At 37.7% G+C, this 144,179-nt stretch overlaps 1 protein-coding gene across 2 annotated transcripts; it reads right to left on the bottom strand.

The window, feature by feature from the left end:
- Positions 1 to 39,572: 39,572 nt before the first annotated feature.
- Positions 39,573 to 121,325, bottom strand: ACSL4 (acyl-CoA synthetase long chain family member 4). 2 transcript variants are annotated; one of them, XM_081043681.1, is made up of 16 exons: positions 121,138 to 121,325; positions 87,820 to 87,872; positions 70,755 to 71,285; positions 70,340 to 70,517; positions 68,880 to 68,989; positions 68,621 to 68,759; positions 65,005 to 65,155; positions 64,727 to 64,850; positions 60,947 to 61,018; positions 55,486 to 55,625; positions 54,050 to 54,222; positions 52,000 to 52,074; positions 49,177 to 49,368; positions 48,404 to 48,518; positions 45,817 to 45,974; positions 39,573 to 40,302 (listed from the first exon to the last, which is right to left on the bottom strand). In XM_081043681.1, the coding sequence occupies exons 3-16, from the start codon at positions 71,103 to 71,105 to the stop codon at positions 40,145 to 40,147; spliced, it is 2,136 nt and encodes a 711-aa protein (XP_080899807.1). In that variant the 5' UTR covers positions 71,106 to 71,285; positions 87,820 to 87,872; positions 121,138 to 121,325; the 3' UTR covers positions 39,573 to 40,144. The 2 variants fall into 2 exon arrangements, with proteins under 2 accessions (XP_080899807.1, XP_080899808.1); XM_081043682.1 differs by having other exon boundaries at positions 70,755 to 70,994.
- Positions 121,326 to 144,179: the final 22,854 nt, after the last annotated feature.

The raw sequence follows: 144,179 nt of genomic DNA, 5'->3' as shown, positions 1-144,179 counted from the left end.
CAGACACTTCTGATTATGGCAAACTACTGCTTGAGCAACATTGACCAAAGTGTCCACTTGTTGACAACAGACACCACAGAAATACAAAAACAAAATTTAAGAAATTACTATGAGCAACTATACATCAACAAATTAGACAATCTGGAAGCAACAGATAATTTCCTAGAAGCATACAACTTTCCAAGGCTAACTCAAGAGAAAATGGAAAACCTGAATACACTGATTACTACCAAGGAAATTGAATCAGTAATCAACAAGTTCCCAACAAACAAAAGCCCTGGACCAGATGGCATTACAGGTGAATTTTACAAAACATTCAAAAAAGAATTATCACCTATTCTCCTCAAACTATTCCAAAAAATCCAGAAGGACGGAAGGCTCCCAAACACTTTTTACAAGGCCACCATCACCCTGATCCCAAAATCAGACAGACATTACAAAAAAAGAAAACTACAGACCAATATCCTTAATGAACATAGATGCAAAAATCCTCAACAAAATATTAGCCAACAGAATTCAGCAATACATTAAAAAGATCATACACCATAATCAAATGGGATTCATTCCTGATATGCAAGATTGGTACAACATTCGCAAATCAATTAATGTGACACACCACATTAACAAAATGAAAAATAAAAATCATAAGATCATATCAATAGATGCAGAAAAAGCATTTGACAAAATCCAGCAGCCGTTTATGATAAAAGCTGGTAAGAAAATGGGAATAGAGGGACCATATCTCAACATAATAAAGGCCATATATGATAAACCCACAGCTAACATCATACTCAATGGGGAAAAGCTAAAATCATTCCCCTTAAGATCAGGAACAAGGCAAGGTTGCCCACTTTCTCCACTTCTACTCAACATAGTTCTGGAAGTTCTAGCCACAGCAATCAGACAAGAAAAAGAAATAAAAGGCATCCAAATTGGTAAGGAGTAAATAAAATTGTCATTATATACAGATGACATGATACTATATATAGAGAACTCTAAAGACTCCACTAAGAAACTATTAGAGCTGATAAATGAATTTGGTAAAGTAGCAAGATGCAAAATTAACATTCAGAAATCAGTTGCATTTGTATATACCAATAATAAACTATCAGAACGAAAAATTAAGAAAACAGTCCCATTTATAATTGCTTCAAAGACTATAAAATACCTAGGAATAAATTTAATGAAAGAAGTAAAAGACCTGTACTCAGAAAATTATAAGACACTGAAGAGAGAAATTAAAAATAGAAATAGGTGGAAACATATACCATTCTGATGGATAGGAAGAATTAATATACTTAAAATGTCCATACTGCCTAAAGATACATACAGATTCAAAGCAATTCCTATCAAACCACCAAAGACATTTTTCACAGAAATAGAACATATAATCCTAAAATTTATATGGAACCATAAAAGACTCCGGATAGCCTCAGCAATCTTGAGAAATAAGAACAAACTGGGAGGTATCATGATACCTGACATCAAATTATATTACAAGGCTATAATAATCAAAACAGCTTGGTACTGGCATAAAAACAGACACATAGATCAATGGAACAGAACAGAGAGTCCAGAAGTAAATGCATGCCTATATGGTCATTTAACCTACGACAATGGAAGAAAGCATTTATGGTGGGGTAAAGAGTCTATTCAATAAATGGTGCTGGGAAACCTGGACAGACACATGCAAAACAGTGAAGCTGGACCGCCTCCTTACACCATATACAGGAATAAATTCAAAATGAATTAAAGACTTAAATGTAAGATCTGAAACCATAAAACTCCTAGAAGAAAATATAGGGAGAAAGTTTACAGACATTACCCTGAGTAATAATTTTACTGATATATCCCCCTTGGGCAAGAGAACTAAGAGAAAAAACTAAACATATGGGACTACATCAAACTGAAAAGGTTTTTCACAGAAAAGGAAACCATCAATAAAACAAAAAAGCATCTTACTGAATGGGAGAAGATATTTGTCAATGATATATCTGATAATGGGTTAACATCCCAAATTTATATATAAAAAAAAACTCATTCAGCTCAACACCAAAAAAATAAATAACCCAATTAAAAAATAGGCAGAGGATACGAAGAGACATTTTTCTAAAGAGGACACACAGATGGCAAACAGACACATGAAGAAATGCTCAACCTCACTAGCCATCAGAGAAATGCAAATAAAAAACACAATGAGATACCACCTCACTCCAGTCAGAATGGCTATCATCAATAAATCAACAAACAACAAGTGCTGGCGCGGATGTGGAGAAAAGGGATCCCTCATGCACTGTTGGTGGGATTGCTGATTGGTGAGTCCATTGTGGAAATCAATATGGAGTTATCTCAAAAAACTGGATATAGAACTACCTTATGACCCATCAATTCCACACTTAGGTATCTATCCAGAGAAATCCAAAACACTAATTCAAAAAAATGTATACACCTGTGTGTTTATTGCAGAGCTATTCACAATAGCCAAGACATAGAAACAACTGAAATGCCCATTGGTAGATGACTGGATTAAGAAACTGTGATACATTTCTACAATGGAATATTATGCAGCCATAAAGAAGAATGAAATCTTACCATTTGCAATGATATGGATGGACCTAGAGAACATTATGCTAAGTGAAAGAAGTCAGACGGAGAAAGACAAATACCATATGATCTCACTTCTATGTGGAATCTAAACAATAGAATAAATGAGCAAACTAATCCGAAGCAGTCTCAGAGATATAGAGGAAAAACTGAGGGTTGGTAGATGGGGGGGGGTGGGAAAAAAGGTGAGAGGATTAGAAAGCACTATCGGTAACCACAAGATTGCCACGGGGATGCAAAAGTCAATTTGGGGAATACAGTCAATAATGTTGTGAAGATTTTGTAGGGTATCCAATGGACACTTGTCTCATTAGCAGATTACTTCATGGACAATGTAGATGCCTGACCACTGCACTGTACACCTGAAGCTGAAGCTGAACAATAATGAATGTCAACTATAATTACATATATATGTATCTATATATATGTGTATATATATATATATATATTCACAAGAAGTGAAGTACAGTAAAAGGAATAGAGACAGTGGAAATGTAACGGCTGTCAGAGGTGTAGTAGATTGGGGGAGAGGGGTTATCACTTTGTGAGCGGTATAATGTCTATTACATTGTTTTGTACATCTGAAACTAATAATAATAAATATTTTTAAAAAAACAAAAAAGTGTCCACTTGTATACATTTTTTTCGCACCCCCATATATTGCAGTATGGTTATCACCATAGCATTAGCTAACACCTCTATCATTTCACATAATTATCATTTCTTTTTTTGTGGTGAGAACAATTAAGACATTTTCAACTAGATGAAATTTCACTCTTCTTAGCAACCCCACAGCATAGGATAACAGTGATATGTGGGCTTGTCAGATGGTTCCTACAATCCCTTTGAGGGCAAGTGCTGTGTTCTTCATCTTTGTATCCCTCACTTAGCTTGGCACAGTGCCTGGTATACAGTAAGCGCTCAGGAAATATTTACCTAGGTCTGAGGTCTGCCTTCCTCCGATAAAGAGTTTCAAGTTTGAAAAAGTATTTGTTCTGTGCAAGATGTTGAGCTTTGTGGTTACTTTTTTTTCAAAAGAGTTTATTATGCAAAATGTCAAGCATAAGGCAAAGTTGGAAGAATTTTACAGTGGACACTTATTACCCACTAGCTAGATTCTACCACTAATGTTTTCCTGTACTGGCTTTATCCATCCCTCACCTATCCATCTCTCCATCTGTCTACCAATTGTCTTTTTTCTCTTCTTTTTGAAGCTGCAGACATCAGTTCATTTCACTCCTAAGCACCTTCCACACACCTATCCTTAATTAGACCTCAATATTTGATTATTAATCTTTTTTTTCCCTTTTGAGGAAAAATATGTGTACAATGAAAACCACAAAGATAAATTGTACATTTGCTGAGTTTTGACAAATGTAACTGTGTAACTTAAACCCCTACTAAGATACAAAACATTAATCACAATAAAAGAAAGTTTCCTCTTGTCTCTTCCGGGTAATCCCCTCCCTTCACCCCCAGAGAAAACCACTGTTCCTGAATTGTTTTTCCAAAATTGATTGGTATTGCCAGTTATAAAACTTCATATAAATGGAATCATATAGTATGAACTCTTTTATATAAGATTTCTTTTCCTCAGTCTGATGTTTTTGAGAATCATCCATGTCATTGCAAGTATTAGTACTTTGTTCCTCTTTATTTCTGAGTAATACCCCATTGTATCACCATACCACAGTTTGTTCATCCCTTATCCATTTACCCATTATCCATTCTCCTACCAATAGACATTCAGTGTCTGGTTATTAAGAATAAAGTTGCTATGAATATTCTCATATAGATCCTTTTGTGGATATATGTTTTCCTCTTTCTTGGGTAAATATCTAGGAGTGGGAATGTTGAATCATAGTTTTGTTTTATAAGAAGCTGCCTTTTTCCCAAAGTGGTTGTATCTTTTTATACTCCCACCAGCTATGTCTGAGAATTGCAACTGTTTGTGGTTACTTTTGCAACTTTCTGCTTCAATTGCATACTTAGCCTTGTCTTGTACCCATGAAATATTTACCCTTATACTTACAAAAGGACCAAGACTGTTTGTGGATTATTACTTCAAACCTGCCCCCTATTTTGCTGACTACTAAATGTACATCCAAAATCTAGATAAAGTTGCTAAAATATGAGTCAGCTCTATGTGATAATAGCTTTAACTGAAAACTTATGTGTACCAAGCACTGTGTTAAGTACTTTGTAAGCGTTATCTCACTTAATCCTTGCAAGAACCCTGTGAAGTAATAGGTACAATATCATTCCCATTATACAATTGAGGAAACTGAGGCCCATAGAGGTTAAGTAATTTGTCCAAAGTGAAGTAGCTTGTAGGTGGCCCAGCTGAGACTTGAACCAGACTCCATAATCTTTATTACCACCATGCTATAATGCTGTAGTATGATGTCCTTTGTACATATGCTAGCAGAAAAACAAACAAACAGCCTCTGTGTTGCAAGATTCATCTGACCCCATTATTTTCCAGCTGAGGATTCAGAGGTCCAGAAAAGAGAAGGGACTTGCCTGAAGTCCCCCATTAGTCAATAGCAGAGCTATCAGAATCCAAGTTCCCTGCTTCCCAGTCTGGAAATCTTTCCACTCCACTACACAGCCTCCTTCAATGCTTTGGGCAATTCAGATTTTATTTCCAGCTTTTTAATGTGACAAGAGTCTGAAAACCACTCTGAGATCTTTGAAAGAAATACATGAATCTAAAAGGATTTCGGGCCAGAACATTAGGTCATAAATTGTCCAACTTGTGTCAATTCATGCTTAAACATTATCTTGAAAGTGTTTCTCCCATCCACTCAGCCTTCTCTGGAAAGGGAAAGAAAACAATGTGGATACTTGGGGTATTCTGTGGGAAAGGAATGGGAAATAGTCCCAAGGGCACTTTTCTGTTGGACTCCCACAGCGCCATCTGGTGGAAGTTTTCTTTTCTCCTCGTTTCAGAATGTTTTTCTAGGTTCCATGGATGCGAATGAAACTTGCTTCCTACCCGGATAGGGAAAAACACAAGATCATTATAACACCTTGTGGTAAAGGCTCTATTAGAGGCACACTGTACAGCATGGTGCTTAAGAGGCTCAGCTCCAGCCTTAGATAAAAACGCGTTTTAGTTCTGCCTTGGCCACCTACCAGCTGACGTTGAGCAGTCACTCAACTTCTCTGTGCTCCAGTTCCCTCTTCTGTAAAACGGAGATGATAATAAAAGTGCTTACTATAGGATTTCTGTGGCAAGGATTGAATAAGATAATGCCTGTAATGCGCTTAGCATATTGCCTTGAACATATTAAATGCTCTATAATGTCAGCAGTGGTTGTTTCATCATTAATAAGAGACGGTGCTATGGGACCCAGAAGAGGGGCATTTAACTCAACCTTAGAGATCTCAGAGCAGACGCCTCTGAGGATGTGACATTTGAGATCCTTTGAGTAGAAAATAGCCACTTGGACCATTTTTCTATGTGAAAAGCAATATCTGAAACATATAGGTAAAGAAAACAAGACGGTTCACCTCCCCTAGATCACCAGGGATGGCCCAGCCTCCTTTGTCTCAGAGGTGCCAGGAGTTTCAGTGAGGGTCTGTGATCCAGAAGATGATCTCGAAACATTAAGGAATTATTGGAATTAGTACCCAGACCAAGTGAGAAATTGGTTCCCACAGTAGGTAGGCAGAGCTTGACTTGAAAGTAGATGTTAAGAGAAAAATCAAGACCAGTTGCATCAACTACTATGTGTTTGTTTTAATCTTTACTTTGTTTGGGGACAATAATGCTTCGGTAGCTCTTGGTTCATCCAGCATTATATTTAAAAGGCAATATGGGACCTGCTGATTTCCCATTGTTTCAAAACATGAAGAGTTCTGGACCACTCAGCTAGCTGTTCTCCAAATTGTGCCTGGCACACACCATGACAATATCTGACTCTATTCATATTGTTCTTCCTGGAAAACTCTTAACCCTTCCACATTATCCAAATTTTACTCATCCTACCATGTCTAAACTTTCTCCTTATTCCCTTCCTTCCTTCCTCCCTCCCTCCCTCCCTTCCTTCCTTCCTTCTTTCTTTCCTTCCTGAAATATTTTCTTTTTTTAATTAAGATATAATTGACATATATTAGTTTCAGGTGTGCAACATTATGATTCAATAATTGTATATATTGTTAAATGATCATCATAGTAAGTCTCGTTAATATCTGTCATTTTATATGGTTATAATTTTTTTCTTGTGATGAGAACTTTAAAGATCTCTCATTGGAACTTTCAAATATGCAATAGAGTATTCTTAGCTATAGTCATCATGCTGTACATTACATCCCCAGGACTTATCTATTTTATAACGGGAAGTTTGTACCTTTTGATCCCCTTTACCTATAGTACCCTCCACCCCCATAACCAATTTGTTCTCTGTATCTATGAGCTCATTTTAAAAAACAATTTTTAGATTCCAAATATAAGTGAGATCATATATTTGTCTTTCTGTCTGACTTATTTCACTTAGCATAATACACTCAAGTTCCGTCCATGTTGTTACAAATGGCTAGATTTCTTTTTTATTGCTGAGTAATAGTCCACTGTGTGTATCACACTTTTTAATGAAATTTACCACAGTGATATTGGTTAGTAAAATTATATAGGTTTTAAGTATACAGTTTTGATATACATCATCTATATATTGCATTGTGTGTTTACCACCTGGAGTCAGTTCTCCTTCCATCACTATAAATTTGACCCCCTTTACCCTCATTTACCACGTCCCTCCCCTTACCCTCTGGTGACCAACCACTAAACTATTGTCTGGGTCTATGAGATTTTTTGTTTGTTGCTTTCAGTATTATACCCCACATATGAGTGAAATCATATGATTCTTGACTTTTTCTATCAGACTTATTTCGCTTGGCATGATAATCCATCCATGCTGTCACAAATGGTATTATTTCATCTTTTCTTATAGCCAAGTAATATTCCATTGTATACATGCACCACATCTACTTTATCCAATCAACTATCGAGGACACTTCAGTTGTTTTCAAGTCTTGGCCACCGTGAATAATGAATGCTGTAATGAACATAGGGGTACATATATCTTTTTATTTTTTAAAGATTTTATTGGGGAATATTGGGGAACATGTGCTTTTTCCAGGGCCTATCAGCTCCAAGTCAAGTCGTTGTCCTTCAATCTAGTTGTGGAAGGTGCAGCTCACTGGCCCATGTGAGAATCGAACCAGCAACCTCGTTGTTAAGAGCTCACGCTCTAACCAACTGAACCATATGGCCGCCGGAAGATGGTTTATATTATAGATATATTTATCTATATATCTTTACAAATAAATGTTTTCAGAATTGGGGGTGGATGCCCAGAAAAGGGATTGCTGGATCGTATGGTAATTCTATTCTTAATTTTTTGAGGAACCTCCATACTGTTTTCCATACTGGCTGTACCAATTTACATTCCCACCAGCAGTATATGAGGGTTCTGTTTTCTCCACAGCCTCTCCATCACTTGTTATTACTCGTCTTGTTGAGAATAGCCATTCTAACATTGGTGTAATATGGTTTTGAATTGCATTTCCTTAATAGCTAGTGTAGTTGAGAATTTTTCATATATCTGTTGGCCATTTGTACGTCTTCTTAGGAGAAGTGTCTATTCAGGTCCCCTGCCCATTTTTCAATTGGATTGTTTGTTTTTTGTTGTTGAGTTGTATGAGTTCTTTATGTATTTTGTATATTAGCCCTTTATCAGAGGTGCTCTTCACGAATCTCATGGTTGGTTGCCTCTTCATTTCGTTGATGGTTTCCTTTGCTGTGCAGAAGCCGTTTAGTTTGAAATAGTCTCATTCATTTATTTTTGCTTTTACTTTTCCTGCCTTTGAGGTCAAATTCATAAAACACTCTGAACCCAAGGCCCATATGTTCAGCACCTATGCTTTCTTCTACGCAATTTGTTTCAGGTCTTATGCTTAGGTCTTTGATCCATAATTTTGGTATATGGTAACAGATAGCAGTCTAGTTTCATTCTTTTGCACACGGCTTTTCAATTTTCCCAGCACCATTTATTGAAGACGCTCTCTTTACTCCATTGTATGTCTTTGGCACCTTTGTCACAAATTATCTGCCCAAATCTATATGGGATTATTTCTGGGCTCTCAATTCCATTCCGTTGGTCTGTGTGTTTGTTTTCCTGCCAATGCCATGCTATGTTAATTATAATCCCTTTGTAGTATAAATTGAACTCAGGGAATGTGATTACGTCTGCCTTGTTCTTTTTTTCTCAGGATGGTTTTGGCACTTCAGGGTATTTTGGGATTCCATAGAAATCTGCCATTTTTTGTTCTATTTCTTTTTTTAAAATGCCATTAGGGGCCAGCCCAGTGGCTCAGGAGGTTGGAGCTCCGGGCTCTTAATGGCGAAGGATGCTGGTTCGATTCCCACATGGGCCAGTGGGCTCCCAACCACAAGGTTGCCAGTTCGATTCCTCGACTCCTGCAAGGGATGGTGGGCTCCACCACCTGCAACTAAGATTGAACACGGCAACTTGAGCTGAGCTGCCGCTGAGCACCTCGATGTCTCAGTTGGTTGGAGCACAGGCTCTCAACCACAAGGTTACTGGTACAACTCCTGCATGGACCTGGAGCTGAACTGCGCCCTCCACAACTAACATTGAAATGACAACAACTTGACTGGGAAAAAATCCTGGAAGTACACAATGTTCACCAAGAAAGTCCAGTTCCCCTTCCCCAATAATATCTTTTAAAAAAATGCCAATTCTGGAACAAAATGGTGGCGTGAGGTGAGCCTCTGTAAAGCTCTCCTGGAATTTACAACTAATCGGACAACAATAACTCCACAAAGGACTCCCTGCACAACAGACAAGCAAGACGAAGAGGTCCACTACTGAATTCACCTCCAGGTAGGTGAATTGCTCAAGCAGAAGAGGAGGGAAGGGAGAAGTGCGGGGACGGAGCCGCGCGGGCACAGGACGCAGACCTACCTCAGTGCTCCGAGCTCGCTGCATCCCGGAACGACCGCAGCTGCGGGAGAGGGAAGGACTTGGACTGCTAGGGCTCCGCTTATGGCCCACAGCGGTGAGGGGGCAGCATATAACACGGCTAAACCCAACGCTCACGGCAGACACCTCAGAGCAAAGACTGAGGGAAGAAGGCTGAAAACTGTGGTTTAAGCCCTCACTGCCGAGCGGAGAACGGAAGCCTTAGGCACTGAGAATAGCCGCCCCTCCCTCCCCTCCCAGAGCTCGCCCACCCCCACCTGCCCGGTGCTAGAAGCCATAAAGTAGCAGTCAGATCAAAAGGACAGGAGTTTTGCTATTCTGAGAACTGTGGACCGCAGAAACAAATTCGCAGCCCAACTAGTTCCGGCAAAGGGGAGGGAGCTGTGGAAGCAGGACCAGCCTTGGTGGCGGTCGCCGCCATTGCTCTGGGCCACCTCTCACAACTCACCCCGCCCCTGGCCCCACCTATCTGGGCAGATCCCTGCAGGAGTAAACAGAACTGCTGAAACATACGGGCTCTGAATCAGGTGCAGAAAGAGCTTTGGAACTTCAAAAGATCTCCGCACCACTACAGGGACGTGGTGCCCTATGACCCAGGTGAACTGTTAACAGAGGAGAGACCTGTCTCCCAGGTAATCCCCCCATTGTGTGACAGGCTGGAAAAGTGCAGAGAAAATATAGCACTACTGTGTCAGAGAGAAAAAAAAGGCTGCAGTCAGAGAGAAAATAAAACATTCTTCCAACAAGTATTAGAAAACAAAAGAAAGACCTCTTCCTATCAACCTATTGCAGAAGCCACTCCTGTAGATGTCTAGGAAGAGAAATAATAAATCAGTAATTGCCATTAATAACCAAGGCAACAAGACAGCTCAGAAAGAAAGTGAAAAGTCTCCAGAAAAGGAACTTAAAGATATGGAAATATGTGATTTAAATGATAGAGAATTCAAGATTGCAGTTCTGAAAAACCTCAAAGAGATGCAAGAAAACACAGAAAGGCAATTTAATGAACTCAGAAACGCAATCAAAGAACAACCTGAGCATTTTACGAAAGAGATTGAAATTTTAAAAAAGAACCAAATGGAATTTCTAGAGATTAAGAACTCAATAGAAGAAATTAAGAATGAAATAACCAGCTTAGGTAGTAGAGTTGACCAGATGGAGGAAAGAATCAGTGACATCGAAGATAGAAACCTGGAAATTACACAGATGGAAGAAGAAAGAGACTTGAGACTTAAAAGAAAAGAAAGAACTCTACAAGAACTTTCTGACTCCATCAGAAAGAGCAATATAACAATAATGGGCATACCAGAAGGAGAAGAAAGAGAGAAGGAAACAAAGAATATACTCAAAGAAATTGTTAATGAGAACTTCCCAAATTTGTGGACAGAACTGGATCCTCGAATCCAAGAAGCAAATAGAACACCTAATTACCTCAATCCCAACAGGCCTTCTCCAAGGCACATTGTATTGAAGCTGTCTAAAATTAACACCAAAGAAAGAATCCTCAAGGCAGCCAGGGAAAAGAAGATGGTAACCTACAAAGCAAAGCCCATTAGATTATCATCAGACTTTTCAGCAGAAACTCTACAAGCCAGGAGGGAGTGGAACCAAATATGCAAACTATTGAAAGAGAGAAATCATGAGCCAAGAATAATATATCCATCAAAGATATTCTTCAGATATGAAGGAGGAATAAAGACCTTTTCAGACATACAGAAGCTGAGGGAATTTTCTAATACAAGACCTGCACTACAAGAAATACTAAAGGAGGCTATTCGACCACCATCAACAGGGACAATTTGTGGCAACCGAAACATAAAAAGGGGGAGCGTAAAGGCCTGAACCCGAATATGGGAATGGAGAAAGTAAGCGTGCTGAAGAAAATGGAATACTCTAAATATCAAACTTTCTTTTACATAATCTTAAGGGTAACCACTCAAAAAAAATCCAGAAATGAAATATATACAGTAATAAAAAAAGAAATAGAGGGAAACACCATAGAATACCACCATACAGAAATAATAGACAACAACAAAAAAGCAAAGAAACAATGGAGTCACAGCCTTACCAGAAAACTAAAGATAGAATGACAGGAAATCCTCACATATCAATAATCACCCTAAATGTAAATGGACTGAACTCACCAATAAAAAGGCACAGAGTAGCAGATTGGATTAAAAAACTAAATCCAACCATATGCTGTCTCCAAGAGACACATCTCAGCTACAAGGACAAGCATAGACTCAAAGTGAATGGGTGGAAATTGGCACTCCAAGCAAATGATACCCAGAGAAAACCGGTGTAGCCATAATGATATCAGATGAAACAGACTTCAGGGTGAAAAAGATAACAAGAGACAAAGATGGACATTTCATAATGCTAAAGGGGACTATACAACAAGAAGACATAACAGTCATCAATATTTATGCCCCCAATCAGGGAGCACCAAAATATACCAAGCAACTAGTAACAGAACTAAAGGGAGAAATTGACCAAAACACAATTATACTAGGGGACATAAATACATCATTGACAGCTATGGATAGATCATCCAAACAGAAAATAAATAAGGAAATAGCAACCCTAAATGACACATTACATGAAATGGACATCATTCACATATATAGAGCACTTCATCCTAAAACATCAGACTATACATTCTTTTCGAGTGTACATGGAACACTCTCAAGGATAGACCATATATTGGGGCATAAAAGCAGCCTCAGCAAATTTAAGAACATTGAAATCATACCAAGCATATTCTCTGATCACAAGGCTTTGAAATTGGATATCAACTGCGAAAAGAAAGCAGGAAAAAAGACAAATAAATGGAGATTAAACAACATACTTTTAAAGAACGAGTGGGTCAAAGAAGAAATTAAAGGAGAGATCAAAAGATACATAGAAACAAATGACAATGAAAATACATCCGACCAAAATTTTTGGGATGTAGCGAAATCAGTTTTAAGAGGGAACTTTATATCATTACAGGCCTATCTCAAGAAACAAGAAAAATCACAAATAAATAACCTCATGTTACACCTCAAAGAACAAGAAAAAGAAGAACAAGTGAAACCCAAGGTCAGCAGAAGAAAGGAAATAACAAAAATCAGAGCAGAGCTTAATGAAATAGAGAACAAAAAGACAATAGAAAAAATTAATGTGACAAAAAGCTGGTTCTTTGAAAAGATTAAGAAAATTGACAAACCCTTGGCTAGACTCACTAAGATAAAAAGAGAGAAGACACTAATTAACAAAATCAGAAATGAGAAAGGGGAAGTTATCATGGACACCACACAAATACAAAGGATCATTCAAGAATACTATGAAGGACTATATGCCACCAAATTCAATAACCTAGAAGAAATGGACAAGTTCTTAGAAACATATAGCCTTCCAAGGCTGAGCCATGAAGAACTGGAAAATCTAAACAGACCAATCACCAGTAAAGAAATTGAATCAATCATCCAAAACCTTCCCAAAAGCAAAAGTCCAGGACCAGATGGCTTCACTAGTGAATTCTACCAAACCTTCAAACAGGATCTAATACCAATCCTGCTCAAACTCTTCCAAAAAATCGGTTACCCTACAAAATCCTTACAACATTATTGATTACATTCCCCAAATTAATTTTCAAAACCCCATGGCCATCTTGTGGTTACTGACTGTTTTCTAAACCCCTCACCTTCCCCCTTATCCTCAACCACCCACCCAACTAGCAACCCTCAGTTTTTCCTCTATGTCTCCAAAACTGTTTCTGATTAGTTCATTCACTTACTCTTTTCTTTAGATTCCACATATAAGTGAGATCATATGGTATTTGTCTTTCTCTGTCTGACTTATTTCACTTAACATAATGTTCTCTAAGTCCATCCATGTTGTTGCAAATGGTAAGATTTCTTTCTTCTTAATGGCTGCATAATACTCCATTGTATAAATGTACCAGTTTCTTAATCCAGTCATCTACCAATGGGCATTTCCCTTGTTTCCATGTCTTGGCTATTGTGTATAATGGTGCTATAATCATAGGAGTACAGTGAGATTTTTGAATTAGAGTTTTGGGTTTCTCCAGATAGATATCTAGGAGTGGAATTGCTGGATCATCAGGTAATTCCTTTTTCAGATTATTGAGATACCTCCTTACTGCTTTCCATAGTGGCTGCACAAATCTGCAATCCCACCAAGAGTGTACAAGCATTCCCTTTTCTCCACATACACGTCAGCACTTGTTGTTTGTTGATTTATTGATGATAGCCATTTTGACTGGGGTGAGGTGGTATCTCATTGTGGTTTTTATTTGCATTTCTCTGATGGTTAGTGAGGTTGAGCATTTCTTCATATATCTGTTTGCCATCTGCAAGTCCTTTTTAGAAAAATGTCTCTTTATGTCCTCTGCCCATTTTTAAATTGGGTTGTTTGTTTTTTTGGAGTTGAGTTTTTTTATAAATTTGTGATATTAACCCCTCATCAGATATATCGTTGGCAAATATATTTTCCCATTCAGTAGGATCCCTTTTTGTTTTATTGATGGTTTCCTTTGCTGTGAAAAAACGTTTTAGTTTGATGTAATTCCACATGTTCATTTTTCCTCTTACTTCCCTCATGCGAGGGGATATATCAGTAAAAATCTTACTCCGGGTAATGTCTGTGAAGTTTCTTCCTATATTTTCTTCTAGGAATTTTATGGTTTCAGGTCTTACATTAAATTCTTTAAGCCATTTTATATTTATTTTTGTATATGGTGTAAGGAGGGGGTCCAGCTTCATTTTTTTGCATATCTGTCCAGGTTCTCCAGCACCATTTATTGAATAGACTGTCTTTACCTCATCGTACATTCTTGCTTCCATTGTCGTAGATTCAATGGCTATATAGGCATGGATTTATTTCTGGTCTCTCTATTCTGTTCAATTGATCTATGTGTCTGGTTTTATTCCAGTACCATGCTGTTTTGATTATTATAGCCTTGTAGTATAATTTGATGTCAGGTACCATGATACCTCCCACTTTGTTCTTATTTCTCAAGATTGCTGAGGCTATCAGGAGACTTTTATGGTCCTATATAAATGTTAGAATTATATGTTCTATTTCTGTGAAAAACGTCCTTGGTAATTTGATAGGAATTGCATTGAATAGGTATATTGCTTTAGGCAGTATGGACATTTTAACTATATTAATTCTTCCTATCAATGAACATGGTATGTGTTTCCATGTATTTGCATCTTCTTTCATTTCTTTCTTCAGTGTCTTATAATTTTCTGAGTACAGATCTTTTACTCCTTTGGTTAAATTTATTTCCAGATATTTTATAGTTTTTGAAGCAATTGTAAATGGGATTGTCTTTAAAAATTTCTCCTTCTGATGTTTTATTATTAGTGTATACAAATGCAACTGATTTCTGAATATTAATTTTGTATCCTGCTACTTTACTAAATTCATTTATCAGCTCTAATAATTTCTTGGTGGAGTCTTTAGGGTTCTCTATAAATAGTATCATGTCATCTGTATATAATGACAATTTTACTTCCTCCTTACTGATTTGGATGCCTTTTATTTCTTTTTCTTGTCTAATTGCTGCGGCTAGGACTTCCAGCACTATGTTGAATAGAAGTGGAAAAGAGGGCAACTTTGACTTATTCCTGATCTTAAGGAGAATGATTTTAGCTTTTCCCCATTGAGTATGATGTTAGCTGTGAGTTTATTATATATGGCCTTTATTATGTTGACATATGATCCGTCTATCCCCACTTTCTTAAGGGTTTTTATCATAAATGGCTGCTGGATTTTATCAAATGCTTTTTCAGCATCTATTGATATGATCATGTGATTTTTATTTTTCATTTTATGAATGTGGTGTATCCCATTTATTGATTAGCGGATATTGAACCACCCTTGCATACCAGGGATGAATCCCATTTGATCATGGTGTATGATCTTTTCAATGCATTGCAGAATTCTGTTCGCTAATATTTTGTTGAGTGTTTTTGAATCTATGTTCACTAGAGATATCGTCCTGTAGTTTTCTTTTTTTGTGGTGTCTTTGATTTTGGGATCAGGGTGACAGTGGCTTTGTAAAAAGTGTTTGGTAGCCTTCCCACCTTCTGGATTTTGGGGAAGAATTTGAGGAGAATAGGTGGTAATTCTTTTTTGAATGTTTTGTAAAATTCAACTGTAATGCCATCTGGTCCAGGGCTTTTGTTTGTTGGGAGATTGTTGATTACTGATTCAGTTTCCCTGTTGGTAATCAGTCTATTCAGGTTTTCTGTTTCTTCTTGAGTTAGCCTTGGAAGGTTGTACGCCTCTAGATAATTGTCCATTTCTTCCAGATTGTCAAATTTGTTGGCATATAGTTGCTCATAGTAATTTCTTAAATTTTTTTTATATTTCTGCGGTGTCTGTTGTCACTTCTCTTTCATTTCTGATTTTATTAATTTGGGTCCTCTCTCCTTTTTTATAATGAGTCTGGCTAAAGGTTTGTCAATTTTGTTTATATTCTCTAAGAAACAACTCTTGGATTTGTTGATGTTTTGTATTGTTTTTCTGGTTTCTATTTCATTTATTTCCGCTCTGATCTTTATTATCTCCTTTCTTGTATTCTCTTTGGGCTTATCTTGGTGTACTTTTTCCAGATCCCTTAAGTGTGAAGATAAATTATTGATTAGTGATGTTTCTTGTTTCTTTAGGTAGGCTTGCAATGCTATAAATTTCCCTCTGAGGACTGCTTTCACGGCATCCCATAGGTTTTGGTCATCATGTTTTCATTTTTGTTTGTCTCGATATATCTTTTGATTACTTCTTTGATCTCCTGCTTCACCCATTCATTATTTAGTAACATGTTATTCAGCCTCCATGAATTCGTGTGTCTTCCAGTTTTTTTTCCTGTAGTTCATTTCTAATTTCATAGCACTGTGGTCAGAGAAGACAATTCGTATGATTTCAATTTTCTTAAATTTATCAAGACTTAGTTTGTGGCCTAACATATGGCCTATCTTGGAAAAGGTTCCATGTGCGCTTGAGAAGAATGTGAATTCTGCAGCTTTGGGGTGAAATGCTCTGAAAATATCGATTAAATCTAAGTGGTCCAATGTGTCATTTAAGGCTGCAGTTTCCATATTGATTTTGTGTCTGAAAGTCCTGTCCCTTGTTGTCAGAGGTGTGATGAAGTCCCCTACTATAATAGTGTTACTGTTCATCTTTGTCTTTGTCAGTAAATATCTGTTTTAAATATTTAGGTGCTCCTATGTCGGGTGCATAGATGTTTACTAGGGTTATGTCCTCTTGTTGGATTGATCCCTCTATTATTACATAGTGCCCATCTATGTATTTCAATATGTTCTTCATTTTAAAGTCTATTTTGTCAGATATAAGTATTGCAACTCCAGCTTTTTTCTCATTTCCATTTGCATAAAAATATCTTACTGCAACCATTCACTTTCAGACTGTGTGTGTCTTTTGATCTGAGGTGAGTCTCTTGTATACAGCATATACAAGGGTCTCGCTTTCTTATCCACTCAGCCACCCTAAGTCTCTTGATTGGAGCATTTAATCCGTTTCATTTAAAGTGATTATTGATAGGTACATAGTTATGGCCATTTATAAATTTGTAGTTAGATTGTATTCATCTTTCTTCTATTTACAGAAGTTTTTTAGTATTTCTTTTTTTTAATTAAATTTATTTGGGTGACAGTTGTTAGTAAATTTACATAGATTTCAGGTGTACAATTCTGTATTACATCATCTATAAATCCCATTGTGTGTTCACCACCCAGAGTCAGTTCTCCTTCCATCACCATATATTTGATCCCCCTTACCCTCATCACACACCCCACACCCTCTTACCCTCTGGTAACCACTAAATTACTGTCTGTGTCTATGAGTTTTTGTTTCTCATTTGTTTGACCTGTTCTTTTGTTGTTTTTGGTTTATATACCACACATATCAGTGAAATAATAGGGTTCTATGCTTTTTCTGTCTGACTTATTTCACTTAGCATTATACTCTCAAGATCCATCCATGTTATCACAAATGCTCCTATATCGTCTTTCCTTAATGCCGAATAGTATTCCATTGTGTATATATACCACAACTTCTTTATCCATTCATCTATTGAAGGACATTTTGGTTGTTTCCATGTCTTGGCCACCATAAACAAAGCTGCAATGAACATTGGAGTACACGTGTCTTTATAGAGAAATGTTTTCAGATTTTTTGGGTAGATACCCAGGAGAGCGATTGCTGGGTCGTATGGCAATTCTATTCGTAATTTCTTGAGGAACCTCTACACTGCCTTCCATAGTGGCTGCACCAGTCTGCATTCCCACCAACAGTGTATGAGGGTTCCTTTTTCTCCGCAGCCTCTCCAACACTTGTTACTATTTGTCTTGTTGATAATACCATTCTAACTGGGGTGAGGTGATATCTCATTGTGGTTTTTATTTGCATTTCTCTGATGATTAGCGATGTTGAGCATTTTTTCATATGTCTATTTGCCATATGTATATCCTCTTTGGAGAAATGTCTCTTCAGGTCCTCTGTCCATTTTTCAATTGGGTTATTTGGTTTTTTGTTGTTGAGTTTCATGAGTTCCTTGTATATTTTGGATATTAGCCCCTTATCAGAGGCACTGTTTGCAAAAATCTTCTCCCATTCAGTTGGTTGCCTCTTTATTTTGTGAATAGTTTGTTTTGCTGTGCAGAACCTTTTAAGTTTCATATAACCCCATTCGTTTATTTTAGTTTTTACTTCCATTGCCTTTGGAGTCAAATTCATAAAATGCTCTTTGAACCCAAGGTCCATAAGTTTAGTACCTATGTTTTCTTCAATGCAGTTTATTGTGTCAGGTCTTATGCTTAAGTCTTTGATCCATTTTGAATTAATTTTGGTACATGGTGACACTTAGAAGTCCAGTTTCATTCTTTTGCACGTGGCTATCCAATTCTCCCAGCACCATTTATTGAAGAGGCTGTCTTTCCTCCATTGTATGTTTTTAGCTTCTTTGTCAAAAATTATCTGTCCATATTTCTGTGGTTTTATTTCTGGGTTCCCAATTCTATTCCATTGGTTTATGTGTCTGTTTTTCTGCCAATACCATGCTGTTTTGATTATTGTAGCCCTGTAGTACAAGCTAAAGTCAGGCAGTGTGATACCTCCAGCATTATTCTTTATTCGTAAGACTGCTTTGTCTATTCAGGGTCTTTTGTGGTTCCAAACAAATCTGATGATTTTTTGTACTATTTCTTTAAAAAAGGCCATTGGGATTTTGATAAGGATTACATTAAATCTGTATATGGCTTTGGGTAATATGGCCATTTTAACTACATTGGTTCTTCCAATCCATGAGCAGGAAATGTCTTTCCATTTCTTTCTGTATTCTTCAATTTCTTTCAAAAATGTCTTATACTTTTCATCATATACATCCTTCACATCCTTGGTTAAGTTTATTCCTAGGTATTTTATTCTTTTTGCTGCAATTGCAAAGGGAATTGTTTTTTGTATTTCTTTTTCTGAGATTTCATTGTTAGTATATAGGATGGCAATGGACTTTTGTACGTTGATTTTGTAACCAGCAACTTTACTGTATTCGTTGATTGTTTCTAACAGCTTTTTGGTGAAGTCTTTAGGGTTTTCTATATATAGCATCATGTCATCTGCAAAGAGTGATATTTTAACTTATGCATTCCCAATTTGGATGGCTTTAATTTCTTTCTCTTGCCTGAAGGCTCTGGCAAGGACTTCCAACACTATGTTGAAACACACAGGTGATAGGGGACAGCCCTGTCGTGTTCCTGAACACAGAGCAAAGGGCTTCAGTTTATCACCATTAATTATGAGATTAGTTTAGGGCTTGTTATATATCGCCTTTATTATGTTAAGGTATTTTCCTTCTGTACCTATTTTATTAAGTGTTTTTATCACAAATGGACGTTGTATCTTGTCAAATGCTTTTTCTGCATCAATTGATAGAATCATATGATTTTTCTCCTTTATTTTGTTATGTGATTTATCACATTGATGGATTTGCGGATGTTGAACCATCCTTGTGCCCAAGGTTGAACCCCACTTGGTCATGATGAATAATCTTTTTAATGCATTGTTGTATTCGATTTGCTAAAATTTTGTTTAGGATTTTTGCATCAGTATTCATCAGAGATATAGGTCTGTAGTTTTCTTTTTTTGTGCTGTCCTTACCAGGTTTTGGTATCAGGGTAATGTTGGCCTCATAAAATGAGTTACGGAGTACTGACTCATCTTCAATTTTTTGGAAGTGTTTGAGCAGGATTGGTATTAGATCCTGTTTGAAGGTTTGGTAGAATTCACTAGTGAAGCTATCTGGTCCCGGAGTTTTGCTTTTTGGAAGGTTTTGGATGACTGATTTAATTTCTTTACTGGTGATTGTTCTGTTTAGATTTTCCAGTGCTTCATGGTTCAGTCTTGGAAGGCTATATGTTACTAAGAACTTGTCCATTTCTTCTAGGTTATTGAATTTGGTGGCATATAGTCCTTCGTAGTATTCTTTTATTTTTTTGAGATTTTTTTTATTATTTATTTATTAGTTTCAGGTGTACAAGACAAGGTAATACTTAGACGTTCATCATTTATATCCCTCACACTGTGAACCCCCCGCCCCCCATCCACTATCCCTCCGACCTCACACTGAACTATCACATTATATATATAAAATTATAGTTGGCATTCATTAATGTTTAGCTTCTGGTGTACAATGCCATGATCAGGTATCCACAGATTCCTGAGGTGGTCTCCCAAATAGGACGCATGTCCATCGGATACCCAAGAAAATCTTTACAGCATTATTGAATACCTTCCCAAAATTAATTTTCAAAAAAACCCTGAGGCCATCTTGTGGTTACCAGCTGCTTCCAAATCCCTTCACCTTTCCCCTTATCCCCAACCCCCCCACACACCCATCTAACAACTCTCGGTTTTTTCTTTGTGTCCCCAAAACTGTTTCTGATTAGTTCATTCACATAGTCTTTTCTTTAGATTCCATATATAAGTGAGATCATATGGTACTTGTCTTTCTCTTTCTGACTTATTTCACTTAACATAATGTTCTCTAGATCCATCCAAGTTGCTGCAAATCATAAGATTTCTTTCTTCTTTATGGCTGCCTAATACTCCATTGTATAAATGTACCACACCTTCTTAATCCAGTCATCCACCGATGGGCATTTCGGTTGTTTCCATATCTTGGCTATTGTGTAAGGTGCTGCAATAAACATAGGAGTGCATACAGATTTTTGAATTGGAGTTTTGGATTTCTCCGGGTAGATGCCTAGGAGTGGAATTACTGGATCATAGGGTAGTTCCATTTTCAGATTCCTGAGATACCTCCATACTGTTTTCCATAGTGGCTGCACTAATCTGCAATCCCACCAACAGTGCACTAGCGTTCCCTTTTCTCCACATCCGCGCCAGCATTTGTTGTTTGTTGATTTATTGATGATAGCCATTTTGACTGGAGTGAGGTGGTATCTCATTGTGGTTTTTATTTGCATTTCTCTGATGGTTAGTGAGGTTGAGCATTTCTTCATATGTCTTCTTGCCTTCTGTATGTCCTTTTTAGAAAAATGTCTCCTCAAGTCCTCTGCCCATTTTTTAATTGGGTTGTTTGTTTTTTTGGAGTTGAGTTGAGTAAGTTTTTTATAGATTTGTGATATTAATCCCTTATCAGATATATCATTGGCAAATATCTTTTCCCATACAGTAGGATCCCTTTTTGCTTTGTAGTATTCTTGAATGATCCTTTGTATTTCTGTGGTGTCCATGATAACTTCCCCTTGATCATTTCTGATTTTGTTAATTAGTGTCTTCTCTCTTTTTATCTTAGTGAGTCTAGCCAAGGGTTTGTTGACTTTATTAATTTTTTCAAAGTACCAGCTCTTTGTCACATTAATTTTTTCTATTGTCTTTTTGTTCTCTATTTCATTGAGCTCTGCTCTGATTTTTGTTATTTCCTTTCTTCTGCTGACCTTGGGTTTCACTTGTTCTTCTTTTCTAGTTCTTTAAAGTGTAACATGAGGTTACTTATTTGGGATTTTTCTTGTTTCTTGAGATAGGCCTGTAATGATATCAATTTCCCTCTTAAAACTGCTTTCGCTACATCAGAAAAATTTTGGTAGGATGCATTTTCATTGTCGTTTGTTTCTATGTATCTTTTGATCTCTCCTCTAATTTCTTCTTTGACCCAGTCGTTCTTTAAAATTATGTTGTTTACTCTGCATATATTTGTGTTTTTTCCTGCTTTCTTTTTGCAGTTGTTATTCAATTTCAAAGCCTGTGATCAGAGAATATGCTTCGTATGATTTCAATCTTCTTAAATTTGCTGACGCTGCTTTTATGCCCCAATATATGGTCTGTCCTTGAGATTGTTCCATGTACACTGTAAAAGAATGTATAGTCTGATGTTTTAGGATGAAGTGCTCTATATATGTCAATGATGTCCATTTAATCTAATGTGTCATTTAGGGCTGCTATTTCCTTATTTATTTTCTGTTTGGATGATCTATCCATAGCTGTCAATGATGTATTTAAGTCCCTTAGTATAATTGTGTTTTGGTCAATTTCTCCCTTTACTTCTGCTAGTAATTGCTTGGTATATTTCAGTGCTCCCTGATTGGTCGCATAAATATTGATGAATGTTATGTCTTCTTCTGTATATTCCCCTTTCCCATTATGAAATGTCCATTTTTGTCTCTTGTTATCATTTTCACTCTGAAGTCTGTTTCATCTGATATCATTATGGCTACACCTGATTTTCTCTCGGTACCATTTGCTTGGAGTGTCAATTTCTACAGTTTCACTTTGAGTCTATGCTTGTCCTTGTAGCTGAGATGTGTCTCTTGGAGACAGCATATGGTTGGATTTAGTTTTTTGATCCAATCTGCTACTCTGCCTTTTTATTGGTGAGTTCAGTCCATTTACATTTAGGGTGATTATTGATACGTGAGGATTTACTGTCATTCTATCTTTAGTTTTCTGGTAAGACTGTGTCTCCATTGTTTCCTTGCCTTTTTGTTGTTGTCTATTATTTCTGTGTGTTGGTATTCTATGATGTTTCCCTCTGTTTTTTCTTTTATTACAGTATATTTCACTTCTGGATTTCTTTTGAGTGGTTCCCCTTAAGATTATGTAAAAAAAGTTTGACATTTAGAGTATTCCATTTTCTTCAGCATCCTTACTTTCTCCATTCCCATATTCGGGTTCAGGCCTTTACTCTCCCCCTGTTTATGTTTTGGTTGCCACAAATTGTCCCTGTTGATGGTGGTCGAATAGCCTCCTTTAGTATTTCTTGTAGTGCAGGTCATGTATTAAAAAATTCCCTCAGCTTCTGTATGTCTGGAAAGGTCTTTATTCCTCCTTCATATCTAAAGGAGATCTTTGCGGGATATATTGTTCTTGGCTCATGATTTCTCTCTTTCAATAGTTTGAATATTTGGTTCCACTCCCTCCTGCCTTGTAGAGTTTCTGCTGAAAAATCTGATAATAATCTAATGGGCTTTCCTTTGTAGGTTACCGTCTTCATTTCCTTGGCTGCCTTGAGTATTCTTTCTTTGGTGTTAATTTTTGACAGCTTCAATACAATGTGCCTTGGAGAAGGCCTGTTGGGATTGAGGTAATTAGGTGTTCTGTTTCCTTCTTGGATTCGAGGATGCAGTTCTGTCCACAAATTTGGGAGTCTCATTAACAATTTCTTTGAATATATTCTCTGTTCCCTTCTCTCTTTCTTCTCCTTCTGGTATGCCCATTATTGTTATATTGCTCTTTCTGATAGAGTCAGAAAGTTCTTGTAGAGATCTTTTATTTCTTTTAAGTCTCAGGTCTTTTTCTTCTTTTATCTGTGTAATTTCCAGGTTTCTATCTTCGATGTCACTGATTCTTTCCTCCATCTGGTCAACTCTACTACCTAAGCTGGTTATTTCATTCTTAATTTCTTCTATTGAGTTCTTAATCTCCAGAAATTCCATTTGGTTGTTTTTTAAAATTTCAATCTCTTTCATAAAATGCTCATGTTGTTCTTTGATTCCGTTTCTGAGTTCATTAAATTGTCTTTCTGTGTTTTCTTACGTCTCATTGAGTTTTTTCAGAACTGCAATCTTGAATTCTCTATCATTTAAGACACATATTTCCATATCTCTATGTTCCTTTTCTGGAGACTTTTCACTTTCTTTCTGAGCTGTCTTGTTGCCTTGGTTATTCATGGCAATTACTGATTCATTATTTCTCTTCCTAGACATCTACAGGAGTGGCTTCAGCAACAGGTTGATAGGAAGAGGTCTTTCTTTTGTTTTCCAATACTTGTTGGTAGAATGTTTTATTTTCTCTCCAACTGCAACCTATTTTTTCTCTCTGACACAGTAGTGCTATGTTTTCTCTGCACTTTTCCAGTTTCCCACACAATGGGAGGATTCTGGGAAATAGTCCTTTCCTCTGTTAACAGTTCACCTGGGTCATAGGGCACCATGTCCCTGTGGGGGTGCGGAGAGCTTATGAAGTTCCAAAGCTCTGTCTGCACCCAATTCAGAGCCCGTATGTTTTAGCAGTTCTGTTTACTCCTGCAGGGATCCGCCCCGATAGGTGGGGCCAGGGGCGGGGTGAATTGTGAGAGTTGGCCCAGAGCAATGGTGGTGACCACCTCCACAGCCGGTCCTGCTTCACAGCTCCCACCCCTTTGCCAGAACTAGTTGGGCTGCGAATCTGTGTCTGCGGTCCACAGTTCTCAGAACAGCAAATATCCTGTCCTTTTGATCTGACACTGCTACTTTATCGCTTCTAGCACTGGGCAGTTCGGAGTGGGGCAAGTTCTGGTTGCGTATGGAAGGGGCGGCTAGTCTCAGTTCCTAAGGTTTCCGTTCTCCGCTCGGCAGTGAGGGCTTAAACCACCGTTTTCAGCTTTCTTCCCTCAGTCTTTGCTCCGAGGTCTCTGCCGTGAGCGTTGGGTTCAGCCGTGTATATGCTGCCCCCTCAGCCCTGTGGGCCATAAGCGGAGCCCTAGCAGTCCGAGTTCTTCCCTGTCCTGCAGCTGCGGTAATTCCGGGATGCAGCGAGCTCGGAGCACTGAGCTAGGTCTGCGTCCTGGGCCCGCGCAGCTCCGTCCCCGCACTTCTCACTTCCCTCCTCTTCTGCTTGAGCAATTCACCTACCTGGTGGTGAATTCAGTAGTGTGCCTCTTCGTCTTGCCTGTCTCCTGTGCAGGGAGTCCTTTGTGAAGTTATAGTTGTTCGATTAGTTGTAAATTCCAGGGAAGATTTACAGAGGCTCACTTCAGGCAGCCATTTTATTGACCTCTCTTCCTACTGTCTTTTGTTCTCTATTTCATTTAATTTTGCTCTGATTTTTATTATTTCCTTCCTTCTGCTGATTTTGGGTTTCCTTTGTTATTTTTCTAGTTCTTTAACATGTAATTTTAGGTTGCTTATTTGAAATGTTTCTTGTTTCTCGAAATAGGCCTGTACTGATATAAATTTCCGTATTAATACTGCTTTTGCCTAATCGCAATAATTTTGATACAATGTATTTTCATTCTCATTAGCTTCTATGTATCTTTTGATCTCTCCTTCTATTTCTTCTTTGACCCAGTCGTTCTTTAGTAGCATATTGTTTAATCTTCACATATGAGTGGTTTTTCCTGCTTTCTTTTTGCAGTTGATCTCCAATTTCAAAGCCTTGTGGTCAAAGAATATACTTGACATGATGTCTCGCGGGGGACGGTGCTCCCTATGTCATTTGTCAGGCGGGGCGTCCGGCAGGGTCTCAGCTCCTGCTCCCAACATAAGAACGCAGTATGTGGCTAGGCCAAAAAGGAACACCCACGGAGCCATAGGTAAGGAAGTCATACCACTATGGTCTCACTGGAGGCTGCGTTCACACGACCTGCGACCTGCTATCCGTTTGCTGCCAACCGACCAACTCTCCTTCACTCTCCTCCAGTCTCCTTCTTCACTCTTTTCCAGTCTTCTCCTCCCCTCTCCTCAGCTCCCCTCCATAGCCGCGGCAGTTATATCAGTGGCCAATGGCTCAACAATTACAGCTGACGGCCAACCAGCCACAGCTGACGGCCATCTACTACCCTAGCCAGCACCTCTCCACATGAGATCGAGAGCCTGGAAACTGCTCTCTGGAGCTCTCTCCCCACACTCCAACCCTACAGGCTCTCGCCTCACAATCTACGTGACAAACGTCTTCAGCGAGGGGCCCTGTGCGAGGAGCCTGGAGGTGAATGAAATACCCTGGACACAGCCAGGCTCTCTGGGCACATCCAGGGTTTCTCAGGGCACCACCAGTCCTTCTGGGCACAGGCAGACTTCCTGGGCTTCTTAGGATACCACCAATCTCTCCGGGCACAGACAGGGTTTCTCACGGTACCACCAGTACTTCTGAGCACAGCCAGACTTCCTGGGCTTCTTAGGGTACCACCAGTCTCCCCGGGCACAGCCAGGGCCTGAGGGCACTGCCACTCTCTCTGGGCACAGCCAGGGTTCTCATAAACAAGACTGCAGTCTGCGCCAGTGTCAACTAGGGCCAAAACCCTCTGCACATTAGAAGGGGACCAATGTATGCATAGTTTCACGTGGGGCCTCCAGTCCCTGCTTATCCCCTCTGACCAGGTACCTTGGCCCCACCCCTAATCAAGCTGAAAGGAGTCGGCCACAAGTGGCCACATGAAGTCCTGGAGGGACACAGGTCGCGCTTTCCCAGACTTCTCCTTTAGGCTTCTCCGGAATTGCTGTTCTGGACGCAACTGTTTCCAAAGTTCCAGCAGGAGTGCATTGGGTTTTCGGTCTATTTTCTCCCAGTCGACCCCCACTGCCAAGAGATCACGGCACATCTGTGCGCGTGTTACTCTCTGAGGCCCGTGACATCACCTCTTTACCTTTGCTTTGGGCTTCCAGGTCTCAACTGTGCGGACCTCCTGTCTTAACTTTCTTCGCCTCCGGCTTTCAACATCCCCTAGGATGGCCATGGCAGTTGTAACTTCATGGATCCGTCACCCTACGTAAGGTGTAAGACTAGCAACCAAGGATCCAAAAGCACTTGCATGTGCAGTATCCCAAACCAGATCTCTCATGCTGGCTGTAAAAAGCTCGTCATCCAGCCCCTGCATGTTAAGGTTAAAAATAGCATTTCTCATACCCATTTCATGGATGATTTGCATGAGTTCCGTATATGACTGCCATTGACTCACAGTGTCTGGCAGCTCGCCAGCCTGTCCTCATACTGTGTGTACCACAGCAGTGAGCCACTCCATTAGAGAGTGGTTGCCCTGGTCCTGGGTCAACCTATGGCAGGTCTGTAACCTTTGTCGCAGGGATGGATGCACTGTCACAAAGGTTAGCTTTTCCATCTTGCCTGGGGAGCAGAGAATGTTGTCTGCTCCCTCATTCCATAAACAGAATAGCCAAGCTGAGACTGGTTCTCCGGGGCGCTGTCGGCACCGCCTCCCCAGCTCCTGCAACTCAGTGGAAGTGTAAGGGGTGTAGGTTGTGAACTCAGTCACAGCTGGGTTGCTGGCAGCAATGCTCCCGGGGCCCAAAGGTTGCTCACGTTTTATCCTTTGCTTCAAGATTGGCCAGGCTTGGGGGTTGGGAGCTACATTGTCTCCACTCACTTCCTCTGCCTCTGCCTCAGAGTCTCCACTGTGGTGCCCCTCTTCTAACAGGCGGACCCGAGCTTCCAGTGCTTCCAACCGGGACTCCTGGTCCAGCACCTGGGACATTTCATTAAGCACATTTTCCGTGTTGAGACTCAAGGCCATGAGGAATATCCAGCCCACGCAGCCGGCTGTAGCCTTCTTCCTCCTCCGGCAACCGCTCAGCCAGAGCCTGCAGGGCTCCCTCCATGCTGGCCGGAGAGCCGTCCATGTCCTCCCATCCTTCCTTGGGGGGCCAACTCCTGAGAACAGTGGCCACCGGACACCACACACTGTGTGGGGGTGACACCTCCTCCTGCCCAGAGTCAGTCTCCTTTCCTTCCTGGTCGGAATCCTGCTCGCTGTGCCAGGTGTCTGAGTGGGTGGTGTCCTCAGTGTATAAGGTCCACAATCCTCGGAGCCTACAGCAGAAGCAGATCAACAAAAGGACAACGCCTTCCACAGCCAAAAGGGAGGTGTGCCATCTGGAGGCTTGAGTCTCCCAGGCAGACTGCACCTCCCACACCCCACATAAGAACGCAGGATGTGGCTAGGCCAAAAAGGAACACCCACGGAGCCATAGGTACAGAAGTCATACCACTATGGTCTCACTGGAGGCTCGGTTCACACGACGTGCGACCTGCTGTCCGCTTTGCTGCCAACCGACCGACTCTCCTTGACTCTCCTCCAGTCTCTTCCTTCACTCTCCTTGGCTCCCCTCCGTAGCCGCGGCAGTTATATCAGTGGCCAATGGCTCAACGGTTACAGCTGATGGCCAACTAGCCACAGCTGACGGCCATCTACTACCCTAGCCAGCACCTCTCCACATGAAGCCGAGAGCCTGGAAACTGCTCTCTGGGGCTCTGTCCCCACATATGATTTCAATATTCTTAAATTTGCTGAGTCCAGTTTTGTGGCCCAACATATGGTCTAGCCTTGAGACTATTCCATGTGCATTAGAAAACAATGTATAGTCTGGTATTCTAGGACGAAATGATCTGTGAATGTCAATTATGTTCACTTCATCCAGTGTGTCATTTAGGGCTGATATTTCCTTACTTGTTTTCTGTTTGGATGATCTAGTCATAGCTATCAATGGTGTATTAGGGCCATTGCTATAATTGTGTTTTTGTCAGTTTCTCCCTTTAGTCGTTAGTAGTTAGTTGCTTTAAATATTTTGGTGCTCCAAGATTGGAGCATATGTACTGATATATGTCTTCTTGTTGTATTGTCCCCTTTATCATTATGAAATGTCCATCTTTTTCTCTTGTTACCTTTTTTATCCTGAAGTCTGTTTCATCAGATATAAGTATAGCTACACCTACTTTTCTTTGGATACCATTTGTTTTGAGTACTGTTTTCCACCCTTTTAGTTTGAGTCTGTATTTGTCCTTGTAGCTGAGATGTGTCTCTGGGAGGCAGCATATGGTTGGGTTTTAATTTTTGATTAAATCTGCTACTCTGTGTATCACATTTTCTTTATTCATACTCTGTATATCACATTTTGTTTCCATATCTTGGCTATTGTAAATAATGATGCAGTAAACATGGAGGTCCATATATCTTTTGAAATTAATGTCTTTATTTTTTTCAGCTAATACTAAAAAGTGGAATTGCTGAGTCATGTGGTAGTTCTTAGTTTTTTGAGGAACCTCCATACTATTTTCCATTGTGGCTGCACCAATTTACATTCCCACAAACAAGGCAAAAGAGTTCCCTTTTTTCCACACTCTTGCCAACACTTGTTACTTCTTGTCTTTTTTATAATAGCCAAGCTAACGTGTGAGGTGATATCTCATTGTGGTTTTGACTTACATGAAATATTTACTGTGAACGTAGTATGTGCTAGGCACTGGAAATATAGCAGTGAATGAGACAGACAATCTGTCCACCTTCAGAGAGCTGACAGTCTGCCTGGGACTACAGACATGAAAACAAAGCATTGAGACCATGAGTTACCAATGCTTTCCAAGAAGAGGGATAAATCTAGAATAGTGCTTTCCAATAGTTTTCACCACATAACACACATGACCCCATGAATAAAGAGATAAGAAAGCAACCTGCCAGGAAGCTCTGGCCACCCTAAGGGCAGAGGGCATTAATATATCAGGCACACCAGCAATCTCTGGAGAACTCTGATCTAGAATCTCAAGCTATGGCCCATGAGATTGCTGTTGCTTTCATCCCACTTTGTCATTGAAGGCTGCTGGGCACAGAAGGAATACTCCCACAGATGCATATACACTGTTAGCTAGAAGTAGGTAAGGATCTCTCTTGCCTCTTCGGCATTAGGCTCAGACTGGAGGCCCCAAAGAAGCCTTCACAGACAACTGAAGCCTAAAAGGATCTTTTTCAAATTCCTTCATACTTAGATCTTCATCTCACAGTTCAGCTTCTAATTCACCCCCATGGTTTGCAACAGTCAGTCCTGAAATAACATCATTTTGTTATAACATTGATGAGATGCTATAAGAACTCTTATTCTTATCAATTAGCCTGTGGAAAAATTGGTTTCATTATATGTCATTTCAATTAAAGTCACAGAACCTATTGATGATGTTGAGGACTTACTATATTGTGTACTTAGCGGCACAGGACCCTTTTTTTGTCTCCCCTAAAGCACCTACATCCAGGTAGTTTAAGTTCACCCAAGTTATCTGGGCCCCTTATTTCACACTATATCTGCTTCCTTCCAATCAGGCCCACAAAGATGCTCCTCATCAGATGAGTCTTTCAGGCTCTCCTGCACCCTTATTTCAACACACTTGCTCCAAAGACTTGAGCTTGAGGATTAGCATATGTTGGACAGAATATAATGAACCTAATTGGTTCATCCTCCAACAGAAATACACCCATCCTTCAGTTTCTCTTCTATACTACCAATCTTATCTGCCTAGACCAGACATGTCTGACCCTACCCAGGATGCTCCTGTAAACAAGATATAGGACATTTCTGGCATGCCAGAAGGGGCCCTCAAGCCCCTTTCCAGGCAATACCACCACCCTCTTCAGAGAAAACCATTATTCTGTATTCTATCACCATAGATGTTTTTGCCTGTTATTGACTGAATATAAATGGAATCATAACATATTCTTTTGTGACTAGCTTCTTTTGTACAACACAATTGTGAGATTCATCCATATTTTTGCATGTAGCAATAGTTAATTTTATTTTCTACGTAGTATTTCGTTGTATGGATATAACACAACTTATCTATCCATTCTCCTGTTGATGGACATTTTAGGTGTTTCCCATTTGGGGTCATTATAAACAGTGCTGCTATCATCATTCTTGTATGTGAACAGAAGTACTGCAGATCCTCGAATAGCATCATTTCAGTCAATGTTGTTTTGTTATATTGTTGATGAGATGCCATAGGAACTTAACTCGTTTATATCAATTAGCCTACAATAAAATTGGTTTTGTTATACATCATTTCACTTAAAGTTGCAGAACCTATCGACATTGAGGATTACAGTACTTATTTCCCTTGGGTATATACCTGGGAGTGAGATGACCAGGTCATTGGTTAAATGTACATTTAGCTTTATGAATAATCAAACAGCATTCCAAAATGGTTGGACAGATTTCCACTCCCTCCAGCAATGTATGAGAGTTGACATATTTTATTCCACATTCTCATGATCACTTAGTATTGTCAGTTTTTCTAAGTTTAGTTATTCTGGTGTGTAGCTAAGCACCTCTTACTAACTTAGATACAGACTTCACCATATTTGAAAAAGAAACCTTAGGGTGTTTTCTGCGTAAAGAATACAGGAGTTCTGAAAGAAAACCCTCTAAAACTACAGTAAATATTTTTTAAAGGTATAAACACACAAGCACAGAGGAAACAGAAATGACAACAGCAATAATTTTTGGAAGCCAAAAGTCTGATGGAAAGCCAAATCTTAACAGAACCCTAAGTGGGCAGTCAGGACAACAGAACCAACCTATTTTACTGTGTAGAATGTTCAAAAGGCTCTGGAAATGGCAGCATCAGGTTCTTCTAAAATTGGAGATAAAGGGGCCAAAGCCAAAATAAGGACTGATTTAAAGTTTTTGTTATGGACTGAATGTTTGAGTGTTTCCAAAATTCCTATGTTGAAGTTCTAATTCCCAATGTGATGGTAGTAGGAAGTTGGGGCTTTGGGAGATAATTAGATCATGAGGGTGGAGCCCTCATGATGAGATTAGTGCCTTTATACTAAGAGAAACAAGACCTTGCTCTCTCTGCTCTCTACCATGTAAGGACACAGCAAGAGACTGGCTGTCTGTAAACTAGGAAGGGGGTTCTCATCAAGAACCCAACAATATTGGCACCCTGATCTCAGAATTAGTGCCTGTGAGAGATGAATATTGTTTAAGCCATACTGTCTATGGTATTCTGTTATAGCATGACAAAGACTGAAGCAGCTGTTTAAAATAAAACAAAACAAAAAACACAGATCCATCAACCACTTCCCTCATCCATACCACTGGGGCAACAACTGCCCCTCCTCTCACCCCAGCAGAATACTGAAGCAGGAAAATTGAGGAGACATTGGACACAGGACAGGGGTACTATACAGAAAACAGGGCAATACATGATGGATACAGAAACAACTCCCTCCGTAGCCTTCTTTTTGCACATGATCCCCCAGAAAACTGGTAATTCAAAACTTACCCTCCATACGAGTGATTTGAAGAAACCTCTCAGGAGAATCTATTTGGCCTTAGAAGGAAAATCTAAAGGCATTGACATGAGGTTTGCCAAATGGCCCAGCCAAAATCACCTTATAGCAAAGCTCTTTTAATAAACTCCACCCATATTCTTAAAACTTCCAGTCATCTTTCTAGTAATTTCTTCTATTAAATGAGCAGGCAAGGATTACCAAGCCTTTTTTAGAACAGAGACAAAAGCAAGCAAGAAAAAAGTAGATTGGAGTCAATTAGATCTGCCAGGTAAAGAAAGCTTAAAATGAAAAACTTAAAAAGAAAATACAATGTAACATGAACAGAAATTTGCAAAAAGGAATAAAGAAAACAGCTCTTGGAAATTATAAACATGATAGCAGAAATGAAAAATTCAAGAAAAGGGTTCAAATAGCCAGTAGAGGAAATCTCCCAGAAATATTTAAAGATAAAAATAGGAACAAAAAGATAAGACTACTAAAAGATCAGTCCAGGTGATTCATTTGAACAATAGAAGTTCCAGAGAGAGAGAGAGGACCAAGAAAATGGAGGGGAAGAAATTAACTAAATTCTACAAAATTTCCCAGAAGAAATGTACATGAGTTTCTGGATTGAAATGGCCTAGCACAATGAATGTAAACATACCCACACCAAAGTACATCATCATGAAATTTCAGAGAGCACAGAGAATGTATGAGTGAGCTTCTGTGAGAAAAAAACATGTCCCGTAGAAGGGATGGGAGAAAATAGAATGTCTTTGAACTGCCAAAAGTAACACTGGAAGCTTAATGTCAGTGAATAAAGCTTTCAACATGGAGACACTTTCTATGTAGCATTCTACACCCAATCAAATTAAGGTCTAAAACGTACCTCCCATCTATCCCTTCTCAGTTAACTACTACCACAAGATGTGTTCCACCAAAAAGAGGGAATAATCCGAGTAAGAAAAAGACCCAGGATACTGAAAAGAGGAGATCCAACACATGATAAATGTGAAGGGAACTCTCAGGATGGTAGTGAAGGTAGATCCAAAGATAATGGCCTTGTACCAGGTAAGGGAGGCCGAATGATCTAGATTGGAGTAGGTCATAAGGTTCTAGTAGAGATTTCCTCCATGAGATAAAATTGATAGAATTCTTGTTATCTGTAAGTCTTGAGAATCTGAAGTTGTATTCTTAGTGACAAGTATATAGAAAACCAAGCAAACATAAGAGACTATGATTAGTGCCATGGAGTTAAAAGTGCAGGAAAGGAAAATGAATCATGGTTTTCCTACATGTTTTAGCCCTGAGTAGCATAGTTATTATAATTTAAATACTTATTGATATAACCACATCTATACTGAGAAGATAGTAAGTGTGCTTCTGTATAGTGAGAGGTCAATAAATAACGACAAAGTCGAAAAGCAGCAATACAAGCACATTAGATACAAGGCAGTAAATAAACAATCCACTAAGAATTCAATATTGTTGCCTGAGGTAAAGGAAGTGGGGAGGGGAGGCCAGGGGGTAGCTTTCTTTCATAGACTTTGTAGTAGAGTTGACTTTAAACCTGTGCTTTCCAAACTGTGGCTTACAAACTCTTTAAAGCTGTGCTGTCCACATGTAAATGAAATGTCAAGTTCAGTTCCTCAGTCACACTAACATTTCAAATGCTCAACAGTCATATGTGGCTAATGGCTACTGCGATGGAGAGCAGAAACAGAACATTGCCAACTTCACGCAAAGTTCTATTGGACAGTATTACTTTGTGGGGGCATGAACTCAATTTTGGTAACAACCAATTTTTTTTCATTTATTTATTTTTTTTACTGAACATATTTTCATTTTAATTGGGAAAACTGGTTCTCAGCTGTGGCTGCAAATTAGAATCGCTTGAGTGGTTTTGTGTTATATTTTAATTATGGTAAAAAAAACTTACCACAAATCATTTTTAAGCATACAGTTCAGTGACATTACTTTCACACTGTGGTGCAACTACCATCTCAGAACTTTTTCTCATCTTCCCAAACTGAAACTCCATACCCATTAAACACTAACTCTCTCATTATTCCCCACAACTGTCCCTAGCAACCACCATTCTTTGTTTTTATAAAAAGTTGATGACTCTACATACTTCACATAAGTGGAATCATACAGTATTTGTCATTGCCATTGTGTCTAGCTTATTTCACTTAGCATAATCTCCTAAAGTTTCTTACCTGTTAAAGCATGTATCAGAATTTCCTTTTCAAGGCTGAAAAATATTCCATTGTATGTATTTATCATTTTGTTTATCCATGCATTCATCAACGGAACTTTTGGGTTATTTCCACCTTTTGGCTGTTGTTAATAATGCTGCTATGGCTTGTACTACAGGCAACAATATTCAAAACAGTATGGTATTGGCAGAAAAAGACACACAGACCAATGGAATAGAAATGAGAACCTAGAAATAAACCCACATAAATATGGACAGGTAATTTTTGACAAAGCAGCAAAAAACATACAATGGCGAAAAGAAAGCCTCTTCAGTTAATGGTGCTGGGAGAATTGGATAGCCACGTGCAAAAGAATGAAACTGGACTGCTTTCTGTCACCATGTACCAAAAATTAACTCAAAACAGATCAAAGAACTAAACATAAAACCTGAAACAATAAACTGCATAGAAGAAAACATAGGTACTAAACTTATGGACTTTGGGTTCAAAGAACATTTTATGAATTTGACTCCAAAGGTAAGGGATGTAAAAGCTAAAATAAATGAATGGGACTATATCAAACTAAAAAGCTTCTGCACAACAAAAGAAATCACTGACAAAAAAAAAAGGCAACCAATCAAATGGGAGATTTTTGCAAACAACGCCTCCGATAAGTGACTAATAACCAAAATATATAAGGAACTCATACAACTCAACAAAAAAAAAAAAAACAACCCAGAAACAATCCAATTAAAAAATGGGCAGAGGACTTGAAGAGACATTTCTCCAAAGAAGACATACAAATGGTCAATAGACATGTGAAAAAATGCTCAACATCACCAATTATCAGAGAAATGAAAATAAAAACCACAGTGACATATCACCTCACACCAGTTAGAATGGCTATCACCAACAAGACAATTAATAAAAGTGTTGGAGAAGCTGTGGAGAAAAAGGAACCCTCATACACTGTTTGTGGGAATGCAGACTGGTGCAGCCGCTATGGAAGGCAGTGTGGAGGTTCCTCAAAAAATGAAGAATTACCATATGACCCAGAAATCCCTCTCCTGGGTATCTACTCAAATAATCTGAGAACATTTATCCGGAAAAATATCTGTGCTCTGATGTTCATTGCAGCTTTATTTACGGTGGCCAAGACATGAAAACAACCAAAGTATCCTTCGATAGATGATTGAATAAAGAAAATGTGGTATACCGTATTTCCTGAAAATAAGAATTAGCCAGACAATCAGCTCAAATGCATCTTTTGGAGCAAGAATTAGTAGAAGACCCAATCTTATACCCAGTCTTAGTAATATAAGATTGGGATATTATATACTATACCCAGTCTTATAGTAAAATATGACCGGGTCTTATATTAATTTTTGCTCCAAAAGGTGCATTAGAGCTGATTGTCTGGCTAGGTCTTATTTTCAGGGAAACATAGTATATACACAATGGAATACTATCCTGCCATAAGAAAAAATGAAATAGTACCATTTGTGACAACATGGATGGATCTTGAAATTATTATGCCAAGCAAAATCAGTCAGACAGAAAAAGTCAAGAACCATATGACTTCACTGATATGTGGGATGTAAAACTGAGGCAACAAAGGAACAAGACAACAAAAGAAAACAAAAACTCAGACACAGACAATAGTTCAGTGGTTACCAGAGGGTAAGGGGGAAGAGAGTGGTAGATGAGGGTAAAGGGGGTCAAATATATGTTGATGGAAGGAGAACTGACTCTGGATGGTAAACATGCAATGTGATTTATAGGTGATATAATACAGAATTGTCCACCTGAAATCTATGTAACTTTACTAACAACTATCACCCCAATAAACTTAAATAAAAAAATAATGCTATGAAACGTGGGTGTACAAATACCTATTCAAATCTCTACTCTGTTATTTGGAGTATATACTCAGAAACAGAATTGCTGTATCAAATGATAGTTCTGTTTAGTTTCTTCAGGAATCACCATATTGTTCTCCACGGCAGCTGAACCATTTTACATTCCCACCAGCAATTCACAAGTGTTCCAATTTCTCCATATTCTCACTAACACATTATTTTCTGCCCGTGGTTGTTTGGTAATAGCCATCCTTATGGGTATGAAATGGTATCTCTTTGTGACAACCAGCATTTAAATAAATGAGATAGAAAAAAAGTCAGTGAGCACCTCTTTCAGTTTTTTATCACATAAACAGTCATAAAATATTGTTTTATATACACATAAGTATATGTGCACAGCATTGTAGATTTAAAAATAGTTTAAAAACACTGCTTTAAATTATGTGTGCACCACCTGACTTTTTTAAGAGAGAAAGAGAACATGAGAATGACAGAGACTCCGTGTACCTAGTAGAATCCTCACTTCTTGTGATGGCATCATCCAGAGCCTTATATCCCTGCAGGAAACTTGGGACCTAAAGCATCCTTTAAAAACAAACCAACCTTGGGAGAGCAGAATTACAATATGAAAGCTAGATGTTATAGACCTTAGGGTCTATCACATTCCCTATTTCTTCTGCCATTCATCTTTCCCTTTCTGCAAAGGGCAACTTTTTTGAAGTCCAGTGTGTTTTTTTTTTCTTTTTAAATAAAGAAGAAACTAGGGCTAAGAGGGTACTACAAGTTTTGTTCATGGTTACAAAGCTAATGAGCCCAGGTCTCCTCACCTCTAAAGTAAGAACTCTTTCCACCAAGTTTTCAGGGGCAGGCAATCCTTTAAGGCCCTGGATGTGATAGCCAATATGTTAAACAACCTCACTGATGAATACTGTCTGGATACAGTAAGAATGCCAATGATGGCTAACATAAGCTTACTATGTTTTAAACACTTTATATGGATTAACTCACATTACCTCATAACCATCCTATAAGGTAGACCCTATTATCAGTCAACCCCACTTTTCCAGATGGAGAAATGCAGCTAAGGGATGTCAATTCACTTGTGAGTGGCTAATGAGTGGCAAAGGCAGGAAATACCTCGTAGATTAAGGCAGTCGGGTTCCAGAGCTCCAATACTATTTTACATATACCTTCGTATAACTCAAGATAAATCTCTCCCTAAATTTTAATTAGCCTAAAGGTAATAGTTATCGTTTATTAGCACCTACTAATTCATGCAACATGACTATGTTTTGTCCCACAATATCAGTGTTAAATAAAGGGGTCCCACTCTATTACCTACACCAAAGTAATATAGCTTTGGGTTCAAATACTCCAGACTACTGGATGGATCTTATACAAGCCAAGTTAACTGCTTAATGCAATTCCATAAACCTAGAGAGATTAGTACTTTTTATTTAAAAGTTTGGCTAATATTCCTCAAACTTGCAGATTTTATCTCAGTGTATAATTAAGCACAAATTAACTTGATAACATGGGTGGATTTATTTTATGAGATTTGAGTACAAACTTAAAAACAAAAACAAAGCTCTTCATCAAGAATAAACACAAAAATCTAAGTAACAATCCTGCAATCGTGCATTGTAACAGAAAGTACAAAGAGGGATACATTCTAATTTGTAACTACTTTTGAAAATTAAAATATTTCACTTCAAATCCCAAATACCACACAATCTTTAACCAGTTTTCATCTTCTTATCTCAGAAACATTTATCATATGCTACCAGGAAAATATAGACGAGGATTATTAATCAGTCATTATGATCAAAGAAACATCACTCTCCTTGACTTCTGACTTTCTGAATCATTCATCTCTATCTCAGTTCTGAAAAGCCATACAATTAAACTCAACATAAACACCAAGGAGGCAAGATACTTTCATGTTATTAAAGCAAGTCACATGTGTTCAACTTAGAAATGTATATAACTGTAGTAAATTTTTAAAGTACAACTTTATTTGAATGGCTGACATGTAATAACCACAGCGAATGATTTAAACACGTATAAAAATGTACGATCAAAATCTTTAGGCTCAAATACTTGAAAAGTCACTATGAATATGGAAAGCTCTGTTTACACAGACATGTATATTTCCTAATGAAAATTCAGGGGATAGTGGCATCTCCCTGGTCCTTTAACAATATCTGGATTTTCGCAAAGAATTAGCAGCACCCAACCTTAAGTGTTAATTACGTGTTTCTAAAGGACCTATATAACAGAGTAGTTGGCAGTGTTCTAGCTTTCGGGAGATGGGAGTGGGTGGGGGTGTGAATATCTGAATATGCATGCACTCGCACATTAAAAATCATTCCAAATGGGAAGAAAAATCACACATTGAAAAAGTCTAAGGAAATCATCCTTAAAGGATCAACAGTGGGCCAGGAACAGTAGAAGCTGAATAGTAGTCTACTTGATAATAATGATTCTTCACTTTTCAAAGGCAAGTTGGGAAGAATGAGAATACCCACATATACATAATTGCAAGGAGAACTTGCCTCCAATTTTACACTGCACAACACTGAACAGAAATCTACAAAACCCTTCATTCTTGCTTATAACACCAGATGATTTTTTTCATTTTTACCACCATATACATAACATTTAAATATTTCCTTATAAATATTTTAGAGCAAAAAGAATGTATTTTGTTGCAGTGGTGGCCCACATCCGTACAAAGTAATATAAGCAACATATATATATATATATATAAATATATATATATATATGTACACATAGATGTATGTATATATATATATAAAATGATAAAGAAAAAGTGCAAAGAGTAACAGTATTAAGTATTTTTGCTTTTTACAGTAGCTATGGTTCAAGGGTGAATATCTATCAAGGATACATAATCCCTGTTTAACTAAAGAGTCAAAAAGAAGCCCACACACCAAAATACTGCATAAATATCAGTCCCTAATTGAGTAACTTCCCTTCTCCAGAATCTAGCATTTCCAGTTTCTAAACTCCTCACAAACAGGAAAAAAGTGGTAAGTGTGCTGCTCTTCCCTCTTTCACTTCCGAAAACTCATCCAAGTTAGTTCATCATTCATAGATTCAAACAAGATACTGAAGAAGTCATTCATCATAATCTGCTTTGCTAAAATTAAAGCAAAACTGAAGGTTTTCTGGAACATAAACTATTGCTCCAGAGTCCAATTAGCAACAGCAAAACTTAAATTACAAGTATAATTTAATGAGTACATTTTAAACCAGTCCCTGGTATCAAAGATAAATTCAGAGTCTACATCCTGTGTAAGGGTCGTAATTCTAAACATTTATGATTTCCTCACCTTTTCTACCAGAGAAAATGCTTCCTGTTAGAATTTGATAAATTCTTATCATTTTACTCTTGGTCTCAGTCTTATGTTTTGAAGAGAGAAAGGCAATTTTCAGCATTTTTTCAAATGTACTTAAATACTTTTAAGTCACTGAAATAATTACAGTTACTGACTTTAGAACTCCAAGTTAAAAAAAAGTTTAATTTCCCTTTAAATATGTTACTAGATATTTTCTGGTTTGTTTATGTTGTTTTATTCTTACTTCAGGCACTGTGATTATTCACAATATTACGACTCTATTATGAACCTAAAATGGTTTCTAAGGTACTATTTGATTCTGTATGTTATATTATGATTGAATTTTTCCCTTCAAGATAAATGGTTGGAAGAGAATTTTAAAGGCCTTAGCACTTCTGCTTAGAGTAGTGCTAATGTGTATTTTTTGTCATGCTTAATATTTAAGCTTCTTCTGAACTAGGAAGACAAAAGACATTGGAAGCTGTAAATTTCCTCAAACTAAATTGTACTCCAACTCCAACATTTTTTGTTCAACATTAAATATTTTTCTTAAAAAACAAGTACATCTTGGGCTAATTTTGAAAAACAGAATTTTTGCTCTAAAATTAACAACACAGCTAAAGGGAAATAACTATTCAATTTCAGCTTCACTAGAACTATGCAAAACCAAGTTAAAGTAGACGACAATTATTTTAATAACTTTTGGTATTTGTTATTACCATGTCTTTAGTACGATATACATTACATTATAACAGACAGCTAAAAAACCACCAGGCCACGTCCTGCACAACTGTAATAATAACAGAGAAGCATTTTATTTGCCCCCATACATTCGCTCAATGTCTTTGAGGTAATGGTTCTTCAGTTCCTTCCTTTTCAGTTTGAAAGCATCAGTAACCAAACCAGTTTCAGGGGTCCATGGCTCTGGGCTTAATCGAACCTTGATTGGAATTTCAAATCGCTCCAATTTCACTGAAATGAGAAGGGTGGATAGGTGGGGGGTGGGGGGATAAGAAAGTGGGGGAGAGTGGCAGAGAATTAATAAATGAATTTTGCAGGATTTACCTAGATAATGCAGGTGATGAGGCAAACTTTAATGATACTACTCACTACATTACCTTACCTTACCTATTCAATACCTTTATATTTCTCACAGTATGCTTAAATTGTTTCAATTGGATAGTTTTGGTCTATGCAGTTTTTACTGTAATATATATGTAGACACCCTCCTCTTCAGTCTTTCTATCTGCTGTTCGCTCTGCCTGGAATGGTCTTTCCCCGGGAGACACAAAGCTCATTTTCTTACTTCATCCTGGTGCCCACTCAAATGTCACTTCCTCAGAGGACTTCCCTGACTGCTCATAATAAACCACAAGTACCTTTGTCTCTCTATATCATCTTACACTATGTTTTCTTCAAAAAACTTACCACCCAACATATTAGCTATTTGTCTCCCCTATTAGAAAGTAATCTCCATAAAGCAAGGTCTTTGTTTTCTTCACTGCCATCCATAAGGCTACATTGAGAGCCTTTAATAAATAGGCCACGTCCTGCACAACTGTAATAACAGAGCAGTATTTTATTTGTATTTTACGAATATGTATTCGTAAATACATATTAACAAATTCTGCAGAAAATTAAACCTCTAGACAACTGTTTTTCATAAGCTTTATTATACATTCAAATCTGAATCAAAAAGGCATTGTGAGTTTCATACTTTCAAATGGTATAAGATCCAGCACATACTGTATTTGAGATAGACAACTTAACAAATGTTGAAAAGAATGGAAGAAAATGTAAATTAAGGATATAAAAGCAATCAGGATAGTATTCAGTAATTTTAAAATTCAAAAAATTATACTCCATCAAGTTACTTATTAATACAAGCTCATCCTTAATATTCTGAAAGTCCATCAACAGCAATGTTAATCTGTAGATGAGCTTTATTTTATATGCAATTATTTTAAAAAGCAATTTTGAAACAAACATCTACATGTTTAAAATCGACTGCTAACAGCCAAGTGACTTGAGAAACAACCTGGTTTCAGTGACCAGCACAAGTAACTCAATTTCAGTGAAGTTTTTGTTCTAATACTAGTGTGAGTTTTATGAAAGCTTGGTTGAGTTGTGAGTTTATCACTAAAATGAGAGAAAAGTATAAAGCTGAGTATGAAAAATAACCTTTGCAATTACTTAGAACCAACTTCCCAAAAGTAATGCCTGAACAGGCAGGAAAGGAACAAAAACTTGCTCAAATTAACCACATACCCTCTGTTGACACAGCTGTTACACAGTGGTGCCTGAAATGACACCATCGCCTCCCAAAGTCACACTTAGATCTCAATGAAACAGTTAAACTCTCAACTATGGATTTTGCTCTAAAACCTTTTATTTCATATTACTTTCCCTACACAGGTCCTATTCCAGAAACCTTGACAACATTGGGACAAGGCAGGCACATTATTTCAGTTGCACACAAGCAAATTAAACATATTTATAAAAGTTCCTATATTTAATCTTTATTAACTAAATTACTGCTCAAAGGCAAAAAAAAAAAAAAGGCTGTATTAGAGGTTTCACTTTCATTTTGGGAACTCCTAAACATAGCTAGTACCACAAGCTATATAGACAGCAAAGGGCCAGCAAACAGGGTAAATTGCCAACAACTGAGAAAGATTAGGGGGAAATAACAACAAAAATGATTTTACATGTGTCATTTTATCTGAATTACCTAGAACATTATAAAATGTGACCAGCAGGTGGTAGCAAATGTCAATTTTTCTAGCCATTGGCAGTTGTCAAATCACCCCAAAACCATTCCATACTTCACGTTATGATATTACCTATACCTCAATTGTATTTAAAACATGAAGAGGAATGCTATAAAATATGTATGATTTCAGACAAATTTAGCCGAACTCAGTCAGGACTATTTCATACTTTTTTGGCATAAGTCTCAGAAACTATAATTTCAAGCAAAAGGTTGGCAAGATAAATCTTTTGTGGCACAGAAATAGCTTATGGTTTATACATTTAGCTCATGATTAGTGTTCATTATACAAATCATGAATTGTTCAGTTTTATTGCTCACTCCAAGCACAGGAAAATTACAGAGGCCTAGCAGGTCCTAAAATTTTATTCCACTTTTCACCTGATTGTAATCCAGCTTGACTTTCCCCATTATTGCTTTTACACTGTTAGAGAGACAATGACAAATTATTCAAGTCACATACTACTCCATTAGCACATTCAGAAAACTAAGGGGGTGGACAGGCGGCTCAGTTGGTTAGCGCGCAAGCTCTGAACGACAGGGTTGCCGGTTCGATTCTCACATGGGCTAGTGAGCTGTGCCCTCCACAACTAGACTGAAGACAACGAGCTGTTGCTGAGCTGCCAGCTGAGTTTTCGGATGGGCGGCCAGATGGCTCAGTTGGTTAGAGTGCGAGCTCTCAAGAACAAGGTTGCTGGTTCAATTCCCACATTGGGCTGCACCCCCTCCCTGCAACTAACATTGAAAACTGTGACTGGACTTGGAGCTGAGCTGCGCCCTACAAAACTAGACTGAAGGACTACGATTTGGTGCTGATGGGCCCTGGAGAAACACATTGTTCCCCAATATTCCCCAATAAAATTGAAAAATGAGGAGCGGATGGGTGACTGAGTTGGTTAGAGCGCAAGCTCTGGGCAACGGGGCTGCCGGTTTGATTCCCACATGGGCCAGCGAGCTGTGGCCTCTGCAATTAGAGTGAGGTTAATGAGCTGCCGCTCAGCTCCCGGGTGGCCGGATGGCTCAGTTGGTTGGAGCATGGGCTCTCAACCACAAGGTTGCCAGTTCAACTCCTCGACTCCCACAAGGGATGGTGGGCTGTGCCTCTTGCAGCTAACAACAGCAACTGGACCTGAAGCTGAGCTGTGCCTTCCACAACTAAGATGGAAAGGACAACAACCTGACTTGGAAAAAGTCCCGGAAATGCACACTGTTCCCCAATAAAGTCCTATTCCCCTTCCCCAATAAAATCTTTTAAAAAAAAGAAAGCCTAAGAATAACAGCCTATTGGCTGAAACACCTTTTGAAAAACTACATTTAAAGAAAAAATTCAGAATTTGTATAAATGAAAATTTTGGCAGCTTGGTAAGATTAATATAAAAAGTGTGCTATATCAATAATACCGTAATGAACAAAACCATCTTTAAGAAAAAATCATTAAGTCACTATCTTTAAGGTTATAAAGTAACTTACTTTTCAGTCTGATTATGCTAATAGGCAACTGTTACTTAAATAACTTTAAAGTGTCCAGAGTTGACTATAAGATTGTTCTTGAGGAAAAAACAGTTTTTCAATTTCAACACGCTAATATTACAAACCATATTTTAAAACCAAAATGGAACCTACGTAGTTAATTCAAAAAATAAACAACAGTAGCCTGGTTAGGGGAATAGGTGTGCATATGTATCTCTGATAGGAGTATAAACTAGTCCAGTTTTTCTGGGGAAAGAGGGAGGTATTTGGCAACATAGGGGAAAACCTTGAAAATACACACTTTCTTTGACTCAGGAATTCCATTTTTAGGGATTCATACTAAGAAAAGCATTATGTAAGAAAATAATTGATTATATAAGATATGTGTTATATTTATTTACATGGGTAAAAAATAGAACTCATCCTAAAAGTCCAACAACAGGGACTTAGTGGATACTCTTATACTGGAAATACTAGCTACCTAGTAAAAATGATAATGCAATTCTGTATCTACTGACTTAGAAAACTATCCATGATGTTGATAGGTAAAGTGTATATACCAGAATGTAATGTCACCATCCAAAGGTAACCATTAAATAATTTTTACTTCCTCCTTTATAATTTTCTGTATTGTCCAATATTTATAATGAATAAAGATAAACTATAATCGGGAAAAGGACGCTTTTATTTTTCAGGAGGGAAAGCAACAGGTTAAATCTAGGTTAATAGCTTCCAACTAAACATGAAGATCACAGTTTATTTCTGCTCTCCCTGGAAAATAATTTAAACAGTTTCAAATAATTTTAAAAATTAAATAGGTATTAATCACAAAGAAAAAACTGAAAGCAGAGAAAGAGGACACTGACTGGAAGAGAGAGTTTGACAAAATTTTATAAGACCAAAAGCAAATGGACTAGCAGTAACCGACTGTGAGCAGAGAGAGCTAAAAGCTAACTGCCAAGAGGCCCACAAGAAGCAAAGGGACCTCCTGAGCCCATGCCTCTGAAGAGAAAAAATAAACGGTACACCAAAAACGGAGGGCTGGCCCTCAGATGGTGGAGAGGACCGCTCTCCTTCACCTTGCTCTTTCCCAGCCAGGCTGGAGACAGGTTTACTTTTTGAGAAATTGAACTAGAGACTCCGGACTCAAGGACACTGGGTACAATAGAGGGAGGTAAATAAAGCTGTAAACAGAAGGATTCAGTGAAGGTAAGACCCACTCACCCTAGCCCTTTTCCAATTTCCTGTATTTGGCTACCATAACACTGGCAGTCAGGCTAATATCCCCCAGGAAGAAGACTGGAGAAATTTGGAGAAATTTGAATAACTTTTCAGTGAAGCCCAGTGAAATTTCCAAATGTGTTTTCAGTACCTCATTCTCAAATGTAAATGGACACATAAGGATCCACAGACATATATATGAAAGGCCATGACCAAAGTAAGCAGACAATGGAACTTGGAGGAAACAGCCAATAACAGGAGAAGAAAACTTCATAAAAGGAATCCCTTTAACATCCTCAGAGGAAAGAGACAACACATTGATTGCATCCATGAAACAGCAACAGGATGCTATTACAAGAACACTGAGAAAGCAGGAAAGAGCCCATGAAATTAAAATTCTGACATTGGAAATTGGAAGTGCAAAAGACAGAAGAGATGATTAAGTTGAGGGACTCTGCCAGAATATAAAACAAAAAGGATAAGATGGAAAACAAAAGAAAAAAAGATAATAAAATTAGGGGATGAAAGCAGGCGGTCCAACGGCCGTATAAAAGTAGTCCCAGATAAAAACACAAACAGAATTTGGACAAGAAAAACTATGAAAGAAGAGCAGACAAGCAAAAACAGATAAAGGCTATTTCCCAGAACTAAAAGGCAGAGACCTCTATTTTGAAAGGGTCCACACCAAATAAGTTTACACAACGATAAATAGTGAACGATCCATACAATGGTATATATGATTATAAACTATCAGAACAAATACTGACCATTCCAAACACAGGCTAATGACCACTTAGCAGAGATGCTGAAACATGCAATAATAGAACTAGACAGGTTATTTTCTATATGACGTTTAATAATTCTTCCAACATGGAAATTCATTGTATATATTTAAGAGGCAGGTTTTTAAAACCCTGTACTTTATTATTAAAACAAAACAATACAGATATCTTGAAGAGCCTAATGCATAAGACATCATTAAATGACTTTTAGGGACTTTAACAGACAAGCAATTTCTTACTTACTGGCATTTGCAGCTTCTCTAATTTCCTTCAGTATTTCCGCTTCCATGGCAGGGTTATTGCAGATATCAACCCAACTTCCTTCCACGCCTTTCTGTTGTGCCAAAAGTGTCAACCTTTTCTGATTAGGAACCACAAAACTAATCACATAGGACTGGTCACTAAAAAAAAATAGAAAATAAAACAAAACAGAAATGAAAACATTGAGAATAATTATTCATATTCAATGAAACAGTACAGATAATTTCAAATAAATATTTATTTTATTTGTTAACAGTTTCATTAAAAAGTAATAAAGCCCATAGGACTGGCATAAGAACACAGAATATAGACCACTGGACTAGAATAGAGCACCCAGAGATAAACCCTTGCACATATGATCAAATGATTTTCAACAAGGGAGCCATAACTACTCAATGGGGAAAAGACAGTCTCTTCAACAAATGGTGTTGAGAGAGAACTGGATATACAAATGCAAAGGAGCGAAGTCAGACCCTTACTGCATACCACACACAAAAATTAAAACGAACCAAAGACCTAAACATGTTAAGAGCTAAAATTACAAAGCACCTTGAAGAAAACGGGAAAAAACTCATGACACTGAATTTGACAATGCTTTTCCTGGATATGAAACCAAAAGCACAGGCAAAAACAAAATGAATGGGAACATAACAAAAATTAAAAATTTCTGTCAAAGGATACAATCAACAGTATGTGAAAAGGCAGTCTGTGGAACTGAACAAAATATTTGCAAATCATGTATCTTATAAAGGGTTAATATCTAAAAGATATTAAAATGCCTATAATTCAGTAACAAACAAACAAAAAAAAACCCAAATAACCCAATTCAAAAATGGGCCAAGACCTAAAACCATAAAACTCCTAGAGGAAAACATAGGCAGTAAGCTCCTTCACAGTGGTCTTGGAAATCATTTTGTTTCCACTCAAAGAGCAAAGGCAGGGCAGGGAGGCCGAATGGCTCAGTTGCTTAGAGCGTGAGCCCTGAACAACAGGGTTGCCAGTTCGAGTCCCACATGGACCAGTGAGCTACGCCCTCCACAACTAGATTGAAGACAATGACTTGGAGCTAATGGGCTCTGGAGGAACACACTGTTCCCCAATATTCCCCAATAAAATTAAAAAAAAGCAATGGCAACAAAAGGAAAAATAAACAAGTGGGATTATACCAAACTAAAAAATTCTGCACAGCAAAGGAAACCATCAACAAAATGAAAAGACAACCTATGGAACTGGAGAAAATGTTTGAAAATCATGTGTCTGATAAGGGGGTTAATATCCAAAACATATAAAGAACTCATAGAGCTCAATAATAAAAAACAAACAAACAAAATCCCAAACAATCCAATTTAAAAATGGGCAGAGGACCCCAACAGACATTTTTCCAAAGAGGACACAGATGGCCAGGCCAACAGGCAGAGGAAAAGATGCTCAACATCACTAATTATCAGGGAAATGCAAATCCAAACCACAATGAAATATGACCTCACACCTGTTACAATGGCTATTATCAAAAAGACAAGAAATAAGTGTGTTGAAAAGGAAACTCTTATGCACTGTTGGTGGGAATGTAAATGGTGCAACAACTATGGTAAACAGTATGGAGATTCCTTAAAACTTTAAAAATAGAACTACCATGTGACCCAGCAATTCCACATCTGGGTATATATCCAAAAGAAGTAAAAGCAGGATTTTTAAGAGATATTTGCATATCCATGTTCATAGCAGTATATTTACAACAGTCAAGAGGTGGAAGCGACCCAAGTATCCACTGACGAATGGATAAACAAAATGCAGTTTCTATACATACAGAATAAATTATTCAGCCTTAAAAAGAAAGGAAATTCTGACACATGCTACAATATAGATGAACCTTGAGGACATTATGCTAAGTGAAATAACCCAGTCACAAAAAGACAAATACTCTATGATTCTATTTACATGCAGTATCTTGAGTAGTCCAATTCACAGAAACAGAAAGCAGAATGGTGGTGCCCAAGGAGTGGGAGGAAAGAAAAATGGGGATTGTTTAATGGATATAAAGCTTTAGTTTTACAAGATGAAAAGTTCTGGTGATTAGATGTACAACAGTGTGAAGAGACCTAACATTAGTAAACTGTACACTTAGTCATGGTTAAGATGGTAAATTTTGTGTCTTGTGTTTTTTACAACTGAATTTTTTAAAGGAAGTAATAAATCCCATCAAAATAAACCATATTAAAATATAAAGAAAATCTCTCAGGTTTTGGATTTAGAAAATGTGTACTAGCTGTGTTACCTTCTTGGGAAAATTACTTATGCTAAGCTCAGTTGTTATGGATGGTAAATGAAATAACTTGGTAGCATAACTAAGTATTTGGCAAGGCACAGTAAGAGTCTAATAGTTAAAATGTCTGAATTATACCAAATAATCTTCAAGCTGTTGAATCCAAGAATGAGAATTTCAAAAATGCATAATACTGCCCAACTCTCAGGAAAGTTTGATGTTTCCCTTACAACACATAATCAAAAAATTTTCCCATTATTCTTTTACTGTAAGTATATGAAACACAAATACAACTTTTAACATTACCTTTTGGCAAAAGCACAGATGTTGTCAATAAGTGGACAGTTCTTCAGCGCAGCTTCCACTTTTCCAAGAGATACATATTCTCCTGCTTGTAACTTCACTAGGTCTTTCTTACGATCTGTAAGTCATAAAGCATGTTAAGTGATCCATCATCCATTTTATTAAGGTCCGTACAATTCTGATTTTCTTTCAATTTCATTGCCTTAATCTTTATTTACAAAGGTACTACCACTTGTTATATATAAAATCTTGTTATACATAATGTTTGCCAATACATAGCAGTTTAAAAAAATGCCTAAATAAGTACTGGCTAAAATGTTACACCCTATACCAAAAGCTCCAACATCTTATGTCCACAATGCCTCTTGGGCGGGAGGTAAACATGAGGCAGGCCTAGAACAGGGTATATTATGGGAGATTGTTATACAGAACCACATGCAGGTGAACAAAACAAGAACTCTTCTGAACAATTTTTGTTTTCTCATTACCCATTTTCCTGCCCATCATCCCCATCCCCAATGCTCCTGCTGCCCCTACCACTTACTAAGGTGCAGGCACTGCCCTGCTCTGAACATTTTACATGTATCAACTCATTTAATCCTAACAAAAAGCCTACCAGGTCAGTATGCTTGTCCCTATTTTACAGATGGAGAAGTGCAGACGTAAGTTAAATAACTTGCCCAAAGTTTAAAACAATGGAACCATCAACCCTATTAATGACTTGACCTATATCACCTTTCATGTATGCAAAAACCATGAAAAAGGAATTCACTGACCAATAATCTGTAAACATCCATCAGGATGAAATTCTCCAATATCACCAGTACAAAACCATCTTTGTCCATTTTCATCCACAGAATAATCTTCTGCTGTTTTCTCTTCATTTTTAAAATATCCCATGGAGATATTTTGTCCACCGATTACGATTTCGCCTCTGGGGTTTGGCTTGTCGTGAATTGTATAACCGCCTGGAAATTATTAAAGCAAATTAGTTATTGTTCTAAAACAAATTTACTTTAACTAATTCTTTTTTGTAAATTAGTTTCAGGTGTACAAAACAATGTACTAGACATTTACACCCCTCACATAGTGATAAACCTCTCCCCCAATCTATTACCTGTCTGACATCCTATATAGCTGTTACAATTCCACTGACTATATTCCCTATGCTGTACTCCACATCCGGTGACCATATATATGTGTGTGTGTGTGTGTGTGTATATATATATATACACACACACACACACACACACACACATATATATAAAATTACAGTTGACATTGAATTAATTCTTAAAGCTCTTTGCTAATACTTTTATGTTGATCAAATTGTACATCATTATATAGGAGGATATTAGTTTGCATTTACTCAGATTTTTGTGCAGATAGTGGGTGACTGTGATTTCAGGAACACCAGGGAAAACTCAATTATAATCACCAACCATCACCTATCCCAAACCTTCTCATGACCACAAAATTTCACACTTAGAACATTATTGAAGCTTAGGGTTGATAGAGCTCTGTTAAGATAACATTACCCCCAAGGGTAACGCTGGAAGCTGTTACAAGTAAATTAGTAACATATTGATATCAATGCATTTCAGATTTATCCTAAGGAGGTTTTAATCAAAGGGAGCAGACAGTAAAGGCCTACCAAAGGCAACACTGTTAAGTGAGAGAGAAAAGGAAGCTACAGGAAACAGGAGGGAAATTTTCTTAATTTTGCCAATCAGTCATGACTTTTTAAAAATTAAAACACTGGTAACCACTAAACTAGTGTCTGTGTCTATGAGTTTTTGTCTCTTTGTTTGTCTTGCCCTTTGTTGCTTTCAGTTTTATATACTACATGTCAGTGAAATCATATGGTTCTCGACTTTTTCTGTGTGACTTACATATTTCTCTAGATGAGGGTAAACAAGGTTAAATATATGGCGGTGAACACACAACGTGATATATAGATGATGTACTACAGAATTATACACCTGAAACCTATATAACTTTACTATGGTCACCCCAATAAACTTTAAATTAAAAAAAATAAAACACTGAATTGACAATAACTATTAAAATATGTAATCACTATTCATTACCTGTTTATTACGGAATAATGCTTACTTTAAGGAAAATATACAAAAATCTGAATTCATAACCTGAGAAGCCGATTAGATTTTATGTCATCAAAGGATTAAAAGCAGACTTCCCTTCAGCTGTTAGATGCTCTTTTAAATGGAAAACTATTCAATATTTCAATGTGACAAAACCCATTGTATGTAAAACATTAAACATCATCCTATATATAAAGCAAAGGTTCCTTCATAACAAGGAAAACTCCAAATAAATACATGACCAAAATGGAGACACTCTGGAAAACTGACATTAAAGCACGATACCAGAAAATCAGAAAATAAAAATAAAAGGCAAAAATCTCCTTACCAAGTTTTATGTATCTTGTTTCTGATTCCACTGCTTAATAGACAACCTATCTCATAAAACAATTTTGAAGGTGATGCCCAATACACAAAGACACATATACTATCTGTATTTTCTTCAGATTTTTTTTACCAAAACCACATACCATGATTTATTAATTGTTTTTCCATAAATTGATTTTTCTTGAATTTTGACAAAATGCTTAATTATATCATTATAATCAATTTTTTAAATTTATTGGGGTGACAATTGTTAGTAAAATTACATAGATTTCAGGTTTTCATTCTAAAATTGCAAGGCATTGTCACGGGAGAAAGGAGGACTTATTCAAGAAGATGTAAAAACACTCTTGGGAATGACTGGCTCTTCAACGTGGCATTTAAGAAGGAATGGCTATTTGTTCATATGAGGCATTAGCAATAATGCACATAATAAGAAAGTCACATAGGAGAAACACTGTTAGAAAGTTTATGTCAAATAAAACCCATTCATTTTCTGGGGGTTGACCAATGTAAGGGATGTCCCAGAAGCTAACTGATCCTTTAAATTCTCAGTCTGTGGCTCCATCCCAAGGTGAATATTCTCTTTTAAAATCTTAAGCTCTTTAATTATTCTTTCTTTGTCTAGCAAGGCTAGGCTGTTAATTACTTCTATATTTTGTAATGTATATATTTAGTATTTTTCACAATTTCATCATAGAAAGACTGGTCTCCTTTTTCTTTAGCTGATTCATATACAATGTCTATATAGTGCAGGTTTCCTCTAAGTGGCTTACCTTTGCAGTTACTTATATTCAACTATACAAATAGCTGAAGAGTTGAGTCTCAACTATGAAAATGTTTGCTGGGGTCAAGATCTAAGAAGGGGTGTGTGTGTGTGTATGATTAGTCACTCTATCCACTGAAAATGATACACATCCTTCTACCCCAGGGACTGCCCCACTAAGAATTTTTTCTTCTTTACCATTAAGTATTCCCAAGTTCAGAATCATCATGCCTAGATTCTAGAGATTTTCTTTTCCTCTTGAGAATCTAAAGATGTTACTGAGGAAAAAGAAAGCACAGGGAACAAGCAACAATAGAACCTAATACATTAAAGAAATGGAAATCATTAGGCAAAATGGTTTTCAGCATATCTAGAATGAGCAACACTTGTCATAAAATTCTTACCTTCCTGCCAGTCTTTTAGCTTAATTTCACAGCAAATAAGAGGGGCTCCAACTCTTCCAGTAGTATAGTCAGTAACTATGCGGGTGGGGGGGAAAGCAATAAAGATATTATTTGCATATCAAATTCCAGACTGGCACTAATGTGATAACAGGAATACTTCATTTCAGTATGAATGAAGAAGAGTACCAAGTGTGATCATTTTTCAGTATGTCAATTTCATTTCAACAGTGCAATTGATTCCAATGTCATTACATCATTTTTGCTTCTCATGCTATTATTTCAGATAATTAAGTATAAAAATCTGTTAAAGGAGAAAAGCTGGCTCCACCATTATCTACCTAGGATTCTGATAAGACAGATTTTGATTGGAATTCTTTCTCTATCACTTACTCATTGGCTGTGTAATTCAGACAAGTTATTTAACCTCTCTAAGCCTCCATTCCCTCATCTATTAAGTGGGGATAGTAACAGAACCAAATTCACATAATTTTGTGAGGATTAAATGAGATGATATGTGGGCAGTGCTTAACACTTCTTGGCAAAAATAAATTGTCCAATAAATGTTAGCTGCCATTATCAAAGATGACGATGATGACATTATCCTTTTATAATTTGTGATAACAGCTAGCAATAATCAAATACTTATCAACAGCCTATTATGTACCTAGCATTGTATTAAATATTTGTGAGGACAATATAAGGATAAGGAGACTGTGCCCTCAATGAGCTTACAAAGTACCTGGAAAGAAATTTAGAACACATTTAAATACTAAAACTGCATCGTACTGATGGTGAGTACAACAGTACCTTAGAGACTAAAAAGATCTATGTAAAATGAAACAGGTGGGGAAGACTTAATTGAAGAGTTGTGCATTAGAAGATGGCTATGACCAGTTAGGGAAAAGGGCACTCAAAGAGAAGGGAACAGAAAATACAGAGAGGTGAGATTAAGAATGCCTGTATGAGAAAAGGTGAGAAGATTGGTTAGTCTGGAGAAAAGAGCTAGGTGTGTATACATGTGGGGGAAAAATGGAAAATAATGATGGGTAGACACAATGGTGCCAGATTAAAGATGTCTTGAAAGCTAGGCTCACCAGGTATGAAGCAGTGTTTCAGGTGGATGTGTCTGACAGAAGCATACAGGATGAATCAGAAGTGATGTAATGGAAGCAGACACAACAGTTGAAAGGCTGTTACCTCAGAGCACTGTGAAGTAAAAGATTGGATGCCAAAGGTGGCATGTAGGGGAAGGAGTAATCCAATGAAGAAATGAGAAGATCTGATGAAAGTTAAAGAGACTAAAATTAAAAATAATCAGAGGACTTCAAAACTAATGCCCTGAATGACTTTAAGGATGATAACACCACTGTCACAAACAATTTGGCAATGGAGAAATGGTTTGGGATTGATTTTTGGACACATTAAGTTTAAAGCTTACATGGGCTAATCCAAATTAAATGAATGAATGAATGAATAAATAACTGTACCCACTGTACCACAACCTTGAGTGATTCTGCCCCCCAGGGAATATTTGGCAATGTTTGGAAATATTTCATTGTCACAACTTGGGTGAGAGGGTTACTATTATACTACTACCTAGCTGTTAAACATCCTCCAATGCACAGGAGAGCCCCCACCAATAAAGAATTATCTGGTTCAAAATTTCAATAGTGCTGAAGTTGAGAAACCCCACCATAGGTTGCTGAAAATAACGGAAGAGAAAGCAAACAATAAGTCAGAGCAACAATAGCTTTTTGAGTAAAAAAAAAAGTAGTATTTTATTCCAAGAGTGTAGTTCTCTCCAAGGAAGTGATCATTTAGAGAGAGAAGATTAAAGGGCCAGGGTGACAAAATTTTGAGACAATGTGGCATAAATATATAAAATATATAAAAATAAAGGGTACATATGACAGTGAACTAAAAGTTTTTAAAACTAAAATTACATAGGTTTGCACTGAATCCTGATATAACTTAAGAAGTATAAAATGATCAAAGGGGCTTTATGAGTAGCGACCAATATAAGATGGTTTGCCACATTAAAAATGCTTACCTTCAGTAACTGCCCCAGCCCCACATGATTCTGTCAATCCGTAACCCTGACCAACTGGGCAACAGAAGCAGACATTCATGAATCGGTGTGTCTGAGGAGACAGCGGGGCGCCACCAGACAGCATCATACGGACATTCCCTCCTAGCAGAGCCTTCACCTTTTTAAATAGTATCCTTAATAACAGGGAGGATAAATTATTTTAGTACATGTATGCATTATTCTTGGCAACATACTAATTTATAAGTTCTAGGAACGATTTCTCAACTTTGGTTGAGACATTAAATTTTAGAACCATGGTCATAATGATGTTAACAAAGCAACAAAGTAACACCTTGAAAAAATGCCAGATAAACTCTTAAAAATGTAAACCAAAAAAAATGCACTCTCGGGAAACTGCTTTGACACACAGTAAATAAAAGAAAATGATGATGTCAAAGGAAGAATTTTTTAATTATCTTTGGAACATTTAGTCATCTATCTTATCTCACTTCCAATGAAAAATGCTTCCCCACCTCCATGTCCCAGCACAACATTGAAAATAGTAGGTTGGTGCAAAAGTAATTGCAGTTTTTGCAATTATTTTTAACCTTTTAAACCATAATTACTTTTGCACCAACCTAATAACTATTATACAGAAACAGACTCATAGATAGAAAACGAACTGATGGTTGCCAGATGGGAGGGTGTTTGGAGAGCTGGGTGAAAAAGGTGAAGGGATTAAAAAGTACAAATTGGTATTAAGTAATTACAAAATAGTCATGGGAATGAATGCAAAGTAAAGCATAGGGAATATAGTCAATAATATGGTAATAATTGGTAATAATATGTTACCAATTTTTTATGTTTACCAATAATTGCCGATAATATTATTGGTAATAATAATATGGTAATAACTATGTATAGTGCTAGTTGGGTACCAGAATAGTCAGGGGAATCACTTTGTAAAGTATATAAATGTCTAACCACTATGCTGTACACCTGAAATTAATACAATATTGAAGGTCAACGATAATCGGAAAAAAATAAAATAACTGTTATATTCATATCCTTATACTATTTCATGAAAACAATAAATATAAGAAATCTTCATGCAGACTAAATCTTAAAAGTCACTTTTTAAAGTTAGAAATGCCACTTTTTAAACTCTAATGTCTTGATTCAAAAGTCTACTCTAGCTTTTCTTCTTGAGACCAAATTTTATAATTAAATCTTAAATATTTATTCAATTATTAAAATTTGTTAAATTGCCAAGATCAGAGTTCAGGGTCCTCTGCTTGCTGTATAAGCAATGATGCTTCAAAGTAAATACAAGAGAAATTCTACCTTATGATCATGGCGGTGAAGCTCAAATTAAATTAACTTGCCATTTACTTAATTTTCTTCCAGATGTAAAAACAAAAAAACATTTAAAGGCTCAAATTATAAAATGTACTTACAGATTGCAAAGTGGTGCATCATATCCCTTTTTGATCTGTTCCAATTTGTAGTCATAGCCTATCTTGAACAGAGTTTTCTGAATATAATTCATCTCTTGAACTTTGCTCATAACATTCTTATAAATTCTATCCATGATTTCCTATAAGGTAAGCAAAATATTCAATAATCTGAAAAGAATACACCAACATCGAGAAAGTCTTTAGTTGACGATATCTTATGTACAATATCTTATGTAAGTTTTTAGTATAATGGGTATATTTATTATATAATAAATTTCACTGACTTTACTTGCTCACTATTTCAAAAAGACTAAATAGGGGTCTCTTCCAGTTCTATATACTAGATTATCTAAAATAATTTTTAAATGTGACATAGAATATAAATGTTCACCTCTCACATAAAGATATACTTTTCTTAAAATTCTGTTCTTTCAAATATATTCACTTATTCTCAAATAGCACCAAAACAGCCAAGTAATCTGGTCTAATCCTGATGTTTCTCTTTATTATTATTAACTTGTGACTCTTACATGATGAAGAGCTTTACAGTTTCTTAAAAATCTTATGTCCCTGTAATTTAGGCATTTCTATTCCATTATAATACAAGCTAAGATAATAATTGGAGAAAATAGAATAGGATTCTTGGTCACAGCTCCTTGGAAAATTAGAAGGAGGACTAGGTTTGGGATATATTGACTCCCAAGGTAATATATACAAAATAAAAAACAAAACAAACTAACTAAAAAGCCCAGACTCATTACTAAATTATGCGGGGTTTTTTGAAATTACTTTGCACAAGTTAAGAATACTGTATAAAGAAAGCACACCTATTTATAAATACCTAGTTTTAAACATTTAAAATAGCAATTAGTGTAAATTCAGTTGTGCTACAATGAATAACTTTATGAAGGACTCTTAATAAAAGGAGGGGCAAAGATAAAGAGCCATTCACAAATAAGGACAGCAGAACCATCCCTTGGCATTATTCTAAGTGAAGTAAGTCAGAGGAGAAAGACAAATGCTGTATCTCACTTATATGTGGACTCTAAAAAAAGTGAACTCATAGCAACAGAGAATAGATTGCCAGGAGCTGGGAGGGTGGGGGAAATGGGGAGATTTTGATTAAAGGGTACAGACTTCCAGTTATAAGATGAATATGGTTAACAACAATATATTGTATACTTTACAGTTGCTAAGAAAGTAAATCTTAAATGTTCCCACAACACATACACACAAATGGTAACTATGTTAGCTGGTTAATGTGTTAACTAATCCTACTATAGTAAAAATTTCACAATATATAAATGTATCAAATCATAATGGTGCATACCTTAAACTTATACAATGTTACATGTAGGTTTTATCTCAACCAAGCTGGAGGGTGGGGCGGCTACCATGGCATTCATGCATGAAACAATGTTGTCTCCATTTCCACCAAAGGAATCACTATTGCATAACTAAAGTATTTGTCTAGATCTGTGATTGAGAAATCTCCAAGTTCCCTAAAAGAGCTTTAACATCCTGTAACTATCACTCTTAAAAGCGTATGGGATTTGGGGTTAAAAAAAAGCATATGGGAGTGAGACAAATGTGAGACTGACAGTGCTTCCACTGCTCCTCCCAACACCAAATACCAATCACAGGGACAGAAAGGCCTCAAAGGCAGTGTTTCTCATAAGGATTTTGAACACAATACAGATGCAACAAGTTAGCAGGATTTATTGTTAGCACATCAAGTAATCTTTTTCCTTACCCTAATATTACATGATGTTCAATTGAGTCACTGCTTATACGAAGTAGTGACTTATTGTGAATTCTCACATTGTGAATTTTACAGTACTAACTGGATCTTTTACTCTAGCTCAGGAAAAGAACAAACTCAGAAAACAGAATCTACCAAAACCAATTGTCAAAGTCTTTTTTTTTTAATTCTATTTATAGAGGAGTGTGAGGCACTAAGGGAACCAACGTTTGGTGAAACATTAGTGGACTAGCAACACGGGAGATTATTAACAATCTTTAAGCCTGAAGAAGGAGAAAAGTGTTACTGGAACCTGAATGAGTACTGCAGCCATGAGAAAGACCTGGGTACAATCAATGGGAAAGAGACTGTCCAAAGGGTGCCTGACAACTGCCCAAAATTGCAGCCCAGAATGGAAAGAGCAAAGGCAGTAAGTATGCAGACTACTCTCTCTTCCTGCCATCTGATCTCTCATGAATGGCAACAGTTGGCTGAACCCAACCGGAAATCAGAAGGCAGGCAAACCCTGGTAATTCATTAACAGAAGTTAGCCTCCCAAGACATAAAGTAAAGAAGAATGGAGAGTGGGCAATTGGAAGATACACTGTGCATCAGGTAACTCCTTTCATCCTTTCATCCTTTCCAGCCTAAATTTAAACATTACTTCCTAGACACCTCAGCCCATCCCACTCCCTAACATTGTTCTCTGATAGGGCTTACTAAGGATTCCAGTACTTTGGGTAATAAAGCCAACATACTGTTTCCCAAAACAAAACAACACAAACAATCTTAAGTAGCCACAGTGGTTAAGAAGACTCTGGGATCAGACCGGTCGAGTTCAAGCTTTAATTCTACCACTTATGGGCTGTGTGACCTCATCCAAGCTTTTCTCTTTATAAAATGTGGATAACAGGACCTGTCTAGCAGAGTCTTAGGGTAGATTAAGTGAGATAATGTACCTAAAGCACTTAACACAGTGTCTGGAACACAGTCAGTACTACCCTACCTATTACTACCGTCATTTCAGTTTGTAAGCTTGATGAATTCTACAGCACCTTTAAATAAGGCACCTTAAAGAAAAGGCAAAGGGTACTCTGACCTATTCTAATTCTTCGGTTAATTGGTAATGTTGTCATTAGAAAGTTTAAAAAAAAAAATCACAGTGTCTTCCATCTGTAATTCTTAGAAAAATTTGGTCTGAACACTTCATTTTGTAATCTCAGACTTTCCATGTGCAAAGACAATTCTGTGAAAGATACTGGGGTAAGATTTAAACTCTGATCATAATACAAGCAGTAGTGAGAAACAGCCCCACTGGAGTTTCCAAAGCCTGAAAGTGGCAGAATATATTTGATTAGGTTGGTGCAAAAGTAATTGCGGTTTTTGCAATTATTTTTAACCTTTTAAACTGGAACTACTTTAGGCCCAACCTAATATATATAATTTGAAACACTGTTAAATATTTCAGAATTTGTCAAATTTACAAAGCTGTAAAATGTAGCATCTTATTTTTTTTTGTAAAAGGCAGTATTTCACATAAGAATTTTGAGTATCTGGAATTAAACTGTTTTTCTTTGGGAGCTCTCTCAAATGACAGGTTTTTTTTAGCAATCATAAGGGTCAGGAGGCTTGGATGATTCTAAACTCAGCTCTGTAACCTTAGAAATGCTGCCTCAGTTCTCCAGGATGGCCTAGGTTTCTTCATTTTTTAAATTAAGCAATTAAAATCATCTTCAGAGTACATTCTACCTTTAAAATATTATGACAAGTCTTCACACTATATAATTTGAACTTGGTCATTTTCATCACCTAATTTTCAAGTATCAGCAAACTACCAGACATACATTTCAGAAGTTTGGCATTTCATCTTTTCCATATTTACCTAAGATTTTAAGGAACACACTTGCCATAATTACAATGAAGTAAAGATATTTTAAAATGTACATAAATACCTAAGAATATTACTTTTTAGTAAGTCCAAGTGTGGATTTCTGGTCAAGATGGCAGAGTAGATAAAGTCTATGCTTGCTTCCTCTCACGACTACATCAAAATTACAAATAAACTACAGAACAACCATCACTGAGAATCACTGAAGTCTAGCTGAACCAAAACCCTACAACTAAGGGTACAAACAAGCCACCTTGAGACTGGTAGAAGGAGCAGAGACGCGGAATGGGCTCGTCCCACACCCATGTTTGACCATTAAAAACTGGGAGGGATATCTTGGCTGCAGAAGTCCCCCCGTCCCTGGAGGAGCGAGGAGACCCAGACTCAAACCAGGCTCCCCAGCCCAGGGTTCCAGTGCCAGGGATATTAGTCCCCATAACTTCTGGCTGTGAAAACCAGTGAAGAGTATGGCTGAGTGACACCAGGACGGCTGCAGTCCAAGATGCTTCTCTTAAAAGGCCCACGCATGGACTTACTTGCTGACAAACTCACTCACTCCAAGCTTCAGCGCTGGGGCAGAAGCTCAAAAGGCAACGAGGACACAGGGGGAGGAACTGAGTTGTCTGGCTACAGGATGAAGGCTGGAGGGGCAGCTTTCTCCCTGCTAGAGGAGCTGGCGGAATCTACTGTCTCACTGTTGAGCCGTCCTGCCTCCAGTTGTGTAGTCGCCGGGAGACAACATGTCTGAGTCTCCATCAGCCTGGCTAACACTACCCACGAAACTCTGCCCCACCCAACTTTCGGGCCCATCCAAACCGTTCCAGTGGCTTTTCCATTAAAACAGCCTGTCTTGGTTCATGCTGAAGACTTTCCTAAAATCTTTCAAAGGTTCACAAAACCCAGACAAGCAGCATTTGGCTTCGACATGTCCTGTACCACTTGCTGAGTAGCCCTAACCTAACACTAGCCACAGCCAGCCACAGTTCATGGCTTGGCCTCTTGAGGTACCTTCAAGCCCAGCATGGGTGACAGCCATCTGTGGACTGCTTTGTGGCTCATGCCAAGTGGCCCTGCGCAGGGCACAGGCTGTGGCTGAACTTGGCAGGATACAACCTGTGGCGGGGCCCTCCCAGGAAGCACCAGAGCTGGCATGCCTGGAGGCCAGCTTTGGACAGAGCCAGAGTATCACCCAGCCACCTCTAAGAACAACACACCCAAAGGGCAGACTGGGCAGGCACCAGAGCCCTGTTAAAGCAAATCCTACTCTATAGGTTCAGCCCCTGCTCCACAGCTCCTCCACTATAGTCATGGCCAGTCTCACAGCCAATCAGGCCCAGGGTCAATCCCTTCCGTTGACATGCAAACAGCAACCAAGGCTCAACTACAAGAGGAGGGCACACACAACCCACACAAGGACACACCTGGAGTACACAGCTCAGGTGACCAGGAAGACTTTGCCACTGGGCCCCACAGTGCACCTACTACATAAGGTCACTCCACTAAGATCAGGAGACATAGAAACCCTACCTAATACCTAGAAACAAACACAGGGAGGCAGCCAAAATGGGGAGGCAAAGAAACGTTTCCCAAATTAAAGAACAGAACAAAGCTCACAGGGAATATAGTCAATAATATTTTGATAGCATGATACGGTCAGTGTGAGATGGTTGTTGGGCTTATCATAGTGATCGCGTCTTTAAATATATAAATGTTGAATAACTATAGTGTATACCTGAAACTAATGTAATATTGTGTATTGTCTACATTTTAATAAAATTATTTTTAAAAAGTCAAAGTACAAGCAATAAATGACATTTATACTCCGTACTCACAGGAACAGCTGCCATGAGCGTAGGCTTTAGTACAGTACAATCTCCTTTACTTCCTTTTTTAATTTTGCTGGACTACATTGAAGAAAAAGTAAATAGAATCAGGGAAACCAACCTCAGCAAAAAATGATATAATTCAAATATTAACAATAACAAAGGCATAAATTTACACATGGAATTTGATCTTCTACTGCTCTGTGAGTTACCCATTATAACTATCATAACCTATAAGTCTGCCATGTACGTGCTTTAGTGATTTATCCTGTAGATTATTTCTTTTAGCACATTTCAGTCTGCCTTAGAGGGGAAACTTTGATCCAGAATCAAGGAGAAAGGGATATTTTGGTAAATCAAGAATTATTAATAACATTATCATCAAACATAGGACAGACCATACATTTTCAACAAAACACCTCAATCAAGGTAAATCAAACACTACAACAAAATTGAAGAAACTTGAACTATATTTGATTAGACAAAAAGCAAAGCCACATCTCAAAATCACCAATATGAACATCAATTAACACACAGAAATACTAATTTGGTAACACTTTGGTTGACAGAATACTGAAGACACTGCCAGTGATCACGTTGGGGTATACACATGTATACACAAATGTGTACACATTCTTCTTTTCTTTCTTATATACACAAATACTATTTGGGATTCCAAATGTGAGATCAGTAGGTAGAAAAATTGATAGCTGCCCAGTGAAAGAGGTAGATAAAAATAAGAATCTGCTATAATGTAGATCATCAGTCTGTAAGTTTAGCTGTATCACGTGTCAGCCATGGCCAACACAGGCAAGAAGAAAACCAGCTCTTAAAAACTAGTGTGATCCACTAGTATCACCAGCTCCGCCATATAGAAGGTTCTGCTGGTAGAACTCAATAGCTTTTATCCTACTTTTCTATGACAGATGGAGAAAATAAAATAACTCATTTATTTTACACGTGTGCAAGTGTGTGTACATCTGTGAGTGGAAACCTATACCCTGCATGCACACTATACACAGAGGGCTGCTCTGTAGAGAAAAAGATGGGTTCTTAACGTCCTTTAAGTTGGAGCTACCATCTATGTGCTGCTGACCAAAATCTGCAATAGAGAGCAGTTCCAGAAGAGCAGTAGCCACAAAGAGCCCTTCTTTCTTTCTTTATTATTCTTTGTAATATTTGAGTTCTTCTTGTCTTTACTATGATCACAGTAACCCTAGTTATGACAATATCACTATCATCTGCTGGCTTCTACTGTAGTGCCTCTGGTTTCCCACCTTTTTCTGATTTCCTATGTGAGGAAGACTCCTAGATTTTAGATTCCTAGTCTGACTGAGACTCTTTATAGTAAAGTTTATTAAAAAGGTACTGTGTTTTCCCCGAAAATAAGACCTAGTCAGACAATCAGCTCTAATGTGTCTTCTGGAGCAAAAATTAATATAAGAGCCGGTATAACAATTACATTACATTACATTACATTACATTATACCAGGTCTTATAGTAAAATAAGACCTGGTCTTATAGTAAAATAAGACCTGGTCTTATAGTAAAATAAGACCTGGTCTTATAGTAAAATAAGACCTGGTCTTATAGTAAAATAAGACCTGGTCTTATAGTAAAATAAGACCTGGTCTTATAGTAAAATAAGACCTGGTCTTATATTAATTTTTGCTCCAAAAGACGCATTAGAGCTGATATTCTGGCTAGGTCTTATTTTCAGGGAAACACGCTAGGTGCGAATGCTCCTGACAGACAGTTTTGTTACAGACTTTTAATGTACTACTTGGCCTAAAAGACAGAGAGAATGAAGTCAGACCAGCAACAGTTTCCGAGTGCCCTCTTTCGTCACGCTGAGGCTATTGTTATCAGAAAGGCAGTGAAAACAAAGGTTGCTAGTCTCCAGCTTCTGAACTTCCCTACTGGGGAGAAGAATCATACTCAATACTTACTGAAATGTTTCTCACATTTTGAAAACATCTGAACACAAGAAAAACTCACTACAAATGCATTAAATGTAATCATCACAGATTTTTCTTTACATTTTTTTACAATTTATTCATAGGTCTTATTCATAAGTCTTATTCATAGGTCTTATTCATAGGTCTATTTTGACTTTATTAAATCAAGTCATTTATTAGTTTACATGATAATTTACTTATTCTCTCCATGACTACTATTCTAGCAGATTTTAAATGTGAACTTTTAACTGAGTGGTCTAGTGAAAACAGCTGTTCTCCATCTTACAAAGAGGTTGTACTCCAAGTACAAAGTAGGTAGGTAGTTGTTTAGAACAAAAAACATTTTTTCATGGAAAAGCCACTTTAAAAGGTGGTTGGATTATCTGTGGGAGGGATAGTGGTAATGACTAGGAAGGGACACAGGAGACACTCTGGGATCTGGAAACATTCTCTTTTCTTGATCTAGATGGTAATCATCACAGAAGTGTGTGTGTGTGTGTGTGTGTGTGTGTGTTAAATTTAATCAAGTAGTAAATTTAAGATTTATGCACTTTAAGTTTACACCCCAAAACAACCACCCCCACCCCCACCCCCCCAAAAAAAAACAGAAAAAAGACAGTTGCAACCTCAAAATAATCTCAAAAAAGTATACCTAACTTTTTTGTCTATAAATTACAAAACCTATGTAATCTCTTCCTAAAACGGCGTTTCTACAAAAACAGTATTAGGTTGGTACAAAAGTAATTACGGTTTTTGCAATTGTTTTTAACCTTTTAAACCACAATTACTTTTGCACAACCTAATATTACAATTTCTAACTGTGAACACCAAGGGCACATCTTCTTACCAAATGAATGCTCCATCGAGACTCCCAAATAAAAGCCAGCATTGCCTGGGGTTCTGAAAAATAGCAGCTGGGCCTCCAGTGATGGGAGTGGCAGAAGTCATACAGAGAATCAAGTCATTCCTATCGATACTCAATTTACCTTTCAGCATTCTGAAGCCCACAGCTCCCTTAGAAGCTCTTTTTTTACCCCCAATATCTGGTTGAAGCTTTTCTATAGCCGCTATCCCAAAGAAGAAATGAAACAGAACTGCGGACAGTAAGTATTAGGTATGTGATTTTAATGGGCTTAAAAAACATGAGTTAGCCCTATCCATTGTTGGGTTTCCTGTAATGAACAACTGGGCGAAGGGAGAAGCCTGACTCAGAGTGGAAAGCTGAGAGCTGCCTTAGGACATGCTGCAGTGCTAACAGAACTTTCCACGATGACGGAAGTGTTCACCATCTGTGCTGCCCAGTATGGTAGCCACTAATCACATATAGTTACTGAGAACTTGAAATGTGGCTGGAGCAACTGAGAAACTGAATTTTCTAATTCAATTACAATTAATCTGTATTTCAACATGTAACTAGTGGCTACTGTATTCGACAGCACAACTCTGGAGAAAACTCAGAGCAAAACTGGGCCAAAATCCTACCATCGACATACATCTCCCAAAAACCCAGCAGTGCCATGGCCAAAATGTCAAAAAGGCTCAGTGTATTTATATTCTCTCTCCTACCTCTCCAAAATAAAAATCGAATAGAGAAAGACAAGATGAAAGTAATTATTTGTTTCAAAATAATTTTAAATAAAATATGTACATAAAGCAATGCTAACAATTCTACAAGGTTATTTACTATAGCTACACATAGCCCTTGAGAGGTATTTTTGAAGTCATGGAAGAAGTTTTAGCTGAATTAAAATATGTCACGTTTTAGCAATATGTCCTCAGCCAAACAGTGGAACGTAATAAGATCATGCCAATAAACGGAAAAGTTTGTCACCTGGTCAGAGAGTGTAAGTGGAGAAGAATATCCGATTCTACAGCCATACGTAAAGCAAGATATCTCTGCTGTCAATTCTAGGACATGAGCTAAAGGCAAATAGCCAATGTATGTGTCCTTTGGTCTAAAACAAAACAAAAGAAACATTTTAGCCACTCTTAAAAAGGCACTATAAATTAGAAATGTCAATAACCTTATCATTTCAATATAGATGGAGTTTAGAAAATGTGAACATGAGCTTTAATTTCTAAGAAGAATGTTGAATGATTCTCTCTTACCCCAGGCCAGGAATTCTTTCACACTGGCCTGCCATCCCAGCTATCAAATTGCTATGATGCATCATCACGCCCTTAGGTCGGCCAGTAGATCCACTGGTATACATGACGATAGCCATGTCCGAAGGAGTTGGTCTATTTGGAGTAACGCTTGCTAAAATGAAAAAGCACCACATTTTTATTCTGTTAAAAATTGAAACTGCTAAATGAAGACATAATTATTAGATTTTGACATAATGATAAATGATTTAAGGCAAACATTCTCAGGTGGCCAGTTAGCTCAGTTGGTTAGAGCGCGATGCTCGTTAACACCAAGGTTGCCTGTTTGATCCCCACATGGGCCAGTGTGAGCTGCACCCTCCACAACTAGACTGAAAGAACTACTTGACTCGGAGCTGATGGGTCCTGGAAAAACACACTTAAAATAAATTTAAGAAGTTTAAAAATATATTATCTATTAAAAATCAAAAGGTAAAAAACGGTTTATCAAATCTCATTAACTGCAGTGAGAATTTCAAACTCAATTTGGCCCATTTTCTGGATGTGTAGCCTAATCCCTCCCTGTCTGCTCATGCCTCTCTCTCTACAGTGTTGTACACAAAGCAATATTGTGAAAAGACTTCCAGGACTCTGGAGAATCAGGAAGATAAGTAAGAGTATTGTGGGTAACTCCTCAGGCCTCAGTTCTCTCATCTCTAAAATGAGAAAGTTGGACTAGATTATGGTTCTTAACCACTGGTGAGCCTGAGAATCACCTGCAGAGCTTAAATCAAACTCCATCTCTGGATTCTAGTTCTTAGAATTCTGATTCTTTATGTCTGAGATGGATCAAAGGCTCCACAGGTGACACTCATACACACACCCGATTGAAAACCACTAGACTTGATATTTTTTTAAGTTTTTACAAAAATAATTTTATTTTAATATAATTGAACCATGGACATTGAATTAGAAAACCATTATACACTTAACATATTTTAAGGTTAAATTCCAAGTAGCAAGTAAAATCCAAGGGATGTTTCTATCTCTCTCGCTTTTTCTTTCTCTCTCTCTCTCATTTGGAATATTTGTTGTGTGTCTGGCTTGGGGATTCTTTTGGGTCTTCTAGACTTAGTGCTTCTTCCCCTATCTGAATCAGATACTTGGGTTCTTTTTAATCAAAATTAGAGAGGACTTTCAGGATACTAAGAGACAGAGACCATGCAGAAGGGTTTACATGTCCTTCATTCCCTATCAAAGGTAATTATCTAAACAGTACCTAAACTTCACTTCTTCCAGCACCCTGTCTGAAAATAGGAATGTTTTAATCATCTTAAGGGTCCTGAGCCCCAGTGCCACCTTTGCTTATTAAATGACTAGTGGAGGAAAATAGAGGTCTCCCCAACAGATTATATTCAGCCATCTTGAGCAGGTGCCAGCAGATTTCTTTCCCCCCAAAGGACCACATGTTAAATATCTTTGGCTTTGAGGGCGATATGGTCTCTGCTACAACTACCCAACTTTACTGTCGTAGAATGAAAAAAGCCATAGACAACTGTGAGATGAACTGATGTGACTGTGTTCCAATCCAACTTTATTTAGAGAAACAGATGGCAGGCTGTAATTTGCCAACCTGTGCACTAGAGTCATGCTTCTCAAACTATCTATGGTGAAGACCAATTTTTTTCCCTTATAATTTACGGATGTATGCGTTTGAAAAATAAAAATGAATTACTGGAAAAACAAAATAAAAAGATATAACATAGGAGCTTAACCTTTTTAGATTAAACCGACAACAAATTACACTTCAATAAATATAATTAGGACAGTCATACATAGGGAAAAAGGAAAAAAATTAGGAAAACTGTAACTGTTGTTACTCAAAAGTATCTTCTAGCCTATAAATAAAGAGAATAGCTATTATAGACATACTTTATTTGTCATTCCACAATACTAAGCAAAAAAATTGAGCAAAACTGCAACTTCCAGTATTAAGTGCCTATGTGCACACTCTATAGTATGTAGGTACTATATTTTAAATTTTTAATGTGACATAAATTTGCTTCTTGTTGTTAATTTAATCTAGGTTGGATTTACAACCAGTGCTACTTATAAGAAATAATGCATACCTAAACTGTTCCTAGTTTTAAAAGTAGCTTTACTGAGGTATAACTGATACACAAAGAACTGCACATTTTAACATAAAATTTACTGCCCATTATAAAACATTCAGGTTCCCTAAGCTCAGGGTTCCTCTCCTATAACACAACCCACTACATGTGCAGATATCATCTAACCCTCTTCACATTGCCCTGTGGAAACTGGGGTGCAGGGAAGCAATATAAATGCTGATACTCTGGGTACCGCTATTGCTGTGAGTAACATAGTATCCTATATCTCTCCCAGGAGTCCTGTGTTTCCAAAAAACTGGCAAGCTCACTTGTTTGCTTGCAAGTTGGATAGTTTCAGCCTCTTTGCCATGCTCCACAAGGAGTAGAATGCTGTATTTGACATGTGTTATTGCAAATATGTCCTCAGTCTCTAGTAATTAAATATCCAGAAGCTAAACGGATGTTCACCCAACATTTTCTGCCAAAATAAATCCTTTCCCCATCTAGTAGAGTATCATGACCTTCATATCAAATGTGAGAGAAAAATTATTTAAATAGAGTATTAAATTTCCTCAACTCTCTGTCCTGATGACCAACTGATATTTTGCTACAAGGTGGATTTACTTGCTTCAAATGAAATACCAACGACCACCTCGGTGGTAGGAAAAAACCAAGCATGGGGGCTGGCCCAGTGGCTCAGGCTGTTGGAGCTCCATGCTCCTAACTCTGAAGGCTGCCGGTTCGATTCCCACATGGGCCAGTGGGCTCTCAACCACAAGGTTGCCGGTTCAACTCCTCAAGTCCCGCAAGGGATGGTGGGCTGCACCCCCTGCAACTAAGATTAAACATGGCACCTTCAGCTGAGCTCCCACTGAGTTCCCGGATGGCTCAGTTGGTTGGAGTGCGTCCTCTCAACCACAAGGTTGCCGGTTCGACTCCTGCAAGGGATGGTGGGCTGCGCCCCCTGCATCTAACAACGGCAACTGGACCTGAAGCTGAGCTGCGCCCTCCACAACTAAGACTGAAAGGACAACAACTTGACTTGGAAAAAGTCTTGGAAGTACACACTGCTCCCCAATAAAGTCCTGTTCCCCTTCCCCAATAAAATCTTTATTAAAAAAAAAAAAAGCATGAATCCTGGCAAACAGTTTTGCATCCTCTGAGACATCATTTAATATCACTAGAATTAAGCATTTAAAACAGTTTACTGAATGGAAGGCCGGACATGTCTTCCTTAGGTGAGGTCCAAATTGGACAGTTATAGCAGGTTACTTGAAAAAAGAAAAGTTTGGCAGCAACCACCGTAAAGCATGAACCACTGAGTACCTCTCTACTACCAAATAAATCTTAATACAGCGGTTACCTTTTTGAGGAGAAAGGGAAGGAAACCTTTAATCATATATGGTCTTGACAGATCTTTTTTAACATTTTAAAACTTTGTTTTAAATCAAAGAACTTTACAGTTTTTACTCACATCACCTACTGAAATAACACAGCAAGAATAAATTTGTTTTAACTGCTTTACTTACAGTTTTCTGGCTTGGCTCCCAACTCTTCAACTGACTGCATGCTGTGGATCTCGAATCCTTCAGGGTACTCTGTTTTATTGATAGTCTTATTGTCCACATAGATAATGTGTTTAACACAAGTGATATCTAACAATGCAGTCTGTTGAACAGAAAGAAAATCCAGCTATTAAACATGGGCCTGCAGTAAACTCAGTTATTGAACATTTTCCCGTCCTGTCAGATAACACTACCATGAATTAAAAGAAAATTTCATATTTACCTTAAGTTTACTTTCCAAAAGTTCAACACTAGTAATCAGATAGGCAGCCTCAGATTCATTTAGCCCATGAACTACAGCTTCTTTGCCAAGTGTGGCATATAAAGTCACAACTACATAATAAAAAAATAAACAAACACAACAGTTAAATGGCAAACATTTATTTGGTATATTAGTTAAGTCAGCCTTTAATGATAGTTATACTCACAGACACAAAGACGTTTTATAATTTAATTTGATTTCCTAGTCTCTGCTATTACCCTTCAACCTTGCCCCAAACTTCCTGGTAGCCCCAAATTTTCCTCAAAAATTCTGAGGATTCTAACTTTCTAAAACTAAAGAAACCCAGAAATACAGGAAGTGCCACAACTGATCAAGAATCAGTCAATTAAGATTCTCAAGGCCATACGTTCTGGCTGAACTCTTAACGCAGGTCAGAGCTATCCCAGCTCCGCTGTGACACACACTTTCAATGGTTATAGCACCACAGAACAGATAAGTCATTGAGAATCCTCAGATTTTGAGGATTTCAAGTCAGAAGACAGTCCATGATCATGTTCGCACTCCTTCTATGAAAACTGTTTTAATGGGGCCAGTGTCCGCGCTGATTTGTGACCTCCATGCCTGAATTGAGGAAGACATGGAGACCTACTCTTTAGGAGCTACCAGACAAAGAAAACATAAACTGAAACCCAGATCCCTTAGAATTAGTGGACCTGTGCTAAACTTAGATAAGACTTGGAAATTCAGCTCTTGGCTGGCAACCCAAATAACAACATGGTCAGTAACAGCTACTTTTCATGAGTTCTTGATTGTTCAAGTTGGGTGACGGGTACATAGGGGATCATTTCCATATTATCCACTTTTATTTGAAATGTAAACTCTTGATTCCATAACATACCTGCCTGCAGTGTCCTATTTCATTCAACAAGTAACTGAGTACTTAGTGCGTGACAGGAACTGTTCTGGACTGTTAATATTTAAAAGTCATTTGTTGCGCAATAGCTAAAGAATCAGAAATACACCCAATTTAACTTTCTGGCCAACATATGTAATGCCAGTTCAAGCTGTCACATGCTTATTCCACATGTAAAATGGAAAAGGTCAAATAAGAGGCCTTGAATTGAAGAAATGAACTAGAATTATGCTAAGCGATGACTTTTTGTTGTCATTCTTTCGTGGGTAACTTCCTAAAAAAATGCCCCCCAACCCCAAATCTTTCAAGTGCAATTCACTTCCAATTAAAAAGCAAAATTCAAAATTCTATCCATTAATCTGCCAAATCCCAAACTAGCTCTTAGAAGTTATTATCTTTTAACTACATGATATATGTACTGTTTTATAGATATAATTTATGGCAGACAAATGACTAAAGAACACCTACTTTGAAAACAAGAGGATCTCAGGACAATTTCAAATGTAAGTAAGGCCCGCTTTCCCCTACAAAAACACAAGGCACTTACGAGGAAAGTTGTACTTAAAGCAGGTCTGTGCCGCAATCATCCATTCGGCCCTGGTCTCACAGAAAATAGCAATAGTGCTCTTTGGTTTTAATCCCAATGCAGTGAGTCCACTACCAAAGTTATTCACTCTGAGGTTCACTTCAAGATAGTTCATCCATTTGTAATTCCCAAGAATTAACTGTTAAAGTGAGACATTCTCTGATATTAGTATATGTATTCAAACAAGCAATTAGAAATATTATTCAAAGTACAGAACTCTAAAATTTCCCTTAAGCGAATATACAGAACCTATGCGCACCCTCTGAGAATTAGTTACACAGCACTCTAATGCAATGCAAGGATATCTAAAATGCACTTGATTTATGATAGATTGTACCCTCCCCTTAAAAAATAAAAAAGTGCAAAACTGCTTTACCTTCTTAAACACCTTTCCATTTGGCTGCATTTCATTTTCTTCACTTAGGATTTCCCTGGTCCCGAGGCTGTCCTTCTTCCCAAACTTGGATACAGCATGATCAAATAATTTATCCAGAGTGTCTGCCCCAGGAATGTCTATGACAGCTAGGGAGTCGAAGTGTGTGACAGAGCGATATGGACTTCCGGGTTTGTCTGAAGTGGGCTTAGCTTTTATTCTCTTTGCCATAACGTTTTTCTTCTTGGCATTGGTAAGAAAATACCACGGAATAAATATAAGGGCACTGTATACTGTTATTAACAAGTGGACAGGCAGCAAAATAATGGTGGGCACATTTAGCTTAAGATTCATAGCGGCAAGGCTTCTACAATGGTGTTTATTTCTTGTTATTCTTTGGCTTCAGAAAGCCTTATTTTGCTGAAGAAGGCAATAATGGAAGCAGCAGTAAGAGCAGCAGGATAGCCAAGGCAGTTCAATTTTAATGATACAGATAAAAGTTAGTAATCTTTGGAAGCCGACAATAAAGTACACCTGTAGGTAAAGACAATGAACCAGGCGGAGAGCAAGAAAAAAAAAAAGTATTAACAAGTTGACAGCACCATCGATTTAAATACTTAGGCATTTATTAGTTTATATAATTGATTTGCTACAGAAAGCTGAAATAACTGGTCTGAAATATTGGCACATTCCCTTTTTAATCATTATTGCCATAAACTTCTGAATTTAATCTTTTCTAAGTTTTTAGGTATACTGCTACTCTGCACATCATTCTGTAAGTCAGCTGAGTAACACTACTTTGAATACTTACACGAGTGCATGAATATATTTAAGTTTGGCTAAACTTTGGGAGAGTAGGGAATGCCATTAATGAGGTTTCTCTTAATACGTACATATACGTAAACCAGACAGCTTTAAAAACAGATGGTTTTGCCTCCAAAAGGGAAAACCAACACACCAATTTAGGTTTATTTCTCAAAGATCAACCCAGAAATATTATTCTGAGTTCTTCATGAATGTAAAATTCTGAGGTAATGCTATTCACTATCTCCTATCCTCAAAATTGGAGAATACAATCATAAAACCATTTCCTAAATGTCCCCTTTGTGCTCAAAATTGTACCAGTTGCCTGGGAGTATTAAGTCGGAAGTAAGTGTAATTTCTGACCCTTGTCCATTAAGAGTTAACAGTTCTGAGGTAATCAGCACACAGCATACACCCAGTGTTGTTCAAACCCTTTTGATGGGAGGAAGGCAGCTAAACCATTTCTTCAAATAAAAACCCATACAGATTGCCCATGTATAAAACTAAAGTGGAACTGCTCTGACTCAAGCAAAGAATGGGGGTGTCCAGAGTCCCACCCTGGACTTCCTAGAACCGCACTACCAAGGTGACCACTGAAGCATTTCCAATGAAAAACCCTGCAGAGATACATAACTAAGTACTATGGTGTGCAGGACAAGCAATAAATGCAATAGGAGCCCAAACAACGTGTAAAATGGCCAAGAGTAACAAAGAGAGGCTCTGTGGAGATTAGATTTAAAAGCTGGACCTCATTTTGAGGAGCTGGAAATGAAGGAGAAAGAATGGAGGGCATTCCCGGAAGGAGAACCACATGAAGAAAGATACAGAAGTAGGAATGCAAGGACTTTGGGAGAGCAGACAGTGCCAATAACGACACTGGCCTGACTGGGGCATACATAGAGCACTCGTTGCCTAAATAGGCTACAGTAGTACAGGACCTGACAAAACAGGCAAAGCAGTTTTGATTTGATGAGGAAGAAAACAGGAGGCCGCTGCAGGTCAGAAGAACAGTGCTAGTTGGAAAGGAACTGCAGAAACAGCCTCAGGGATACTATCCTTCAGGGAGTGTGCCTTCAGCTGAGAAAGCTATTTTGGTGAGTGGAGGCAATTTCAACCATTAAAATGAAAATATTAGTTCACTTTGAGGAGATAAACTGAAGCTCATCCTTCTGCAACTCTTGCAAAAATAAATACGCGGACTATTGAGCCCTGCATACTTGTTTGTTTTTACACCAATTAGCTTAATCCTGCCTCTGCTTTTGTTCATGTCCTTCGACTTTATGTCGTGAAATGAGCAAGAAACCACAAGTGAAAAGACCTATGTTTCAATCCCCATCTCTGTCACTGACTGTGTAACCTTGAGCAAAACCATCTATCTGAGTTTAAGATCACACTAGATCAATAGCCCTTCACTTCTTAAGAGGTGAAGAATCCAATGAGAACTATGAACCCAATTCCCCCAGAAAGATATGCAAAGCATTACATACAATTTCAGGGGATTCAGAAGTTGCCTGAAATGCTTCCATGAACCCCAAAGGGTGACACCAACTGCGAACTATGCATTTCTGGCCTACATGGTTTCCCAGGGCCTTTGCAACTTCAAATTTTATGATTTACCCTACCTAGAAATTGCTTTCTCAGTCTAACAAGTCCGGACATTTACTTCTTCAAGATAAGGTATGTCAAGTGTCTGTCACAGCGCCTGATCCTCAATATGCAAGATGCCCTCTAACAATCCTCTCCTTCAAAAGACATTTCACGACTACACAAATCCACAAATCTTTCCTTTCTCTAACTTCCTCCATCACTTGAAACGTCTACCACTCATTCTGATCCTTCATTATTCCATCATTTCCAAACATCTAAGCATATAAGCATAGAGCAGTCCAGTAGTTCTCAACCCTATCAAACCCAACTCCTCTTTCTTAACCAAATATTTTGTAACACTCCTTTATAAACCTTAAAGGATAGTCACAGATTACCTACATATATATATATATTTTTTATTATTTTTTTTTAATGAGTACCAAAAAGAAATTAATTCAAAATGAAATAATACTTATTTCAACATATAAATTCTCGGGGGTAATACTAGAAGGCAAACATCTTCAAATTGATAAAAGTCCCTAAGGGATGAGTACCACTTCACTCTCACTTGAGAAATTGTCTTGGGGCTGAAGATATACAAAGAAATGGAAGACAGCTTTTGAAGGGCTTTACAATCTAGTTGGATTTAAACTGTATTACATGTTTTTTAGTCATTCACTTAATCTTGTTATACACACTTAATCTTTTACACATTTGCCACAAGCCTTAGAGGGAGGGAAATATCTTCTCCTTAATCCTCATAGGACAGAGACACATATGTGTGTGTGTATGTGTATATATATATGTGTGTATATATATATGCATACACAAGTAGACAAGGCTTGAAGAACATTCGGGTGAGGAGAGATCAGAGAGATCATTGAGTCGAGGTTTTCAAATTCTTTCTGGTGGTAGTGAGGGTCGTCCATTTGAATAAAAACTTATATGGACATGAAAACCCAAGTATAGATTTTTTTTAAAAAAGGGAGAGTTGCTTTGGTAGGGGAGGCTGTGACAGCTCCTGAAGGGACTCTGAACTGAATATTTGAACCACTGGTATTGTCTGATCCCTTATCTCACAAAGGAGCAAATGAGGGACAGTAGAAATTGTAACTGAGGTCCACCCCCAAGTCTGGTGCTGTTTCAAGCATACCAGACAGTCTCCTCTCATTTTTGCCTATCATCTTAAAATCTTCCTTGTCAAAGGTTTTCCAGGGTTGCACTCACGTCTGTTGATAAATTTATTGGGGGGGAAAAAGATTTGAACACCTACTATGTGTAAGTTTTGAGCACTTACTACAAAGATGAATAGAGCATGTCCTGAATTCTTTATATGCATGCATGCATGTACATGTGTGTTCATATATATGGGAGGGACATCAGTTCACAAATACATAGAGTATGATAAATCCCATAAGAGAAGCAAAAATAAAATGCTAAAGGTACTTTATTCAAAAGAAGGCAGGGGGAACTGTATCCAGTTTGGGGAAAAAGAGAAAAGAGGGAGGAAGCAGAACCATCCAGGAAAGTTTCAAAAAAACAAAGCATTTGAGGTGCGTGTGAAGGATGCAAATGTTTGCAAAAGGAGAGGGTGAAGACTGGGAAATGAGGACAGTCCTATCAGAGACAACTGGATGAGCAAACGGATGTGAGCAGAACAGTGCAGGATGGAACTGAACCACAGCAAGCAGTATAGCAGACACTAATACTCTCTGTGTAAAGTGCTGCTCCACTTTTGTGATCCAAGTCAAGGGGAAAACTGAATTATTTCAGAGTTAACTTTACTAGATTGTAGCTATGCTCTAAGAGACACATGCATATGATGATTTGGTGACTCAAGATTAAACACCCTTGGGGCCAGCCCGGTGGCTCCGGCGGTTGGAGCTCCGTGCTCCTAATGCCGAACGTTGCCGGTTCGATTCCCACATGGGCCAGTGGGCTCTCAACCACAAGGTTGCCGGTTCAACTCCTCAAGTCCCGCAAGGGATGGGGGGCTCTGCCCCCTGCAACTAAGATTGAACACAGCACCTTGAGCTGAGCTCCCACTGAGTTCCCGGATGGCTCAGTTGGTTGGAGTGCGTCCTCTCAACCACAAGGTTGCCAGTTCGACTCCTGCAAGGGATGGTGGGCAGCGCCCCCTGCAACTAAGATTGAACACAGCACCTTGAGCTGAGCTGCCTCCCGGATGGCTCAGTTGGTTGGAACGCGTGCTCTCAACCACAAGGTTGCCAGTTCGATTCCTCGAGTCCCGCAAGGGATGATGGGCAGAGCCCCCTGCAACTAAGAACGAACATGGCACCTTGAGCTGAGCTGCCACCGAGCTCCAGGATGGCTCAGTTGGTTGGAGTGAGTCCTCTCAACCACAAGGTTGCCGGTTTGACTCCCGTAAGGGATGGTGGGCTGCGCCCCCTGCAACTAGCAACGGCAACTGGACCTGGAGCTGAGCTGCGCCCTCCACAACTAAGACTGAAAGGACAACTTGAAGTTGAACAGCACCCTCCACAACTAAGATTGAAAGGACAACAACTTGACTTGGAAAAGTCTTGGAAGTACACACTGTTCCCCAGTAAAGTCCTGTTCCCCTTCCCCAATAAAATCTAAAAAAAAAATGATTAAATACCCTGCTATTGCATTATGGGAAAATGAATTGTTCTGTAAAGAAGAGAATGTCTGATATCCTGGGTGATAAGTGGGTGAAACTGAATTAGGAGATTTGGGTTCTAACTTCAGTGTCTGCTATGAAGTGTGACTTTGAACAGGTTACATGGCCTCGAACTGAAAAGCTCTGTATCAGTGGCATCACGTGAGAAACAGGAATATTGCTTGTGGTAGCATGGTATTGTTGGGAGAGAATCCTTCATCTTATCCAGCTTAAATCCATGGGCAATAATAATAATCAGTTTCTGCAATACATGCTCAGCTCTCTCGCCTCTCTCTCACTTCGTTGTAATTCTCGGCTAAACCACGACCTGGTTAAATCCAATTCTCTACTCAATCTGCATTTGTACGCACACACCTAAATTTGGCTGGAGAAAAACCTGACTATGCTGAATTGTCCCCTGAAATCTGTGATCGCTCCCTCCAGGGGCCATACTGTATTGCACTAGTCTATGCACTGGACATTCTTTCTTCTCTCTCCCAGACCAACACTCCAGTAGTAAGCTGCTGACATCGCTTACTATTTTGCTGAGAAAACTGAAAAAGTCTGAAGAGAACTTCTACACATTCCCACTGCTGTGTCTACCCTTCTACTGGCATCTGTGGTCACATGCTTTTTTCACTCCTGTGATGACAATGACTGAACTGGTAATGCTCCCAGCTAAGGGCAACCCCTTCACTAATGCACAGGGGTGCTTTGTCTCTACAGAAAGGACCTGGCGGTGCAGTTCTACCAATTCTCCCCCTCTCTTGCCTAATTAAAGTTTCCTGCTCTACTGAATTATTCCTATCAGCATCATAATAGGGTATGATTTCTTTCATTTTAAAACCCATTCCCTGAGAGCAGATGGAGGCCAAACTAGTAGGAAGAAGCAAGCCAATATACCCTGTTAAGGAATTGCTGGTGAACCACTGAATTCTGTAATCAAGGGAGTAACATTATAAGATTTGTTTTATAAAAATTATCAGTCAGAGAGCCAAAAATCAAACACACACACACACACACACACACACACACACACACACTTAAAATAACCACCACCATCCTCTTTCTTGTACGTTCTTCTCTGGCTACAGCCCCATTTCTTTTCCTCCTCTTTAGGACTCCTTAAAGAATGGTCTGTGCTGTCTCCCACTTCTCTGCTCCTATTTTCTCTCGAACCCAAGACACTCAGGCTTTTGCCCCCCACAATTCTTCCACATCCTTGCTGTGATCAAAGTCACCAATGACTTCCATGCTGTCAAAGATGCCAAGGTCACTTAAAGCTCAGTCCCCATCTCCCCAGCCGACCAGCATCCTTTAACACAGTTGACCCCTCTTTTCCTATTTGAAACTTCTTCACTTGGCTTCCAAGAGATCATGTTCTTCAGGTTTTCTTCCTTCTTTCCTGGTCATTCCTTCTCAGTCTCTTTTGCTGCTTCTTCCTCATCTCCCTGACCTCTAAAGGCTACAGTGGTCAGTCCCTGAGCCTCTCCTCTTCTTTATCTACACTCACTCCCAGTGATCTCATTTAGTCTCACAGCTTTAAATAGCACATACAGAGGGTGCCAAAAAATATATACACATTTTAAGAAAGGAAAACTATTAAAATTGTAATACTCAATATATACCAATAACAAAAGATGAATACAAGTCACATTTGACTTCTGCAATTACAAGAGGTGCTCAAAGTGGTTACCATCAGCATCCAGACACTTCTGATAATGGCCAACTACTACTTGAGCAGCATTGACCAAAGTGTCCATTCATATACATATATTTTTGGCACCCCTGGTATATGGTGATGACTTCCAAATTTCTCTCCACAGCCTGGAGGTCTCCCTTAAAACCAGATTTGCATATGCAACTGTTTCCTCAAGAGATCCGTAAGCTACCGCATGAGTTAAGTACCTCAAACTTAATATGTTCACAACTGAGCCACTGATCATCCTTCACAAACCTTTTCCACTCAGTTGTGCCTATCTCTATAAATTACAGTTGCTTTGCCCAAAAACCTCACATTCACTTTCACTCCTCTTTCTCACAAATTCCACACCCAACTCATTAGCAAATCCTACTTGCTCTACTTACAAAACAGATACCAAACTAGACTACTCCTCATCACCTCCACTGCTAACCATCCTGGTTCAGCCCACTATCATCTGTTACCTGGATAAATGCAATAGTCAATCTGATCTCCCTGCTTCCACCTTTATAATAAATTCTAAACTCGGCAGCCAGAGTGCTCCAGTTAAAATGTAAGTTAGACTATGTCATCCACCTGCTCAAAACCTTTCCAAGAATCCTCACATGACTCATTCAGGAAGAAAAGCTAGTGCTTACCATGAACTAGGAGGCTACAGAACTTTCACCTAGCTTTAAGTATCTGACTTCAACTCCTATTATACTCTCCTCTGGCTCATTCTACTACCCTCCCACTTGTCCCTAGCTGTTTCTGGGACACATCAAGCATGACCCTGTCTCTGGACCTTTGTACATGCTATTCTCTCTGCCTGGAATGTTCTTCCAAGATACCTGCATAGCTTAATCTTTCCCTTCTTTTTTGACTTAACTCAAATATGACCTTCGCAGTGAGGCCTTCTCCAGCCATCCTCACTAAAATTGCACCCCAACATTTCCAATCCCTTTCTCACTTTATTTTTCTCCTTAGCACTCATCACTAATGAATGCATCATATGCTGTACTTTTCATGTTTATTAGCAATGTCCCCATTAGAACATAAGCTCCCTGGGGCAGAGTTTATTGTTTGCTGCTGAATCCTCAGTGACTACAACAGTACCTCCATGTGTTAACTGTTCAATAAATTTGACTGAAATAAGAATATATGTGGAATTACTCTGAAACTATACAGAAAAAATATATGCAAGTGCAATAGCCTAAAGGCAACCAACCTGAGTCATCCTTCAAAAAAAAAAAAAATCACTGTTCATGCCGACATTCTAGGAAATGCTATACTCTTTCAATCCCTGGTACTTAAAATAAATCTGAACATGTTTTTAGTTGCGTTAATAAAAAATAGAAAACTGGAAAAACTGCATGTTGCACAGACGGAAATAATTTGTGTTATAAAAGCATGAGGGTTATACAGTTTGTACCATGTGCTTTTTTAGGGATGACTTTCACAAAGGCATGCTGTCCTTCCATGTATGAAAAGTGACACTGCTGTCCCACTATTAGTAGGGCATGAACTCTGAGTTGTGTTTCCCTGAAACGAAGTAATGCATTCGTTTCTATATGAGCCAGAAAAGGGCAGGACATCATCTTCAATGATGGGCTAATTAATCGTCCTATTGCTATTTACCATTCCCTATGGAAATCACATTAATAACCACTTATTGGGCATTTACCAGGGACTAGGCACTGTGCTCAGTCTTTAGATACATTATCTCATTCAATCCTTCTGGAATCCCTTTAAGTTAATACCCTCATTTTACTCTGATGCAACAGTCTCAGATAGGATAAATAATTTGTCCAAGATAACATACTAAGTAGGGATTTTTGACCCAGGGCTACCTGATTTTAAAGTCCATACTTTCAGCTACAGTGGTACCTCGGTTTTCGAATGTAATCCATTCTGGAAGACCATTTGAGTTCTGAAACTTTGAAAACAGCTGACAGCTAGGCCTCAGGATCTTGCACTCGGAGGAAGCTGCGAGACATGTTCGACTTCCAAGGCATGTTTGAAAACTAAAGCATTTACTTCCAGGTTTACAGCGTTCGTAAACTGAAATGTTCAACAACGGAGACGTTCAAAAACCAAGGTACTACTATATGTTGTCTGTGACCATGGTCGTACTGGTACAATATAAAGAGGTGAAATTGGCAAACTTTGCATATAAAGAAACCCTGGCAAAAGTTTGAGCACTGATTTTTGTCCTACATCCTAAGGCATTTTTATAGGGGGAAAAACATCCCTTAGGTATCCAGTAAGTCTTCGAAAGTTTAGGGAAAAATCAGATGCAATTTTATTTTATATTTTGTTTTGAGGTTAAGTGTAATGCTAACTATTTCATTCCAGTTACTTCAAACATTCTGAGACAGGTTAAAAACAAAAAGCATTAGTAATAAATTAAGCTCTAGTATACAAAGTAAACGAATACTATATATACTGATTAAAGACTGAATTTAAAAGGAAAAATCATCACCCCCAGAAGCAAGTGACACAACAACAATTTAAGAATGAAAGAGAAAAACTAATAAACTGAAGTTACATAAGGCCAAGGCAATTTTTCAAGTTTTAGAAAATGGACTAAACCAAGCAAGGATCCATGCATCGGCCAAGTTGAAACATGCAGTAAGGACAAATTGAATTCATCTGTCCTTGACAGAAGACCTTATAAAAATGTAAAAATTTGAAAAGCAATGATTAGCTATATCAGTGCTACTTTAAGAAATCACATTTTCAAGTCACACATCATGTAAGGGTAATTTAAATACCAAATAAAGAGAAAATTTGCTTTCTGAAAAGGATTAGCTGTTATCTACTAAATATTAAACCAGAAAATGATTATAAAAGTTCCAAGAGGTTAAACAGATAATCATACCTGTTGTACTTTAAAAAGATCATGTTTCTACACGGATGCTGCATCATCAAGACTTTTGTAAAGGGGAGGGGTGCTTTTTAAAAATTCTATTTTCTTTCACAGATTAAAAAATTCCAAATGATTTTAAAACACAGGAGAAAGCTCAAACACAATGTTTAAAAAAAGAATGGTTGTGTTTAGTTAATGAAATCAAACTTTCCAGGAGCTATATTACAACATAATTAACTTTATGCTAATATTAAAACTTAAAAACTTAATACTTTAACAAAATAAAAGGCATTAAGGGTAGCTAGCAGGATTTTTTGCTATCAGACTACAAGACTGAATAATCATGTGAAATATACATTAGTCTGCCCCTTGTCAGTCTCATCTAACTCTAATTGGTAGACGAATCTAATCAATATGAAATAGCTTATACAATGAAACGTTAAACCTGGTATACAGCAATTATGATACATACATTTGAAAACTGAAAAAGAAAGCAAAACAAAAACCTAGGGTGAATATACAGATACCCTATACCGACACAATGCACCTGTGCCTGGCTATTTGGACTAGAAGTGTCTCACAAAGATAACTAATCTTTGGGTGTGTCTCTAACAAGATTAATCAAACCTGTTTACTTCACCACCTGGAGAGGTATTAACTCCTGAAGTCCCCATCCTGCCAGTCTCCTCCCAGCTTTTCCCAGTAAAATAAGCATCTCAGCTGCCATGTTGAAGATGCTCTTTCATGCTCTGTAGCACAAGTTCCCTCCAATAACACCTTAAGACCATTCCCAGCATGCATCAGATAATGTTTTTTCTAGGTCACAGAATGGTATAATTGGGATCCTATCTATATGTGTTGAAATGAGAAGATCTAGGAGACAATGTTGCTGCCTACACACTTCACGTGCATTATGTACATCCATTTCCTCATTTTCACAACATACTTGACTTTTGTTTTTTTAACACTTTATTTTGGCATTCAGTATTATTATATATTAATTTCAGGTGTATAGCATAGTGGTGGGACATTTATATAATTTAAGAAGTGATCCGACTGACTAGTCTAGTACCTACCCGGCACTATACATAGTTATTACTAGATCATTGACTATATTCCCTATGCTTTACTTTACATCCCCATGACTACTGTGTAACAACCAATTTGCACTTCTTAATTCCTTCCCCTTTCTCACTCACCCCCAACCCCACTCCCATCTGATAACCATCAAAATGTTCTCTGTATCTATGGGTGTTTCTGTTTTGTTTGTTTTGTTCTTTACATTCCACATATAAGCAAAATCACATTGCATCTGTCTTTCTCTGTCTGACATACTCCACTAGGCACAATACCCTCCAGGTCCATCCATGTCTCTGCAGACGGTGAGAACCCATTCTCATGCATGGCTCAGCAATATTCCATTGTATATATGTACTACCTCCTCTTTATCCACTCATCCATTGACAAATACCCAGGTGCCCTCCACATCTTGGCCATTATAAGCAATGCTGCAATGAACATATGGATGCACGTCTTCTTGAAATAGTGTTTTGGGATTCTTCGGATGAATAACCATAAGTGGGGTTACTGGGTCCTTCTGTCTCATTATAGCCTTTGTCTTAAAGTCTATTCTGTCTGGTATAAGTATCACTACCTCAGCTATTTTTTTGTTGGTTTCCATTTTCATGAAATACCTTTTTCCAACCCTTTATTTTCAGTCTGTATGTGCCTTTTGATCTGAAGTGAGTCTCTTGTAGACAGCATATATAAGGGTCTTGTTTTCTTATCCATTAAGCAACCCTGTATTTTTTATCAGAGCATTTAATTCATATATACTTAAAGTAATTGTTGATAGATACATAGTGATTGCCATCTCATTATTCATATTTTTGATCTTCTTTGTTTTCTTCTTCTTCTTAAAGAAGTCCCTCTAACATTTCTTGTAATACTGGTTTGGTGGTGATGAACTCCTTTAGCTTTTTCTTGTCTGGGAAGCTCTTTATCTGTCCTTCCATTCTAATTGATAGCTTTGCTGGGTAGAATAATCATGGTTGTAGGTCCTTGCTGTTCATCACTTTAAATATTCCCTGCCTATCCCTTCTGTCTGCAAAGTTTTTTGTTTTTTGTTTTTGACAGTCTTATGGGAGCTCCCTTGTAGGTAACTAACTACTTTTCTCTTGCTGCTTTTAAGATTCTCTATCTTTAACCTTTGGCATTTTAATTATGATGGTGTGGGCCTCTTTAAGTTCATCTTCTTTGGGACTCTCTTTGCTTTCTGGGCTTGTATATCTATTTCTTTTGCCAGGTTAGGGAAGTTTTCTGTCATTATTTCTTCAAATAGGTTTTCAATTCCTTGCTCTCTCTCTTCTCCTTCCAGTACCCCTATGATGCGAATGTTGGTACACTTGATGTTGTCCCACAGGCCCCTTAAACTCTCCTCATTTTTTTGTATTCTTTATTCTTTTTGCTGTTCTGATTGGGTGTTCTCTGCTACCTTATCTTCTGAGTTGCTAATTCGATCCTCTGCTTCATCTAATCTGATGTTGAGTCCCTGTATTCTTCATTTCTGTTATTATATTCTTTACTTCTGACTGGTTCTTTTTTATGTTTTCTATCTCCATATTTATGTTTCCTACCTCTTTACTGAAGTTCTCCCTGAGATTACTGACCATCCTTATAGCCAGTGTTTGGAACTCTGTGTCTGGTAGATTGCTTGTCTCCATTTTGTTTATTTCTTTTTCTGGAGCTTTGTTCTGTTCTTTTATTTGGGACATGTTTCTTTGTCTCCCCACTTTGGCTGCCTCTTTGTCTTTGTTTCTATGTATTAGGTAGGGCTGCTATGTCTCCTGGTCTTAGTAGAGTGGCCTTAGGTAGTAGGTGTCTTACGGGATCCAGTGGTGTAGTCTCCCTGGTCACCTGAGCCAGGTGCTCTAGCTGTGTCCCTTGTGTGAGTCGTGTGTGCCCTCCTGTTGTAGTTGAGCCTTAGTTGCTGTTAGCATGTCAGTAGAAGGGACTGTCCCTTCCATATTTGATTTTTAAACACATAACTTTCTAAAGCCGGGAGTAAGTTATATATGATTTAATCCAAAGATGACATTGCAGGAATTTTAAGGATTTAATCATGCTAGAAGTGGCACCTACTGACAAAGCATGATGTTACAATCCAACTTTATTAGACATCATGAAAAAGAGAGAAAACTGAAGTTTTGGGAGTTATGTGTTTGGAGAGAAATATAAAGGGTTCAGTGCTATAAAAGGAGAGCAGACAGCACAATGGCAATTTCAATGTTCTACGGCTGCTGCTATAGAGTAACTGTTATGTGTCCGTACGGACAAAATCTTGCTGCTAAATTAAGATGACCCACTGCACCATGGTATAGATTTTAATTTTGTCTGTAAAGTCTTCAATTTCCTGTGTATTTTTTTCTCTATGGGAATACAACTATGATTTTACCATAAGTTTATAAAAAAGAATTGGCTTACCGAAATCTTAAAATTAACTTATAGTTATAATAAATGTGTTTTGTCCAAGTGAGGAATATACAGTAGTTCCCCTTATCCGTGATTTTGCTTTCTAAAGTTTCAGTTACCCACAGTCAACCATGGTCTGAAAATATTCAATGTAAAGGTCCAGAAATAAACAGTTCATAAATTTTTAAATTGTGTGCCATTCTGAGTAATGTGATGAAATCACACACCTTCTTGCTTCTTCCTGCCCAGGATATGAATCTTCCCTTTGTCCAGCATCTCCACACTGTAAATGCTACCTGACCATTAGTCACTTGGTGGCTGCCTTGGTTATCAGATTTACTGTCACTGTGCTTGTGTTCGAGTAACACTTATTTTGTTACAATTGTTCTATTTTATTATTAGTTATTGTTAATCTTTTGCTGTGCCTAATTTATAAATTAAACTTTATCATGAGTATGTGTAGGAAAAAAACATAGTGTATGTATAGGGTTTGGTACTATCAGCAGTTTCTGGCATTCATTGGAGGTTTTGGAACATATCCCCTGCAGATAAGGTGGGACTATTGTACAGGCTATATCTATCTCCTGTCATTTTACCTATTTATTATAAGCAAGTAACACAACTGTGGGCTGCAAATCATGAGTACAGGTTGGAAAAAATATCTGTCACTAGCAGCAATACTTCCCACTGGAATATATTTTTCTATGGGGAGAATTTTAGCAACTGTACCTTTCTGCCACATGACCTACCCTCTACGTTTGCTAGAGGAAATCCAATTTAACAGGTTAGTTCTTGCTAATGTTGTTTCACAGTCCTTCTTAATGTTAAAAACTATGCAACAATGTTGTCTTAAATCATTTCTTACAAAATGGACTAATAAGTCAGCACAACAAATAAGTAAGCTACCTGGCCACCATAATGTGAAACTATGTCATAGTTTTGGGGGGTAAAATCTCACTCTGATCTTCACTATCAAATACACCTTATAAGTGAGACTATTAAAAGAACTCAGAGACTGATAAATCTATTGAAAATGGAAATCTTATGGCCATTCAATTAACACTCAAATATTTGTGCTAGTAAAGAAGGGCACAGATATTCCAAAGACAGCAGATAATTCAAAATGTATTTTTATTTTTAACACTTCATTATGGGTGTGTCTGATGTTTCAGAAATGAAAGAATTCTTAACTAAAGAAGGAAGGCACATGGAGCCAAACACCAGAAGCCATGAAAAAGTACTCCAAGAGTTAATGTCTCCATGTTTGCGATGGGGAGGATACTTTCCATTCTCTTCTCTCTCTTCACATTCAATTGTTTACCTGGCCCAGGTGTGCTTCAGTAAGATGAGTGAGGCAAGGGAGATAAGGGAATCGGGTATTTCTATTTTGAAGTGTATTTTTGGTTAGCAAAGGCAAAAATATGCTAATGGAGTATTTAAAGTGTCTCAGACACTCCAAAGTGGCTATAAACTCACGAACACAATTAGCTAGATGTTCTTGCTAATGCTTCTGGCAACTCCTACTTCTTCACCTTGGTAGTTATTTCTCTTACACATCTAGATGGGCTGCAGGCCAACTGTTATAAATGTTTATCTATCTGTGTTAAGTGTGTGTGTGACAGGGGAGAGAAAATATGATTAAGCAGACTCTCTGGGTAAATAAGTTTAGAAGCCTGACAAAGAAAGAGAGAGTAGGGGGAAACCGAGGGGTGGAAAGCAAGGGAGGATGGGAGGAGGAGGTAGGGAGGGGGAGAGAGGGAGAGAGACAGAGGGAGGGAGTGCACATGATGAAGCAGACTCTCTGTGCGTAAATAAGTTAGAAGCCTGAATACTACTGCCCTCATAATGACACTATTGTCTATTTCCCAAAGGACACACTAACCTTATTGATATTGTCAATCATGGGGTAGCATGTTGCCTAAGTAGCTGAATTTAGAGACACCTAATTCTGGCCTGCTGATAAAAACCTTTGGACATATTTAAGGTTTTTCTAATGCAGGTTAATCCATAGACTTGAGCACTCAGTGACACAAGAATATTAAGTCTCTCAAATTTCTTTATACTTGTAATTCGAAACAGTTACTAGCACATATAAACTACTAGAGCTTCTGCTTCAAGTTCATAACCTGTTATAATGAAAGCAATTCTCAGAAGACCAGAAATACGAGAGAGGCAGCATCATATACAGGGCTTTCGTCCTGGTTCAGCAAGCTTGCTGACTATGAGACCTGAAACAAATTAAATAACTCCTAGTCTGTTTCCTCATCTGTAAAATGAGAAAATTGGATTTAGATTTTAAGATACCACAGTCAAGTAAAACTTTTATAAAGAAAGGATGGTGAAGGGAATAACAGCTGTCAATTTTTTGCATGGCATGGACATAAAAAAAAAAAACTACCATTATTTCATAAAATACAGAACATGTTTAATTTCCCCAAATTAGAAGGATCTCTTAAAATAAGAAGTAATCCTTTAAATGAAAAAAGCTTAGCTTTAAAAAACTCATGGCCTGTTGTCCTTATTTTCCTCACTTCAACATGGACTGAAAAAACTATTCACTGCCAGCACTAGTCTAAAAATCAGTGTTTGGGGGGCAGCGGGATAGCTCAGTTGGTTAGAGCACTAGCTCTGAACAACAGGGTTGCCAGTTCGATTCCCACATTGGCCAGTGAGCTGTGCCCTCCACAACTATATTGAAGACAATTAGCTGCCACTGAGCTGCCCGAGGGGCGGCCGGATGGCTCAGTTGGTTAGAGTGTGAGCTCTCAACAACAGGGTTGCTGGTTCAATTTCCACATCGGATGGTGGGCTATGCCCCCTGCAAATAAAGACTGAAAACGGCAACTGGACTTGGAGCCGAGCTGTGCCCTCCACAACTAAACAGAAGGACAACAACTTGGAGCTGATGGGCCCTGGAGAAACACACTGTTCCCCAATATTCCCCAATAAAAAAAATTAAGAAAAAAAATAGTGTTACTAAAATAAAATAAAAAAATCAGTGTTTGGGAACTACTAGACTAGGTAATTTTCAAGATTCAAAGTTCAAACACTACAATGCTAATTTTAGGTGCTCTGTCATATTTCTTTTATTCTATATGATTGTTTATTAGGTTGGTGCAAAAGTAATTGTTATTTAAAAGGTTAAAAAAAATTGCAAAAACCGCAATTACTTTTTTTTTAATTAATTTATTTATTAGTTTCAGGTGTACAAAACAAGGCAATACTTAGACGTTCATCATCCACATCCCTCACACTGTGAATCCCCCCCATCCACTATCCCTCCGACCTCACACTGAACCATCACATTATATGTATAAAATTATAGTTGGCATTCATTAATGTTTAGCTTCTGGTGTACAATGCCATGATCAGGTATCCACAGTATCCCTGAGGTGGTCTCCCATTCAAATCGTATAAATCTTTCGCCTTTTACCGCAGTTACTTTTGCACCAACCTAATATAATAGGTGCCGCAGTGAAACATAAGGCAAACACTTAAATTTTTAAAGATCAGAAATATATTTCAATTTGAGAAATACTAACTAGAATAAGCTTCAATTTATTGGGGAAAGTATACACTACTGCAGATTTGACTTCAACAATAATGAACCATTCACTGGACACTTATTTAAGCCCATTTCACAGATCAGATAATTGAGGCAAAGGGAAGCTAAATAGCTTGCAAAGACACACATAACCTGTGAGCCTCAAAAGATTGGAACTCCAATATGTGACTTCATTTTTTGGTATTACTCAAAGAAAAAAGATTTTATTTAGATTTTAATTATCACTTCATCTTTTATAAATGACTGACAGATGGTTTAAATTATAGGAGTCACACAGGGTGAAAAATTTACCAATTACTTTTCCAAATACTGTCTTTTTAACACAAATACAAATATTGAGAAGCTTTTTCTACTATAAAAAGAGTCAAGATGCCTGTTAGTATGGCCAGTTAATTTTCTCCAAAAGCTGATAAAATTAAAGTTTATAATTTTTTAAGTACAAATACTTACAGATTTCTTCTTCTACTCTTAAGAAGAACACGTGTATCTTTTGTGATTTCAATCTGTAATAAGAGACATTTATGGGTATGGTGACATGAAAAAAGAGCCCCTTTAAAAAAACACACACACAAAAAAAAAAACCCTCAAGTTATTTCGCATTACCTGTGCACCTTAGTTCATGATGAGCCAAGTACCAAAGGAAAAACCAGAAATGACTAGAGATGAGTGTCTAACTAGAAGTAGTGATATTAGGATCTCAGAAAAGTAACTGAGTCTGACTCTCAAAAGCAGTAGTCAAAACTCTATGGTAAAATGGCAAGATTAAAAAATAGGCAGAGGAACTAATAGATATTTGTCCATAAAGGACATACAAATGGCAACAGGCACATGAAAAGGTGCTCAACATCACTAATCAAAACGGCAGTGAGATACCACCTCACACCAGTAAGAAAGGCTATCATCAAGATAAATAATAACAAGTGTTGGCCAAGATGTGGAGAAAAGGGAACTCTTGTGCACTGTTGGTCGGAATGTAAATTGGTGCAGCCACTATGGAAGGCAGTGTGGAGGTTCCTCATATGACCCATTCATATGATCCATCAATCTCTCTTCTGGGTATCTACCCAAAATTTTTGGAAACATTTATTGATAAAGATATATGTGCCTCTACGTTCATTGCAGCATTATTCATAGTGGCCAACAAATGGAAACAACCAAAGTGCCCTTCAATAGATGACTGGATAAAGAAGATGTGGTATATATACACAGTGGAATACTACTCTGCCATAAGAAAAGATGAAATAGTACCATTTACAACAACATGGATCGACGTTGAGGGAATTATGCTTAAGCCAGAGAAAGACAAATACTGTATATCACTTATATGTGGAATTTTAAAAGGGTGAAGGCATAAAAACAGAGAGTAGAATGGTGGTGACCAGGGACTGGGGGATACGGGAAATGGGGCGATACGGTTAAAGGGTACAAATTTGCAACTAGAAGATGAATGGAGATCTAAAATACTGCTAGTAATTATAGTCAGCAAAACTATGTTACATACAGCATGTCAAAACTGCTAAGAGACTAGATCTTAAATATCCTCACCACTAAAAAGAAATGATAGTTACGTGACATGATAGAGTGTTAGCTAAAGCTAGGTGGTAATCATATTAAAATATATAAATGTATTAAATCAATATGGTGTATACTTATACAATGTTATATGTCAACTATATCTCAATGAAATTTTTTTTAATGTAAGAAGCAGGAGTCATGTTCTTAATGGTTTTATTTGTACCTCTTATTCCCCAGTCAGGTTAGGAGACACGTTCAGAGACAGAGACAAATCTGACAACAGGAAACTAGTCCGTCAATCTATACAGACATTCCCACCCCCAAATGCCTGCAGGCACCTAGCTATTTTCCCATCAAAATGAAAAATGATATAATTTCATTTAAACAATGCAAGGATCTTTCCAAATTCAAATACAGCACTGGTCTAGGTGGCGACCTAGAGATATTTTCATCCTCCCTCAAGGAATATACAGATCGGTTTTGTGATGATCTTCAAAATAGAAGATGAAGGTTGAGGATTAACATATTTTGGACAATGCAAGAGAAAACAACTTACTATATGAATACACAGAACAGTAAAATAAAGCCCGTTAGTAATTTGATATTGCTTATTTACATTTCAACACTACTGGGGTGCCCTGGGTATGATATTATGTTTCTGAAGAACTGTGCTTTTATTTCTATTCAAGAGTATTCAGTACTACTTGCATATTATGAGAATAACCCTTCACTGTTTTTAATCTAGACACCCTAATGGAAGCCATAAAACAAACATCCATGTAACTAATCACTACACTAACTAGCTGGTATTAACTAAGACAGTTAATTTTCTACTTTGGTGCCATTAGAAAGATGAAGGAAAGAATGAATTATACACAGGCCTGTTACTAAGTAACAGAGTATGCCTTTTGTCTTTGTTTAACAGAACTACTTTTCAACTTCAAGTTAATATCCACAACCTACTTTTGGGGAGGAGATGCTGCTTCACAAATGGACTGATACATTTGAGAACATAAATGGCTAAAACTTCTTATGAACAGAAAGCATGCAATATAACATTTTTTTATTTTTCTCCCAGAGGACTAACATTTGATATTAACACAAAGAGAGGGAAACTGCATATACATTCATGTGCCACATAAAGACATTTCAGTCAACAATGGACCGCATAAACGACAGTAGTCCCATCAGATTATAATGAAGCTGAAACATTCCTATCACCTAGTGACACATGACATCATAGGTTGCAATGCATTACTCATTTGTGGTGATGCTGGAGTAAACAAACCTACTGGGCTGCCAGGTGTATAAAAGTATAACACATACAATTACATACAGTACACAATACTTGGTAATAATTGACTATGTCACTGGTTTATGTATTTACTATGCTATACTTTTAATCATTATTTTAGAGTGTACTCTTCGTACTTACATTAAAAAGTTTGCTATAAAACAGTATGCTGTTACGCCAGCAGCAGCCTCATACATCTCATGTTTATGCATCTCTTGATTGCATAATTTTCTCTTGTGCTTTAATTGTGTTCTTTTGTACAGTAACGTGCTGTACATACTTATAGCCTTGGAGCAAGTCTATGCCATATAGTCTAGGTGTGTAGGAGGCTATATAGCATCTAGGTTTGTGAAGTACACTCTATGATGTTTGCACAATGACGAAATTGCCTAACTACAGCACATATATATCCCTGTCGTTAAGGGGTACATGACTGTACATATTAAAATAAAGTCCAAGGGATCACAAAGGGAATGTTGGGGAAAAAACGTAATATTTCTATACACAAAAATGTATGTATTTCCCCCACAGATTAATTCAGGTAACTGTTAAACGACAAAAACCAACCTTCTATAAAATCATTTAAATTCCTACAGGTGGTGGGGTGGCGGAGGATACAAAACTATCCACAAGTTTGCTTAATTTGGAAAATAATTTCATCAGTAAATATTTGCAAAGGATAGTTAACACTTAATGACTGGTACTGTGGAGAGAGAAGTTGGAGAGATTAATCAAAAGTGTCAGAATTCTCTCAGCAGGATAAGTGCTCCAGCTTCAACTTTCTAGTCATTTCCAGTCTCATTTCAGTCAGTTGGGAAAGATGAAGCAATTCAGAGGTCCTTTAATATAAAAGACAGACACAATTTTTCTTAGTTCCTATATCCTTAACAGACATTTCTCTCATCAGAAAGAAAGACAGAGAGAAAGGAAGCGAGCGCTGGCTGCCCAGTAGATAAAAGGAAACCAAAACATGTTTTCTAACCTAGCCCAATTAAGTTTTTCTGCACAACAGAAAAACTGATGCTGCACCTGCCTCTCTCCTAGCTTCCCCCCTACAAAATAGCACCCTCCTCTTAAAAGCATTCTATTCAAATAAACTGAAGAAATAAATTTATATAAAATAACTAAGCAGATTATCACCATGAAGGTTCTATTTACAGTTAATAGGGAAGAGGGATGATCTTGCTAAAATTGTAATGCAAATTTTAGTCATAGTTTTCACTTTCACATATACGTAAGTTTTTATAACTTAAGCAAGTTGGAAACATCATAGCAAATTTTTAACAGACTGAAGCGTACACTATGGTTTGTTTCTACTTAACAATCACTTTGTGGCATGAAGAGATAATACAGCATCTAGAGTTTATCATCTCTCAATTAGGAAATGATGCGGCACTGAGACAGCCTTGCTCACTGAATATGAGGGTACAAAACAGTGTCCATGCAGTTATCAGGAGAGTGATTAAAGGCAAAAGTGATAGAAACCCAAGGCAACGTTGTTCAACTCCAGACAACCCTCATATTTTGAGAGAAAGTTAAAAAGAAACCATTAATGTGCTCAGTTTTTGCACTCTCTGCAAATAAATTATAATTGACTAAACAATATTTTGAAAACATTCTTCTAGAAGTCAATACTAAACTTGATAGCATCTGTTGGAAATGTTTCAAGCATGATAAATCTTCCTCCTGTACTTAATGTCTCAAGATCCAATTTCAATGGATTTTAAAAAGAATGTTTCAGAAAAAGACTAGAAAATATTAACAATGTCCTAAGCACTTAGTGCTCAAATCGAAAAGTAAAGTCTTTTATAGGTCTTGTTTTAGATAAATATATGTCACATATGGCGAGTACTAACTAATGAATGAAAACTGCTATACTAGAATATAGTTCAAAGGTTAGAAATGTTGAAATCAAGAAATAACACAGGTACAAGAGTATGTGTCACTCCAATATACAGTCATGTTTGATGTCACTCCAATATACAGTCATGTTTGAGTGGGTACATAATCATAGAAAAGTCAGGAAGATATGCAACAAATCTTCTTGCTAGTTATTGCTGTGTGGTAGAATTACAGATTAATTTTATATTGCTGTATTCTTTGTGCTAATTTAGTATCTTCCATAATTTCCATAAATAAAAATTGTTTACTTAAAAATTGATTTTAAAAAATCACAAAGGAACAAGAAAATGACTCATTTAATAAATAACAGGCAAACACAACTGTCATAAAAGCAGTCAAAGTATCTACTAGAGGATACTACTCAGAATTTAAGCTAGAGCAGAATGTCTTCTTTTCCCCTTAAGAATATACATGAATATAAGTGTTCCAGAAGTCTTAAATCATCATAACATTGTGGGTCACTTCATTTGTAAACATTAAACATATTAAAGAAATGTTATAACCTAAGTAAAACCATCCAATATATGTTGTGTATAGTGTAAAGTGTATGGAGGTAATTCCAGACTGTCAGACTAGAATGTTGCTTCATGAAAAAATTAGGTAACCTAAAACAAAGTGTTCTTAAAACATTTGTGAATCTCAACAAGGTTGTTTAAAAAATTCAAACATTACAAAATATAAAATACAAAGTGAGAGTATCTTTTTTTTATTCAATCCTCTAGAAATAAGAGCTTTTAAGAGTTTGATGAGTACCCATGGGGACTTTCTTTTTTTTTTTAAGTGTATTCTAACACATAAACAATTTTTAAGCAGAAACTGAATGATACTATCTACACAGGTTTCCAACTTTCTTTTAAAAAATTATTCTCTAACATGTTTTTCCATGCCAGAGCATAGATCGAAAACTTTAAACCAGAGGGTAAGGGGGGTGGGGGGCGGGAGATGAGGGTAAGGGGGATCAAATATATGGTGATGGAAGGAGAACTGAATCTGGGTGGTGAACACACAATGGGATTTATAGATGATGTAATACAGAATTGTACACCTGAAATCTATGTAATTTTATTAATAATTGTCACCCCAATAAAATAAAACAAATAACAGTGAGGGGAAAAAAAGAAAATTTTTAAAAAGTCTATGGTATTCCATCCTATGACCATATCAAAATTAAGTCTAACCAATCCTCCCTATTGGTAGACACTTTGGATTTTTCCAATTTCTCATCATTAGAAATACAGCAACGAACATCCTTAGCAAAATATTTATGCCAGTGCTTCTCTAGGATACATTACTAGCAAAATTGCTAGGTTAAAAGGCTATGACCATTTTAGATTTTAGTCAATTAAAACTGCCCTCCAGGTATAGAAGCAGAAACACCCTCTCAGCAATGATTATACCCAGCACTCAGATCCTGGGTTTCCAATTACCATTCTCCAATTAAAGGAACCAAGGCTCTTTGCAGAAGCAGTTGATTCCAGAGCCAGGGCAGGAAAAATGCAAGTCGCCTAGTATATTCTGGCACCAGAAGGTAAAGAAGTGCTTTGAAAAAAAAGAGAGGGAGACGGGAACCTGTCAAAAAGACACAGGGCCAACCCAAAAGAGCTCCCAATCATCAAAGCTGGAACAATTTGGGCAAAATAAATTATAGTATTAGATTATATCTCAAAGAATAAAATAAATATCCATAAGTCCATACCAATACAGATACAAGATTGATTGAATAAATAAACAAATGAGGTAGAAGGGACCAATCTTCCTTACAAAAGAATTCGATTAATAAACGTGGAATCAATAAAGGAAATAGAAACTGTCCATTAAAACACCACAGTAATATTTGCTGCAGGCAAAATCCATCAGTGGATGCTAACACTGTTGAGTAAAAGTTTAAAGTTGAACTGGATACATGTATATGTATATAATATAGTATATAATATATATAATATAGTATAAGTATTAATATTAATTGCAAAGAGGAAAATTGTAACTTCATTGTACTGAAACACACCTGACACCACCTTAGCCAGATGATCAAGGTTACCATCACCAGTATAATAGGGAACACTGACATCAGGACACACTGAGAATGACACAACTTTGTTTCTGTGGTATTCTTGCCCAAATTGCACAATCTCAATCTAACCATGAAAACAAATTAGCTATACCCAAGTTAGGGACATTCTACAAAGTAACTGATCCGTACTCTTCAAAATCATCACGGTTATGAAAGGCAAAGGCTAAGGGTACTGTCTGTCACGGATGGGAGAAGACTAGGGATATATGAAAACTAAATGTAATGTGGGGTCCTGGATTGGATTCAGGAATAGAAAAAAAAATATGCTAGTAAAACACTGATGAAATTTAAATAGAGTCTGTAGTTTACAGTATGGTACCAATGTTAATTTCTTAGTTTTGGTAATTGTACTATAACGTAATTATGTAAGATGTTAACATTAGGGGGAGCTAGGTGAAGTGTCCATGGAAATGGTGTACTATTTTTGCAATTCTTTTGTAAATGTCTAAAATTTGTTTCCACAGGTGGGCAGTTAGCTCAGTTGGTTAGAGCACGGTGCTAATAGCACTAAGGTTGCCAGTTCGATCCCCACCTGGGCCACTGTGAGCTGCGCCCTCCTTAAAAAATAAATAAATAAATAAATAAATAAATAAATAAATAAATAAACATATTTTTTTTTTAATTTCCAAAATAAAATTTTAAAGCCCTCGAAAAAAGAATATACTATTTCACATTCCTACCAGGAATGCCCATTTCCCCAGATCCCCTCCAACACTGGATTGAACTCGGTTTTTGGTAAGTACCAAAAAAACGTTAATTTGATACTTTTCAATGAACACAAAAATATTTCACTATATCTGAATTTCTTATATGAGGGACTTGTTCAAGTCATTTCCCCTTTTTTTTGGCTATTCATTTTTCTCTATTGATTCATATTAAGGAAAGAAGCCCTTTGTCTGATGTATTACAAATGTTTTTTTCCCAGAATAGCTTTTCTCTTTGTTTTGGGTGCTTTGGGCCAAATATTGGTTTTTAAGTTTTAAGTAATAAAGCATATCAATAGTCTCCTTTGTAACTTCTGGGTCATTTTCCCACTTCAAGATTATAAAAAGTTATTCCCTCATATTTCCTAAAAATGTGATTACCAGGTTCAAGATAGATCTTTTGGGGATGTGTTCAGGAGAGTGGGGCTAGGAAAGGAAGCTCTTAATATACAAAATTACTTTCCAGCAAGGCTATACCTATTTATATTCCCATCAGCAGCACTGAATATCTTACTATAATTTTATTAATTTAATAGGAAAATGTATCTACCTTATCTGAATTCCACTCAAAAGAAACCACTGATTACCTTAAAGAAACTATCATTCACATTCTCTGGGTTTCTCTTGCTTCAGAGACTTTATTCATGCCCTTCTTTCTATCCAGTATTCTGCTCAAAAGCCACCTTTTCTGGGATACCTTCACTAACACCTCGAGCTAAAATTTTCTAGCCCTCTTTTGAACTACTATAGCTCTTATAATAGCTCTAAAATTCAATTATATTATTTTGTATTATTTATGAATTTATTTTAATCACTAATCTAAACTGTATGCTCATTCAAGGCAAGGATTGTTGCTTATCATCTCTTATATACCACTATGGCTTGGAAATAGCATCAAATATTTGTTGGAATGGGTAACAGACATAAACTAACACTTGTCAGAGAATACAGCTGGTTTAAGTCATTTTTTCCTTCACAGTATCAGACTTCATTCCATTTGCAACAATTTTTAAGCTAGGCATTTTTAATTTTACCATCTTCACCAGATATTTCAATGAAGTACTTATAACAAAAAGCTACCATTATATTTTAGAATGATGATGATCAATTTTAGCAAAACAGAAAACCCTGGGTTCTACTCATAACTCAAAGCTTATTTTCAGTGCTAGAAGAACATATAAATTGCAGATCCATGACAACAGTGGGTATTTCTTTGCATAGTAAAATCTGCAGTATACTGAGGTAATTAATTAGTACTGCACCAGTAGCCTTGTACCCAGGCTCAAAGACATAGTTTGAATGCCAAGAGAAATACTCCAATGCTAGCTAAGAATTCTATCATCACCCATTTTGTTATGTAACTTCTCACTCTATAATTAGTATGGTAAACACACACACACACACACACACACACACACACACAGTTTGTGAATCTCGAGAAGGAATATATCTGCTAAAAAGGACTCCTCACAGTTAACTGGGCTGAAATTCATAACCAGAATCTAGCAGCCATTGCTGGCATTAGCATCTCATGCACTCTGCGTTTCAGGGGAAAGCCAGACTGAGCTGCCAGCCTCCTGCACTGTGTTCCTATCTTCTGAATCAACTCTTATAAGGGAGTTCCTGGCATCATCATTCGACCAATAGGACTGAAACCTGCCCTGTCCTATCAGAACTACACAGATATCTCATTTACATATATATTGACCAAACAGAGTGGCTCCATAACAACCAATCAGTACACATGAAGCTGGCTAATCAGGACAGTGCTATCTGGACCAATCAGACTGTGAAAATTTGGATTCCTCATTTGTATAATAGACTAATTAGGGACCAAGGCAGGAACCTTGTCTATAAAAGGTGCCCTCCCCTTTGCCTTGATGGAGCACACTTTCAGTTTCTACCAGAGGTTGCAATTCTTCCCTTTGCTAACTGTTCATATGAATAGTTTCTCCAATTTCCGCACCCCAGACTGTGGACTCCTATGGGCATTAGATGACCTTTTGTTGACAAGTTTTACCATTAGTATGGTAAATTATAACACACACACACACAATTTATTTGTGTGTGTGTGTGTATGTGTAAAAATAAAAGTAACTAACATACAATCTAAGTACCAGACTTCACCTGGGACAGGAAGATAAACTACACGCAAATTAATTCCTCTGTTTACTTATATAGTTGAAGGCTTTCAGAGCAGAAATAGGCTCTAAAATCAGAGTAGTGAACCAGTGTCTAAAAAGAAACTTTTCTCCCTCTCCCCTCCAAATGAGTATAGGAGGTAAAACAGAGTCTACTTTCTAGAACATTAGGAAATCATCTTATGTGCTTCCCTATACAATAAAATTAAAAATTTCTTTCTAATCAGTATTGATTAGTTTTACTCTTAAGATCAGTGTCAGAATATTAGAAAACAAAATATATGGTGATGAAAGGAGAGCTGACTCTGTGTGGTGAACACACAATGGGATTTATAGATGATGTATTACAGAATTGTACACCTGAAATCTATGTAACTTTACTAACAATTGTCACCCCAATAAACTTTAATTTAAAAAAATATTAGAAAACAAAGTACACTATTCTTATCCTTTCGGTTACCTAGGATTAAATTATCAATTTAAATTAACTTATTTTTAATTTAATCCAAGTATCAAAAAGAGAAAAACACATTCTCTTTAAAAACTCTCAATATATCAACTGCATTTAAATAGGAATTTTTTAAAAGTCACAAACATCAATAAATCCTACTTGTAATATCTGCCTAAGACAGAACTTGAGTATTATAAAACAACCACTGGAGGGGAAAACGTTTTAATAGGGGAAATTGGCTGTCACACTTGGTAATTCTTGAACTAGTACCAATCTTACGATACTGATTTTTAAATATGTTGGACAAATAGATTGCAAAATATCAAACCTTGGATTTACCAAATCTCTTCCTTCCAAGTTTATTCAAGAAGTGTGTTGATACGTGGATGGTTCTGAATTTACAAGGCTTTCATTAAAATACTAAAGACCTGAACAACACTTAAAAAACGTATCTGTTACTCTAAGTGATCCTGACCAGAAAGTATTCCTGTGTGAACAATAAAAACTTCCAAAAAATTATGCAATTTTTGGCAGAAGTTACATTTCGTTTTTAAACACAACAAAATATGGGTCTTATTAAACATATGCACAGAAAGTACTAACATAATCAACAAAAAGCACTCATAGAGCAATAATTTTAGGAGAAAAAAATTAGCACTTCCTAAAGCTGAGACTGATAAACTACTTGAGAAAGGGAAACTTTCTATTTTAGAAACACAGACTTTAGAGCTAAAATACAGCATGTTAAGATGCTTCTCATAGTATCAGGGGCCACCAGTCCCTTGTAGTACTACTGTTTATAATATAGCATCCCCACTTTCATTTCTGCCAGGAATAATTTTTCTTTATTCAAAAAGACAACAGTGTACTGGGCTTTCATCAAAAGTAGTGATAATTAAGAATAAAGAAATTACTCAGTGCTGCCAAATATACACAAAAAGGACCTTTATATACTGTTGACAGAAGTGTAAATTGGTACAAGCTTTATAGAAAGCAATTTGGCAATATGCATCAAGAGGCCTTAAGTCATACATACTTCATAACCTAGTAATTTCACTTTCTATTTCTAGGAATATCCTACATAAATAATCAGAGATGTACACACAAAAATGTAGACAATAGTCATCACTGTGATATAAATAACAGAAAAACTTCAAATGTCCACAAGGAGACTGGGAAAATAATGATGTATCCATATGGCTAAAAACTACAACATCAAATGCAGCATTGTCAAAGAATATTTAAGGAGATGAGACAATGTCCAAGAAATATGAAGTGAAATCGGTTGAAGTTGAAACTCAAAGTACATTATCAGCTTCTTCAAATATATGCAGGCTACAAGCCAAAATGTTCAGCTCTGTTTTTAGTTTTCTCTTTACATTTTCCCTAAATTTTCTAAAACTTCCACAGTGAATATATTACTTTTACATTTAATAAATAAGTAGGGAACATCACACCAGTCTTTCAATTAATTCTGGTGTGTGTCTGCATATGTTGGCAAGTGACAAAGAATATAATATAGCTGTTCGGCCTACTCAAGCAGTGAAGTGATACTGTAAGAGGAGCCACAGGATGACTTCAACCACTAAGGAAAAAAGATTGGATACTTCCTTCTGTCTTTAAACTCAAAGTAAAATAAACTTCTGTTGCTCATGTACTATAATCTATTAAGCTAAATAAAATGAAGTTTCTTTATTCTTACCATAACTACAATGTTAAATGTTTCCTGAAAGCTAAACATCCTTGCAGTCCCCTATGATAAACTGTAACTAACAAAACTGACTACTACTAGCAAGTGAATAGATAATATCAAACAGCCAGATAATCAGGAGGGGTTCTGCAGAGATAGAAAAATAATTTCTTTAAAGCCCAGAGTTCCATTTGCTTAACCCATTAAAACAAACAGGAACTCAAATGCCAGATGATATCTGTGTGAGATTTAACAGGTACCACGTCATACTCGTACTTTTTTGCTCCAAAAGGAAAACATTTCTCAGTTGACCAGAATCAGGCCCCGCCTGCAGGAAGTAAGGCCTGCCACTGGAAGAGGTATCACAAGCAAAAGGCACCAAATGCATATCACTTCTTTGCTTTTCACTCAGGCAATGAGAGGGATTTCAAAGGGAGGGAATTTCAGAAATTAGTTCTCCGGTCAGTATCCTCTTGTTTAGTTCTCCGGTCAGTATTCTCTTGTTTACAACCTGAACTCTGGGACAAACTACTGAAACTTCAGAGGATATCATCTTACCAAGACTGTCTTGCTTCAGACATTACAATCAACTGTCAGATCATGTTACAAATGTGTATGCGCTACCTTCTAAAAGAAGTAAGAGGCAGAAAAGGCTGAATCATTTTCTTTCCCTTCAAGTTTTCATTTCAAAATGTTTCGGGCAAGAGAGCATTAAGTAATCTCACTTCCTGTAAGGCCCACACAGCTTCAAGTGTGTCCTGTAATAACCTCTACAGGGCCTAGGAGGACAGAGTTCACAATGCTAAAAATGTTACAAAAATACAGTTGCTACATACACAATTACACTACAATATACAATAATACATTTACTTGAAAACTAATCTTTTTACTCCAAAGTAAAGGGAAATCTATCTGTGGCTGGTTAACTCAAATGAATTTAGCCAATGCTTCAGAAGCTAACTTCACAAGTTTGATCCCCGTGTATGAATTAGTTAAAACAAGGGTGATCACATTTCCCAGCTTGCCAAGGTCTGTCCCCTGGTTTACACCAATCGTCCCAGCATAATTATTATCAGAGTTCCCCAACATTTTTTTTGCAGAAACATCCCTAGTAATAACCCTAACTGTGGTCCTCCAGAGAACAAGGCAAGAATGTACGGCTACATCAACAGGAGCCAAACTTCACCACTAGAAAGACACTTTTAAGCACTAACTCCTAATTGAATCCAGTCATATACAAATGGACAAGTAAATGAAAGCACTAGTTTTGTGCCATTACACACACACACACACACACACACACACACACGAGTCTCTATTCCAAGTGTTTCCACTTACAATATCAAATTATGACAAGCTTAAACAGTTTATGTACAACTGAATATCCAACTTCTAAAATCTAGATTAAAACCTTAACTGGTAACTTCAAACTGAAGTCAATTTCTCATCTTGCAAAACACACACCTGTATGCATTTTAGGTACATAAAGGATAAATCAGATCCACTGTAAGAACATATGGCCATGTATGCGTAGGTTTTCAATTTATGGGACTTTTAAAGACTATAGTCCTAATTAGGAAGTTGTGTTTACCCTTTAACTTTAAAAGTCAGAGAAAAGGATATGGCCAAGTTAACTTTAGCAATCAAACAAAAATTCTAACCTTACGGGAAATACATATTTTATACTCATTTTTTTCTTATTTTGGAAAAAAATACAACCAATTATAACTTCCCATCTATGATTTTCTGGAAAATACAGGTTAGCCACCTTAAGAGCTGCATATCGAATGAAGTATTTGATTCCCAATGAATGATAAAAGCCTAAAGCAAACCAGAGAGTTTTGGGGCTAACCCAGATGTTATAAGCTTAAGGAATTTTTCTCATATTTATAAGTTATAACTTGAAATAGTCTGTGCCCAGAACAGTTTACTAAAAAAGATTTTATTTAACTTGGCCCATCAGAAAACAAAAACCAAAGGTTAACAGGATAAGGTGCTCCGCTTCAAGGAAGGCCAATGAAGCTCCAACACAATGCCCTGCTGAGAGGCAGTCTGCCTGCTAGTTAGGGGCCAACACTCTGGAGCCGGCCAGATGGCCTGGGTCCAATTCCTGGCTATGCCACTTCCTAGAGTTGCGTGACCTTAGGCAAGTTATTCACCTCTTTGCCTCATTTGCCACAATTCTAAAATGGAGGGAATAATGCCACCTACAGGAATTGCTGATCTCACAGCTCCAGCCATCATAAACTTTAGTTTCTCAAAGGCACCAAACTTAATCTCTCACCTCTGCATCTGACACAAGCTTTTTCCTCTGCCAGGAATAATCTCTTCTCCCTTTCTCTGGCTTCTTTTAGGTCTTAGTTTATTTTTTTTAAGATTTTTTTTATTATTATAATTGGGGAAGGAGAACAGGACTTTACTGGGGAACAGTATGTATCCAGGACTTTTTCCAAGTCAAGTTGTTATCCTTTCAATCTTAGTTGTGGAGGGCGCAGCGCAGCTCAGCTCCAGGTCCAGTTGCCGTTATTAGTTGCAGGGGGCAGAGCCCACCATTCCTTGCAGGAGTCGAACCGGCAACCTTGTGACTGAGAGCCCACTGGCCATTGTGAGAATCGAATCGGCAGCCTTTGGCGTTAGGAGCATAGAGCTCCAACCGCCTGAGCCACCAGGCCGGCCCCTAGGTCTTAGTTTAAATGACACTTCTTGTGCTCGCTTTGGCAACACATACACTAAAATTGGAACGATACAGAGATTAGCACGGCCCCTGTGCAAGGATGACACGCAAATTCGTAAAGTGTTCCATATTTTTATAGAGGAAAAACTGATGGTTGCTAGATGGGAGGGAGGTGGGGATGAGGAAGGGGAAGGGATTAGACAGCATAAATTGGTAACTATAATATTGCACAGGAATATGGAAGAGTTTGGGAAATATAATCAATAATGTTGTAAAGATTTTGTAGGCTGACAGATGCCACATGTCTTATTAGGGAGAACACTTCATGGACGGTGTAAATGCTTAACCACTGCGCTGTACACCTGAAGCTGAATAATACTGTATGTCAAATGTAATTTAATATACCGCATTTCCCCGAAAATAAGACCTAGCCGGACAATCAGCTCTAATGCGTCTTTTGGAGCAAAAATATAAGACCAAGTCTTACATTACATTACATTACATTATATTATATTGACCCGGTCTTAATAGTAAAATAAGACCGGGTCTTATATTAATTTTTGCTCCAAAAGATGCATTAGAGCTGATTGCCCAGCTAGGTATATTTTCAGGGAAACATGGTATATATAGTCATGAGATATGGATTACAGCATAGGGAATAGAGTCAATGTAATTGTAATAGATATATACAATGCCAGAGGGGCAATAGATTGAGGGAGGGGGTCATCACTTTGTGAGGGGTGAAGTGTCTAACTAGTACATTGTTTTGTACACTTGAAACTAATAAATAAATAAACACTTCCACAAAGCCTTCTTTGACTTTCCCACGTGTAGGGAAGATGTTAAAGAAAATTTGCCTTCATTGGTTGATGTGAGCTTTTGTCTATTAGCTTTTATCTGTTCCTGTGTGTGAGGTGATTTCTCTGCTGTGATCAGGGGTTGAGTAAATTCCCCCTTTAGTCTCATCCTCCCGAGAAGGGGGAGATATGAGATGATGTTTGCTGTTCTGTCTGTGCTGTGAGGTGATGGTTAGCTTAGGGTTAAATAAATTCTTGATCAGGGGTTGAGAGAATTCCCACTTTGTTCTATTTCGCCCACATCAGCAGATGAAGTAAAGTGGTAGCTAAGTTATATCAAGACGATATGACAGGCAAGTTGCCATGGTTTGGAAGACCTTGGGCTGATGATCCCAAGCAAGAACAATAGATATTGCTGGTCCGAATGAACTAGCACTTCAGTCGGATAAGCAATATATTTTCTTTTTTTCATTATTGACTGCCGGACTGTCCCGGAACTGGCTATTCCTTGAGAGGGGAGATAGGAACATAAAACTTGGTTCTGGGGTGCATCTAAAGAGATATATAAGATAGACCTCAGGTGGATTGATATTGATTGATTGCTGTTTCAAGAGATTGCTATTCAGAAGATTTGCTGTTTCAGGACTACTTTTCAGGATTGGATTGTTTCAGAGTAAGAGATCGGAACTTGCCTCGATGGACAGTAGAGACTTCTTTTGTTGGTGAATTATCATTCTAGCATCTTTGGGAACTTGTATGCAGCTTGCATCTTGCAGTATCAGAAGACGTCCTAACTTCTAACAACAATGCCGACAGCAACAGCATTCTTGGGAACTAACAAGCAGCGGTGTGGAAAACACCTGAGTTTCTCTCAGCTACAGACCTGGCAAGGTTTTGATTTATGACTTTTCCAGTGTTGTTCTTCCCCGGTTTGGTGAGCTTTTGGCATCTACTGTAATAGTTACTATCCTATAAAGCTTATTACTGCTTTTGGATACTCCTCACTGATGTTATTTGTGTATTTAGCCAAGTGATTTTTGATCAATAGTAAACATATGTTGGGATCTCTTAAACTTATATGTATGTGTACTCCTTTGACATGACATTATCAATATATATAGTTTAGTGTTAACCACCTTTGCTTTCTGTCATCAGCACATTCTATTAATTGCCCTTGTCTTTTGCTATTGCATATTGCTAAATAAACTGATTAGATATTGATAAAAAAATTCATTAGCCCCTTTCTAGCATGTGTTCTCCGCCATTTCTTTTCCCCATTCGTCATTACACCACATTATGCCAGGTGACTCTGCTATTTGCTCTCCAAGCACCAATATAGTACAGCACTTAAAGTTGTTCAAGTTTCTGTTTCGCTGCTGGGCTGTAAGCCCCTTAAAGGGCAAGGTCACGTCTATCCTGATCATCACTATTATCCCCAGGCCCTAGCACAGCAGAGGTACACAGCAGGTGCTTACTAAACAGTTCTTGAATGAATGTGTAATGAAATAACAAGTCATACTAAGCAGAAAGGAAACCAAGAATGACCTCTGAGTTACCTATTTCACTTTAGGTAGAAATTTATGCCTCTTCACATCTGAAATATATAGGAATGCTACCTCTCATATATTGGGAAGCTTGAAATTAAACATGAGAAGTGCCATATTCTGACAGAGCAAAAACTTTACACCCATTTTGGGTAGGAATCATGACTTTATAAGCAGAGAGAAGAGCAGCAGTCTGTTCAATGTGTTTACACATATTTCATGTCTCTTATTCCAAAGCCTTTATGTAAATAAGGATATCACAGCAAAATTATATGGCTAGTATAGCTCCCTGAATATTATCAGCTGGAGTAAATGAAATCTGTAAGTGCCACTGGCACAGGTGGGAAGAAAAGGAAGGCAAGACCATGCACATGGAAGAGCATAAACGAAAAGAAGTATTTGATATGCTGGAAAGTAGCAGCAATATCAGCTGCTTGTCTATAAGGTACCACTGGGTGGCAGCAGTGCCCCTAGTTATCCAATACGTATATGGAACCAGGAGACAGAGTCATCAGGCTATCTTGCATAGCTTACGTTGAATGCTCAGACGTCCATTTTCAAAACACTGACAGGCAGATGCAATTCACTGGAGTTCAAGTTCTCTGCATATGTCATTGACACGGGCATAGGTCTTACAGGATGCTGTGTTTATCAGAGCCACCTGGAAGGTGAGTTTGTCAACATTTTTGCCAGGCCAACATGTTTCAGAGTCAGCTCACCATTCTAACATGCAGAAATTCTCAGTTGAGTGAGAGGAGAGGAAAAGAGATCAGAACAACCTAGAAAGCTTTTTTAAGCTATTAGGTTGAACTACATAAAATTTCCAACAGTCAAAAATCTATTACATGCAAAAAAACAGCAATTTCAAACGGTTAAACCAAATACACACGTATTTTTAGAATCACTGACTTAATGAGCTACTGTCACTGATAAGAGTGTGTCATATTTCTCAAGTTTGTTGGGAGAAAAAAGATTGAGAACACATGCATAGTAAGTCATTTAGAATTAACTAAGTCAACAAATGGTAACAACAAAATATCTAAGAATAGGGAATAGATTAAACTGTAACCACATTAAAAACAGCAGACATGGAATAATACTCACAAAAAAGTAAATGCCATATCAGGGTAAAAAGGAAATCACAAAACAGTATATAAAACACATTTGTAACCTATCTTTTAGGAAAAATCCAAATAGGTTTTGGGAAATGGATTTATATTCCGTATAGAAAAAAAATACAAAAGGATATATATTAAAAATTTCAGTAGTTATCTCTGAGTAGGGGGATTATCCGTACTTTGTATTGTCTTTTCACGTATACATGTTTTCTAAAATAAACATGTATAATAAATTTGGAACCTGGAACTGAAAAAAGGCGTTGGTAGAAAAACTAGGGAAATCCAAATAAATTCTACAGTTTAATTAAAAGTACTGCACCAATGCTATGTTATGTAAAATGTTAACATTGGAGGAGCTGAGTAAAGATACACATGTAGGACTTCTGGACTGTCTTTACAAATTTGATGTAAATCTAAAATTATTCCAAAATGAAACATTTATTTAAAAAATAAGCCATGTATTAAGATCATACTTTAAAAACCTAGAAGAATCCATTTGGTCAAGAGATCCCTACATATAAACAAGAATATGTTGGAATAAAACATCTTTGGTAGTATGTCACTATGCCTTCCAGCATCACAACAGAAAGTTGCAACGACTAAAACTAATATAATATTGTATGTCCACGGTAATTGAAAACTAAATTTTTAAAAATTAGAAAAGGAAGAAAGTTGTAAAAACTATTACATAATATGGCCTTTCTGAAATGAAAGTGATGTCATCCTATTGGGTATAAACTCACTGAAGCAGAAAACAAATGGCTGTCTCTATTTTCTTTGGTTTTGTAAACATTGCTGAAGACTACCACAGTAACATTTTTATTTCAGGAAAAGAATTAAAAGTAAGTATAGCCAGTAACAACCCTTTTTCTTTTGTAATATTTTTTTAAAATCCAGTTTCCCAAATCCTGGGCATTGGAGGTGCATGTGCATTCATTTGTTCAAGAAATATTCAGTGAGGACATATTATGCTCTATCCTGTGGAGCTTACTTTCCAATAGATAATATTTTAAGTGGATATTAGACCAACACAGCAGACATATAAGTAGACTAGGAAAGGAGAGCACCCCTGAGGCAACCCTGAACCCTACAATAATAATAATATCCAACGAGACAAGTACTGTATACACCTTTTAGAAAGCTAATGGTAATAGCTATCCATAACTGGATATACCTGTTACTGCTTAGGTATCAGATGGCTTGCCTAAACATGGGGTTTTTAAAAACTTCTTTCAAATATTGGGGCAAGGAAACGTTATACCTGTTATAACAGTTATACCTGTTACTGCTTAGGTATCAGATGGCTTGCCTAAACATGGGGTTTTTAAAAACTTCTTTCAAATATTGGGGCAAGGAAACGTTATACCTGTTATAACAGTTATACCTGTTACTGCTTAGGTATCAGATGGCTTGCCTAAACATGGGGTTTTTAAAAACTTCTTTCAAATATTGGGGCAAGGAAACGTGTATGCAGAGCTGTGGGGACAGAATTCCAGAGAGCAGTTTCCAAGCTCTTGACCTCACATGGAAAGGTGCTGGCTCGGTTATTAGATGGCCATTAGCTGCAATCAGATGGCCATCCGCTGTGGCTGGTTGGCCATCAGCTGTTACTGGTTAGTCATTAGCCACTAATATAACTGCCATGGCTATGCGGGCAAGAGGGTTGTTGGTTGGTTGGCAGAGAAGCGGATGGCAGATTTCCGCTAAGAAGTGTGGGTAGCAGGTGGATGGTGGATTGCGGATCCTGTTGATCCTCCTTCCTGTGTCTCTCCCGGCCGCCAGCGAGACTGGGGTGCAGGAAGACCCCTAGATGGGGTACTGACGGATGTTTGCTTTTGAGTCTCCAACTCAGCCTCCATCAAGAATATAGTGGTATGAACCCCCTATCCATGGCTCCACTGGTGTTCCTTTTTGGACTGCGTTCTTGTGCGGGGAGCTGGAGCTCAGACCCTGCATGACAAGAGCCAAAGGATGAAGGGGAGGTTCTACAAAAAAATAAAAGGAAGAAAAATGCAGAGCTAAAAAACACAATGAGAAAACCAAAAACTCGATCAATTTCATCTGTGGACTACTATCAGCTGTTACCAAAAAAAACGCTGCCTTCTGATTATACTACTACTCCACTGTGAAACACATCCAAATGAAGGTTTTGTTACTTGCAGGTTTCAGTACTTAAGTATTTAAAATGCCTCAATATAAGGCACTTTTACATAGGATAAGATACAAAACGAGAATTTCAAGAACAGATTTCAAGAGAAGCACCAGACCACTAAAAACTGCAAAGCAGAGCAGAAGCCTTTCCCCCATCTCAGTGAAACACTGTTTAAGGAAGAGGAGTTATGTACTCCCATACAGAAAGGTCAGCCAAGAAACTTGCTACAGTTTCAATAGTGTTAATATTTCCTACTAGTAGAGTAGATATCTCCCACTTATCCCCAAAACATTTAACTTCTGCAGCATCTACAATGTAATTTGCCTTTAAGATATTTCTTTGCAGTTATTTCTGTGACTATTTAATCGAAAATATATCATCTTTGAACTAAGTTATAATTCAATCATCCTTGAAGTATCTGCACATTCGTACTCTTCCAAAGCAAAACTAAGGTCCACACAAAGGGAAGTTTTGAAAACAAAAGTTCTCTTTTGCCATACATCTTGAGGTCTCAGGTTATGTGACAGCATCTTAAAGTATTATCAAAATGCTTCCAACACCCTCATGTTAGTTTCCAGGGCTACTATGCCTGAGAGTACAAGGGAAAGGCTCTCTGAGGTTCAGAGCCTGGTGCCAAGCCCAGGCAACATCCTGATCTTTCAACAGCAATGGGACAGTGCCGGTAATTCAAAGCAAGAAAAAAGTTAAAAAATAATAATAATAAGTTCTATCAATAACAGGGCATGGCCCCAGATCTGGCCAAGTACCAAACTCCATCCAAAACAAACTCCTAGTCACTCCTCCCAATGCAAAAGAAATGATCTCATGAGAAAATGTTTTCACCTCTAGAAGAGAATGGACAAATAAAATGACCTTAGTGTTACATTAGCTAGGAATGGTGCAAAATTAGAGAATCAACTCTAGTTCGAAAAAAAAAAACATTCTTTCAATCAAAATTGGCTGCTTCGAAATGAGTAGCCTGCATCTCATTAAAGTCTTTAAAGTAACATAAGTGTTATATATAACAATAATCCCACCTTTGAGAAATACACGTAGAGTTTTGACTCAATATTGCAGATTTCTGCTGGAGACTGTGATATTAAATAATGTAGGGCCTCTCACTACATATATAGTAAGTCCTCACTTAATGTCATTGATATGTTCTGCAACTTGAAACAAAACCATGTATAAGGAAATCAATCGTTAGCATAGTCTGGTTGACATACACAGGAGTTAAGTTCCGCAGGCAACTCACAAGGTTATAGTGAAATGATACTGAACTAAATGACGCTGTTTAGTTATACACTTAGCTTAAGGAACCCCATGGGCTACAACTTGTTTTAAAAATATGTCTCTAAAGTACAAACTGGAGTTGAGATTCCTGTTTTCAAAACTCAAGGTACACTGGCTAGACAGCATAGACTCACTGGCATCTCCTCTGCCTCTGGTCAGTCCCTAGCATAGCATCCACCTATTCTTTCCTGCCAGCAGTGCCCTCAGCAACAGGACCCTTCAGACGAAGCAGGGAGGGAGGTGGTAAACAGTCTTCTTCAGCTGAGGTAAATTTGAAACAAGATTGAAATCAAGACCTTTCTCTATAAAGAGGTTTAAAAATAAACTACAATCTTTAGGGTTATGGGCTTTTTGAGAAAAAGCTCAGCTGTCTGAAAACTTTGTTAGGAACAAACCTCCCATTTTAACAAAGGTTATCACTGCAATCATAGGCTAACCACTCCACACCAACATTTCATGAAACCAAAGAACAATGGCATAAATGCAGGGTACCCGCAAGACACAGGGATTTGGGGGGGGGGTCTATATCTGAGCACTGGAATGTTCTCCCAAGGTAACCCCACTGAGCTGGGTAGAAAGCAAAAACTAATATAAGACCCGGTCTTATATAAGACGTGGTGTGGTGTGGTGTGGTATTGTATTATAGTAAAATAAGACCGGGTCTTATACTAATTTTTGCTCCAAAAGACGCATTAGAGCTGATTGTCTGGCTAGATCTTCTTTTCGGGGAAACACGGTAGTTGGTACAAATGTCTTTTTATCCCCACTGTATACTTGGTACTCCTGAGGTCGAGAATCACCCCTTGTTCAGTTCTACCACTGAGTCCAAAAAAAAATGATGAAAAGTGATGTGGGGAAACTCCATTTCAAAACAGGCAAAGAAAAAGAGGTGGGGGATTCACCACAAAGGTTTCCATTTGCCATTGTCTCTTCCAAAAACACTGTAAAGGACACCACCTATAAAGAAGCAAACTTTGGGGGTATTTCCTTAAAAAAGCTACTTCCCTACAAACATTTTAATACTCAACAATCTCTTGGTGGTCAAGATACGAAAATTAATGTCAATATGTGTATAAATTACAAACCTACTCCCACATAAAAATCCTGACCTTCACACTTGATACTAAAAACAAAATCTAGGTAAAGGAATCAAAAAATTTGGGGGGGGGATATTTGAGCTGTACAGCATCCTTACAAGTTCAGTCATTTTGCTTTAAAATGTATAACCTGTAACTATATTTGAATGAATATGCTATGACATCTCTATTAGGGGAAATAAACACTACATAGCCTCCCATCTGCAGGTTGCTATAAATCACCAACAGAGAGCCCGAACCCTGCCTTTTCTAGTTTCCACGTTACGGAAACTACTTGCTTCACAGAAATTCTAACCTACTCCTGTAGGGAACTGCCTGGGCACAGAGAGAATCCCAAATATTTTACTTTATACCATCCTAGACTAATCTTGCACTTGACCAAATCCTGAATATTTCCGTGGTTCCAGGTCTAAGAATACCATTATCCCTGGTCTATTTTTTCCCCTGCTCTATTTGTCTGAAACACATTCATCTGACAATTGTTTATAGCTATTATAGTTCTGCCCAGTTCGATCCCTTGGTCAAGTTATGATTTATTAGCTATTCTTTTAAGCTACATCTCAACTTAGTACCTTCAGTGGTCATGTGGAACATAGCATCTTTTTACTTGGATTCATCCCATGAAATATTAGCATTAGTTCACTCTTCTCTTATGTTTTCAAAGCCAAGACTGAATTTTAAGCTCATTCACCAAGTCCCTGTTTCCTGTCTGAGGGAAGTTTTCAACTTTCAGTTTATTTGAGAAGCAGGAATGATTAACATGCAGGTATCCCCCACTTTTCAAAAGTTCATTTTATTACATTCTGTTTTTGCTAACAGAAAGAAATCCAACGAGGATTTTTGCTTTTGTGAAAAAAGCATTCAGCATTTGTTTGTTTGTTTGTTTGTTTGTTTGCAGCAGCCATTACAGAGGCAGCCCACACCCCCAGCTCCTTCCCTCGGAACTACACTCAGCAGCTCAGCACAGAACTGAACTGTGTCTGTGAGCATCTCGATTTATTCTGTACTTTATCTCGATTTATTCTGTGCACCCGTTAGCAAGATGTGTCCTAAGGTGATTGTTTCTTCGCTTTATGCTATTTTGGCTTAGGAAAAGTTTTCATAGGAATGCTCTACTTTCGGGTAGCAGGGGAAACCTGTATTCTGAGCATAATGACTGATCATCATCTCAACTATAGCGGCGCTGCCCATTTCTCCAGGTTTCCTTTTATGACTCATCACTCAAATAACCCCAGAGGAGTGGTCCTTCAAAACACTATCATTACTTTTTTATAGTATTAAAATACTTTCAGCACATATTAAAGGCAATAATCAGAACACAGGTATTTCACCATGCCTTCCACTGCATTAACTTCATAACCACTAGAATCCACACATTTTCAACTTCTCTCTAATGGTCTACTCTTACATGTCTCTGTCATTAATCAAGTGAGAGAAATAGGGAACCTCTATCCTGGCTCCCCTGTAAAATCTGCTAATTTGACAGCACCTATGAGAGAAAAATCCTCATGCTATGAAATCAATTCCAAAAAGGCCAAAACACACCATGTGCCTTGAAGAACAGGAATAGTTTCAATCGCTGTAAAAAAAAAATATGAGCAGCTACAATGGCCCTCACATTAACACTACTCTCTCCACGGCACTCTTCTGTTGTAAAATAGTCTATGAATTCATGGAAAATGATTCAAGTATCGAAAAAGTCTTCAGCGTAAAGTGAGGTATTTCACCTCTAAGACTCACTGCATAAACCTGAAGATTTTATACTGAGCTTTCAGCAGATGTGCATAATTAATGCTTCTAGATGACATGAGAGAGCAGAATACATACCTATACTTGCCAAAATCAAGTTTGGTTCTCCAACACAGTTCTCCTAATATTCCATTTTATATATGATAGACTGGGATACCATACACAAAAGATTCATGTTGCTACAGATACCTAGGTTTTTTTGTATGTTGTAAAAGAATACAATTATGCCCACGCCTTCACCAAAAATTAGTTGTTTTTCCCCTGAACCAAAAAACTGTTCAAGCTCACTTTTAAAATCTTCATTAAAACCAAACACCACCCAAGACTCCTAATGACATTTTAATATATTGCACTTATACATCATTCCTAGTCACTACAATTTAAATAACATGTTCATAGTTAAATTCAAATCAGAACTAAACTGGTTCAACATTGAGGATTTAAAAATTCCATGGTTATTTACTTTTGGTGACCATGACTTTTTAAAAAAAATATAGTTTGTCCTAGAGACCAGTTATTTTAATCAGAATGGAACACTATATTTACATAATACTGTGTTGTTCTTTTCTGACCAAGATGTCTTTTTCACTTACTCAGTGTTAACCAATCTCGTGAGAGACGCTCACAATATAGTGTCAAGTTAAAGGAAGCAAGTTACAAATTCTTCAGAAAGAATCCATTTTTGTAGAAAAATACGTTTGCACACATGCCTGCACAAGTGTATACTCGTATATGTGTGTACACGTGTCCATACATGCATGTACACAAACATATGTGCACAAAGTTGACAACAGAACTGTCTGGGTACAGGACTGCAGTGTTTTAAATTCTTATTTATACTTATATCTTCAGTGGAGAAAATTTAGAAAATACAATACTTTAACAAAGGGACAAAATTATTTTTTAAAATACCTGTGTGCCCACTAAGTATTATACAAAGCACTACATTTCTAGCACAGTGTCATTGTATAATGTACAATGAAGAATAGCATTGCAAGTATCCTCCATTGTGTAAATGTTTCATATTATTAATCTGTACAGTTACTATCAAAATAGTAATCATAAATTTAGAAATACACTGTAGAACTGTTTAGGGTTAAAAGTAAAAGCATCCCCATGAGGCCTTTCCCTAACACCGCTCCCTTTTCCTCTAGAAATAACTATTTGTGTAGTAACAAGTGTTGGAGAGGCTGTGGAGAAAAAGGAACCCTGATACACTGTTGGTGGGAATGCAGATTGGTGCAGCCGCTATGGAAGGCAGTGTGGAGGTTCCTCAAGAAATTACGAATAGAATTACCATACGACCCAGCAATCGCTCTCCTGGGTATCTACCCAAAAAATCTGAAAACATTTCTCTATAAAGACACGTGTACTCCAATGTTCACTGCAGCTTTGTTTACGGTGGCCAAGACATGGAAACAACCAAAATGTCCTTCGATAGATGAATGGATAAAGAAGTTGTGGTATATACACACAATGGAATACTATTCGGCGTTAAGGAAAGATGATATAGGAGCATTTGTGACAACATGGATGGATCTTGAGAGTATAATGCTAAGTGAAATAAGTCAGACAGAAAAAGCAGATTTCACTGATATGATTTCACTGATATGTGGTATATAAACCAAAAACAACAAAAGAATGAGACAAATGAGAAAGAAAAACTCATAGACACAGACAATAGTTTAGTGGTTACCAGAGGGTAAGGGGGTGGGGGTGGGTAATGAGGGTAAGGGGGTTCAAATAAATGGTGATGGAAGGAGAACTGACTCTGGGTGGTGCACACACAATGGGATTTATAGATGATGTAATACAGAATTGTACACCTGAAATCTATGTAAATTTACTAACAATTGTCACCCCAATAAATTTAATAAAAAAAAGAAATAACTATTTGTGGTATCGATTAGACCTTTTTGTATTATCTATACACATGATAAAGGCCTTGTTTTTTCAGATAAGTGGAATAATGGTATATGAAATGTGTTATAACTCACTCCCTCCCCTCACCCCTTTAACAACATACTTTAGAACTCCTGAGTCAGTTTATATACGTCCAAGAGGTTTCTTCCCTTTAAAAGCTCTATGATACTCCATAGAAGAGCATATTACTATTTAAACCATTACCTTATTGATTGACATTTAGGTTGCTGCCAAGTTTTCATTGTTATAACCTGTTTGTTTCACGGCAGTGAAATCTTATACATATGTTCATACACATGTGCAGATGTTTCCCTAGAATATTTTCCTAACAGAATTGCTGGGTCAAAATACATGTATAACATTTTAACATGAAAGAATTTTGGTATTGTTTATCAAAAAGTGATACAATCCGCTCTCATTAGTAGTGCATGACAGTACCAATTTCTTTTTAAAGTGGATATTATAGATTTTGCCAATGTATTTGGTGAAAACGGTGTTTTTTATATAAAAAAAAAAAACAGCCAAAATGGAGTCACTTTTGCTTAGCCACATAACCAAACCAAAACTTACCTAACTGCAGCTTCATTCTCTTCCAGGAGTGGAATTTTAAACCAGTCTTGATCAATACTAATAAGGTAATCTGTAGGATAAAATAATCCTTTCTTTTCCTAAAATCACCCCTGCCACACCCTTCTTCCTATAAAAACCTTCCATGTTGTGCAACCCCTAAGAACACCCTGTTAGATAAAAGGGATGTTGCCTGATTCACGAATTGCTTAATAAAGCCAATCAGAGTTTCAAATTTACTTGGCTGAATTTTGTTCTTTAACAATGGTTTTCATTTCCCTAATTACTGGAGTGAATTTGAGCATCTTTCCTTTTTTTAGTCATGATTTTCATTTGTTTTTTCTTGGAAATGCCAATTCATAACCCTCTGCCACTTTTTCTAATGGGTGCCTATTTATTGATTTATTGGAGCTCTTTACATATCATAAATACATAATAGAAGCCTTTTAATCTAATATTATTTGGAACAGTTGATTAGTTAATTGAAAAGGTCAATTAAGGTAAACAATCATAAAAAATATGCACATGACAAACGTTTGTTTTATCTTCATTTCATTTTATCAGTAGTAAATGTACACTCATTCATCAAACTTTTGATATAGTGCCAAGAGAACAAAACCTTTTTAACTCCAGGCCCATTGATTGTAAAGAAATTTAAACTGAATTCTTAAACACAGAAGTTTAAAGAACTTAAGACACTTGCAAAGCAAATGAGTGAAGAACCCTTTTAGAGTTCTATATTTATTTTATACAAATCATTTATTGGTGTCTTACCCTAATTGAACAGTAATAACTTGCTTTCATCAACTCTTTCCAAAACACTCAACTTGTTTTGAATAAAAAAAAAATGAGCGCAATGTAACTATCACCTAGCTTCAAAAATTATCCGTATGTGCTGTATTTTATTTCTTTTGCATCTCTATGCACTCTGCACATCCACCAAACCCCATACAACTTGGAAGTAAATCCTAGACATATCATTTCATCTGCAAATTTTTAGTAAGAACGTCAATTCCCCACTAATCATATTTTATCATGTTACAAAATATGAAAATAAATTACTTATTTACAAAAACAAGAATAACCAGCATATACAGGTTCAGTAATAAAAGCATCTGTTCTACTGATGGGTACACAAGCATCTGGAGACCAACTTAGCAACAAAAAGTGTTCAGTGTATTTTACAAAGGAAATGAAGAGCATCATTTAATGTCGTGAGTCAGTTAAGTGGAAGCCAATAAATCTTCTACTGCCTATGTAGAAGTCATTTTCCCCCAGTCTGTAATTTGTCTTTTTAACTTTGTTATGGTTGCCCTACGCTTTCCAGAAGTTTTTTAAATATATGCTTAGATTTTTAAAATATATACTTAATTTATTTTTGTGTACGATGTGAGGTGGTAATCTCTTTCTAAATGTATAGCCAACTATCCTAACTCAATTTCCATTTTCAGCATCACACATGGTATTTAAAAGAACTAAAATATCAACTTTTAACTTACAAAAGCAAGCTGTGGATTGTTTACGGTGGCCAAGACATGGAAACAACCACAATGTCCTTCGATAGATGAATGGATAAAGAAGTTGTGGTATATATACACAATGGAGTACTATTCAGCGGTAAGGAAAGATGATACAGGAACATTTGTGACAACATGGATGGATCTTGAGAGCATAATGCTAAGTGAAATAAGTCAGACAGAAAAAGCATATGATAAGACAGAGAACCATATGATTTTACTGATATGTGGTGTATAAACCAAAAACAACAAAACAAGACAAACAAATGAGAAACAAAAACTCATAGACACAGACAATAGTTTAGTGGTTACCAGAGGGGAAGGGGGGCTGGGGGGTGCAAGATGAGGGTAAGGGGGATCAAACATATGGTGATGGAAGGAGAACTGATTCTGGGTGGTGAACACACAATGGGATTTATAGATGATGTAATACAGAATTGTACACCTGAAATCTATGTAATTTTACTAACAAATGTCACCCCAATAAATTTAAAAAAAAAGAAAGCTGTGGAAAGAAAATAATAAACTAACAGTCTAAGTTCAGCTTCATAGGCTCAAACTACTATGTATTTAAAATCACATAGAAATTTTGGGAGCAAGAGCAACAGCACTGCCATTCTTTGCTCTCATTAGCACCCTCACAGCAGGAATGCCAAAGGACATCCGGACCACACAAGCCTCTTTCTGCATGAACCCGAATAATTGTGGTACCTGTAAATTTACATTCACATTGAAACAGCCCATACTTGACAACAAAATGGACCTTCCTAACTCCCCAGCCATTCCTTAATGCTGTCCCTAGACCACAGTACCTTGTAGACTTAGTAAAGAAAATGAATACAATCTTCCCAACCACAATTTCCCAAGGACATATAACTAAAAGGTACTGAAAATCAAGGTAAATTTTGTTAAATTTCCTTTGTAACTCAGAGACTCAATGATTTATAGGATTGCTTTGTCTCTGGGTAAACTTTTTCTGTAAAGGACCAGAGATTAAGTAGGCTTTTAGGGCCGTAAATTCTATTTCACCTCTGACATATTTTGAATGCAGCCAGAAAATACATAAATGAAAGGATGTGGCTGTTTTATAACAGAAGTTAAAAAAAAAAAAAAGGCGGTGGGCAGGATTTGGTCATTGGCAGTTTTTTGCTAGCCCTTGCCTTATACCTATGATTGATCTTTTCAAAGTAGGCGTCCACTACTCCTGCTATACACGTATTGGAGCAAATATAGTGAAATTGAAGGGACAAGTAATCATTTCAATACCATCTTACAGAAATGAATACTCAAAAGCAATCACTAAACTTTTCCTGTAAGTTCTTCTCATAATGAGCATATGCAGTTTTCAAAATATAAAACTGCAAGTCCCCTTAAAACTGTTTATTTTAAAAGACAATTAGAATGAACATTAAGTAGCTACTATAAAAGTAAAATATACAGGGTCTAGACATACAAATTCAATGATCTTTTATCTATTATTCTGGTAATCAAGTCAGTATAAAAAGTCCATGGTCATGATTCACAATTTCACTACTAAAAATGCAGAAGTGAACATCCAAAGTTCATTTAAATGAGAACATAAATGTATTCTTTGGATTATTTACCAGAAACCTTGATTAATTAAAAAACTATACATTTTGCCAAAATATTTTTAATTTAGAAAGTAAAACCAAAATCTCTTTGGCACACTGTGTGCCTATTTAATTTTAAAATATTAATTTTAATATTTCACTTGACAGCCTGGTAAGGCAGAAATTATATGTTTAAGGCACAAAAGGACAGCAGCCATTTTAATATACTGAGAGCACTGAGTATGAATATGTATTCACACTCTAAGCCATCAAGAGCACTTGTTCACAGAATACATTTGAGCTCCAGGACTGGTGAAAGAAAAAAAATGTTCACACTGCTTGCAGAAGTACTGGATTTATACAGAACAGCAAGGAATAAATTAAACAACAAAGGTACATAAGACTCCTTGACACCAAAGGCACAATCGATGAAAGGAAAAGCTGATAAACTGGGCCTCATCAAAATTAAAGACTTTTGTTCTTTGAAACTCTCTATGAAGAGGATGAAAAACCAAGCTACAGACTGGGATAATACACTTGCGAACCATGTATCCAACAAAGGACTAGTATTTAGAATATATAAAGAACACTCAGAACTCAACAGTAAAACAAAAAAATCCAACTAGAAAATTGACAAGAGACACATCATACATTTCACTGAAGACAGAGATGGCAAATGAGCACATGAAATGATCAACATCATTAGCCATTGAGGAAATGTAAATTCAAACTATAGCAAGATATCACTAGACACCTATCAGAATGGCTAAAATAAAAAAGTAGTAACAACACCAAATGCTGGCAAGCATGAGGAGTATTCATATGTTATTGGTGGAAATGTAAAATGGTAAGCCATTCCGGAAAAGTTTGGCAGTTCCAATTAAACTATAAAGATGCAGCTACCATACAATCAGCAATTGCACTCTTGAGAAATTGCACCCAGAGAAATGGGAATTTATGTTCACACAAAAACCACTACACAATTGTTCATAGGAGCTTTATTCATAATAGGTCAAAAACAAACAAACAAACAAAAAAAAACAGGAAACAGCCCAATGTCGTTCAAGAGATGAATGGTTAAACAAACTACGGGTAGTACATCCACACCATGGAATATGACTCAGCAATGAAAAGGAACTATTGATACAAGATACATGCCCTGCATGAATCTCCAGGGAATTACACTGAGTGAAAAAAGCCAATCTCATAAAGTTACATACTATATGATACCATCTATATAGCATTCTTGAAATGGCAAAATTATAGGAATGGAAAACACATTAGTGGTTGCCAGGGGTCAGGGAGGGAGGGAGATGGCTGTGACTCTAAAAGGGTGATGGAACTGTTCTGCTTCTTAATTTTTGTGGTAGTTACACAAATTTACACATAATACTGCATATAACTAAATCCAGTTATTCATGTTACCATGAGGAAAATTAGATAAAGTGTATTATTTCTGAAAATTCTATGAGAATCTACAACTATCTCAAAATAAACAGAAAGAAAAAAAGAAAGAAAGAAAAGAGTATATAAGACAAGTCAGTGGCAGGAGTAGAAAAATGAAACTTAATTTTTGCTAAAGTCTCAGCAATTGAAAGTCAAGGAAGGAAAAAATAAAAACCGGAATGCCAAGAGAGCCTACAGGATACGATCAGTGTCTCCAGGATTTTCTTTATGTCCCTGATTTGATTATTGTTGTCATTAATAAAAATAAACAGTACATACATCTATCTCTCCACAACCCCGTCCAACATCCCAGACTATAAACTCATAGGGTAGGTACTGTCGTAACCATCATATCCTGGTGGCCTGGCACAAAATAAGTGACAGATGAAGAAATAAGATAAATTGAATGAACTAATGAATGAATGAATGAGATGCTTGCATATTCTTTTAAAGTTCCTAGTCAATTACATTTGCAGTTCTTACAAAATTTTTAAAGCCATGAACATTTTTTAAAAGAGTGTGGTATTCACACATTTCACTTGCAAACAGAAGTTAACAATACCTGACTTTTATAAAATGCTTCCCCATTTATAGACTCCACAATATAGTATAATTCATCTGATAAGGATGAATTAAGAATTATGCATATATAGATTGGAACTAGCCTTTGCAGATCTTTGAGAAAAACGTTCTAAACAACTGGAATAACTAAGGATATATGGCACAGCCTTAATGCACATTGCATCAGATAGACAGATGATAGATTTTATATACATATATATATATATATACATATATATATATATATATATATATATCAGTATAAGAATTCAAATTGGGGGACGCTTTTACGGATGCAAAAACTAAGAGATAAAAGGACGTGTTCAAAGTTATACAACTAGCTAGAGCTGAAACTGAGTCTGAGCCTCTCCAGAGTCCCAATAAATTTCTCCTCTAGTAAATTGGGCAAGACTTTCCTTTCTCCATCCATCCCACCCCTACCCAAAACAAAAATCTAAAAACTCTGAATCACTTATTTTTTTAAATAGGATTTTTTTAAGGGGGAAAAACCCTAAATTTACTCAAGCTTTTCATTGTTGCATTACACCTTCAATGGACTTTTAGGTGTCAACTTACTTCTCACATCAGAACAATAAGGTACTTTATGGTGTAAGGGCTGTACTAACAGTTTAATGTTTCACTCTTCACCTAAATGGCAGAGAGGGTGTTAATTCTTACAGGAGTCTTACACGGCTTACTTAGCAGCTTCTGTGGAAAACATGAGCTATTTTACAATTCAAGGAAGAGGCCTTACACTATTAAAATCTTGATTGATATGGTCATTGTTGGTACTATAATTGAATCTCCAGTTGCATACAGCCTTATTTATCAAGAACATTTAAAACTATCTGTTAGAGGCCAACTACTGGTTAATGGAGTTTTAATCAGGATAAATCTCCGTTATGCAGCAACATGTTACTAAAGCATGAATTTAGAGGTCCTAGTATCAAAGCGCTAGAAAGAACCTTAAGTTCAACACTCCAATTCTCGTAATTGAGGAAACTGAGGCGTTGATTAAACTATTAGTTCATAAAGTAGACCGTTTACTTTTTCAGAGATTCATTTAAATGCAATTTTGCCCTTATCCTGCACCTCACCGTCGTTTCTTAGAGCGATGATTTTTTTTTAAGGTCAAAAGAGGGAATAGAGCACATTCATTAGAAGAGGGTGAAAATGCCTTTGAAGGAGGAGATGATGTGGTGAAGAGGAGAAATGACGTCTTATTTAAAATATGTAACCCCTTGATGGGGGTTAGGCAATGAATCATGTTCTCCTCAATTTTCCTATGTGCTATAGGCATCAGCCACAGTTCTTTCTGTAGGGCACTGAAATGAGAGGAAGAGGAAGTGAATAAACCTAACGCTAAATATTTACCACCTACCGAGAACAGGGATATAGACGGAAAGAACAGGAAAAAATAAGAGCACGCTTTTGCTAAAATTTAGCTGTTTTCTTACAGACCTAAAGAAACGGAAGCTAAGAGGATATCGAAAGCCACGGCATCCCTCATATTCAAAGGGCGGATGCTTCTGGGGCCAGAGAAACCCGCTAACCCTCGGATATGGATCGACCCAGGGGGGACAAAAATGGAGCTGAGGTCTAGGGGCACCCTAAAGGTCGTTGGGAAGTCTGGCAAGCGCTTGATGTACATTTTTGGGAAAGGTCATGGCAAAGGGTAGTACCTCGATCAGCAAGATGCTTCTGGCTTTCGGGGGGCGGTGAGCGGCAGGAAGAAACAGGCCAGGGTCTCAAGGACCCCCGACTCCAGTAAAGGGGAAGATATAGAGAACTCGGGGATCTTCCTGACCCTGGGGGAGGCGGGCGAGTAGATCGCCCGGGCTCAAGAAGAAACCGAACCGATTCAGAGAATGGAAACGACCTCTCAAACGCCTCGGGGCTCAGGTACGGGACGGTGGCGCCGCCGGAGCCAGGGCCGGAATGCGCAGGGCAGGGGCGCTGGGGCCGCAGCCTCGCCAGCGGGGGTTACTCACCGGAGGCGCTGCTCACCAGGTCCTCGCAGCCGGCCGGAGCCTTGCCCTCTGAAAGGTGGCCGAAAGGAGCCTCTTGCCAGCTGGCGCTGGGGCGACAAGGGGCGCACCGCGAAGGCCGGAGAAAAAGCCGCAGCGGCGCGCGCGCACCCCAACGACCGGCGGAGGCGGAGCGAGGAGCGGCGCCGCGCGAGCCCGGAAAAGACGCACCCGGAGGGGCGGGCGGAGTGCGGGCGCGCGGTGGTGTGGCTGAGCTGGCCGAATCCCGGGCGGCGCAAGGCTCGGCCCACCCACGCTCCCGCCTCCGCTCTCCCTGGACGTCAGCCGAAAAGGCGGGGCCGAGCGGGCCTGCTGCGGCGAGGGAGGGGTGGTGCAGAAAAGCGGCTTCGGCTAACGGCGCCTGACTGGCTCGCCGCAGGGTCTGACTCTCGCTTCCCAGCGCTGCTGCGGGGCTGGATGGCCTCGTTACCCAGTGTGTTTTCAAGGTCCGTGCGCCTGTCTGATTTCAGCGAGGTGCGGAATGGCCCAGGCCTGCACCTGTGCTGGCCTCCCAGGTTGAAGTTCCCCTCGGGTCATCTTCCACCTGCCCTTTAAAGATATTCATCTTTGGACTTCACTGCCCTTCCTTGGGAGAGAGATCTTAACATTTCTCTGTTTAAAGGCATCTTGCACCTCCAAGCCTGAGCTAATGCCTCTATCCATTTATCTGGCCTCTGACAGCGTAAAGACCCTCGCTACCTCCCACTTGTGAAATATCACAGGGATGCAGGGTTTTCACTTTATGCCTTCCATATCCACGATGGTGTAATGCCAAGAGAGCACACAACTGATAAGGAAAAGTCACCGCAGCACTGTGACATCTTACTGGCCCTAATGGCTGCTTATGAGCCAGTCCTCCAAATGCTGTTTCAGAATTACAAAAGATACAGACCATAATTGCAAATGTGCCACGACAAACTGCCAAAAATATATCACCAAAAGAAATAAAGCGCCAGTATTCTTCCAGTTCCCTGGTGCATAATGGAGGACTAGCTTCCTCTTCCCGCTAGTAACGGACATTTCATTTCACTTGCTATTTTCCATTTTCCTGTAGAACTACGGGAGGTAACAACGTGTGTGTGCGTGTGTGTGAGGTGTGAGACCACTTACGAGTACAGGCTGGAGTCCTTCTTAAACTTTTGTTTGCATCTGAATCATCTGGGGTACTTGTTAAAATATGGGTACCTGGAGCTACAACCCTACCTGAGTATTGTGATTCAGATCTGAGTGGAGCTGAGATTTGAATTTTTAATAAGCATTCCAGGTGACACTATAGGTGGTTGGAGGCTCACAATTAGAGAGCATGGAGTTATAGCTTTTGTATGTTACTACTCTGCAATGGAATCACTTATCCAATTTCCAACAGGCCCATCCACTTATATGTAATATGCCTATAATTATTGCTATGGCGGTCCTGTAACTTCCTTTTTCGATTGACCTAGAAAGTTCAGGACTTCAAACAAGTTTGTCATCTTTATTTTATGAGATCTGTTGTAATACCAGAAATAAGTAATCATGTGTCAGCTATATAATTCACTGCATATCTACAGTGTACATCAGGTCCTTGAATAAAGTCATTTGTTCAATGTCGTTTTGTTAAAACATTGATGAGATGCCATAGGAACTTAACTCCTGTTTATATCAATTAACATAGGGTAAAATTGGTTCATTATATATTTCGTTTTGCTTAAAGTCACGGAACCTACTGATGAAGTGAGAACTTACCACACAGAGCACTGTCATCTATAGTAGAGTTAACACATGCGAAATAGAAGAAAAGATGATCCCTACCTGCCACGAAGTTACTGTCTTGTTGTGGAATTAAAACACAGACACAGTACAGACCCAGTGTGGCACATAAATCAATCCATTAGACCAAAATGGAAAAGAATTTGTAATTAAAGAGTACTTTCATCTATTTCCTTTACTATCAGTCACTTTATCAGTCACTTAGCCCAGGCCTTTTCAACTAGGTAATTTCATCTAAACACTGAGTCCTCAGCTTACTGAAATTCCTCCAAATCTAGAAGGTATAAAAAGAGCCTGAAGCTATCAGTTTTTGTACATATGAATTTGTATACATACATACATACCTACGTATATGCATGTGTGTATAATATAGATATAGATATATTTACCAAACCAAGAAACTACTTGAATTCTTTTCACACCATTTTTTATTATTTTTTTTAATTTATTGGGGTGACAATTGTTAGTAAAATTACATAGATTTCAGGTGTACAATTCTGTATTACATCATCTATAAATCCCATTGTGTGTTCACCACCCAGAGTCAGTTCTCCTTCCATCACCATATATTTGATCCCCTTACCCTCATCTCCCTCCCCCAACCCCCCTTACCCTCTGGTAACCACTAAACTATTGTCTGTGAAACTATTGCTGATTGTTCTGGCTACCTTTATCACCTACCATAACTCACCTTTTACTCTACAGTGAATCACACCCAGGATGTAGAGGGAAGAAGAGCTACATCTCCAAAAAGGAAACTATTTCTAGCTTTTCCTTTTTTTTTTCCTTTTTTTTCATGGTTTAAAACAAACCTTGTTTAATTTCTTTACATCAGAAACCCTCCAGAACTACTACCCAGGAGCAAAACATTTTCCCTGTCAGCTGTCTGACATTTTAGAGAGAACATTTGCGCCATTGTTTACTAGTTAGAAAGACAGGGGATTATTATCCTTATTTTACAGATGAAGAACCAGATGCAGGTCAAATGACTTGTCCAGTCTCACAACTAAGTAGTATCAGAGCCTGGATTTCCTACCACAGTTCTCATGACTCCTAGACCAGGGTGCTAGCCACTGCGTCAGGCTTCCTCGGTGTTAAGTCCTCCCCAAAACTACCAACCCAATTAGAAACAGAAGAGATAAACATATGGAAATTGAAAAGAGGAAATTGAACAGTGCAATTGACAGATTCAAAATACAACGTGAAAAACACGGAAAGCATGAAAATTAAACTGTCTGAAGACAAACAGACTTGAATAGGACAGCTCTGTTAGCAGGTACTGATATTTTGGCCTTGCCCATTTTACTCTCCTGTAACAAGAAGCTGAAACAGATAGCCGGGCTGCTCCTGGCATTAGTTATTTATGGAAGAGCAGAAAACAACTGTTCTTCATTGACTAGGTAACAAGCCTTTACATGTTAAACATACTTCACAGGTTTGTAAAATAATAATTTCCTCCTGTGGAGGAAATTACAAGCAGCAGGACTTGATAATAATATTTGCATAGACAAGTTATGTTTTGTCGTTAACAAGAATTTATTTTTTTCAGACCCAATAACCAGGTCAAATATTGTCTTCAATGGCATGTCTGAAACAACTGGTGAAATCAGAAACCTAGAAACACGATCTCACTGTGAGCATAAATATTAATAATAACCTAAGCTACTCCTTCCAAAAATGGCCAAAGGCATAGTAGCCAGATATAAATGTTATTTTTTGAGGAATGACTCTTTTATCTTTTCAAGTAGCCATTTCTTTTCATTCTGGTACACTTTACAGGTTTTTTTAATTAATTGAAGAACCAAAACAAATGGAAAGACATCTAATGCGTCTGGATGGTAAGAGAGAGTATTGTAAAAAGTCAGTTCTTCTCAAATTAATCTATAAAGTCAGTGCAGTCCAAATTGAAATCCCAGCAGGATTTTAATGGAACTTGACTTCACTGTCTCTCACTAACTCATTCTTTGTCTTTTTAAAAGCAAAATCCTATCTCCTTGTGGGGACAGAGAGCAGTTTCCAGGCTCTTGGCCTCAAGTGGGGAGGTGCTGGCTCAGCTAGTGAATGACCAACTGTGACCGGTTGGCCATCAGCTGTAACCGATTAGCCATCAGCTGTAACCAGTTAGCCAGTTGGCTACTGATGTAACTGCGGGGCTGCATTGATTGGTTGGTTGGTTGGCAGGCAGAGAAGTGAATGGCGGACTGCGGATCCTGTGGATCCTACTGCGTGTGTCTCATCCAGCCTCCAGTGAGACTATAGTGGTATGACTCCCCTATCTATGGCTCCGTGGGTGTTCCTTTTTGGCCTCAGCATATCCTGCGTTCTTATGTGGGGGGCGGGAGCTGAGACCTCGCATGCCAACCTGCACAACACTCCTCTAAATGAAATCCATCACAGTATCCTTGCAAATTGCTTTAGCAACCTTCCCCAAAAAGGGGGGTGGGGGAGAATGAAATATATTATCCATAAGGCCAGAGGCAAATGAAATGGCCTATAGTTGTCACCAAGTCTGCAAGAAAATTACTTTTGGTATATTTTTACCTACTTTCTATAGTGATTCAAGCCTAGTAATGTTAGGGGAAAATGTCATCAATATCATAATTCACCTTAAATTTTTCTGTTTTTCCTTCCCTTTCACATACAGAAAGATTTGATTTTGTCTCCCATTCTTAAAAGACAAGTCAAATAACAACAAAATTTTAAAATTGGAATCATTAACTATTACAGACAGGAAGCCACATAGAGGCAAAGTAGCAGGATAGAAAACATATGGGCTTTAAAACTTGGACCACCCTAGACCATGTTACATAATCTCTTCAGAGCCTTAGCCTCCTCATCTGTAAACTGGGGATAATAATGGTACCTCATTCATAAGGTTGTTCTCAGGGAGGATTAAATGAAATCATGCTCATAAAATGCCTGGCTTATGGCAAGTGCGTAGTAAATGCTGGCTAATAATTACCAAATCCAGTCTCCTCATTTTACAGATGAGAAAAAAAGGAAGCTAGAAGCAAAACTCATATTCTTCCATTATACCACACTAGTCTTTCTCCAGTTTCTATTTATTGAATGACTTTCTTTAAAGCTGTCCTTAAGAAGTGGTCTACAACTACTACCTTCACTTTCATGCATTAAATCACTCTCTGACCTCCAAGCTAACTTCCATTTCCTTCAATCTTCTAAATATACCCTTTGATAATGCCTTCCATGAAATGGACAAACCCTGTCATTATAGCTAGATAGTCACTCTGCTTAAGCTTTGAAACATTTATTCAAAACAATCCTTCAAACTAAAATGCTGTAATAAAACTGTCCCTTCACTTGGACCATATACAGCACCTGGTACAGGCCAAGTTATTGTTATTCAAATGGAAAATCTTTAGCAACATGTTCGAATAATAATGGCCATCGGTTGTTGAGTACTTACTATGTACCAGGGACTGCCCCTGAAAACTTTACATGTATTATTTCATTTTACCCTCACAATAAGCCTGTGAGGTAAATACTATTATTATTTCAGAGGAAAAGGTGCATATAGCTGAATGAGCAATGTGTCACATGTCCATCTCATTATCACATAAACCCATCCAGAAGACAAGCCAAGTCTCCTTTTGGAACATTCTACTTCTATCATAGTGATAGGGGAAGCCCTACTATGAAAAGACGTTTAAAGCAAATACCTTGAAGGTAAACTCACAGATTTTGAGAGTCCCTGTGGGGACAGAGCCCCAGAAAGCAGTTTCCAGGCTCTCGGCCTCACATAGAAAGGTGCTGGCTCGGGTAGTAAATGGCCATCAACTGTGATCAGATGGCCATCAGCTGTGGCTAGTTGGCCGTCAGCTGTATCCCGTAAGCCATTGGCCAATATAACTGCTGTGGCTACGCTAGCAGAAAGAATGGGGGCTAGCAAGAAGATGGTGGCTGAGCCTGCAAACAGTGTAGTGAGAGTTGTGAACAGTGTGGCTCCTGCTTCCTGTGTCTCCAACTCAACCGCCAGCAAGAATATAGTGGTATGATTCCCCTACCTATGTTCCTTTTTGGCCTCACCGTATCCTGCGTTCTTATGTGGGGAGCGGGAGCTGAGACCCTGCTGGACGCCCCGCATGACAGTCCCTTTTAGCTATGATATGTATCTAATCCAGACCATCTATACAGGTAGTTTTCAAATGGGTGGCTAACCTCAACTTTCTATAAGCTATTGTGGGGACAGAGCGAGGAGTGCAGTTTCCAGGCGCTCGCCCTACGTAGAAAGATGCTCACTCAAGTAGTAGATGGCCATCAGCTGTGGCTAATTGGCCGTCAGCTGTAACCAGTGAGCCATTGGCCACTAATGTAACTGCCATGGCTACGCTAGCAGAAAATGGGGGCTAGCAAGAAGATGGTGGCTGAGCTAGCAAGCGTGGATTGCAATTAGCACGGCGGATTGCAGTTAGTAAGTGGGGTTGTTTGGTTGGCAGAAAAGCGAAAGGCAGGATGCAGATAGTGTGGCTCCTGTGTCTCCAACCCAGCCGCCAAGGAGACTATAGTGGTATCACTCCCAGATCTATGGCTCCGTGGGTGTTCCTTTTTGGCCTCACCATGTCCTGCGTTCTTATGTGGGGAGCGGGACCAGAGACCCCGCATGACACCCTGCATGACAGCTATTTTCAATGCTATTTATGAAACCATAAATTTCTGATTTTGTTGCCACTGGGAATAATTTACATATGGCAAACTAGGTAAGTTTATGAATAAGTTCATCCCTGTGACTATTCTCTCTTTATTGAGCCATGGTGTAAATTAGGCCACATGTGAAGTTCTCTAAACCTTTGTAACTGTTCATTACTGTACATAGACTAATACATCCCTGAAAGGCTATTTGCAAAGCAAAATTTCGCATGGTAAGCCCTACTTTTCCATTGATTGACTTTATTATTATTTTTTTTACAAAAGAAGTATATGTTCACTTCCTTTGTTCAAATGGAAGTATATAAAGTAAAAGAATCACTAATCCCGCTCCACAGTGATAACTATGAACAATCTGGTATATACACATTTTAAGAAAGGAAAAACAATTAAAATTGTAATTCTCAATATATGCCAATAGCAAAAGATGAATACAAGTCACGTTTGACTTCTGCAATCACAAGAGGTGCTCAAAGTGGTTACTATCAGTGTCCAGATCCTTTTTTTTTTTTTTAAGGAGGGCACATCTCACAGTGGCCCATGTGGGGATCAAACCGGCATCCTTGGTGCTACCAGCACTACGCTCTAACCAACTGAGCTAACTGGCCACCCCAAGTGTGTACATTTTAAATTTTAAAAGATACTGTCAAATTGTCTTTTAAAAGGGCCAAACCAATTTGCACTCCTACTTAGAGTGTGAGTGCTACTTTCTTCATATTCTTGAAAACACTGACTATTAACAATCTTTAAAAATCTTGCCAATCGTGGGCGGCCGGGTGGCTCAGTTGGTTAGAGCTCAAGCTCTCAACAACAAAGTTGCTGGTTCAATTCCCACTTGGAATGGTGGGCTACACCCTCCGCAACTAAAGATTGAAAATGGCCACTGGACTTGGAGCTGAGCAGCGCCCTCCACAACTAGATTGAAGGACAATGACTTGACTTGGAGCTGATGGGCCCTGGAAAAACACACTGTTCCCCAATTAAAAATTTTAATAACTAAATAAATAACATTGACTCAAACCCTGAAAAAAAAATCTTGCCAATCCAATAGACAAACAATGCTATTTCCTTTCATTAAAATGTTTGATAACTTTTTATATCTTTTTCTAAAAATAATAATTGTTACATAGATAATATGGAAAACACAAAAATACCTAAAGAATGCTTTTTAAATCCACAATTCTGCAGCCTAGGGAGAGCCACTATTAACATTTTGATTTTTTTTTTACTAGTTTCTTCTTATGCATATTTTTTCCCAAAATTAAAACCATTCTGTATATATATAGTATTCTGTGCTTTTTTTGACTTATCGTTTAACAAGAGCTCTTCCCCCATGTTATTAAAAAAGTCTTTAAAACGATGTTTAGGGGTACATAATATTCTAGTACATAGATATCACATAATTTATTTAACTAGTCCCTCATTGTTTGTGGGGCATTTAGGTTGGTTCCTAAATTTTTCCTGTAATATAAATGATGCTGTTGCGAACATCCTTGACTACGAATTTGCATGTCTCTCTAATTAGTTTGATAGAGTAACTCCCATATGTAGACTTGCTGAATCAAGTGATACATTTCAAGGTAACTGACTCTTATTACCAAAACACTTTTCCTCTAGTTTTCAAAAGAAATTGAAAACAACAATTTGTAGTGATAGTCCCATTGATAAATAGACCCCAATAAGAAAACAAGTGCATGCACTGATCTGCTGTAAAATCGTAAAGGTTATTTTAAATTAAATATAATGATTCTTGAAATAAGTCAACAACACAAAATAATGTTTAATTCAGGGTAGAGAGGTTGTTTCTTTTGTTTAGGATGTGAGGTTGGAAAAAATTTTGGCAGGAATCAATATTTTAACATTCTACTGGGGAAAAGAAGTCATGGGTGAAACAGCTTAATTGAACAGAATACACTAACCTTAAAAGTCCCTTCAGCTTAAATCGCACCTCCATCTCCCACACCCCATACTCTACCCTGTTTCCCAGCATTTTGCAGAAGCCGCTGCTTTTTTGGAAATAAACAAGTGACGTTAGGGCTGAAAGAAAGGCTAAATACAGAAGCCTAAGGAAAATACTGATGCAAAGTACACCAGTAAATTAACATAAGAGAAATAGAGGAGGTAATAAAAATATCAAAAACAGGTCTTTAGATAATGCAGATCAGATCAGCTCCCTAATAAAGTTTTGTGATAGTAAATTTTGGTAGAATCCTTATCTGTTAGTTTTTAAACATGAGAAAACCTCTAAAATTGGAAATAAATACTAATGCAAAAACCATATCGGCTACTTTCATCTGAGATGACGAGCTTCTTTTCCATTGGCTTCATATTTTTTTTAATCCCAGGATTATGAACAAGCTCATGCTGTGCTGTACCTAAATGTAACATAACCCTTCCCAGAGAGATCTTAAGCTCTTGACTTCTCATCAGGGACTAGCATTGCCAATTGTGCTCTCCTGGCAATGAGGTGACCTAGAGCTACCTGGGTCCTGTGTTAGAAGGCCTGAAGGGAAATCCCTGTGGAGCCAGGGAAAAATCACCTTACCATTTATTATAACTTTTCTGTCAAGTGAAGTGGGGGGAGGGGCAAATTTCAAAACCCAGTATCTTTCTTCAGAAAATAAAATGCATCATCAGATTAAATGAAAGTCAATGTGTCTTTATTTGTGGTTGAAGAAGTTATGGAATTTAAGACTGGAAAAGTTCAGGAAATGAGAAATGTTTTAGCCACTGACTAGGAAATAGTGCTGTGTCCTGTCTGAGCCAGTTGCACTGTGTTTGATAAACAAACATGTACAACACACATTGCAAAACGTAGATTAAGAAACCTCAGGGCAGAGGGCAGATCACCACACATATAAGTGTACCTAGGCCTTTGGCTAGCATACAAAGAGGAGCGTGACTTCAGAACTTGGAAGTCTGTGTCCCTGCGCCCTTTTTCTTTCCTTTTTAACTTATTCTGTTGATACACGTAGGTTTGAACTGAGGCAACAGTTTTAATTTCTACACATGCAACAAAGAAAGAGTTCTTTTGCCTTTGAAATGTAAAGTACACAACACACGAACTTCTCAAATAGAATTCTAGAGCTGTAAAGGACTTTACAGTTAATCTAGAGTCCAGAATTCATTTATTTACAAATGAGAAAACTGGGGCTCCAAGAGGTTAGGTAATTTATCCAAGGTTACAAAACTATTTCAGAACCAGCTACTGAAACATAGATCTCCTGACTCTTGGATCAAAGCTCATCCTACTTTGCTACATTACCATATCAATTTCCCAGAGGTTTCACAATCTAACCTAAACAAAATTACCATATCTTTACTTATTAAGTGCTCTGAATTGCTTGGATAAAAAACCATCAGGAATATCCAAGGAAAACAGGAAAATGTGGTCTGTTCAATTTATGTGGAATGTGTCTAAGAAAGGAAGTGGAAATTTTGAGGAGAAAGATGATTTCTTCTCCTTCGCCTATTTTTTTATGGGGGAAAAAAGCAAACTTTTCCAATACATTTGTTGATTATCTTCAAATGCTCAATCTACTGCACAAAGGTGCACTCCAGGTTGCAACCTCCTTCTTACCCAGTGGAGACATGGAGTTGAGAGTCAACTTGCCCCGTCTACCATTGCCTTCCTTATTGCTCTGCCACTTTTATGACATTCTTGCTATTTCATTTAACTGTATCAGCAAATATTCAAAGCCTGTAAGACCAATATCAAAAAGCAACTTTCCAGTATTGCCGAAAATGTGAGATTCTCAGGGGCTGGTGCCAGGAAGATTCTTGGCTCAATTTTTAAGAATGTCTGTTTTCTACAATCTGCTTAGGACCCTAACTCCTAAAACCTTCAGCTTCTGCACTGATGTTTTTCATCTCACCTCAAGGGGTTTTCTGCTTCTATTAAATATCTAGGAATACCATTTTATTTTATTTTTTTTTAATTGGGGAAGGGGAACAAGACTTTATTGGGGATGGAGGGTGCCGTTCAGCTTCAAGTTGTTGTCCTTTCAGTCTTAGTTGTGGAAGGCGCAGCTCAGCTCCAGGTCCAGTTGCCGTTTTCTAGTTGCAGGGGCACAGCCCACCATCCCTTGAGGGAGTCCAACCAGCAACCTTGTGATTAAGAGGACACATTCCAACCCACTGAGACATCCGGGAGCTCAACGGCAGCTCAGCTCAAGGTGCCGGGTTCAATCTTAGATGCAGGGGGTGGAGCCCACCATCCCTTATGGGAGTTGAGGAGTTGAACCGGCAACCTTGTGGTTGAGAGCTCACTGGCCCATGTGGGAATCGAACCGGCAGCCTTTGGCGTTAGGAGCATGGAGCTCTAACCGCCTGAGCCACCGGGCCGGCCCCCCATTTTAATTTTTAAAAAATTAATACTAAATTCACAATTACTTGAATAAATTCTTCATTCTCGTGCAGTATATAAGTATAAACATTTTATAACCTAACAAAATTTATATAATATATAGTGTGTTCCTAAATGATGAAGCATTCAAACTGTAAATGGTTCTTTTAAAATAGTCCAGGTTCACAGTGTGAGGGATATAAATGATGAACGTCTAAGTATTACCTTGTCTTGTACACCTGAAACTAATCAATTAAAATAAATAAATAAATAAATAAATAGTCCATGTTTTAAAATTTTACTCCCAATTTTAATTTTTTCTTAAAAGGCTAAAGAAGCACAAAACATATCCTACAAATTAAGAATTTCCAGAAATTTTAATTCCTTACTCCATGTTCATTCATCCATCCATTCAGTCATTTAACAAATGTTTATTTAACTGTGTCTCTGTGCCAGACTAGTTGTAGGGCACACAGATACAAGGTAAACTAGAGATACATGATCCTTGTGCCTCAGGAGCTTGTATGTTAATGTAGAGGACAAACAAATAACTTCAGAAAGTAGTAAGTCCTATGGCCAACATAAAACTGTGAGATTGAGTATCTTGTGTGTGGAGGTGTACTTTAGACAGGGTGATTAGGAAAGGCTTTGCTGAGAAGGTGACATTTGAGCTGAGATGGGAATGATGAAAAGGAGACAACCATGCCCAGGTCTGGGGGAAGAGTGGACCAGGCAGAAGGATCATGAAGTGTAAAGGTCATAAAGCCAGTCTGGGCTTGGGCTTTGTACAGCTAAATGGATCAAGAGAGCCACGGGCAGAAGGGCATGGAGAAGACAGAAAGGTGGGGAAAGCTGCTTTTAAGAATTTTATAGGCTAGGGTAAGAAGTTTGATTTTACTCAAGCACACCTATGCTCTGAAACGTCTTTTAACCCCAACAATAATGTGGCCAAAAAGGTATTGGACACACACACACACACACACACACACACACACACACAATTTAAAAGGGGATATACCAAGACAACTACATTGCTCTCTAATTGTAAGAAAATAATTTGGTCATCCTGGAAGATTGTTTTCTGCTCCTCTTGTCCAGGGTTTCTCAACTTCAGCACTATTAGCATTTGGGGCTGGATAATTCTTTATTTAGGCAGCTGTCCTATGTATTGTAGCATGTCTAACAGCATCCCTGGCTCTACCCACTAGATGCCAGTAGCATTCCTCTCTTAGGGCTGTGACACCCCTTCCACAATCATCTTCAGATTTTGCCAAATGTCTTGGGGGCAGGGTGCAAAATTGCCCTTGGTTTATTGCCACTGTTTTAGCGCAAGGCAAGGAAGTGAAAAGGTGCCAGTTACAGGAGGCTGACTTGGAAGGAAATGGCATTTTCTTTTCAATCTTACCTTTCCCACCTCCAGGCTCACTCCAAAGCCTCTCTTGATTCCTGGAACTCATACGTGGGTGTTAAGCAAATATTTAGTAAATTCAATGCAGACTACCAATCTGTACTTATTGAGCCAAATTTTTTCTTTAATAGCAGGGTGGTGGGTAGAGGGTACCACTGGATTTGAACAGTCTGGGTAGCTCCCTCAACTTACCAGCTCATTTTGTTCATACAGAGCCTTAGAGAGACTAAACCTCCTACTTTATGTCTACATAACACCAATAGAATTATTCCTTTAATGCATTCCAACAAAATTCTCTGAAAATGCTACTTTTATTTACTGATGTTCATTGTACAATTAGAGCTGCATTTCCACATGCAACATGCAACAGAGTAGAACATCAGAGGTCCTACAACAGGGTTTCTCAGCCTTGGTGCTATTCACATTTGGGGTCAAATTACTCTGTTGTGGGGTCTATCCTGGTCATTATAGGAACACATCCCTGACCTCTGCCACTAGATGCCATAAGCACCCTCCCCAGACTTCTTGCAAAAATTTAAATGGCTGCAATAAGTATCCTAGAGTTCATACTAATGTAAATAAATGGAGACTAAATAAATGTGGGAGAAGAGACGAAGCTCCTACACAGAATTCCAAATATTTTATGTAGATACTCCCCCCTCAAAGAGATGGAATATAACTACTCATCCTGTAAGTGACAACTACGCATAGTGGAAAATCTTCACAAACACTATTTTGAACAGGTGGTCAAGATTAACACTATCAGCAATAAGTCATGTTGATAGCCCTAGATATGGCGTGATGAGAATGTCACGCCACTCTATCGCCCTTCCCTTTAAAAACCCATAACCTCAGTCTAATTATGAGAATAACATCAAACAAATCTCAACTGAAAGGCATTCTACAGCATACCTGTCAAGTTCATCAAAAGCAAGCAAAGTCTGAGAAACTATCATAGCCAAGAGCAGCCTAAGGAGATGTGACAACTAATTGCAATATGGTTTCCTTGATGGAATCTCCAAAGAGAAAGAGGATATTAGGCAACAACTAAAGAAATCTGAATAAAGTGTGAGCTTTAGTTAATAATAATGTGTCACATTGTTTCTTTAGTTGTAGCAATATATCATACTAATGTAAGATTTTAAGGATGGGGAAACTAAGTAGAGATATTCAGAAGTCTCTGTACTGTTTGCAACTTTTTTGTAACTCTAAAACTATACTAAATTTTTTTTAAAAGATTATTTAAAAACAAAACATCTACAGACATTGCCAAACGTCCATTACAGGGCAAAATCTCCCCTGATTATGAACCACTGTTCTAGGTCAACCTAACCATTTGCTTTTCGTTGAATAAGCACTTAATGAAATAGCACTTTCCACCCTTTATAATATTTTACCAACTCGAGGTTCTTCTCTCGATATTCAAGAATTTTTCTTATGATATTAAGATCTCCTGAGTCCTCATTCACAGCTTCCAGAATTTTTCTCCTCTCCATTTTTGTCCGGCAATTCACAACATACCAGATGAAGTGGGATTCATTGTCATTTTCTTCAGAGGTAACGATATCTAACAAATCAAGTCTGTAAATTCTTCTACTTCAAGACGGGGTAATAGTTTGACTATTAGTTTATTTTTTACAGTTTGAAAATCATCATACCTAGTGAGATGACTAACTAAAAAGGGCTACTTGCACTTCTTCACTGTTGCAGTAACTAGTTCAAGAGTGATAGTGTCTTCATATTAAGGCTGTTTTGCCTAGAAAGATACTCCACTGATTTATGGAACAGAAGGCTTTAGCTTTAGATATGAAATAGAATTGATTTAAGGCAAAGAGGCCTGCCAAACTCAACATTATCAATCACTTTCCATATCATTTTGTGATGAAAAAACATCTTAATTAGTGGTTGTTCGGCCATAAATACTAATTAATTTATATCCTCTTCTGGATGTAAAGATGAAGGAACAAAAGAGTTTGACTCAATTAAAAATTTGTTTTGAAGTGAAAACTGAGTAAAATGAAGGAGAACAGTAAGAAAGAACAACAAAGAGAGTCACTGACTCCTTTAAAGTTTAATTCTCTTTCTGAAGTACTGGTTCCTTTTACACCACTGCTTCCTTCCTCTGATAAGCTCTTCCTATTCCCACGCAGGCCCTAATAAAACATAGCCTATGTGTCTATTATATGTGTAACAGAATATCTTGGCTACGCTAAAGCTTGTGCTAGAATTTTGTCTGAAAAAAATCAGATGACACTTTACCCTATCACTTCCTTGACCTATTGGTGTAAATCTGAATGCATGTAGCCTTTGAGGTTTGGGCTAAAGGAGGGATGATAAATAGGGTTTTTGTTTGTTGTTTTTTGCTGGGGTACCCAAAAGAAGAGAGAGAGAACAGGAATGAATAAAGGGTAAAGTAGAGTGTTGGTGCTATCGCTAGCTCTTTGGACTCAAGGCCCAGTGGGGAGAATAGAGCTAAAAGCTGAAGGAACAATTTTCATAAAGGACCTTCTGTGATTCTGGGCTCAAGTAATGCTGTTTAAGGCCCAAGTGACAAAATTAATATAAAGTTGGGTGAGGGGCCAGTTCTCAGTATCTCAAGGACTGGAAGCTCAGTGCTATTTGCACAAGGGGTATCAGCACCAGAAACAGTGATAAGGTGCCTTGACTAGTAAGTAAGATTATAAGAATATGAACGAGATTGTTAGAAGTTCATGTGTAATATGTCGGTGCAAGCACATTCCCCTTGTTGAGGAATAACTTGAGAGTCTTTGGAAGAGGGTTAAATTCCTTTGTGAGCAGGTGGGGCCTTGAGGCTGATGAAAGTTGGACAATTATGTTCCTGTGATCTCATTTCACCATCTGGAAAAGTCCAGGATATTTGTGTTACATAATTCTTGATTTCTAGACCTCACTTCTTATAAGAACCGGAAGTTCTTAAGCTAACCTCCATCGTAGAAGAATACTAAGCTCCAATCCTAAGTCATCATTTCCCTTCCAGATCTAAAGTAAGTCTATTGCAGTTTCCATTGAGACTCCTTCCAACTATCTTATCTAATATCAGAGTAACTGGCTACAGATCTAATCCTCTGTAAATTCCCTAAAGCTAGTCTTCCTCAGATAGTTACTTAAATCAACAACCACACTCCTTCAGAAGAATCATTTGGCTTTATCCCCCTTGGTAAGCTCTAAATATCCTTTTACAAACACTTCCTACTGGGAGCCACTTGCTTCTTTTGATGACCAATGTTCTTTTTATGAAAGTGGGTTTCTTCAAACCATTACTTTGCAGAAAATCCAGACTTTTATAACTCTTGGATAAATATAAGTAAGTTATTTTACTCCTTGTCTAATTTACTTTGAACAGTTTAGTCAACATGAAATAACAGGCATATATGCTCTTTGCATTGTGACAGATACAGAAAAAATTCAGTGAACACCAAGATAGCTAGACTATATGATCAACTGACAAAAGATATACACAGCTTCCTGGAAAATAAGACCTAGCTGGACAATGAGCTCTAAGGCATCTTTGGAGCAAAAATTAATATAAGACTTTATATTATATTATATTATATTATACTATACTATACTATACTATACTATACTATACTATACTATACTACATTATATTAAAGACCCAGTCTTATACTAAAATCAGACCAGGACTTATATTAATTTTTGCTCCAAAAGACACATTAGAGCTCATTAACTGGCTAGGTCTTATTTTCAGGGAAACACAGTAGCACAATTTTTCCTGGACCCTTACCCATGGCTTGTTGCTAAGATTCATATGAGATCCATTTAAGATTCTACAATAATGACATCATAAAAATGGTGGTGTGAGATAAGCCTCTTGAAATCTTCCCTGGAATTTACAACCAATTGAACAACTATAATTCCACAAAGGACTCCCTATGCAGCATACAGGCAAGACAAAGAGGCACACTACTGAAATCACCTAAAGGTGGGTGAATCACGCAAGTGGGGGAGTAGGGAAGGGAGAAGTGCAGAGAGAGGGCCACATGGACGCAATACACAGACCTAGCTCAGTGCCCCGAGCTCGCTTAATCCCGAAACTACCGCAGCTGTGGGAGAGGGAACAACTTGGACTGCTAGGGCTCCGATTTATGGCCCACAGGGCTGAGGGGACAGCATATAAGACGGCTAAACCCAACACTCATGGCAGACACCTCGGAGAAAAGACTGAGGGAAGAAGGTTGAAAATGGTGGTTTAAGCCCTCACTGCAGAGCAGAGAACAGAAGCCTTAGGCACTGAGACTAGCCTCCCCCCACCCTCCCAGAGCTTGCCCAACCCTCAACTGCCCAGTGCTAGAAGCAGAACAGTAACAGTGTCAGATCAAAAGAACAGATATTTGCACTTCTGAGAACTGTGGTCCACAGACACCGGACTCACAGCCCAACTAGTTCCGGCAAAGGGAAGGGAGCCATAGAAGCACGACAGGCTGTGGTGCTGGTCGCCTCCATTGCTCTGAACACCTCTCACAACCCACCCAGTCCATATCCCCACCTATCTGGGTGAATTCCTGCAGGAGTAAACAGAACTGCTAAAACACACGAGCTCTGAGTTTAGTGCAGGAAGAGCTTTGGAACTTCCGAAGCTCTCCACATCTCCCCACAGAGGCATCGCCCTATGTCCCAGGAGAACTGTTCACAGAGGGGAAGCCCGCCTTCAGGGAATCCCGCCCCCAATGTGTGAGAAGCCGGAATACTGCAGAGAACATTTAACACTATAGTGTCAGAGAGAATAAAAGGCTGTAGTCAGAGAGAAAATAAAACATTCTATCAACACCTACTGGTAAACAAAAGAAAGACCTCTTTCTATCAACCTGTTGCAGAACCCACTCCGACAGATGTCTAGGAAGAGACATAATAAATCATTAATTGCCATGAATAACCAAGTTAACAAGACACTCAGGAAGAAAATGAAAAGTTTCCAGAAAATGAACTTAAAAACATGGAAATATGTGACTTAAATGAAAGAGAATTCTAGATTGCAGTTCTTAAAAAAAAAAATCTGAACGAAACACAAGAAAACACAGACAGGCAGTTTAATGAACTCAGAAACAAATCAAAGAAAAATGTGAACACTTTACCAAAGAGATTGAAATTTTAAAAAAGAACCAAATAGAATTTCTAGAGATCAAGAACTCAATAAAAGAAATGAAGAATAAAATAGCCAGCTTATGTAGTAGAGTTGATCAGATAGAGGAAAGAATCAGTGACTTCGAAGATAAAAATCTGGAAATTACATACATGGAAGAAGAAAGAGACTTGAGACTCATTAAAAGAAATGAAAGAACTCTACAAGAACTTTCTGATGCCATCAGAAAGAACGACATAAGAATAATGAGCATACCAGAAGAAGAAAGAGAGAGGGGAACAGAGAGTACATGCAAACAAATAGTCTACAAGAAATTCCCAAACTAATGGAAAGAACTGCATCCTCGAATCCAAGAAGCAAATAGAACACCTAATTCTCAACTCCAACAGGCCTTCTCGAAGGCATATTGTATGAAGCTGTCAAAAATTAACAACAAAGAAAGAATCCTCAGGGCAGCCAGGGAAAAGAAGACGGTAACCTACAAAAGGAAGCCCATTAGATTATGGTCAAATTTTTCAGCAGAAACTCTACAAGCCAGGAAAGAGTGGAATCAAATATTCAGGCTATTGAAAGAGAGAAATTATGAGCCAAGAATAATATATCCAGCAAAGATATCCTTTAGATATGAAGGAGGACTAAAGACCTTTCCAGGCATAGAGAACCTAAGGGAATTTTCTAAACCACGACCTGCACTACAAGAAATACTGAAGGGGGCTATTTGACCAGCATAAATAGGGATGATTTGTGACAACTAAAACATAAAAGGGGGGAGAGTAAAGGCCTGAACTGGAATATGGGAATGGAGAAAGTACGGATGCTGAAGAAAATGGAATACTCTAAACATGAAACTTTCTTTTACAGAAACTTAATGGTAACCACTCAAAAAATTCCAGAACTGAAATATATAATGTAATGAAAGAGGAAACATCCTAGAATACCACCACACAGAAATATAAGACAACAAGAAAAAGGTGAGAAAACGATGGAGACACAGTTTTACCAGAAAACCAAAGGTAGAATGATGGGAAATCCTCACATGTCAATAATCACCCTAAATATCAATGGACTGGCCTCACCAATAAAAAGGCAGAGTAGCAGATTGGATTAAAAAGTTAAACCCAACCATATGCTGTCTCCAAGAGACACATCTCAGCTACAAAGACAAAAGTAGACTCAAATTGAAAGAGTGGAAATTGACACTCCAAGCAAATGGTATCCAGAGAAAATCAGGTGTAGCCATAATGATATCAGATTAAAAAGGTAACAAGAGACAAAATGGACATTTCATAATGATAAAGGGGACTATACGACAAGAAGACATAACAGTCATCAATATTTATGCTCCCAACCAGGAAGCACCAAAACATACGAAGCAACTAAAGAAATACAGGGAGGAATTGACCAAAACACAGTTATAGTAGGGGACCTAAATACATCATTGACAGCTATGGATAGATCATCCAAACAGAAAATAAACAACGAAATAGCAGCCCTAAATCACACATTAGATGAAATGGACATAATTGACAATTATAGAGCAGTTCGCCCTACAACATCAGATACACATTTTTTCTAAGGTACATGGAACATTCTCAAGGATAGACCATATATTGGGACATACGACCAGCCTCAGCAAATTTAAGAAGATTGAAATCATACCAAACATATTCTCTGATCACAAAGCTTTGAAATTGGATATCAACTGCAAAAATAAAGAGGGAAAAACCACAAATGCGTGCAGATTAAAGAACATACTTTTAAAGAATGACCTGTTCTTTAAAGAACGACCAGGTCAAGGAAGAAATAAGAAGAGAGATCAAAACACACATAGAAACAAATGACAATGAAAATACATCCTACCAAAATTTTTGGGATACAGCGAAAGCAGTTTTAAGAGGGAAATTTTGTCATTACAGGCCTATCTCAAGAAACAAGAAAAATCCCAGATATATAATCTCACATTACACCTTAAAGAACTAGAGAAAGAAGAAAAATGAAACCCAAGGTCAGCAGAAGAAAGGAAATAATAAAAATCAGAGCAGAACTAAATGAAATAGAGAACAAAAAGACAATAGAAAAAATTAATGTGACAAAGAGCTGTTTCTTTGAAAAGATTAATGAAATTTAAAACCCTTGGCTAGACTCACTAAGATAAAAAGAGAAAAGACACTAATAAACAAAATCAGAAATGAAAGAGGGGAAGTTATCACGGATGCCACAGAAATACAAAGGATTATCCAAGAATAGTATGAAGGACTATATGCCACAGAATTGAATAACCTAGAAGAAATGGACAAGTTCTTAGATACATATAGCCTTTCTAGGTTGAATCACGAAGAATTGAAAAAATCTAAATGGACTTATCACCAGTAAGGAAATTGAATCTGTCATCCCCAAAGCAAAAGTCCAGGACCACTTGGCTTCACTAGTGAATTACACCAAACATTCAAAGAGCATATAATACCTGTCCTACTCAAACTCTTCCAAAAAATTGAAAAAGAGACAATACTCCCTAACTCATTTTATGAGGCCAGCATTACCCTGATACCAAAACCTGGTAAGGATAACACAAAAAAAGAAAACTACAGACCAGTATCTCTGATAAATACAGAAGTAAAAATCCTAAACAAAATTCTAGCAGATAGAATGCAACTATGCATTAAAAAGATTATTCATCACGACCAAGTGGGGTTCATCCCAGAGGCACAATTATGGTTCAACATACGCAATTCCATAAATGTGATACGCCATATAAACAAAATACAGGGCAAAGATCATATGATTATACCAATGGTTGCAAAAAAAAGCATTTGACAAAATACAACATCCATTTATGATTAAAATACTTAATAAAATAGGTATAGAAGGAAAATATCTGAACATAATAATGGCCATATATGACAAACCCTTAGGTAATATCATAATTAAGGGTGAAAAACTGAAGCCCTTTCCTCTATGTTCAGGAACACGACAGGGCTGTCCCCTATCACCTCTGCTTTTCAACATAATATTGGAAGTCCTCACCAGAGCAATCAGGCAAGAGAAAGAAATACAAGGCATCCAAATTGGAAATGAAGAAGTTAAATTGTCACTCTTTGCAGATGACATGATGCTATATATAGAAAACCTTAAAGACTCAAAAGCTATTAGAAACAATAAGCAAATACAGTAAAGTTGCCGGCTACAAAATCCACATCCAAAAGTCCATTGCATTCCTGTATATTAACAATGAAATCTCAGAAAATGAAATGAAAAAAAAAAAGAATTCCTTTTGCAATTGCAACAAAAAGAATAAAATACCTAGGAATAAACTTGACCAAGGATGTAAAAGACTTATATACTGAAAAATATAAGACATTTTTAGAAGAAATTGAAGTTTGAGTGTGTGCCACGGAAATGCCACAGAAAATATTCACAAGATGACATGCAAAAGAAAAAGAAAATAAAGAAGAATGCTACTAAGGTCATATACTAAACTGTATATTTTAGAAGAAATTGAAGAAGACTTAAAGAAATGGAAAGACATTCCATGTTCAAGGATTGGAAGAATCAACAAAGTTAAAATGGCCATATTACCCAAAGCAATATACAGATTCAATGCAATCCCCATCAAAATCCCAACCGCATTTTTTAAAGAAATGGAACAAAAAATCATCAGATTTGTATGGAATGACAAAAGATCACGAATAGCCAAATCAATCCTAAGAAAAAAAAGAGCAATGCTGGAGGTATCACATTCCCTGACTTCAGCTTGTAGTACAGGGCAACAATAATCAAAACAGTATGTGTTGGTAGAAAAACAGACACATAAACCAATGGAATAGAATTGAGAACCCAGAAATAAAACCACATAAATATGGACAGACAATTTTCGGCAAAGAGGCCAAAAAAATACAATGGAGAAAAGACAGCCTCTTCAATAAATGGTGCTGGCAGAATTGTAAACCCACGTGTAAAAAATGTAACTGGACTGTTATCTGTCACCAAGTGCAAAAATTAATTCAAAATGGATCAAAGATCTAGGCATAAGACCTGAAACAATGAAGTGTATAGAAGAAAACCTCACTACTAAACTTATGGACCTTGGGTTCAAAGAGGATTTTATGAATTTGACTCTGAAGGTGAGGGAAGTGAAAGCTAAAATAAATGCATGGGACTATATCAAACTTAAAAACTTCTGCACAGTGAAAGAAACCATTGAAAAAATAAAGAGGCAACCAACTGAATGGGGGAAGATTTTTGCAAAAAGTGCCTCCGATAAAGGGCTAATATCGAAAATATACGAGGAACTAATACAACGCAACAAAAAAACCAAACAACCCAATTGAAAAATGGGCAGAGGACCTGAAGAGACATTTCTCCAAAGAGGACATACAAATGGCTAATGGATATATGAAAAAATTCTCAATATCACTAATCATCAGAGAAATGCAAATAAAAACCTCAATGAGATATCACCTCACCCCAGTCAGAATGGCTTTCATCAACAAGACAAACAGTAACACGTGTTAGAGAGGCTGTGGAGAAAAAGGAACCCTCATACACTGTTGGTGGGAATGCAGACTGGTGCAGCCGTTTTGGATGGCAGTGTGGTGGTTCCTCAAAAAATTACGAATAGAATGACCCAGCAATCCCTTTTCTGGGTATCTACCTAAATAGTCGGAAAACATTTATCTATAAAGACATGTGTGATCCAATGTTCATTGCAGCTTTAGTTCCAGTGGCCAAGACATTGAAACAACTCAAATGTCCTTGGATAGATTGTTGGATAAAGAAGATGTGGTATATATACACAATGGAATACTATTCGGCCATAAGAAAAGACAAAATAGTACCATTTGCGAAAACATGGATGGAGCTTGAGATTATAATGCTAAGCGAAATAAGTCAGACAGAAAAAGTAGGGAACCATATGTTTTCACTGATATGTTGTATATAAAACTGAAAACAACAAAAGAACAAGATAAACAAATGAAGAAACAAAAACTCATAGACATAGACAATAGCTTAGGGGTTACCAGATGGTAAGGGGGGAGGGGTCTTTAGTAGAGGGTAAAAGGTGTCTAATATATGATGATGGAAAGAGAACTGAATCTGGGTGGGGAACACACAATGTGAGACATAGATAATGTATTACAGAATTGTAAACCTGAAAAATATGTATCTTTACTAACAATTGTCACCCCAATAAACTTTAATTGAAAAAAATATTCTATAATAATATAGTCAGTTATATTATAGATATTGGTATCTTGACCATTCCATTCTTACTAATGATTTAACAGAAGGTTGTGTAGTAGGTTAATTTTTATCTCTGGCAGTTTGGAGTAATGACCCAACAAGGAACTTGAGAACTAGTCTTTGGAGTAAGTTTCTACTCTGTGTCACAATTAACATGTAATTCATAGAAGATCCAAGTGCTCCTGTAGTTTGAGAGTGTGCCATGAAAATGCCATGGAAAATATTCACAAGATGACCTGCAAAGGAAAAAGAAAATAAAGATGAATACTACTAAGGTCATATACTAAACTGTGTCATAGAAATGTTATATAACATCCTAAGATATTTATGGAGACAGATAACTAAAAATAGTGACAAATCCTATCTAGACAAAGCAGAAAACCAAAATTATAAAATCAATGTATCAGGAGATTAAATAAACATAAATAGTTTTAAAGCAACATCAATTGTCAGATGGATCCAAAGATCTTCAGAGT

Source organism: Rhinolophus hipposideros (assembly GCF_964194185.1).
Source record: "Rhinolophus hipposideros genome assembly, chromosome: X".
Lineage (NCBI taxonomy): Eukaryota > Metazoa > Chordata > Mammalia > Chiroptera > Rhinolophidae > Rhinolophus > Rhinolophus hipposideros.
Note: the sequence above shows the minus strand (reverse complement) of the source record. Positions and strands in the feature narration are given on the sequence as shown.

Excerpts from the sequence above, each read along its gene's own strand:
- ACSL4 (XM_081043681.1), bottom strand. The coding sequence starts at position 71,105 with ATGAATCTTAAGCTAAATGTGCCCACCATTATTTTGCTGCCTGTCCAC. Across the intron at positions 61,019-64,726 it reads CACTTACACTCTCTGACCAG|TCCAGCAAAATTAAAAAAGG; the intron begins GTGACAAACTTT and ends TCTTCAATGTAG. Across the intron at positions 45,975-48,403 it reads ATCTGTGCTTTTGCCAAAAG|TGACCAGTCCTATGTGATTA; the intron begins GTAATGTTAAAA and ends ATTTTTTTTTAG.